Source organism: Schistosoma haematobium, chromosome 2 (genome assembly GCF_000699445.3).
Source record: "Schistosoma haematobium chromosome 2, whole genome shotgun sequence".
Lineage (NCBI taxonomy): Eukaryota > Metazoa > Platyhelminthes > Trematoda > Strigeidida > Schistosomatidae > Schistosoma > Schistosoma haematobium.
The window spans coordinates 41584160-41728338 of record NC_067197.1 but is presented as its reverse complement, the minus strand read 5'-3'; the positions used below and the strand labels follow the sequence as shown (position 1 = coordinate 41728338).

Genomic DNA, 144179 nt, shown 5'->3' with positions numbered 1-144179 from the left:
ACATTTATACAAGGTCAAGACAAAAAGTGGCTGTGAACGTGGGAGACTGTAACTAATAAACTGAGTATGATTTAAGAACAGTAAATCGTACACTAATAATCTATAGGTCAAAATGAAGTTTATAATAAGAGGAATATAGATATACATAATCTAGTTACTGAATAGTTATACAATAAGAATATATAGATAATATTAGTCCACTAATAGTTCTGAAAAGCTACTCCTAATTTGATCTTTTCTAGTATATGACAGAAACGATTACAACTTAGAAATGTAATAACTATAATAGTGATGTATAAAGTTCTTTCTATGGATATCTCGAGATGGACTCAGCATTTTTTTGACTGCTGATCTGAGATGTATGAGAAATCTCAGAATAAAAGACTTTATGGTTAAAGACAGTATAAAATATAAATCCAGTCCTTAGTTGAATGAACTGAAGTAAAGCCTACTACAATAGAAACTGTTCAAATTTCATTGAGACACAAAAAGGGTTAAATTGTTTATTTTATAAAAGTTATTAATTTAGATGCTTACTGTTGAGGAATCCCATACTAGGATGAAATGACCGGCTTCCAGGTTTTCCATGATGGTTTAGCTTCAATTGACTCAGAAATTCAATTATTAAAGTTACTACAATCTCCACAAAACGCCTGTCTGATTATAATCTTCATACGCTCACTAGTGACTGTCTCCAAGAGGTATTTTCTGAAGTTCTAGTGAGAAGCAGTGACCAGTGGAGTTCAACTGGGTCTGTTGTCAGATAGTAACTCACTGATGACAGTGGTGGATGTGTCTCTCAATTTCGTGGATTAGTTGATATTAGACATTAACACCGTTAGATGTCGGCCAACTCAGTGGTCTAGTAGTTAAGCGTTCTTGCGTGGGACCGATAGGTTCTGAATTTGAATCTCGCGAGGCAGGATCATGGATGCGCACTGCTAAGGAGTCCCATACTAGGATCAAACAGCAATCCAGTGCTTCCAGATTTTCCATGGTGATCTAGCTTCAACTGACTCATGAATTCAATTATCAAATATTACTACAATCTCTACAAAATCTCCCACTTTGATTATTCATTCTTATCTTGAATATTTATTTCAATTTTTTTTAGGTAATCGAAGATCGTCGTAAACAAATCTCAGATCAGTTAACTGCAATTCAACAATTTCAACATGATGAATTAATTTCAAGAGAGGAATTATTAGAAAAAATTGAAAATATTAATCTCTATGATAAACTTGAAGAAGCAAGACGTCATGATCAAGTGAATGAACAATGCTGTCAACTCAATAATCAATTGGCTGATAAAACTAAATCTAATCAATTCATTGAAAATGAATTAAAAGCTGATTTAGAAGCACAACAGAAAGCTGAATTAGCTTATGAAGTAATGTTAAGAAAAGAAGCGGAAAATTTACATTTAAAAGAGAAACAATTAAGAAATCTTACATTTTATAAGTCAAGTAATGGATATTCAACAACAACAACAAAAAAGTAAATAAAGTGATAGAATGTTATAACTTGTACCCTATGTGTCCTATGAATGTATAGCGTAATGATACCGCCAATTAGAGCGCAGTGAATTATCGACCGGACCAATGACACATAAAACCCATACGAGTCCTTATGGGTCCTTCTTCCTGCCTAGTCCTGCCTGGTTGTTGAGTCCTGAACACTAATCTCAGCCTCCACAATATGAATCATGTATTTCATACGTACTGGGTTTATATACCAACCAAACAGACCATATCGTACCAATAAAATAGGAAACAAAATTTGTACAAGATTTAGCCGAAAGTAGCTGTGAATATGGGAGATAGTAATTGACAGACTGGGGCATAACTCAAGAATGGTAAATCGTATAATAACAGTTCATAGATTAAAATAAAGCTTATGATAATAGGAACACGAATATACATAGTTTAGTTACTTAACAATCATATAAATATATATACTATTCCACAATAAGACGAAACGGCCGTCCAGTTCTTCAAGGTTTTTAATGGTGGTCTAGCTCCAATTGGCTCATGATCTCAACTATTGAAAAGACGAAATATATTCAGTTATATTAATGTATTATATAACTACACACAGAGTAATGTTTAATATGGTCATCATGAAACACCTGAACTAATCAAAATGTAACTAAGATCGTTAAGATTTAAACGAAATATCAAATGATAACTATTGGAAGCAATTTATCGAAATTCATACCGCTGTTATTACATCTAAAGAAGCTAATAGTGATAAACTAGCCACTAATGATCTCGTTGTATTCGGGTACCATTTCTATCTTTTTGTTACTGACATCAAGTTCAATATTCAGTAATAGTTTAGCATATAACAGATCATTAGTTATCAAAGTTGATACTGCTGAACATCCGTTTAGACGATTGGATTTCGACTTTTATTACTAACAGTACCTTAAAAGCATGAATCCCACATCAACATTTTCTGAAAATACTTGGAGTAGAATTGGCGGTTATTTCTTTTATCATTTATTCGCAAATACAATGTTTCAACACCACTAAATATTGTGGTGGAGTTTAGCTCAGTTTCCTTAATTTCTTATAATTACTTAGATATATCGCTGTTAAAATAATCAAACTGTAGAATGTCTAAATCACTTCTTGTCAAGGTTGAGAATTGATACCGTAACCGCCTATTGATATGTGACAAACAAGTAAAATAATATGAAAATTGCATAAAGTTCAATATCAATAAAATTCCTAGTCACTAAACCACTAATTTTAGTATTTATGTTCGAGTCTTTTATTGACATATGATCTGATTCCAATTAGATCATATGTTGATCGCTATTGAATGATTGTTATTGAAATATATATATGTCGCCTATCCTCGTATATAATTATCGATTTAAACCGCATTAGTGAATAACGGGATTAAATAAGTCAAATAAATGAAAGGATTTTTGAATATGTATATTTTGTACACTCATTGATCTGTACAGACAATCAGCGGGACGAAGCGAAATGACAAGCAGTGGAGATGGCGGGCGAGTCAATTCCATTTCATTAAGCGGTAATCAATATTTATAGTCACAAAAATAAACTATATACATGTGGGGTAAGTAGGATAAGATATATATACATATATATACATATATGCTCATATAAAAACAGTCAAAGTTGATAAGCGAATAGTTAACATGATAAAAACGTGACTCCAGAAGCTAAAATAAGGTATATGGGCTTAACATAGTAACCGACACTATAGTCCATATACATAGTAAATATTATGTATAAATTGTATTTCAACTCCAATTGAAAACTTCTTCTTGTATTGTTTAACTTATGAAATGTAAAGTTTATTTCGTACTATTTTGAGTTCTACTTTGTTCTCTAGCTTAATTACTAAGTAAATTGTGATTCTCATCAGATATGAAAGGAACAATACTAGTGTGTAAATGAAAAATTTGGTGATGAAGCACACTGATCACGTTGAATAGTGTTACTGATTATAAATTAAAGATGTTTTCTAAGGGTAACATGAGTATTAAAGTAAGCAAGAGATATGACCAAATCTTATATTTAAAAAAACGAGGATAAAGTTATGGCTTAATGATTAAGAGGAGAGGAGGGAGAGAATAAACCAGCTTCCAGCTGAGGAGACGTTGGAAGTGGATAGGACACACATTGAGGGAATCATCAAACTGCATCACCGGGTGAACACTAATTTGGAATCCTAAAGGGAAACGGAAAAGTAGGAGGTCAAAGAACACACTGTGTCGGGAATTGGAAGCAGACACGAAAAGCATCAATAGCAACTGGAAAGGATTGCCCAGTACAGAGTTGGATGGAGAATGATGGTGAGAGGCCTATGCTACTCCATAAATAGTAACAGGTATAAGTAAGAAAATTCAGTATTCCTAAAATTTCTTTAACTTATAGGCTATCATTTCCCTAGACAACTTTATAGTGAATTTATTCTGCTGCTTTATTATCTTGGATGAAATTATCAATACAATCTTCATCATAAACAAATAACATTTAATTTTTCTGCACTTATTCCTCAGAACAATTTAAGGTGACTGTAATGGTATTTTACCCACAGGCCCACTAACAATTGAAGCGATCAGCATAGCCAATGGACAAATCAAGGACAGCAAGGAATCAGGACCAGACAACATTCCAGCAAAGGCACTAAAAGCTGATGTAGCAGTAACTGCAAGGATATTCCACATTCTCTCCAGATTTGGGATGAAGGACAATTACCAACAGACTGGAAAGAAGGACTTCTGATCAAAATACCAAAGAAAGGCGATCTCATCAAGTGTGATAACTACGGAGACATCACTCTTCTATCAATACAAGGAAAAGTCTTCAACAGGGTATTGTTGAACGGAATGAAGGACTCTGTAGACGCCCGATTTCGAGACCGACAGGCAGGATTCCGTAAGGATAGATCGTGTACAGACCAAATCGCAACTCTACGGATCATTGTGGAACAATCAATTGAATGGAATTCATCACTCTGCATCAACTTCATTGACTACGAGAAAGCACTTGATAGTGTGAACAGGACAACGCCATGGAAGCTTCTTCGACGATACGGCGTGCCTCAGAAGATAGTCAATATCATACGGAATTCCTATGATGGATTAAACTGCAAAATCGTCCATGGAGGACAACTGACAGACTCGTTCGAGGTAAAAACCGGTATTAGGCAAGGCTGTTTACTCCCACCCTTTCTTTCTCCTGATGATCGACTGGATCATGAAGACATCAACATCTGGGGGGAAGAATGGGATACAGTTGGTTGGTGGTCGTCGACAGGAGACCCTGGACCCGGGTTTCGGGCTACTTGGCACTCGTCAGCAAGACGTATCTGTGATCTTTAGGGACCTGGTGCTCCCTGATAGGTTCGATCCTTTGTCACCCAGCTTCACAGTCAGAGACGTTACCACTGAGCTATCCGGTCCGCGACCGACTTCTTTTAGGACTGAGATGTAGTCACAATTGACTGATCACTGGGTGGTGACCGATGTCATGTGTGTGAAGTCCTTATTAGTGCAGATCGAATGCTATCGACCATGTTGCAATGTAGCCACCAGTCTAGGTGACTTGACACTGCTAATGAGAAGTGGAAGACAAAAGAACACATTACTATGAAAAATGGGGACAGATATGAGAAGAATGAGCAAAAATTGGATAGAACTAGGAAGGAAGGCCCAAGACTATGGGTTGGAGAATGCTGGTCGGTGACCTATGCTTCATTGAGAGTAACAGGCGTAAGTAAGTAATTAAGTGACACAATTAATGAACCATGTATATATTTATATTTCAGCAGGAAATATATCATACTATAGGTCCGGTAACGTTATATAAGATAGTCATCAAGACATAACGATTGATTTGCTTAGCTTCATCTTGTAAATATCTCTTTATGACTTGAGATGGTGATTGAAATTCCTCACAATGTCGATTCTTTAAGTTGTGTTCACTGTTCCATGGTTGTAATGTAATTGCTTTCTTCTCGTACAAATTTGATGCTTCAATTTCAAATACATCGTCTTTTAAAAACAAGAGGTTAGATAAGGCTCTAGCTTTAGAAGTTGAGAATATTCCTTCTTCTTCTGAGTAAAGGTTTTCGTCTCGAACATCGTTTAGTGTTCCGTCAATTAAACATGGACATAAACATTGACAGATCAAACGTCTTTTGTTATCCAAATCGACATTCCAGTCAGTCATTCTATCTATCTATCTATATCGATTTTATGAGTTCAAAATAGATACATTTGTTTATTTTAATACTGTATTGACTGCCTATAACTAATGGGTTGCATACTTTGTATTAATGAATCTTAATGAATGGTTATATAATTGCAAAGGACGCTTTTTATGATATTGAATTATTTTAGGTTACATTGTGTACCGCGGGGTGGCTACTCTAATTACTACCGACTGACCAACTTCATATATCCCAGTACGACCCCAATATTGTTCCCCAATCTCCAATATATCAGAACATGAAGCGTAGATGAAATTGTTTATGGGGTCAGGAGAAGAATAAGAATAGGAATGATACTTTACAGACAAATGCATATTTATATAGTTAGGACTACCGTGAATATTGACCAACAGAAAAATGACATGTGAATTAAATATTGACCAGGAGGGAAACGACACCCTTTAACGTTCAAGGATAGTATTAGACTAAGTGCCATACACCATCTGATAAGGCAACCCCCAGAACCGTAAGCACATGCAACGTAGTTAATGACGAAGTTTTTGACCATCTAGCTTGTGCTGGGTCGGTTGGAGAGGAAGTAAACTTGTTTTCCGTTCGAAGAGACCAGTGCCATTATCAAAAGTTGATGAAGAATTAAACCGCCTACAACTAGAATGAGTTATCACACCTGCCCCTTATTCTGTTTGGGCTGCAACAACTGCGGTTACCCAGAAGGCAAATGGCACAACACACAGATCTCTACAGGCCGTAACACAACCCTTAAACATCATTACACACTATCAGTTCCCACAGATTTATTCACTAAGCTAAATGGTGGGAAGATCTACGCAAAGTTGAACCTTATTGACGCGTATTTACAAGTGGTGTCTAAAGAATAAAGAGACCTACCAATAGCGATGTTTTAGTATAACCGTCTACCACTTGAGGGTTGAGACCGTCCCATCTATTTTCTAACAATTAATGGGTGCCATCCGATCGAGTATCCTGGGGATTATTCCCTTGGATCCTATCTCCCTCTATCGTTTCCTAAGTCTGTAGAGGAAAATAGAGTGTATGGTCGAGTCTAAAAGTCTTCAACAATTTCCAGGCACTTCTTAGCAAATAAAACATCCTTTGTAAACGGGTTCATGGAAAAGAAAACAATATCACGAAGCATCAAAATTTTATACATAATTAATCTCTGGAAGTGTGTATGTAACTTAAACAAACGACATAGATGTAGATTATCCATCTCCATCCGCTGAACTAATGACTGTTTGAGCATTAGTTCAAAGTCGATTCGCTTGTTATACACAATCTTCAGAAGCGGAATCGAGCTCATATTACCGAACGGAGACATAAAGTAGTTTTTGGCTATCACTTTAGATATTCTGAGCTGTATACAAACTTATTTCCGCTTTTTGTCATATATGATATTCGATTGTTGCGCAAAAGACTAAAAGTTCCGATAGGTTCTTTTCAATACTACTACAACTTTACCAACAACAAAAAAAACACAAACATAATAGTCGGAACTAAGATGTTTTACAATTCAGTTGTCGAGTAAATATAATGTACATTCATATACACAGTGAGAGTACAAGAGAACTGAACAAACATCATATATATATGAACAGAACAATAAAAACGACTATCTTTTAAATGCGTCTCACTTTCTCATGACATAACTCAAACAAGGTTATAACAAATTCATAAAACAAATATAAAACAATTAAACACACTATATACAATAATGGTGAACTTATACCGGATAAAAAATAGCTAAATATATACAAGAAAATAATTCGTAATAAAACATAATAATTTGCCAAAAAACGAAAAGATAATCGGGGATTATTCGTTATTAAAAAACTCTGCGATTCATGTTGTTTGGGATATGATGATGGAAGTAATAATTGACGTGCAAATCTTCCTCGAATACCTGACAATGAACACCAGCGAATAAAGTGTTGTTTCATCTGGAAAAAAAGAGAGGAAATACAGAATAACAAAACCACTAGACTATAAATTCATGGACAAACTTTGAACGAATCTCAAGTGATCTTGATAAATACTAGCCGATCAGCAAACAGTCAATATAGAGTAAAAATATATTATACAAAATCAAAGAAATAAAATGGATACACTACTTTTACATGGTTCAAAAACTTGTCAATGTTAAGAAGAGGTTCAGAGGTTCTAAAATAGTAATGCATGCAGTAGAGGAAATCATCCATATGGCTACAGAATAGTCGGCCTCTGGAGCCATGATAAAGTCTCAAAAACTCTTTCAGCATCGACCATATAGCTTCAATATTGTTTGTGAGCTCCCAGGTTGTTGAGTACACAAAATGCTACTTGTGGATAACGACACGATGCACATAACCAAGCCTATGTATGAGGCTGTATTCTCCCCAATCATCCGTATATAATGTAGTGCCTGGATGCAGCGTATACACAAGGCTACATGGATCTCACCGGACCACACTACAGAGAACCAGATAGATCATATTTGCATCAACAAAAAATTCCGAAGGACAATGGAAGATGTGAAAACCAGGAGAGGTGCTGACATAGCTTCAGATCACCACCTAGTTGTAGCCAATTTAAAACTGAAGCTAAAAAAGAACTGGACAAACAACACTACAAAGGTTCAATACAGCCTTCCTTCGAGATACTGACAAACTCAGTGAATTCAAGATAGCTCTCAACAACAGGTTCCAAGCCTTACAAGATCTACTGAAGGGAGAAGAAACTTCTATGGAGGACAATTGGAAAGGCATCAAAGAAGCATTAACTTCAACGTGTCAAGAGGTTCTGGGCCTAAAGAAACACCATCATAAGTAATGGATCTCTACAGAAACACTGGACAAGATCAAAGAAAGGAAGAACAAGAAGGCAGCAATTAACAACAGCCGAACACGAGCAGAGAAAGTCCAAGCACAAGCTGAATACATAGAAGCAAACAAGCAAGTGAAGAAGAGCATTAGAGCCGACAGGAAGAAATACGTGGAAGAATTAGCAACGACGGCGGAAAAAGCTGCTAGAGAAGGAAATATGAAACAGCCTTACGATACAACGAAGAAACCAGCAGGGAAATACAGTAAACCAGAGAGACCGGTCAAAGACAAAGAAGGCAGGCCAATCACTGAAATTCAACAACAGTGGAACAGATGTGTATAATACTTCGTGGAACTCCTGAATAGGCCGACTCCAATGAATCCAGTGGACATCGAAGCAGCACACACAGATCTTCCTATAGATGTCAACCCACCAACGACGGAAGAAATCAGAATGGCCATCAGACAAATCAAGAGTGGGAAAGCAACAGGACCTGACAACATACCAGCTGAAGCACTGAAGTCAGACATCGAAGTAACTACAAACATCCTTCACCTTCTATTCAAAAAAATTTGGGAGGAGGAACAAGTGCCGATGGACTGGAAAGAAGGACACCTCATCAAGATTCCAAAGAAAAGAGACCTTAGCAAATGTGAAAACTACAGAGGAATCACACTACTGGCAGTACCAGGAAAAGTCTTTAACAGAGTGTTGTTGAACCGGATGAAGGATGCAGTAGACGCCCAACTTCGAGATCAACAAGTTGGATTCCGTAAGGATCGGTCGTGCACAGACCGAATTGCAACACTACGGATCATCGTCGAACAATCAGTTGAGTGGAACTCGTCACTATACATCAACTTCATTGATTATGAAAAGGCATTCGACAGTGTAGATAGGAGGACATTATGGAAACTTCTTCGACACTACGGAGTTCCTGAGAAGATTGTCAATATTATCCGGAACTCATACGACGGACTACAGTGCAAGGTCGTGCATGGAGGACAGCTGACAGATGCATTCCAAGTAAGGACCGGAGTCAGACAAGGCTGTTTACTGTCTCCCTTCTTCATTCTTCTGGTGGTCGACTGGATTATGAAGACCTCAACATCTGAAGGAAAACATGGAATACAATGGACAGCTCAGAATCAATTAGACGATTTGGACTTCGCAGATGACCTAGCCCTCCTATCGCATACACACGAACAGATGCAGATGAAGACAGCCAATGTAGCAGCAGTCTCTGCATCAGTAGGCCTCAGTATACACAAAAGGAAAACCAAGATCCTCAAATTCAAAGCGGAGAACAGTAATCCAATCACTGTTGACGGCGAAACTCTGGAAGATGTAGAATCCTTCACATACCTGGGAAGCATCATCGATGAACAAGGAGGTTCGGATGCAGACGTAAAGGCGAGGATCAGCAAAGCAAGGGTCGCATTCCTACAATTGAAGAACATATGGAACTCAAAACAACTTTCAACCAATATCAAAGTGAGAATCTTCAATACCAACGTCAAGGCAGTTCTACTGTATGAAGCTGAAACTTGGAGAACTATAACAACCACCATCTAGAAGGTACAAGTATTTATAAATAGCTGTCTTCGCAAGATACTCAACATCCACTGGCCGGATACCATCAGCAACAGCCTTTTGTGGGAGAGAACAAATCAGCTTCCAGCTGAAGAAGAAATTAGGAAAAGACGATGGAAATGGATAGGACATACATTACGCAAATCATCAAACTGCATCACGAGGCAAGCCCTAACTTGGAATCCTGAAGGGAAGCGGAAAAGAGGAAGGCCAAAGAACACATTACGTCGGATAATAGAAGTAGATATGAAAAGGATGAATTACAACTGGAAGGAGCCGGAAAGGATTGCCCAGGACAGGGTTGGATGGAGAATGCTGGTGAGCGGCCTATGCTCCTTCACGAGGAGTAACAGGCGTAAGTAAGTAACTGGATGCAGCCAGTGTTACGGGTGCTTTTATTATCCAGTTCGCAATAATTGTCATACTTTGCCTTAGTTTGGAATTATATATAGGGTTTTCACCACGAACTGACATCAGTTACAATGCCAAAAATCTATTTAGCCAAATGGACGAAAGGCTTTCGCGCCAAAATCCGAGATCTCTTATCTTATACCTGATTGATTCGTCCACAAATTATAGCCTTGCCGTTTTATTTGTTATAACCGCTCAATTATCATGTTTTGTACAAAATTCCCCGTGAACCGATCGTACGTTAGCATTAAGCACTGAAGTTGGTGCCACGACCTTGAAATCCCTCAAACGTCTGTGATTGGTTCGTTCATAAATTAGAGTCTCGCCATAACTTCTTATCACACTGATATCAACTCCGAATTGGACTGATGTTAAAAGATACCTACTCAGTAGAATGGACTCTTCGTCTAATAATATAATGTAGATGATAGGTCATTGGTTGAACTTACCTTAGTATTATGCCGGTAGGAACGAGATTGCTAGTTCAAGTGGATATTATTGAGTTTCAAAGCTTCCATTGTCATTATGAACAACACTGTGAGGCAGTTACACACTGAAGTTGATGGAGAATGGTCGCGCAATATCGTGGATTGGTTGAAGTTAAACATTAACATCTTTAAATGCTGGTTCAGTGGTCTAAAGGTTAAGCGTTTGAGCGCGAGAACGAAGGTCCTGAGTTCGAGCCCCGCGTGCGCACTGCTTACTAGTCCCATATTAGGTTGAGACGGTCGTTCGGTGCTTCGATGATTTTAATGGTGATCTAACATTAATCAGCCCATGATCTTAATCAAAAATATTTTATGCGTTTCCTTTTAGGAAATCATGAAATTCTACTTTACAGTACAGTAAACAACTTCATTTCTAGATATCTAGAGGGTTACATAGAAAGTCTGCAGCAGGAAAATACACTCAATTCTATAGTGCAGTACCAATCAGATACAAAAGGAACCTGATAAAGATCCTGACTCATCATGCTAGAATGATTTGTTCAGATGACATTATTGTAGATGAATTAGTTAATATTTGTAACTTACTTAGTGAGAATGGGCACCCAATAAAATTCATCGACAAACAGATGAAGGAGATGAAAAGAAGGACAAGGATACCTACCGTTCCTAAGAAAACATTGTTCTTAAAAGTTCAATTGCTAAAGAAATTGTGACTCAGAGACTAAGGAAAATTGTACAAAAAACATTTAATGCAGCCAGACTAAGTGCCATCTTCTACAACCACCCCACAATAAGAACGGCCAATAAAGATAGATTGCTTGAATTCGCCAGATCTATGTGTACTTGTCGATTCAACTGCTCCTGTGGAGCCAGTTATACAGGGCGTACAATTCGACAAGTTCGTCATCGTACAACAGAACACCATCCGTCGTAGCTAAGTAAAGGAAAGGTAAGAGTGATTGAGAGTTGTATTCTCGCTCACTTGGTTGACACAGGTCAACAAGTTGAACTGAATAAAGCTTTTAAGGTTATCTACCATATTCCATCAAATTTGCCACATGGTTTACGAGTGTGTCTTTTACATATTGCTTTTTAAGCAATATGTAATAATAATTACGTGTTACATTTAAGCCATCGCAATCCATGTTCACAGACCTAACCTTCGCATCCAAAAGTTTGTACGACCACTTTCGCTACCTTGACCATCGGTACAGGGACGTTTGTAGCAGAACATTGATTTTTGAACTTTGTATTTTACTTATTCTAAACACTCGTCTCTTGATTCTTACATAACTACTATTCTACTGACCATCCATCAAAACATTCTGTTCCTTCTCTTTTTCATATATTATGCAACGTTATACTCTTCACAAGATAATACATAAAATCGTAAGAAACTTCCCCACAACAAATACAAAAGGTATTTTCTTACCATTTCAGTAAACTTATTTTCTAAATATTTGCATACTGTAAGTATGTAACGATTTTCATATGATGCATTCATGGTCGATGCATATTCACGATTTATTAATTGTTGACAAACATATGGACGTTTTACACCCATTATAATCTAAAAATTTCAATGAACAAAAATTACTATTTGGCACATGAATCGAGTAATATAAATGAAAATATTGATGTAAACTTTGGAGGCACAGTGTTCATCACACTTTGCTTATAGAAGTAGGTTAGTAACGTTTTGGATGCAACAATTCTTAATGCAAAGGATTGCGCTGTACGTATGCCCCAAAATGCCCTGGTATGGCCGAGAGTGGGGAGAGGCCGCTCTCTCTTTCGAAATACTCTCACATGGCCACGCGTATATACCTTCTGCCAGGGAAGTCCTACTCATTGCCTTCTCGTGGCGGGGGTGTTGTTTACGAAAATGAGAGGACGAAAAGCGAATGTCCGACGCTTTAACCGGACCCCAAATCAATGGTGCACATGGGCTTCAGTATCTTGAGGGAACAAATGGCGTATGAACCAATCGTTGGTCACCGGCTTCCGTGGGACTGCATCTCTTCACGATGCTCCATTGCCTTGTGGATCAGACCTTCAGGTCAAAGGCTCGGGGTGTGGCCCCTTAAGAAAACCACGTGCTTCGGTCTGGGCACCCGGGCAGTATCCCAGCCCTCACACATGTCGAACGAGATTTGTATGGCGCATATGTATTTGGTACCTCCTTGTACCAATATCTATGTGTTAAAATAAATAACTGTACGTAAACTGGCATAGATTACATGTAATGATAGTAGCCTAACTAAACAGAAGTCGTGGTAACATCCAATTAGAAACAAACAATAATCAAATGACATTCACTAGTCAAATTCAATGTTGTGAAAAATCAATGACTCTATGGATAAGGATAGTACATGTCTAGAATACGAACTACAAGAGATCGATTGAATAACTGCATTGACATTCTATGTCAGTCAATGCATCAGTTCAGCTTGCCAATGTTTAAGGAAATGTGTAAAGTGGTTACTATGAATATAATGGATATTATTATTTGAACATGACTAATAGGAAAGGAGCTCAGCAGTATCGATGTAGAATACATTTCAGCAACAATCATATTATAAATAATAGGAAAAAGATTCAAAAGTGGGAAATAAGTTCAAACAATTTAAAGGTTAAGAAGAACAATGAGGATTTGGTAACTACAGAGGAAATGTGAGAATCACACTACTGTCGGTACCAGGAAAGGTTTTCAACGGAATGTTCTTCAACTGAATGAAAGACTAAATAGACACCAGACTTCGAGATCAACAGGCTGGATTCCGTAAGGATCGGTCGTGTACAGACCAAATCATAACAAAAAGGATCACTGTCAGTTGAATGGAACCATTCACTATAAATCAACTTCATCAATTATGAGAAGGCATTCGACAGTGTGAACACGAAAACATTATGGAACATACTTCGACACTATGGTGTACCTGAGAAGGTCACCAACATCATACGGAATTCACACAGCGGACTACCCTGCAAAGTCGTGCATGGAGCACAGCTAACATATGCATTTCAGATAAGAACCGGAGTCACATAAAGCTATCTACTCTACCTCTTCCTTTTTCGTCTGGTGATTGACTGAATTATGGAGACCTCCACATATCAGGCGAAGCATATGATACAGTGGACACATTGGAGGTAGAGGCGAGGATTGGTAAAAATAAGGACAGCATTCCTACGATTGAAGAACATGTAGAACTCAAAACAACTGTCAACAAATATCAAACTCACAATCTTCAACATCAACTTCAAGACAGTTCTACTGTATGAGTTAAACATGAAGAATTACTACAAGCATCATCAAAAAGGTACAAGTATTTATTAACAATTGTCTAAGTAAGATACTGAATGTCCGTCGGCCGGATATCATCAGCAACAGCCTACTGTGGGAGAGGACAAACCAGCTTCCAGCTGAGGAGACGTTGGAAGTGGATAGGACACACATTGAGGGAATCATCAAACTGCATCACCGGGTGAACACTAATTTGGAATCCTAAAGGGAAACGGAAAAGTAGGAGGTCGAAGAACACACCGTCTCGGGAATTATATATATATATATATATATATATATATATATATATATATATATATAATTAGTGAAGCTTAGCTGTAGAACAATTAATCCAACTTAATCCATGATGAAGAACTCCGCCTGGAGTCCCTCCGGGGCTACTGCCGGTCCCAAGCCCGGATAAAGGAGGAGGGTTGGGTATGGGGTTAGCGTCCCCATCCCGTAGAAAACTAACTCGCTAAAAAAGCGCTAACCAGAAAAAATTATTCAAACCTTTTAAACTCTGCCCTGGGAGTCAGAAGGTCTTCCATTTAGAAGAATTATGGCGCCTCATGGTGAAAGCCGAATTCCTTCGGAAGTTACGAGGTCGATGCCCCTTTCTGACAACCAGAGTAACCATTTATTTAGGTACATGGAATGTTCGTACAATGTGGGACACCGGAAGAGCCTTCCAGATTGCTGCAGAAATGAGAAGATACAACCTAGAGGTACTTGGGATCAGTGAAACACATTGGACACAAGTTGGACAACAACGACTAACTACAGGAGAGCTCCTGTTATACTCCGGCCATGAAGAAGAAAATGCACCACATACACAAGGAGTTGCATTGATGCTGTCCAAACAAGCGCAAAATGCACTTATAGGATGGGAATCTCATGGACCAAGGATCATCAAAGCCTCGTTTAAAACAAAGAAAGAGGGCATTTCAATGAACATCATCCAATGCTATGCGCCTACCAACGACTACAATGAAGACGCTAAAGATCAATTCTACAATAGGCTGCAGTCAATAGTCGAGAAGTGCCCAACAAAGGACCTGACCATTCTGATGGGAGATTTCAACGCCAAGGTTGGAACGGACAACACTGGATATGAAGACATCATGGGACGACACGGACTGGGAGAAAGAAACGAAAACGGTGAGAGATTTGCAAATCTATGTGCCTTCAATAAACTGGTCATAGGCGGCACCATATTCCCACATAAACGCATACACAAAACCACATGGACTTCACCGGATCACTCTACACAAAACCAAATCGACCATATTTGCATCAACAAAACGTTCGGGAGGACTATAGAGGACGTGAGAACCAAGAGAGGAGCTGATATAGCATCAGATCATTACTTACTGGTCGCCAAGATGAAATTGAAACTCAAGAAACACTGGACAACGGGGCAGACAGTATCACAAAAGTTCAATACGGCCTTTCTCCAGGATACTAACAAACTCAACAAATTCAAGATAGACCTCAGCAACAAGTTCCAGGCCTTTCATGACCTACTCAATGGAGAAGGAACTACTGTGGAGAGCAACTGGAAGGGGATCAAAGAGGCAATCACTTTAACATGTCATGAGGTCCTGGGTCACAAGAAGCACCACCACAAGGAATGGATCACTGTTGGTACACTGGATAAGATTCAAGAAAGGTGGAACAAGAAGGCAGCGATCAATACCAGTCGAACAAGAGCAGAAAAAGCCACGGCACAAGCTGAATACACGGAAATAAACAAACAAGTGAAGAGGAGCATCAGAACCGACAAACGTAAATATGTGGAAGATTTAGCAACGACGGCGGAAAAGGCTGCAAGAGAAGGAAACATGAGACAATTGTATGACATAACAAAGAAACTCTCTGGAAATCGCCGCAAACCAGAACGACCAGTGAAAAGCAAGGAAGGCGAGGTAATCACCAACATTGAAGAGCAACAAAACAGGTGGGTAGAACACTTCAAAGAACTCTTGAATCGACCAGCTCCACTGAACCCACCCAACATCGAAGCAGCACCTACGGACCTCCCAATCAATGTTGGCCCACCAACAATTGAAAAAATCAGCATGGCCATCAGACAAATCAAGAGTGGCAAAGCAGCAGGACCGGACAACATCCCAGCAGAGGCACTAAAAGCAGACGTAGCGGCAACTGCAAGGATACTCCACATTCTCTTCAATAAGATTTGGGATGAGGAACAAGTACCAACAGACTGGAAAGAAGGACTTCTGATCAAAATACCAAAGAAAGGCGATCTCAGCAAGTGTGATAACTACAGGGGCATCACTCTTCTCTCAATACCGGGAAAAGTCTTCAACAGGATATTGTTAAACAGGATGAAGGACTGCGTAGACGCCCAACTTCGTGACCAGCAAACAGGATTCCGTAAGGATAGATCGTGTACAGACCAAATCGCAACTCTACGGATCATTGTGGAACAATCAATTGAATGGAATTCATCACTCTACATCAACTTCATTGACTACGAAAAGGCATTTGATAGCGTGGACAGAACAACACTATGGAAACTTCTTCGACACTACGGCGTGCCTCAGAAGATAGTCAATATCATACAGAACTCATATGATGGATTACACTGCAAAATCGTGCATGGAGGACAGTTGACAAAGTCGTTCAAAGTGAAGACCGGTGTTAGGCAAGGTTGCTTACTCTCACCCTTTCTCTTTCTCCTGGTGATCGACTGGATCATGAAGACGTCAACGCCTGAAGGAAAGCGCGGGATACAATGGACATCTAAGATGCAGTTGGATGACCTAGACTTCGCAGATGATCTGGCCCTTCTATCCCAAACGCAACAACAGATGCAGGAGAAGACAAACAGTGTGGCAGCAGCCTCAGCAGCAATAGGTCTCAATATACACAAAGGGAAAAGCAGGATTCTCCGATACAACACAGAATGCACCAATCCAATCACACTTGACGGAGAAGATTTGGAAGATGTAAAAACCTTTACATATTTGGGCAGCATCATTGATGAACAGGGTGGATCTGATGCAGATGTGAAGGCGCGGATCGGCAAAGCAAGAGCAGCATATTTACAACTGAGGTACATCTGGAACTCAAAGCAACTGTCAACCAACACCAAGGTCAGGATTTTCAATACAAATGTCAAGACAGTTCTACTGTATGGGGCAGAAACCTGGAGAACTACGAAAGCCATCATCCAGAAAATACAGGTGTTTATTAACAATTGTCTACGCAAAATACTTCAGATCCATTGGCCGGACACTATTAGCAACAACGTACTGTGGGAGAGAACAAACCAGATCCCAGTGGAGGAAGAAATCAGGAAGAAGCGCTGGAAGTGGATAGGACACACATTGAGGAAAGCACCCAACTGCGTCACAAGACAAGCCCTCACATGGAATCCTGAAGGTCAAAGGAAAAGAGGAAGACCAAAGAACACATTACGCCGAGAAATGGAGATAGACATGAGAAAAATGAACAAGAATTGGATGGAACTAGAAAAGAAGGCCCAGGACAGAGTGGGTTGGAGAATGCTGGTCAGCGGCCTATGCTCCATTGGGAGTAACAGGCGTAAGTAAGTAAGTAAGTAATCCATGATGAAGAGAGTAATGTTCGACGAACACTAAATGTTTGGTGTTAATCCAAAGTCTGTGACCTGTAAACAATGAACGTCGGAAATCCAAAGATACAATATTAAGGCATACTGTCTAGTGAGAGTTTGAAGATGTTTTAGACATACTGGTTTTCAATGTACCTTTAACTAATGTCCAGTTTGTGATTAGAACTATTTAGGTTTAGTCTGGAAACTCAAAACTTGTGAAAGTATCGAGACAGATTTAAACTAATAATATTGGTAATATTGGTATTGATAATGAAGCAAAATTAAGTAATTGTGTTTACTACTTATCATTCAACGGATAATTCAAACTAGATCTTAGTAACTGTATTGTTGAGTATAGTTTAAGAGGTTCGAATTCCGCACAGTAAGGTAACTACAGTAAGTATCAACAAGTTACTTGTATGGCAACTGGTAAGACGATGTTTCATAGGCTTTTAAGGATATAGTTTTAAAATTTGGTGTATAGATCGTTACATAATAACTTTGGGACACAAGAGGCATAAAAACCCTGTTCCTTGTTGGTATGAGAAAAGATAGTATAAATAAACAATCAATAGAAACTGGAACTATTCACCTGGAAACGATCCAACGGTGTGAGCTTTGTATAATATCTTGATGAATCATGGCTATTTACGAATGTTTTGGGCATCGAACATGCGTCTATATTCCAAGATGAATTAGAAAAATCACTTGGAGATAAATTATCTTTATAAGGGTGTTCAACACTAGGAGATTTCGACGAGGTTGGCGGAGATTTTAGGTGAGGTCGTGTAAGTATCGGACTAGCCGATAAATCATCCCACTGTATACGACCATTCGGTGGTGGTTTCAAGGAAATATCATGTACAGCTTCGAAAGTCTATAGAAGAGAAAAACGATTTTATGGGGAATTCAAAACAAAATTATATTGAGCGCTTTTAAGAATGTAGCTAAAACAACGTTAATAAAAATTACATTGCACTATTTCCACAACCATATATTGATAATTATCATATGAACACTAGTGAACAGTTTCGAGAAATAATTCTCGGAATTTTAGTCAGAAGCCGTGAACAGTGGAGTCTAACTGTGTCGGGTACGAGACAGATACTCATAAAAGATAATGGAAGATGGTTACGTAATATCGAGAAGTGGTTGAAGTTAGTCCCACGTTCAAAATCGTGGATGTGCATTGCTGAGGACGAAACCGCCGCTAAGTGCTACTAACTTTCCAATGGTGGTCTAATATTGACTGGTTCATGATATCAATTAGACTCAAACAATTTACATCGCTGGATAAGAACGAGATGAGAGACAATAATTCATGTCTACGAACAGACATTGAATTTTAACTCGGTATTGATGAACATCACAAATTAAGAAATACATAACTAAGCGATTGTTTTTTAACCTGGATTTCCCTAGTATCTTAAGCACTATATGCTGGGAGTTGGACTGATGACATAGTTTCACTTACATTCAAAATGAATCTTACAAAACCAAAAAATTAAGAATAGTTTGATTTTAATTTCAATAAGGAGATGAGAGCGACGGAACGTACCATTTCTATTAGTGAGGCTCAACGCGAGCATTCTCAACAACTGACTCGTCACAACAGACAAAGTCCATGAAGCGTTGTACTAGGGTTTTTGAAGATTTAGTTATTGGGTTACACATGGTATATTCAATAAATACATCAATAGATCTACTAAGGTTGTTAGTTATATACATTTTGAGTCAATGTTCAATCTCTTTCGTCACCAGCGCTACTATATCATTCCGATTTGTTTGACTACTCATCTTGTTAATTCCGTTTTGTTGTGATAATATGGTATGGGACCAATACACATCTGTGAGAAGCTCTACTTTAATGATGACTGACTGAGTTGTTGCTCAGTGGTTAAAGCGTTCAACCTTCAGTCGCTAGGTCACAGGTTTGGACTCCTTTCCATATACCCCAGTTTGCGTACTCAGCGTCACATTTAGAGTGTGGTTTGAAGTCAAGTACATTAGTCTGTTCCTGGTAGACAATTAATACTGCAAATAAACTGAAGCTGCCTAATGTAGATCAATGAATTCCAAATAAACTGATGAATTGTGTCGTGTCGCTGTATTAGGTGAAGAATATATCCAAACTTTAAAGTAACTGTCTGGTGCTCTTTAGTTGATTATTTTGGCTAACGCTAGCCTGTTACGAAAACAATCCGGCACGTGTAGTGAAAGGGATTAATCTATAGTACAGTTCAAATTATGGGTAATGATTGTCAAGATTTTAGCTTCAAATAATTAAGTAAGCTTGTCGATTACTTTTTGATAATTGTTTATCATCCAATGCTAGCTAAAGAGGAATGAGTATGGGTAATCAATGAGCTTGTTTAAATACCTGCTTACTTATGGGGTAATCTAGTGACATTTTAAGTGTTAAGTTTGTTGACAATGTGGGGTTCAATAGAGTACACTAAATAGAAGCAGCTTTGATTCGTATTCACCAACCAGTTTTACTCTGCAATCAAAATGATAACTTTATTTTCAGTGAAATGTCCTAAATAGTACCAACTGATGCAATTAATCACAAAATATTTAAAAGATTAAGTTAGACTATCATGTTTAAAAGAAAGGCATACTTCTTGAATAGCAAAGAATTCTCGTAATGAATGTATTCCTTCTGTTAAATAGAATATACATTTGTTGACACTTTCGTCAGAGTTATCCATATCAAATATCAGGAAACTACATAACCATTTAGTAAATTTATCAAACCATCCGTCGGAATCTGATGAAAATTTGTCCATCTTTTTTATTACTTCAGATTGCAAACTAATAGAATCAATCGAAATAGTTAAATTATCATTATTTATAATATTATTAAAATTTGTTTTTATTGAATATTATGTTATATATATATATATATATATATATATATATATATATATATATATATATATCAACCTCCTTGATTGTGAGAAAGCATTTAACAGGGTGGATAGGCGAACACTGAAAACTTTTTCGACACTATGGTGAGTGAAGACCAGTGTCAAACAAGGCTTTTTACTCTCTCAACAATAACCTGCTGTGGCAGAGAATAAACCAGCTTCCAGATGAAGAGGAAATTAGGAAGGAAAGCTGGGGGTGGGTAGAACATAAAATTAAGGAAACCACTAGATTGCGTCGAGGCACGCCTTAACTTGGAATCGTAAAGTCAAAAGAAAGAGAGCCAAACCAAAAGCATTGCATCGGGAATGAGAAACATACATCCAAAGAATGAATAGTACTTAGCAGAGAATGGAAAGTAGTGTCTAGGATATAGTTGGTTGGAGAATCCTGGTTGGCAACCTATGCAATACGAGCAGTAACCGATGTAAGTAATATATATTTGTAATTTACTTCAACAATAAATAGAACAGTTATGCATTGAAATAATTTTAATTTGAAATGATGTATCCAACTAGAAATCTTAACAAATTAGGAACATGGCCAATTGAACTTTGAAGTTGCTAAACTTACAGAGAACAGAACAACTCATGAAGTGGTAGCTGAGGCCATGAAAATATTTCATGCCTATTGTCATCCTCAAATGCCCTGGTACAGCCGAGAGTGGGGAGAGTCAGCCCTCACTATCGAAATGTTCTCACATGGCCACGTGCATACAACCACTGACAGGGAAGCCCTCACACAAATCGTTTGATTTGTGTGGCTTATATATATTTGGTGCCTCCTTGTACCAATGTTTATGTGTTTCAATTAAAAAACCTCCCAGAGGGTTCTGAGTCCCATCAGTTTATATCTGATTGTAGTTGATGATGGAACTCAGCTTAGATATGACATAAATAATCTTTGACTGAAATGAAAGAATGACAAAATTATAAACTTACTTTACTTTTGTAATCATCATACAATTTAAAACCCTTTCAACAGTACTAATTATTACAGGATTCCAGAGGCCACTTTGTTCCCTTTGATATTCAGATACTATTACATTGGATAAAGTAGCGTCTTGTTGTTGTTCGGACAAAATTTCTATCAGTGAAAATAGAAACGAATGAAAATCAGATACTTATAAGAGTATTGTTTGAGTATTCGTAAGTCATTTTCAAAAGAATTGCTACTCATTTTATAGTAAGACATTTCTTAATAAAGCGTTTATCATCTCTCGCTAAACTATTTTTAAGAATAGTTAGTCTAATCACCTTTCATTGTGTTTATAATGAAAGAATAGTGATTTCATTGCTTTCAGTACCCTTCCATGTTTCAGTATATCCTCGAATATTCTTCAGTCGCCATGTCTTACAACTTATCATTTGGCACTTCATAAACTATAGGCACTATTTTCTACATCAGGGATTTAAGAATAATCTGCCATCATAATCAAATTAAGCACAATAAGCTCATCGATAATTAAGGGTACATTGACACGTTTTTTCTTGGACACACCACTTTTCAGGAAAGTATAACAGTTATCGAGTGGTAGCTAAATAATGATAACGAAGTTTAGACTGACGCAAAATGTAAAACGATACAGTATTGTGTGATCAGTTGTTTTTTAGTTATGTATATAATCAACAACCTTAGTAGATCTATTGATGTATTTATTGAATATACCATGTGTAACCCAATAACTAAATCTTCAAAAACCCTAGTACAACGCTTCATGGACTTTGTCTGTTGTGACGAGTCAGTTGTTGAGAATGCTCGCGTTGAGTCTCACTAATACAAATTATATGTTCCGTCGCTTTCAGATCAGTATGAATATTCAAAGTAAACTGTACTGTTTACTTGTTTCAAAGACCATGTTGAAACGTCATGAATTTATGCAGATTGGATTGTTGCACAATGTATATACGGCCTTTGGCTGTCAGGCGGGGATGCTGCCTGCCGTAAATGACACAAGTTGGCGAAGGTTAACCATGCTTTCTGAATATTTGTCAAAATTTTATTACACATGAACCCTTCAAGAGGAACATTTTCCCTTTAGAAAAAGGGAGGAGCATAAGAAACATGTTTGCGTTGTTGTTCATAAAGATCAAAAAATTGCATTTCATCAGTGTATTCACCATTGTGAACGATGTTATATAATTCAATAAGTGAACCGTTTGGTACGAGATCGCCTTCCTGTAGATCTATGTGCAAAAGTGTGACAGCAGTAAAGTGTATCCTTCAGACAACCAGCATGACAGCGATGCTGCCTTCCCACAAGGAGGGGTGGGGTTAGAAAAGATCGACCCTAAAAATGCACACCTCGCCTCATCCCACGGATATCCGTCTCCGGCGGTAAGGTCTCAACAAGTACGGAGCTAACACGAAAATTACTCATAAAAAGGTCGTGTGACCGACCTCAAGCAGTTGTCCCTTGGGCACTGCGGTCACGCTCTCAGGTCACTAAGACCACCTTTAATCCAATTTCCTTTTCAGGTACCTCCAGATGATGATCGAAAACCAAGCATGTACCCCAGGAGTGGCAATCTCCAACGATGTTCCATTTGTTCATCGTTGAGTTGATGTTAGGGATCCAACAGATTAAACAACGTTTTTTCCTTTTGCTCCATGATTGTACTTACTTGGAATAATCGGTTTGGGTATAACCGCAATAAATAGCCACCGTTATCTGGTAATGGGGTTGGGATGTCATAGGACTTACATAAGCTATTATAACACGGTTATATGAGTTAAAACTGATGGTTGGAGACCTTTGATTACATATTTCGAAATCTTTGGTTTTCAAACAGTTCATTTTTAATTTATTCAATTATCACATGTTACTTTTTGTTATTTCAAACGTAATGACTTGAATAAATGAAACAAATTTAATTGGTTTCCGAGTGTGGTTTTTGTCCTGTACTGACGTCACTAGGAGAAACACTAGTTGGGATTTTCATTTATATTTGAGATGACTGAGAGGTTTCTACCTGTTAAGTCGGTTTTACATTCTATCCTTACTCACTTCTCTTCCATTCTATGCGTATTGTTTTAGACTACTTATTTACATTCAGTAAATAGTTGTATTTTCAGAAATGTTTAAACTTACGTTATAGCGCAACTTTGTCGTGTAATATTCTGAAATATTTACATATCCTTATAACGTTTATTGTATTCATCATTATAATTACTCTACCTCAATCACTGTAGCAGTTATCCACAATTTTGTGCATTTGTTTAAACACAACGGTTCCCATATTGTTTGCTCTTGGTTCGGGTTTTGCTTGTTCATAAACTGTTACCAAGTTTAGACACAGCTATCAGCTGTCTTTTTGCACTATTCTATGTTGTAATTATTCTTTCTGTTACTGTTACAGGAAGCCCTTTTTATTTCATACAAAAGGACGCATTAAACGCCACAGACACCTCACAATTTGAGGTTTGTATCTCATTTTTGTGTATTATCCAATAAAGTACTGCAATTTTAGACAAACTGTTGTTTTGCGAATTTCGGTTTTGCGCGTATCTCAATTGGGTAACTTGGACGCTTTGATAGACCTAACACTACCCAAAAACTACACACAGAGCTGTAACTTCAGTCGTCAGGTCACGCAGAGAAGAGTAAAACATTGACTCCGAATTCAGCAGTTCAGATTTCCAACTTCAATTAGGTCACGGTACAAAGTAGTGATTATTCAATTTTATCGGCGGTAAATTCCTATTTACTGATAAAGTTGAAATCTATCAGTTGGGATTTTTCAATAGAAATTTATCAATCCACTATTAAGGTAAACAATGAACAGAACAAGATTACTGCTTCAGTACATTTTTGTCTACTTGAGAATTAGTGGAGGATTTTATTTATTTATGCGTAATGCTGGATGGCTGCAAAGAATGCTGTATGTAAACATGAATGTAAATTGTAGTCTACTATTTTTCGATAAATCTTTACTTCAACCCTAATGAATATCGTTTTAAACCGTCAAAGATAAAAGTAAATAAACCAAAAGCAGAATAAATTTTTATAAACATTTACAACTAACTTTCAGTATTCAGTAGTAGCATTTTAAATCCATCCTGAGAAAACACTTTTGTCACACGATAAACCATATGAGCATTTCGAGACACACGTAAATCAATTTTAGTAACTCTTTCCATAAATAATAAGAGTAAACCAACATAAAGGCTGTAATGACGGGCAACAAATGTCAACCTAAAAATGAAATACGATTATTGTAATTTGAATAGATGAAATACAACCAAGAATATGAATAATTTCTTACTACACTAAACATGACTAACTCATGTTCATATGGTGAAACCTAAGTGTTGGTCAATTTTTTGTGGATTAATCATACCACATATGTAAACATTGTGTGAGGTCTATAACTGAAACTGAATAGATACTCGGATGACTTGAAATTTGTTAGGGATATCCCAAAGGATGAAAAAAAAACAGATAGGTAGTTAAAAGCATACAATGATAATTTACACTTGGATACCGAAAGGTATTAATTTTTCTATAGTATGCTCCAGTACAGAGTTGAATTTCAGAGAGAGGATGTCAAGTATCATAACAAAGGCTGTTTCGAATGCTGACCCTAATGCATTCGGGAAGTCGATCTTTGCTATCTGACCTGCAACCAGAAAAATAAAACTAGTCATCTGAACTTATTTTCTCTAACTGGACGCTTATGCTTTAGTACTTATACATTTGTTGATTTAACAAAGTTAACTCAGTTTTAGATGAAACTATTCTTGGGTCGCATATGAAATATTTATTTATTTATATAAACACAAACATTGGTACAACGGTGCACCAAACACATATGTGTCACACAGTTATTAATTTGTGTGAGAGCTATGATACTACCCGGTGCCAAAACTGAAGCATGTGGTTCCCATAGGGGGACACATGCGCCTTCGACCAAGAGAGGTCTAATCCATAAGGAAGTAGAGCAACGTCAGGAGATGCAGTCACATGGCAGTCGGTGACCAACAGTAAGTTCATACGCCTTCTGTTCCCTTAAGATCATGGAGCCCATGTGTACCATTGGTTTGGAGTCAGCGTTTTCCAACTCCCGCAGGTGGATCCTTCGTATCCACCAACCTGGTTAAAGCGCCGAACATTCGCTTTTCATCCTGTCGATTTTGTAAACAACACCCAGCCGCGAGAAGGCAGTGGCTGTACACGTGTTGCCATGCGAGAGCATTTCGAGACTGAGAGCTGACTCTCCCCATTTTCGGCCGTACCAGGGCATTTGAGGGCCGCATCTAAAATGCAATTTATTGTTATAAAAATAAAATACTATTTCTTTGATTAATCATCCTTCGATTTAACTAAATAGTAACTTTAAAAACACAAAATTCAGCAAAGGGATGTCTTTTCGCCGAATCTACCATCAACCAGTACAGTCGTATATATATATATATATATATATATATATATATATATATATATATATATATATATATATATATATATATATATATGAACTTATGAACAAAGAATAAGCATGATGCTATAGTAAAAAGGTTATAACATTAGATTACGTAGTGCTAATAGTAACAACAAATGATTGTGTGTGAAAATAAAAAAGCCTTGTGAGATTGAGTTAGTAACGGCATGCAATGCAAATGAATGAAAAGAGATCCCTTCGTTGAACTTTGTGTTTTTAATTTTTAAATAGAAAATCAACCGGTTTAAAACAAATTTCCGACTAAACCAAAAAGGTATGTGCATAATTTTTCCGGTGCTGAATCAAATAAAGAAAAACCTGAAGTACTAGCATTAGATCTAAAATTCTGTGATACAAGAAACCGGACACGCAATTTGAAAACTTGAATTGTCAGACATCAGACCTATTCCTGATTATTTGGGGTATATAATTGTAGAACCTGATGAGAAATTATTGGAAAGAATATTCTTCGTTCATGTAATTGTTTTAATATAATGGGAATTTTTCAGCAGTATGCTTACTGGAAAGTAACGACATACAAACGACGATCGTTGTGAATTTAGTCGACAAATGGTTAACTAAACACCGATGACACACAGTACTCATCAGAAAGTAAATGGAACACGCCAGTCAGAACGAACAGCACGAATTTGTAGTAGGTCTCCAAGATGTTAATGACTAATGGGACATAACACCACCTTTAGGAGTCCTAACTAAACCTATCAGCAATCTAGTTTACATAACGTGAGAACACTGAAAGGAACTAATTTAACTATTTTTTTCATGGTTTCACAATAGCTATATCAGATATTACACTCAATAAGCTGGTCCATAAAACAACCGTTCATCAACTTAGAGTAGTTGAGATAGGTTATTACTTTTGAAAAAAGTGAACTGCTCAAGGACCAGATTTAGTCTAAAAAGACCATCAAAGAACACGATATGTAACACGAAACAAAATCTTTATGGTAATTGATAGATACAATAGGTTTATTCCCTAAGTTTAATTATTTATACACCGAGATTCCGATGTTTGTTTAGACAGCAGAGTAATTTCGAAAAATAATGTGACTTTCAGAACCAATCAACCTGACAGGTCTAACATAATTTTCCTATGCACTTAAAAGTATTACGTTAAGTTGTAATCCAATTCATAAATTAAACAGAACATGTGATAAATGAATGAATATCCAAATCGTAATATGTTAAAAACTTACCAATCAGAATAATTCTCATTATCAATTTTTAAATTTAAGGGTGCATCCCATGGTATAGATGAAAAGCGAGTACCAGTATGTAGCTGCGGAAATCCTGAGTAACGCCAAGGTTGAATACTAGAGAGCCACGTCTCAAGCACGACTTCAAAACTTAAATCAAAAGGCCAATGTTGAAAACAGTAAACAATAAACCGTGAAAATCGATTCATAATATTGTGATGCGGTATGGATGATTCTGGTGACACTATCACGCCTTGATTATTGTATAAATATCTGTAGAGGACAAAATGTGATCAATTGTGGAAAAAAATACTTTTGAGTCTAGGATAAGTTGAAAATCTACTAGACTATTTAATGAGACACATCTGATATCTTAGAGTCTGAATCCATGATACGAATATACTTTGAGAGTGACTAGAGGAATACAAGTGGACATACTTTTTATATACAAGCTTTCAGTCACTGTGTATTCATCGTTATAATGATGATAATATATATTCTGGGAGTTTTTTACGGATCTCAGACCATATTACAGGCCTAGTAGGAGTAACAACTAGGCGTCTTTCTGCTGATGTGCTAATAACAGTATCGCTCGGAAATACTTAAGGCGACGCCTGAAACAGTGACATATATAAGGTCGTTTCATGTAAACCAAATGATGTTGATTCAGCTTAGTTGCATATACACTTGGTTAATATCTTTTGGCAGGTGACTTGTGCCTTAAATTAACAAGTACTATAATAATAGATAACTATGTAGGATTTCTCTTTTCATCTAACTAAAGACCTTTATTTATGCAAGATAATTCATATGATTCGAATGTGAGGGTCAACTGTTGTACTAGTTCTGTTATTCAACTTTTAACTTGTTTTCTTGTACAGACCAGTCGGAATAAATTGAAACATTTAATGCATAAACTACCTTAGTTTGTACAAACCAACTGCATTGGTTAAGAAAATTATCACAAATAAGTAAAAATAACTTTGAAAACCAACTAATTTATGACCTACTTATATCTACTAATTAGACTATCCTTACTTTCGATAATTGAGAAATTTGTTCCATATTATCTGTTGCTGCAATATTTGGAAACAGTTTGAATTTGTATTATTGAACAATGCAAAGTAGAAATATTTTAGGAAACACCTCACCAGAAATAGTTGACATACAGTCGGTTTAGTTGAGAACTTATAAGCCAAAAGAAGATATCAAATGAGAATATTGATTATAATAAAATCTTACAATTCAAAATAATGAAATGGGTACAAGCATGAATAAAAAATATACTACAAAAATGGTAGTGAGATTAACTTATCCAAATTACAAGCATGTTAAACTACTATCAATCTGAAATGAACTTGTGAAATACAAAGGGAGATTGATCAGCTTTGCTTTTCACTTTTTAAAAGTTATTAGGGATGAGAAAACTTGATGAATAAAGCGGAATAGCTAAATGAAAAAACAGTGGAATTTGTTTAGTTGAAATATCCTAGAAGAAGCTGGAAAATTGCTTTAGGTACTGAGAAATTTAAATAAATCTGCTTTTTTTTTATAGTACTATCAACTAGTCACGAGTGGACACTATCATCAATTTCTCGAGATGCTGAGATACATCAACCTTTAAAATATTATGAGCACAGAACAGAAAACGATAGCTAAGAAAACTTCGCAGATAAAATCCAGAGAAGCATTTAAAACCGAAAAGCATTAGATAGTTATTTGATCCTAATCCCAGACTTTAACTGTACGTATGTTTAGTCCGAGTGAACAAATTATCTCCGGATATTTAAGGGAGCATGACATCTTAATGAAAATGATCTTTAAATTTTTAGAAACGTGGAAGAATTGTTTTATCGAATATTGTTCCTCGTACTAATGCGAAATACAAGTAATTGGCTAACGTGTCATTTGTTTGCTAACACAAATAATGGAATGCAAACTAACTACGACAAAACTATTCTGTAGAAAACCCATTAGGAATTAGAATAACATCTGTGAAATTTATTTGACGTCCGATGGCGAAATTAACACGTGATTATTCTCAATGACCTGATGAGCGATTGATCTAAATGATTTCTGCAAAAAAACATTCAGATAGTTATGATACCAGTGTAATATAGTAGTGGTTTATTGATAAGTCTTGCGGATTGAACGCTATATTCGTCTCCTAAGCTATTCTGTAACCCCCAAGCTAGAACTATACTGCGACCTGAACAAGAGAGAGAAGAACCAAAGTATGCAAGTAGTTTACTCCTAGGTTCATTTTAATACAGAAAATACAGGGTTTTTATATTTTAAATGTCCTTGGGTTGCTAGAAAATTGTGGAATGCTACTAAACATAGTAGCAGTGTAACAACCAGCTAATCAGAACCTTTGCATGTGACGTTCCACTTCCTTGATAATTTTGGCTAAAACTTCAAGTGAACGCTGATTAGATGAAACGCTCCTTAGTGTTTCCTGATGCTTGCTTGTCTTTTGCAATCAGTCTTCTGGATCACTCCAACATTTATATAACATGTAATACTAGTTTACAGATGAGTTACTCAATGTGACGTCTCAATGGACCGTCACTCCGGCGCTTTGTTGGAAACTGATACAACTGAGTAACAAATATTCGTGAATCCGGTTTCAAGACATACGACACATTACATGTGGCTGCCTGGACTAAACCTCAAGCGAAATTATTAGGATTAGAGTGCCTTATACACTAATTAGCTGAATATCGTGCAGTAAGTAGTTGTTAAAGCTAAAGATGAAGCTCTAAATTAACATCTGTTCACCTATCAAAACTGGTTTGAACCAAACCATTCGCAGTCATTCATTTATATTTCCTTATTAGAACAAACATTTGTACAGAAGGGAACCGAATACATATGCGCCACACAGTTATTAATTTGTGTGAGAGCTATGATACTACCCGGTGCCAAAACTGAAGCATGTGGTTCCCATAGGGGGACACATGCGGAGCCTTCGACCAAGAGAGGTCTAATCCATAAGGAAGTAGAGCAACGTCAGGAGATGCAGTCACATGGCAGTCGGTGACCAACAGTAAGTTCATACGCCTTCTGTTCCCTTAAGATCATGGAGCCCATGTGTACCATTGGTTTGGAGTCAGCGTTTTCCAACTCCCGCAGGTGGATCCTTCGTATCCACCAACCTGGTTAAAGCGCCGAACATTCGCTTTTCATCCTATCGATTTCGTAAACAACACCCAGCCGCGAGAAGGCAGTGACTGTACACATGTGGCCATGTGAGAGCATTTCGAGATTGAGAGCTGACTCTACTTACTCTCAGCCCTATCAGGGCATTTCGGGGACAGTCACGCTTATATGGTAATAGGTGTTTAGAAATTATTGACATAAAAAGCCAAATACCAAGAATTACCGCAGAATGACGGATCATGTTTGCGTCTTAGGCAAGGTTGTTCATAATGCAAAAATTTTTAAAGTCACATTAGTCCAAAAAGTTACAGTAAGATGATGAAGCAAATATCTAAGGATGGTTACAAGATATAGGAGACCGAACTGAGAAAACATGCTTGTCGAGAGACTTATAGTTAAAAGCAATAACGACACCCGATAATTATCGGACGCCTAACTATGACTCGTGGACTGCAAACACGAAAGAATCGAGCTGGCTTCAGACCAGGTCGTGGATGCATCGACTACATATTCACTATACGTGGTGGACTTTCTTGACTTAAAAGCAGCATTTGACTCGGTAGACCGCGAGATTCTGTGGCAGTGTCTGTCATTGAAAGGCGCACCTCAGAAGTGCATAATCGAACACAAGTAGTCGAGCCAAAACTTATAGCGAACTTCCATCTGCTTTTGCAACCTCAAGTGGTGTCCGTCAAGGATGTCCACTTTCTCCAATGTTGTTTAACTTCATCATAGACCTACTACAGGAAATAACATTCTCGTCGACTGAATTCTCGGGTATTGATCTCCTTCCAGGAGGTCCACTTATCGACTTACAATACGCAGATGACATAGTCCTGTTTGGTCAAGACGCTGATAAAATGCAGTCTTCTGGTAGCACTAAGCAACAATGCCAGGATGTTTGGAATGCGCTTTTCTCCCGCTAAATGCAACCTGCTGCTTCAGGACTGGTCTGCGTCAACACCTGAACTAAGGATAGGGAGTGAAGTGGTTGAACGCGTTGACAACATCACTTATCTTGGAATTATGATCAGCCCTAATGAGTTGGTGTCTTATGAAATCTCAGCACGGATTCGAAAAGCCCGTTTGGCTTTTGTAAACCTACGTCACCTATGGCGAAGGCGAGATATCCGTCTATCAATAAAAGGACGAGTATACTGCGCGACAGTTCGTCCTGTTCTATTTACCGCTGCGGAACGTGCCCATTAGGAGTAGAAGACACTCGTAAGATACTAGTATTTGACCACAGATGCCTTAGAAATATTGCTGGCGTCTGCTGGCATCACCGGGTAAGTATTAGTGGGGTTAAATGTAGGGTACTAGGGAATCATGGTAAATCAGTTGATGAGGTTGTGAATCTTCATCGACTGAGATGGTTGGGCCACGTGTTACGTATGTCCGAACACCGATTACCACGACGCGCAATGCTAACCGGTGTTCGGAATGTTTGGAAGAAAGTTAGGGTCGGCCAAACCAAAACGTGGCATCAGTGATTGAAGTCACTAACTTCTAGTCTGAGCCATGTTGGTAGATGCAGATTACTTGGTTGGGGTCCGCGTGACTATCGTAACCAATGGTTGGAGACTGTGAGTGACATCGCTCAGAATCGATCACAATGACGTTGGTGTATACACTCTCTGTCTTCCCTTAAACTAAGAGATTAAAATCGCTTCATATCTTTCTTTCTACGAACTAATTCTTTCTTTCTGTACTATATCCTTATATGCAATCTTTCTTTTGTATATCACCACCTCTGAATTAACTACTTTTATGAATCCGGTGTTCATCTTGTTGTGTTAATGAGGTATGGCAACTTGGGCCGATGTATATATGTGCCTGGTCCTACGTTGTAGCCGACTGACTACAACGATACCATGCTGCAAACATAACTCATTTTAAAAATTGGGAAATCCGTGTCGTTCAAAAACCAAATAAAAAGTTTGTCTTTAAAACAACTAGTTATCGATAACACTGAACTTTATTACTTCAAAGTTGAAAATATCTAGTTTGTACTGTTGTAACTGTACAGATAACATCATTTAACAATGGTTCACTGATGTACAACATTACACCAATCTCTTCGTAATTGTTCTCTTTTTTGCGCTCCTTAGCTTTTTTTCTATTCCTCTTCGAATTCTCATTGTTTTGTGTGGCGCATATATATTGGCGCTCTCTTGTACCAATATTAATGTGTTCAAATAAATAAATTAATTAATGTTGAAACAGGATAATTTATCTATCAATACTTGGGATTACAAGCATTAAAACAATTTCATGACAGCGTATTACGCTGAAATCTTGGCCTCTGGAGATGTGGAGTTATGTACTTTATGTATAATACTTAATGAGTGTTTGTCGAATAGGGACTAAGAAAATCAACTTGACTGTTTAGAAGTAGTTGTGAGTTATTGACTATCCAGTAACTAGTTTTCATTTATTATAAATAGCATTGCGAGTTGTCGCACTTCTGCTGTTTTGTAATTAGAAAACATGGTAACAAACACAGAATACCACCAAAAAATTATACATAATTGATGGTTTTAGCGCCTTCTCATGTCATATTCTTTTATATATTTACATACAGGCTGACTAGGATTTAAGGACTACTCAAAATCTGACGGATTTACGACAGTGAAATTCAGCTCACAATTTATTGAATATTCCTTATCTAGAAACCTGTATATGACTTGGTCAGAGTTAGTAACGCGCTAGCACATACGAATCTAAAGGTTTCCATTCATAATACAAAACAAACACTATGGTTCACTACTTCTTTTCCGAAGGGAATTACGTACAAAGCTATTTTGTTATTTCAATGCATAGCAGAAGTGGAATTAGTTTCATGAAAATGCTGGTAGAGCTATAGGATTTCTGTTCAAACGAGGACTTTCAGTGGAAATATAAAACTATTTAGAGGCAACACTCGTCAAAAACTACAAGTTGATTACTTACAAATTTAAATGATCGTACAATGAGAAATGTGATGACTGACAGCAAGCCTGTGAAAATTGGAGTCTTGTGATGTAGTAGTCATGTTAAATTTCTGTATACAAGATAAAAGTGCTAACCTAATTTCATCGACGATCATTCGCTCAGTTGCGCAGTTACTTGGAATGCCATATTTGGACCCTTATAATATGCCTCTAACTTTCTAATTATCTACCAACCCTATTTTATCATTAGATTATCAGATTAACTAAGGGATACTCGAGGCACTGAGCTCATTTCGGTAGAAAACAGATTGGACCCATCTGACAAAATACAAGCCATTTTTACGCATTCGTCGGATGTCATAGCGCGAGTGTTATTTCTTTTCTAATATGATTACTGGTCCTTGTGCCAGTGTCAAATGAATTCAATGAAAAGAGGTTAATCCAAACCCGTTTTTTCGTTCAACCCTATTACAATATGGGTCCGTTTATTACTACTAAAGATGTTAGTTAGTTTAGTTACCTAAATATCCACTCAGGAACACTGCTATTTCATTTCTTATTCCATACACTCGTCATAGATCGAGTTAAAGTAAACGGGCTTGACAAGCTTATAACTCATGAAGTCATGAACTAAAAGATTATCAAAAGCATCAAATAAACCTCGTTTTGACTCAAGACATGTGATAATAACAAACCTCAGCATGATTTAATGGGGGAGGTGACGGAATCACAGATGTGTTTTTAGGTAGATCGGAAATGCCATTAAAATAATCAGTTGCTCTCCATGATAGAAGAAATTCGCAAACGGCCTATGGTCGAAAATTATTTATTGCACATTTTACTTGTAATACTGCCTCTGTTTGCCAAAATAAGCGGAAGTCGGGAAAGCAAGTATCCGTAGACCCATTCATATACTCCCCAACAAATTCATTGGAAAAATTCCTGCGAATTTTGCAAGAAATAACTACTTACTTCTGGTATCCAGGTGTCTGCAAACCAGCTCTTAAAATGTGAAATTTAGAAGCCATTACATTTACTGTGGTTGGGTCAGTATATAAGTAAAAGCCTAAGTAATCATCAAATAAGGTACGGTATAAACTGTTTTCGAAATCGCATAACGCAAGTTCCTGCAGAAGTTAATTGGCTAAATGTATATTTACCTGTTTCCATTTAGGGTACGATGCATAACACATGAAAGCGAACATATAGTAGGTAAATGCATCTGAACAGTCAACTAAAAGCTGATAAACTCACTTAACGACAAATGAGTTCGTGGTTGTTTGCAACCACCTGACCAAACAGAGTTTTGCGAATCTGTCTAAAACAGAATATATACAGAAATAAATGCTTACTGATAAAAGCCAAAGTGGGAAATCATGATAGATTGATGGGAATTCAAGGGTTAACCTACTGGACAAAACTTCCAAAAATCTCCCGTTGGGCGAGAGGAACTCTCGAATAGAACCAAACAAATGTGGCTCATCAGCTTCGTTAACAGCATGTAAAGCCCAGCCTTCTGTACCACATGAATAACCGAATATATTGTCGACAACCAGAACAACCGAATTGTGGAGCTCCTAAGAAATATACATACACATTTATGGCAAACCTGTAAATTTCCACGAGCAAAAATATTATTAAGTTCTTTCACCCTGTCGATAAGTGGTAGAGATAAACAGACATCGATCGGCATCTCTGGAAACTCTGATAGGTTATCGAAGTCCAAAGAAGCTAAGGGTTTTGGATAATCGCTAGCTATGTGTAAGTCTTTTTAATCCGACTGTCAGTGCGAAATTCAGAACTACAGTTGTACCTGACTACGATGAACAACAAACATAACCAAACCAAGCACTACAAAAGCGCGAACTTGCAAATTCAGAAAAAACGCTAACCAATGTCCAATATGGTTATCACGAGCTTGAATGAGCCAATTAATTTCTTTTCGCTCGATTCTTGTCATTTCGGTGTCTGGTTATGACCAATGTGTGGTATTCTAACCGACTGACTGCACTAATTCAAGCCAGTTTGTTAATTGTTTGTGGATTAGTATACCTTGTGGTTGAGTGAGTGCGCTTATCTCAGAGCATTGAGGCTTCTGGATTCTGACAGCTAGCAAATTACCAGGTAAGAGTCCGGTTGGTGGCAATGTGAAAATAATAAATTGATAACTAGAGTGCTGAGAGATGATTGTTTCGAGAATAAATAAACAATTTACTTGATCGGCAATGTATAAGAAGATGGAATGGAAAGAATAAGAAGGAAACGGAGAGGAGAATAAGAGAGGCAAAAAGTAGCTCCGGATGCTAGAGTCCGTCTTCGTATGATTTGTGTTTTAGACCTATTATCCACTCGGTCACTCATCTCTGGGTTCGATCTAGGAGGTTAAAGCCTGTTTTGAAGAGCTGGGACGCACCAACGTTGTGGATATTCTACATGCCGCCGTAGGCCCGTTCTTAGTAGTTAAGAATAATAAGGGGTTGATTGAGTCAAAATGCCTTCGCATATAGTTGAGAGTTGAGCTCGTTTTGACTACATTCCTTGGGACACTTGAAATGATGTCTAGACTGTCTGTGGTTATAAGTCCGTGAAGACGCCACAGGTATTCGGAATTTGACAACACCTTAACCTGTACCACCTTCTTTAATCAAAACGTGCCCAATCAGTGAAATTAAAAGTCAGAAGTGAAGATGTTCAAAGATATATTTGATAGACTATCAATATATAGAGAAGTGATTGACATAAACCGGCTTGCGGTTGTAGGAGAATTTGAGCCCGTGTGCCCACTTGTGATCTGTTGCGAGGCGTGTCCGAAAGCCTTCAGCTAGGTGAGTTCTTTAAAAGTAATGTGATCAGCATCAAATGTCGAAGACGGCGAGACTCTAATTTAAGGACGACCTTTGAACGAATCTTAGGTGACCTTGACAATTATTAGCCAATCAGAAGAAAGTTAGTATAAAGTGAAAATATATTATATGAAAGTAATAAATTACAGTGGATATTCTTCTTTTACATGATTTAAAAACTTGTTAAGGTTTGGTTAAGGTTCAGAGTTTCTGAATTCACAATGCATACGGAATAGAAACTCGTTAGGGTTAGGGTTAGTTGAGGGTTAAGGTTTAGGGTTAGGTGAGGGTTAAGGTTAGGGTTTAGGGTTAGTTGAGGGTTAAGGTTTAGGTGAGGGTTAAGGGTTAGGGTGAGAGTTAGGGTTAAGGTTAGGGTTAGGTGAGGGTTTAGGGTTAGGGTTAAGGTTTAGGGTTAGAGTTAGGTGAGGGTTAAGATGCTAACATACGAGTTTTTAAATCATGTCAAAGAAGAATATCCACTGTAAGTTATTACTTTCTTTTAATATATTTTTACTTTATACTGTCTTCTGATTGACTATCAATTGAAATTGCTCAAACGCTTCTGATTGGCTCGTCCTTAAATTAGAGTCTCGCCGTCCTATCTGTTGTAACCTCTCATTAATCACCTACTCTCTAAAATCCGCTGTGAACCGATCGTATGTTAGCAGCGCGTGTTGAACTTGGCTCCGTGACCTTGAAATTGCTCAAACGCTTCTGATTGGCTCGTCGCTAAATTAGAGTCTCGCCAAAGGTTAAGGTGGATCTAAGGATTAGCAATAATAGGCTGCGAGGAGATCGGAAGAGTGTATTTGGCGATTACCAATATATCGGAATTCTCTGATCTAATCTGGCTAGCAATTGCGGTAGATGTTGAGCACGGCGTTACCACACGTGATCTGGTGCGGATGCATGACCGAGCGCCTTCAGCTAGATGAGTCCACTAAAACATGGCCAGCATCCAATGTCGAAAACTTAGAGCTATTTATTTTGGGGATTTATTTACCGCTACAGGTTGTTCTAGCTACCGGGAAAAACGATTTACTCATTCATCCTGAGTCACATTTTGTCTTTATCAATTGTTCGCTTATCAACCTTGATTATTTTCACACGACCGTATGTGTATTTATTGCTTACCCTATTCGTTATACGTCTTTGGCCTATTTTTGTCTGACTATAAGTACTGAATCACACTTCATCAAATCGGTCTGACTCACTCGCCCAGTCCTCTCGCCTTACATTCTGAATGTCCGTCTGCATAAGCGAGTGACTGAAACAAATTCAATCAACCTAACCTGTGTTTGACTTCTCACTGTCTCTATCTCACAAACGAGGTTTGCCTGGGTGATGTGCGGAGTTCAATGTCAGATTTATGTTCATGGCATTTTTATCCGTTCTTTTAATCAGCAGCCAGATCAACGGACCACTAAACTTTTTATACCCCATGGAAAGTGGTATGCAGTGCAATAAATGCAAATGATGGTATTGTAGAATTAAGGTCTACTATGATATTAGTGCTGCTCTAATAATAGACCTAATTCTAAATTTGTAGATTCGTCATGATATAACTGCCTAATCTATAAGATCTTACGTGGAAGTCACGCCATCGACTACGCCAACTCACTGTATCGTACCAATTACCAATACATGATGTAGAACAGGGTTAGGCTAGAGAAAGAACAATATATTTAATATGAATACAAGAAATAAGATAACATTCAGCAGGGACCACGCCTGCATGGCCAAGCCATGCCGTTCGATCAACTCTAATTCACTCAACTCATTGTTCGCGCCTTCTCCATCGTTAGGTATTTCTCCGTGTTAAATATTGAATATCTATTTTCCGAGTTGTCTCATGTTCAGCTTTGCGGATTGTGTGGTTATGGTCTAATGCCACTACAGTATCACGACGTTGGCACGAACCTCATGCCTCTGGCTTTCAAAACGTTTGGTAAAGTTGAACACGTTCGGTTGTGTCAGAAATGCTGTTTGAACGTAAACATCTTCCCGTTACTAAAAGTAGTGTTAGCAAACTTAATCGAAAAGGATCGAGCAATTCTCACCCTGTTGATACACAGATCGATGCGAAGCCACCCTAAATAAGCTCAGAATTTATCCATTTATATGCACCATAGGGTGAAGAGCCAACATAAAAGAGGTCTGTTAGAAATGAAAACGCAACAAAAGGGGACCGTTCTGTCCTCCACCCTTCAGACAGCAGAAGGTAGGAAGCACTAAGAAGCCTATTCATAAGGTCAAGTCTAATTATAACCGGAAAAGCAGCGACTTCGCTGCTCAATTCATCGACTATCATCGAAAACCTTGCGGTGTGTGTAGCGCGACTGTGGTTGCTACTTCAGTGAAAGTGGATGAATGGGCACAAACAAATAGATAAGAGACGACATTGTCTTTAGGAAAAAGCGAGTCTCCCGAGTAGCACTTAAGGAATCTGGGGCTGATCATGTTTATGGAGTCAGTGGGAGTGAAATCTTAGGGTCATGAGATCAATCTGAGTATGACAGATGGTTGATAAGAGATCTACTTAACCAGCTAATGCCTTAAGATGTCTCTAAAGTCATCTTTTTGAAGTTTCACAAACTGAGTAGCCGGGTGCACTTGAAACAAAACCAAATCAGGTTGCTAAAGGTGGTGTTTAAACATTCCAATTAAGTGGACTTTGGACTACAGAATGGGCATGAATAAGGAGGATCGGCTCTAATCATGAAAAACATTACATCCTTTACCGTTATCAATAACATATCCTGTGAAAGTGAGATGTGCAAATTGCTTGTCTGTACCCATAAATTCAAGGAACAAGACTTGTTATTCTGCTTGGTCTACCTCAGTCAAACTATAAGGTGAATGAGGTCTTGCTAGATCGTTACAACACTGGGTCTTCAAGTGGTTGATGGTTTATCCTTAGAAACGTTAACGGACTTCTAGTACACTGGAAAAATTTGGGGACTGAGTCGTTCAAAATTTCTTCTTGGCAAAAGCTTGCTCTGGTGCAACATATGAAAGAAGCAACTATGTACATATCGGAATCCGAATCATCCTTACTAGGTCTCATATTGATCCATTATGAAGATGATGTCATGGACTTCGATTATATGTCTTTCACAAGTAAGAGTGCCCATTAGGCTCTAGTCTTTGATTTCGAAATCGTCGTCAACAACGGTGTGTCGGCCCAAGGTTGACCAAATGTCTGAGAGATAAATATGTAAGGAGTTATACACAGCATTCTCAGTAAGTCGAACAATATAACTAGAATACGCTGTCAAAAGTTCTTGGGAGGTATTCAGGATTTTTTCATAAGAGCTACTGCACTGCACATTCCTCAAACTACACCAAGGTGGTCGAAAAACTCCTCATACTTGTTCAGTAAGCAGGTTCGTTACCTTTTCCCTAACAAAAATGTACGTTGGATAGATTTAGGTTACTTAGAATTGATGAGGTAGAATCCCATTATCGGCGAGCCCGAAATATTAGTGTATCAAAGCTCCGTAAGCCAAGAAGATTGCGTGAGGAAAATCGCTTTCAGGAGAGCATGGAAAACGCACATTAACCAAAGGACTAAGATGAGATAGATCAGATAATTGTTGAAAAATGGTAGTGCATAATCATTGAGGAACGGTTATGGTATAGTCCACGTGTTCTAAAATTACTTTAGCTGTGTGTGCATCGTATAGATGCCTTCCCATAAGCACACTGAACACTGTGATCATTAAAGAACTAGATGTTTTTGGTCTGCTAAACGAGCTTGATATAAGAAAATCTATAAAACCTAATGAAACGCATTCTAGATTGCTGAAGTATGTAGCAGATTTCATCGCTAATCCCTTGAGCACATACAGCTAGGATAGATTTTCAAAGGACAGAAGGAATGCCACAATAAGTCGAAACAGGTATGAGACACAAACCTGAGGACTATCGTCCGTTGGCTTAACCAGCTTCGTTGCTGAAATTTCAGAAGGATTTGCTCACGTATCTAGACGAGAACCGGATTCTTTCTGAACAGTATCATGGCTTTAGAACAGACTACTCATTTCTCATTGACTTATTAGTGGCCCGCAAAAAATTGGTGCGCTCTTATAGATCTAAAGTTACCTGTAAATGTTGTAGGGCTTTTCACAAAGTTCCTCAAAACCGGCTGTTAAATAAGTTAATATCGTGATGGGAGGCAATCCATTGAAGTGGGTAAAAGACTTCCGAGTTGGGCGTCAACAAAATGTGTGGGTGAACATGGAGTTGTCTAGCTGGGAAATTGTGTTTGGCGGAGTGCTCTAGGGTACAGTTTTGGTGCCAGTGTGGTTTCTTCTGTGGGCCTCCTCTCATTGGAACCCAAGAAGATTGATGGTGGCTGCTTTCGTAGCATGAGTGCTGACTGCGGAATATGTACCAGTGTAGTACGTGTTTTTACGATACGTGCCAAACACCCGACTGTGAATCATGGTAACGTAAAATCTCCTTTGATACTACCGAAGGGTGAAATATCACTTTATGCAGATGACCATGACTCTAAAGCATAAAAGGAGGACCCGGGTAAAGCTGCCACCGATGTGGTTGTTCTGAGTGACGTTAAATGGATGACCGTGCGGACACAATGAAGAGAAAGGAAAACTCCACTAGCAGCAACCAAAACGATGTGCTTAAGGCTCTTAGCACCCTAAACATGGAGAAGTCAACAGGAACAGATGAACTACACCCTAAAATCTTGAGACATATTGCCCAATATATCGCAGCCCCACTGACTGTGATATTCAAAATGTCACTTGACCAAGGTGTGTTACCTATGGACTAGAAGGACGCAATCGTCACTCCCATACATAAAACAGGTCTACGACAAGTTCCATCGAATTAGAGACCCGTAAGCCTCACCAGTGTTGTAATTAAAATACTGGAAAGAATAATCAAACAGACAATTACGACATTTATGGAAACCAATAACTTGCTGAACATGGCACAACATGGTTTTAGAAAGGGTCTATCCTGTACAACGAACCTCCTTATAGCTAGGGAGCTCTGGATTAATGCGCTAGACAACGGAAACTCAGTGGATGTTGTCTACATAGACTTCAGTAAGGCTTTTGACAAGGTGCCAACTGATAGACTGCTATTGAAGTTGGCAAACCTTGGTGTTGCCGGACCTCTATTAAAATGGATTAAGGATTTCCTAGTAGGTCGCAGGCAAAAAGTAAGAATAAATTCCAAGTGCTCCATCTGGAGACCAGTACTTAGTGGAGTACCCCAAGGTGCCGTCTTAGGTCCTTTACTTTTTATAATGTACGTTAATGATCTTACAAGTATAGTACAGTCTCCAATGTTATTATACGCTGACGATGTAAAAATTTGGCGAGTAATAACTGGAGACAAAGACGCATTTACTCTTCAGACGGACTTAAATAATATGATAAACTGGTCTAAAGAGTGGCTGATGCCTATCAACTCGGAAAAGTGTGTCTACATGCACTTGGTGGATTCAAAGGTTAATACGTACAACATAGGGGATGTGTCATTACCCGTAGTCCGGTCTCATAAGGACCTAGAGGTGACAGTGAGCAATGATCTTAAGACGACGGCTCATTGCCGGGAGGTCGCAGTTAAGGGGTTTCGAACCCTCTGGGTTTTAAAAAGGACATTCACTAAGTTAGATACTACCATGTTCACCACAGTATATACATCCTTAGTGGGAACTAAGCTAGAAAACTGCGTTCAGGCTGCAATCCTCCGATTAAAAAGTGACTCAGACATACTAGAAAAGGTACAGAGGGCAGCTACGCGTGCAATTCCGGAACTCCGGGGTTTATCATATAAAGAGCGGCTTGAAAAACTGAACCTCTTTACTCTGTCCTATCGCAGACTAAGGGGAGATCTAATATTGATGTACAGAATACTGAGAAATGATTTCGAACCTAACTCATTCTCTCTCTTTCTTCTCACTAGATCGGGACACCTCAGAGGACATAGCAGGCGAGTAGAAAAGCCAAGAACGAACAAAATACCCGTGGCATACAGGTTTTCACACCGAGTCATCAATATTTGGAACCTGCTGCCTGAAGCAGTGGTGTCCGCACCTTCAACTGACTCTTTCAAGAGACGACCGGACACTCACAGAAGCATACAAGAAAAGGAATAACATGGGCCATAGGCCTTCTGTCCTTACTACACAAATCTGAATCTGAATGGTAAATGTCAGATAAAATCCTGCTTCGCGTCGCAAAATACACTGCGAAATTTTAAAAGTAAGACCGAAATCCCTTATAGCGTGGTTGGAATAAGCCTAATGACACTGAACATTACTATAAGTATTGTGCTTGAATCATACGACCCTGACCCAAAAATTAGACACGCGCATAGTTTAAAAAAAATCGGAACATTCATTCGTAGCATCCTACGAGATAACTCGGAAAGATTTCAGGTGAAAATATTGACAAGAATAGGTAAGAGGACCGACAAGATTTTTAAAATCTGACCATATAAACTCCTCAAGGCAATCATAGGGTCGAAGAAACAATGAGGTCCGTTAAATAGCGCTCAAAGTCACGATAATACTGACATTCGAGTAAATCCTGATGTGCCTCTCTAAAATAGAAATAAAAGGAAAGTGGCACTAACTAAACTAGAAATTCTTCGACAGCGTTGCAGAGAAAATTTCAAATAGTCAGGTTTTGGAAGTGGATGTTATCAAGGCTTGTATGGATAGGTCGTTCTCTCTAGAAGATTTGGCGAGACTCTAATTTAGCGACGAGCCAGTCAGAAGCGTTTCAGCAATTTCAAGGTCACGGAGCCAAGTTCAACACGCGATGCTAACATACGGTCGGTTCACAGAGGATTTTAGAGAGTAGGTGATTAATGAGAGGCTAAAACAGATGGGACGGCGGAACTCTAATTTAGGGACGAGCCAATCAGAAGCGTTTGAGCAATTTCAATTATTAACCAATCAGAAGACAGTATAAAGTGAAAATATATTGTAAGAAAGTAATGAATTACAGTGGATATTCTTCTTTTACATGATTTAAAAACTTGTTAAGGTTTGATAAATGCTCAGAAGTTCTGAATTCATAATGCATATTGTATAGAAACTCGTCCATAGGGTTAGGGGTTAAGGGTTAGGTTTAGGTTAGGGTTTAGGGTTAAATAAGGGTCGTCGCTAAATTAGAGTCTCGCCGAAGATTTTTATGCAAATGATTGTAGTCTGAGAAATAAATTCAGTAAACTGAGAGCGTTAACACTCCCAGTAATTCGTCTACTATTGTTAGTAGACGAATTGAAGTCAATTGTCGCAGTTGTTTTCAAGTCATGACTTGCTATTACCCCTAAGTCTTAATGTTCCTGTACGCATGGAAGAGATGTAACGTCGGTAGTATACTGGTAACTTTTACCGTGTCCGATGTTCAAGAGCCCACTCTAGACTTAACGTTTAATCCCCAACATTGGGCCCATCTAACTGGTTCGTCTAGGTCAGCTTGAAGATCACTACTTATTTTCTCCAGACTTCGATATCATCCGCAAACAATAATGTCGACGACTTAAGCAATACGGTAATTCATTGACGTAGAGGAGGAAAAGTAGGGGACCTACGATCGAATTTTGGGGTACACCACATTTGACCGGTTTCTATTCACTTAGCGTCCCATAAACCCCCACTGTCTGTCTGCGGCCACATAGGAAGTATCCTATCCATTCCTGTGCAGCATTTGTTATTCTGAAGCTCGAAAACTTCTGCATAAAACCTAGGTGTAAAACCTTGTTAAAGTCTATGAATATCACATCGACAGGCAAACCGTCATCTAGGGCTGCTGTACAATCCTCTCTCGCAATAAGTAAGTTGGTCAATCATGAACGCTTGTTTGGAAACTCGTGTGGCTAGGAAGTTAAAAGACCGTATGATTCTGTGACTTAGTAACTTAACGACTATGCCGGTTAGACTGACAGGTCGGTAGTTAGATACGATGTCTCTGACCATCTCTAAATATAGGACTGACTATAGCATCTTTCCAATCTCTAGGGAGTTGAATTGCTTAAAGTCCTTTGTGCGCATCACTATCATATGTAAAGATTTCCAAACATTTCTGAAAAAAACTCAGTAAACATGTTTTAAACTCCCTTTCTTAGTATGCATTAGTGTCTACACTTGCGTAGTAACGGGACCTGGAACTAGTTACTAATGTCAATAAGTTTCATAAAAAAATTATTTTATCAGTAATTTAACTACAATTAGGTTAAACCCACATTTTCTTTACTAGCCTACTTTCGAAGTTATTGTGCTTTTTATAGATGCTTTTGCAATATATTCTCTTGTTTTCAGTTAAAATGACTCACATTTGTTCTAAACCTATACTTATTGGACCATCAATTTTGAATGCGGATTTGTCCAAACTAGCTGTTGTTTGTGATCATCTACTTAACGCTGGCGCTGATTACCTACACCTCGATGTCATGGATGGACATTTCGTACCTAATATCACATTTGGGCATCCTGTTGTAGCGTCTTTGAAAAAACACCTTCCATCCAAGGCGTTTTTAGATCTTCACATGATGGTTTCTAATCCCGAAAAGGTAGTTTGCTGTGATGTATTGTTATAGATTTTCTACAGAATAAATTATCATTCGAAGAATCTTTAAAAAAACATTTATTTAATTTGATTTCCTTACATTGTAACCTAAAACTAGCCGACAAACCACTAAAATCCAATTGATTTTAGATTATCGGCTCCAATATTTTGCTCGAAATCCTTTACAAAATTAATTGATTAATTTAAAAGTCGCATAACAAACGTGCTACAATCAACGGATTATATTCCAACGATCGAGATTTTTTTTAATATTTTCAGTCATTCCTGCCTTCGAAAAGGTAATTGCCAATCATATCAAAAATTAGCATTTGTTCGAATTAAGTCAGATTATTATTCTTTTCAGAGATTTTGCAAGCTATGTTAGTCTAAAGAGTTAACATCAAAAAAGTGGATATTGTTTACTGACTAATAAAGTGGTGCGAAATAATTTTTCAGTGTTTCCAAGTATCCTCTTTTATTTCAGTTAACGATTTTGATTAGCCCAAAATGACCTAAGATGAACGAATTTCAGAAAATTATCAAGTTGTAGTAAATAACTGCTTCAGAGTCAATAGTTTCAAAAAAGCTTATCCTTACCAGTCTCAATTTACAAAATCTTATGCGGTTTAAGTTACTGGTATTGATTTTAAATCAATGTAATGCGGTTTTGGTATAGATCCTATCTTAGTATCTTCCTTATAAATATATTTACTGTTAATATGAGTTATAGGATGAATAATAAACATTTTACGCGTAAGAAAATACAAACTCCTCAATTATTGCTACACAAGTAGAAATTTTTATACGAAATTGTCACCATTTTGCTTTACTGAAGCACTCGGTTTTCGCCCAGTGGACCATATGTTCGAGCAACACTTCACCTACTTTCAATTCTCATACTTGGTAATAGTACTACACCGTCAACCATTTAATCGACTGGGTAGTATGACTAATACTCGCATAAACAATATGGTACAGAGATAAGTGCATAAATGTGTTCATAGTAGATGAATTTAATTACCAATAGTCTGTTCGACATAAGCCACGTAAAAAACTGGCACAAATTTGTTTCAGTCCAACATAAGGATATGGTTGCTTTTCTAGACTCTTTACGACCCCTACGTGAGTTTATTCTTTGCACTCACGTATTTATCCCTATCAAATACTCATTTGTAACGTTAAGGGTTTTATGCATGTGTGTGCTTAACCCACGTGCGTATACTTTAATTCGTTCTGTAGTTTATACATTATTGCCTTATATACAGATTAAGTCATCCATTACTCATTGATTTTTATCTAGAATACCGACTTCCATGTTCGCTGCTCTATTAAAGTTCGTATGATCTTCACATGTATGTATGAAATATAAATATCGGAAAACATATTTAGTATTCTACTTTTTCTACGTTGTATTAATGTGATCGGTCGATACAAGATATACGAAGCTAAGTAGAATCGGTACTTTATTAGCATCAGCATCCTTAGAGCAACAAGGAGTCAACACAAGATTAAATTATCTTGATGAACACCAAAGTAGAAGTAGCAATATCAGTGATAGAAAAAACAACTAGGAACAGTGAATATGGTTCGAGGAGAAAGAATGAATCTATTCAAAGTATGTATAAAATCTTTTTTAAACCCATTATCTAGAGATAAGCAAAAATTTAAAGCGTCCGGGCCACCAATTTTGAGTTGTCGCAGCGCCTCTAACCACTGGACATGATTATCACCTCTTTCCAGCCAGGCAGTTTGCATCTACCAATATGGGTCAGTTGATATCACCTCTAAGAAGATTGCCACAGTCTCACATAAAACAGTTATTATCAAACTTCACCTAAATTGTTCTGATTGTAGTGTTGAATTTTGTCATTGAGCATATCCAATTTATATTTCTAATGCATCAGTTTCATACGCGTACTTCTTCCCTACTGTACTTTAACATTTGAAAGTGGGTTGAAAATATGAAAGCTGCTGGGGCAAGCCAATACACTTTTCACTTAGAATCAACTGGAAATGCTATGCATTGTATCCACAAAATACGTGAAGCTGACATGAAAGTGAGTATCAACAAAATCCTTATTTATGTTAGCGATTTTATATTTTAATGTTAATGTCATCATTCTTATTTATGGTGTGCTATCATATACAAAAGCTCATTATAGTGGAGAAGTTTATCAAACAACTTCAATATGACTATTTTTAAATATCGAAGGGATCTAGTCTACGGTTATTAGACTAAAAACTAGTCATAAACAACAATTACTTTTATATAGTCAAGTTTCTTTTTAGATTTTATTATTCATTAACACTCTTTTCATACTTGACTAGTATTAAGTGGTATATTGGAAATATTACACAGCACACTGCATAGAATATTGTTTCTTTCGTTTTCTTATCAGGTCAATTTTACATTATCTTTCATCTTGCAATATTTGCGTTTTACACTATATTTCCAGTTCATTCGAAATGACTGAATGGTCTATTAAAATAATAAGTATCGAGACATCCAAATGTGTTTAGGTTAGTAGGTTGTACTCTGTAGCACGTAATGCCATTACACATGTGTCCATCTAGCTTTTGGATATACTTGAATCAATTTGATCATCCTAACAACTCTTTTTTTCATAGGGAATTGTGACCTCTAGTATATATATATCTCATATTCATGTCATTACAATACTACACTTACATATCTCATACGTAGTTGTGTGTGCTTGGACACTCATTATTTTATCCGATATCTGTCTCGTTGTAATAAGCATGATCTATTTTGAGGTATTGATGCTTACAATAAGTAATATTTTGAGTAGGTACACCTGCCTTTTCCGTTTCTCATCCTATTGTCTGTCTGAGTGATCGAGTATCTGAAAGAAATTCATCCAACTTAGTTCGTATTTGGCTTTTATTACCACCGTTACCCAAACAAAGTTAGCCTAAGTACAATCTACGAAATCAAATGACTAGTTTTTGTTCATGTTTCATTCATAGTTTCCCTCCATCATTTCTAATGAAATCAGTACGTTATCACAACTGCGGTGACATCTAAATGTAGGTCGCTGTCAGTTTCTCATAGCGGCACTGAATAACCGGAGCTCAAATCTCACTCATAGAATTTCCGTATAAATTTTGTTGTTGAGACTCAACACAGAAATATGATTCAAACATAGCTTCGGGCTAATCATCCAAACACAGAATTCTATACATTTAGTACAATTACGTACAGTATACAGGATTTTTTTTAGCTTGTCGTCATTTCATTGCTTTTTGTTTCGTAACACGAGATTTTTATTATCTTCCAGGTTGGTCTTGGTATAAAACCAAAAACACCAGTCACTGAAGTATTACCTTATGTTGACTCCGTTGATATGATTTTAATTATGACTGTCGAGCCCGGTTTTGGTGGGCAAAAATTTATGGCAGATATGTTACCAAAGGTAAACCATTTTTCTTATCATTTGCTCAAGTCATAATACTATTAATATTAGAGTTGGTTGTAAAAACTGAAATCGTGTAACAAAACAAATAAAATTATCATTATTTGCCACAATGCTAAAAATATGATCTAAATTCTCATTTTCGATTATTTTATAGGTCATTCTGTATACCTTGTGTTATATTTATCAGTGTAAACTCCATGACAGTCTTCATACCTTCGTTTAGTGTGTATATCTAGAATATGTGTTTACTCTTGTAATAATATCTAGTTCTATGTTTCGATTTTCATCAGTCAAAACTCAAGATTAAGCAGTGTTTGTAAATTAAAAGCTCATATATATCTAATACCCCCTTGTACCAATATGTATGCACAAATAAATAAATAAAATGCAACCCAAACAAGAAAGCGGCGGCCTGCTTGAATATCTGGGTTACCTGCTTTTGCCATCTAATTATTTCAACAGGTTATCTGTTCTTTCATTTTGTTTTAACGTCTCATTATGTCCATTAATCGCATAACCTATTCAGGCGCTTTTATAAAAAGCCTACGACCTTTCGCTGCACAAGTTACAAAAATTACTATAAAAGACATCGTGGTGGTTGGCAATATGCGTTAAAGAGAATGAAAATTAATCATATGTCGATTCCCGAGCTGCTAAATTCTAACTGCCGATCACTAATCAACAAAGTGGACTATCTACAATTCCTACTAAGTCAAAATATGTATCGTAATTGTGGTGTCATAAAAATCAAGAATCTTGGTTAAATGATTTACAGGATGACTGCCTAGTGTCACTACGTGATTTCAAAATTTATCGTCAGGATCGATCAAACAATAAAAAGAGGTGTGGTGGCGGTGTAGCTACGTTTGTGTGTTTGAAGTTTTCAAATGACTTTATCGACTGTCTAAATCTAAGATGTCGTCCAAAACATCTGAATAAATACAAATATGTTTATGTGACCAATATCTACGTGACTCCAGATTGCACATCATCTGCACTATCTGTTTTTGCTGATGAATTCACTGAGTTCGCTGTTACTATCTTTAGTGATTCACTTTCAGTTGTATGTGGTGATTTCATTTCATGTGATTGTAGCTTCCTTACGTCACTAGGCCACCAAAAACTAGTAGATTTTCCTACTCGTTTGGATGCTCATTTAGACTTCGTTTTCATTAATGATGTGGGTATATATGCGACTCGTAAATGTGCCCCATTGTCTAGCTCGGATCACTGTATAATTCGTGTTCTACCTAAAGTATATGGAAAGCATGGGAAGAGTACACTCTTACATTGTTGGGATATTCAGGAAAATATCCCAAAAATTATCCTGTTAAGCCTAATGCTATCCTTGGACATGAAATGGTATAATCTTATTGGTCAATATTTATTTAACGTGTCATTTTCCTACTGCACATTATTGTACAATGTTATTTTCTATTTTATGGTATGTTGTGGTCTGCTTGACTGGTATATAAACAAAGTATGTTTGAAATATAATGATTCATATCTCCGAGGCTGTGACTTGTGTTCTGGACTCAACTGGCTGGGTTAGACAGGGAGGCGGGACCAATCAGAACCCTAGGTAGTTCTACGTGTTTGTGCGTCTTTGGTCCGATCAATAATTCGCTACCCCTCTAATCCGCAGCATTTTTCACAGTCATAACATGCATCAAACCAGGAAAGTCAAATATAGGAATTACTCAGAAGAAAATATCCGAAATCTGAAAAACATGTTTCATACGACTAACTGGGAATTATTTACAGATGACTCACTGGAAAACACTACTGATGTTGTCACTTGTTACCTTAAATTCTGTTCTGATATTTGTTGTCCCACTGAAACCATTTTTATAAGTTTTGATCGACTTACATCTACACAACTAAAACGACTACGAAGGATGAAAGAAAGAATGTACAAGGAGAAGAACTCTAATGAAGTTCGTAAGCTAAATGGTCTGATAAACCTAGAGATTAGACGTCTCAACTTTATGTTTACTCAAAAACTCTTGTCTTGCAAAAACTCCCCAAGTATGTGGAAACTCTTTAAAGAACTTACAGGTGACAGACAATTTAGAAGCGATAACCAGCTGAATGTTTGTGACTTAAATAAGTCTTTACGTCAGTCATCTGATGTGATGCTTCCTTCATCCATAGGTTTAAATAATAGCTGTGTTCCTAGTTTCACTGAAACTGATGTTCAAAGATGTCTCCAGTCACTTAATTCATCCAGATATTTAGGACCTGATGGTATCCCAAACCTCTTTTTAAAAAAATGTGCTGACGTTCTATGTTGTCTATTCACGACTATCTTTAACAGTTCCTTCTCATCTAATCTCATTCTGAAAATGTGGAGAAAGATGGAGATAATCTCTGTACCCAAGAAAGTATCTGGTGATAAGAATGTGAAATTTAGACCTATTGCAATAACTTCACCCTTCCTCAAAACAATGGAAAAATTATTAATACTTCCACTTCAGCCTGCGATAAAGGAGCATATTGATCCGTATCAGTTTGCTTACAGATGCAAAAGAAGCACCTTAGATGCTATTGCTGTTCTGCATCACAATATAGTGTTCAGCTTGGAAAAGGGTAAGAAGTATGTTCGATGTGCTTTTCTGGACTATACTTCAGCTTTTGATTCTATACCAAGACAACGTTTAATTAACAAGTTAATCAGCGTCAACACTGACAGCTGGATAACCAACTGGCTATGTTCCTACCTCTCTGGAAGGGTACAGTACACTGTATTTGGAGGAAAGTGTTCAGAGTCTCTACTGTCTCATGAAGGTGTACCACAAGGAGCTGTTCTTTCACCTCTTCTATTCTATTTTTTTCTGCATGACCTGCCATCTTCCACAGAAAACACTTTTGTGAAGTATGCGGATGACCTCACTGTATGTATGCCTATATCTTCCTCTTTACGTCCCATAGAAATGAATGAGTTTTTGTCTCGTATTGATTGTTGGTCTGTTGGTAATGGTCTCATACTTAATCCGTCTAAATGTCAAGCTGTTAACTTTAGCATGAGACATGAACGGAATCTAAACACTATTTTGAGATCCCATAATGCTTGTACCATCGGAGACTTTGATAAACTCAGTGTCGAAGGTCAATTATCTTGGTGTCACCTTTTCCTTTAATCTCTCTTGGTCTTCCCACGTTTTATTGTTATCGAAGAAGGTTTTCCGTCTGACTTACTACATAAAGAGATTGCATGCTCTTGGGATTGCTCGTCATTTACTCTTACAATTTGTCAATTCTTGCATATTACCTATTATTCTTTATTGTTCTCTATTATTCTTTCCCGGACTTTTGAGAAAAGACTTTGCTGTATTGCGGAGAGTGCTGAAGGTAGTTAGCAAGATGTGTGGTGAATCGTTCGAGGTCATAATTAATATGGTTGTGGATAGACATCTAAAGTCATTCAAACTCCTGGCAGGTGTTATTTTATCAGATACTAACCATCCCCTTCACTCTTATCTTTCTCCTTGTATATCTTCTGGTAGAACGAGACGTAATTACATTAAAATCCATGTACGCAAGCAAAAGTATAAAAGTTCTATAATACCTTACCTAGCAAATATACTCTGTGACGAATAGGTTGTTAGAGTTAACCTAGTCAATAATCTGCATTCTTAACATGTCTGTAATTTGAAAAGTTGTAGTTTTTCGTTTTTTTAAAACCTTTTTTTCCTTTTTTGTCTCTGTTAATTTTTTGCGTAAGTAACTTGTTGAAATACCCTGTGCTGAGAATTCTATATCGTACCAAAGTATGATATTGAATAAAGCCATTAATAACAATAATAATTAATAATTCTAGTTCCCGAACTAAAAAACTTAGCCGATTCGAGTTCATTTATTGTTTGAAATCTAATAGTCCTAAGTGTGGTTTTGTCAAAGAAATATCAGTATTTCTAATACACATCCATCCGAGAAATTTCTTAATACTAAAGTTTTAAATTCTTGTCTTTGTAAACGGGTACGTAATCCCAATCTGTTATGACTGACAGATTGACTGATATTGTGGTGTGCTACTTATGTTGACATACGTAGTATGTAACACCACTTAGAAATAGAATGCCTGACAGCAGAAGGTTAAGAAGATCGAATGGAAGAAAACGGGGATGGAGAGTGATTGTTATGGCAATGAAGGAACAATAAAGTTTGAGACAATTGATAAACATTTCGAAAATGAAGTATTAAACGTATGGTCTTCACATTTTTCCAAATAACTCCGTAATTATGTGTGAAAATGCATTTGTTTGTCCTCGCCTATGTTCTTGTTCATTACAATTTCACTTTCTAGATTCGCCAATTATAATCCAGATTACAATTTTCTACCCCGCGTATGCTACTTCGTCTATAACCTCGCGTCCTTAATACTGATTAGTGAAACATTTCGACCGAAACAACTAACCTTGAGCTAACGTAAACTCCACCCTTATCAGATCACCAATACGCACGCCTTCTAACTATAGTCTTAAGTTCGGGAGGAGAATAAGGTAACTAAACTTATCTTATTGCATCACAATCACTCAGCATCTATCTCAAATACCCTTTACTCCATATACGTAACTTATCCAAGGCACACCAAATAAGAAATCATACCGCATACTATCCTCGCATAAGTATCAGACAGTGAAGCAAACAGTACACAATTCTCTTATACTCGCATCGCCCGAAAATCCGCAAAGGGAACTAAGGAACTTTTATGCAACGAGATAAGCTTATTCGATCCACATTAGATATAACTCCATTCAGTATATTCTGTATTCAAATCAGTTTTCGTCATTGATGATATCTGTAAACAATCCAGTATGATAATATAAATCTTCATATTTAGAAGATCTCGTCTACCAGCTTATTTGACAATAGTTCGAGTTTTTGTGTAATCATTTGATATCTCTACTTAGTGAGCATATGTTAGGATGTTTTTCCAATCCTAGATTGATGCTGTTCATGTTCGATTGACACAGCCACAATAGAGTGTACTTTGTTTTACATGTCACATAAGGACGAGATATTTAATGTTAAATTCATTTAAATAATTTGTCTTTTGTTAGCTAACTTCTACAAACCACATTCGTAAGATATCTTCAGCAATGAATAGCGAGTTAGAGTTGTTAAAAGACCTATTTCACTGTTGTATATATATATATAATTTTTATCAACAGTTTATCTTTACTTTACTGTATTTGTTTTACATCAATATATTTCAAGACTTATTTACTCTATTCAAGGTTAAGTATCTTCGTGAAAGGTATGCAAATTTGGATATTGAAGTTGATGGTGGTGTCACCCTGAAGAACGTTCGAGATTGCGTCGAAGTAAGTCTACCTACACTTGTCACCCCCGCGGAATATGGGCCGCTGACCAGGATTCTCTAATCAACTCTGTCCTGTGCTCTACATTCTAGTCACTTCTAAGTGCTATTTATTCTTTTATGTATGCCTCCGATTCCCGGTGCAATGTGTCCTTTGGCCCGTCTCTTTTTCTGCTTGAGAACTCCAAGTTTGATGATTTCCTATTTTTATAAACTACCTTGATTGGTTTAATAATTTCATATATGCATATAAATATTACTGTATATTAGAGTAAAGCCCGATGAGGTTCTAATCGAAAACAATATTGTTCGCTTATATATGTTGTTCTAGATTTCCTATCCACCTCCAGCATTTGCTCCTAATTTCCTCTTCATCTGGGAGCCGGTTTGTTCTCTGCCGGAGTAGATTGTTGCTGATGTTGTGTGTTGTATCTCAGGATCTTGCTCTCTCCCTTGTGTGTATGTTGAGGATTACTGCTACACTGGCTGTCCTCACTCGGATTTTGTTCTGTGCATCGGATAGGAAAGGTAATCTGCGCAATCCAGATCGTCCTGCTCCACCCTAGTTGTCTACTGTATTTTGTGCTTCGCCTGAGTTGTGATGATGTTCATAATCCAGTCAACCACCAGAAGAAAGAGAAAGGGCGGAACTAAGCAACCTTGTCTGACACCAATCATCACTTAGAATGTGTCTGTTGGCTACCCTCCATTCACGACTTTGCAAGGTAGTCCATCGTATGGACTCCTCATGATGTTACAATCTTTTCAGGCAAACTATGGTGTTGAAGAAGGTTCCATAATATTTTCCTATCCACATTGTCAAATACTTTCTCATAATTGATGAAGTTGATGTATAGTGACGAATTCCATTCAATTAACTGTTCAACAGTGACCACTGGTGTCACGATTTGGTCGGTACAATATCGTTCTTTACGGAATTCATTTTGTTGGGCGTCTACTGAATCTTTCATTTGGTTCAACAACGCTTTCGAAAATTTCCTTGGTCCTAATAGCAATGTGATGCCTCTGTGGTTCTCTCGCCTTCTAAAAGCTTTGTTTGGTATCTTGATGAGGTATCCTTCTTTTCGGTCTATCGGTAGCACTTGTTCTTCCTCTCAAATCTTCCTGAGCCGAATATGGAGCATGTTTGCAGTTACTTCTATGTCTGACTTGAGTGCATCAGCTGGTATATTGTCAGGTCGTGCTGCTTTGCCGCACTTGATTTGTCTGACTGCCATGCTGATTTCTCCAACCGTTGGTGGCGTGACATCTATAAGCAGGCCTGTGCGTGCTGCTTCGACGCCCGGTGGATCCAATGGGGCTGGCCTACTCGAGAGTTCTTCGAAGTGCCCTACACATATACTCGTTGTTCTTGAACCTCAGTGATTCGCTTTCCTCCTTTGTCGCTCTGGTTTACTATATTTCCCTGCTAGCTTCTTTGTTGTTTCATATAGTTGTCTAATATTTCTTTCTTTCGCATCTTTCTCCGCCGTCATTGATAGGTCTTCCACGTACTTCTGTTTGTCAGCTTTGATGCTCCTCTGCACTCGCTTGTTTGCTTATTTGTATTTGGCCTGTGCGTTGAATTAATCTGCTTATGTTCGGCTGTTGTTAATTGCTGTCCTCTTGTTCTTTTATTGAATCTTGCTCAGCGTACTAATAAAGATCCTTACTTTATGATGGTGGCCCTTGTGGCCCAGTATCTAACTTGTTGAAGTTATTGCTTTTTTGATCTCTTTCCAGATCTTCTGCATATTAGTTTCTTATTCGTCAGTTAGATGCTGTAAGGCTTGAAACCTGTTACTAAGATCTATCTTGAATTCTCCAGGTTTGTCAGTATCTTGATGAAAGCCAGTATTAAACTTTTGTAATGCTGATTCTCCAGTTTTTCAGTGCTTCTTTAGATTTTGTTCCACCCTGACCACCGCCATGTGGTGGCATGAAACTACATCCGTTCTTCTCTTTGTTCTCGCGTCTTCCATGGACCTTGTTAATTTTTTATTGATACAAATCTGATCGATGTGGTTCTGCATAGTATGGTCCGGTGAAACTTGTGTAGCTCTGTACATGCTTTTGTGGCGGAATATTGTGCCACTTATAACCATTTTGTTGAAGGCACATAGCTTTGCAAATCTCCTGTCATTTTACTTCCTTTCTTCCAGTCCATGTCGACTCATGATGTCTTCATACTCCGTGTTGTCCATTCTGATCTTCGCTCTCATTGTTGGGTGCATAGCACTGAATGACATTCATTGTAATTCCCTCCTTTGCTTTACAGGAAGCTTTGATGATTCCGAATCCATGAAATTCTTACCCTGTAAGTGTTGTGACGTGCGGTGTCCGAAATCTGATACTGATACGTGGTATACTATGCTCTTCTGTTTACCATCGAGTAACATTTTGCTACTTCTGATTGGCTCTACATATTAATGAGTGCTTTCCATGCATTTTTAAACAACATCAGTGCAACTCCTTGTGCATGTGAAGCAGTTTCTTCTCCATAACCAGAGTACAGAAGTACCTCTCTTGAAGCTAATCTTTTCGCTACAACTAGTGTCCAATGAGTTTCACTTATTGCGAGCACCGCCAGGTTGTATCTCTTCATTTCTGGAGTTACTCACATGGTTTTCCCGGTCTCCCATATGTGCGGAAATTCTATGTGTCTACGTTAATTGTTGCTCTGGTCGTCAGGAGGGGCACCAGTCTCGTGACTTTCGAAGAATTTGGGGTTTCACCGTAAGGTGTCATCACTCCTGAATTAAAATCTTTTAACTTCCAGGGTAGAGTTTAAATGAATTTTTCTGGTTAGCGTTTTTTTAGCAAGTTTGGTTTCAATGATATAGGGTTGCCGACCGCATTCCCAACCCTCCTTGGGTCCTAAGTAACCCTAGAAGGGCTGTATGAGGGATTGTTTAAGTGGCCACTGAACGAATTCACTAACAGCTTTTATCGATGACTGTTGCAATAAATTTCGCACTGATTGAAGTTGGTCACAGTCTTTTTGTTTTGATTTTTCGATGTGTTAGATCCGTATTTCAAACAGTCTTACATCCAAGGACGGAAATACGTGGAATAAGATGTGACAATTTGAGGGAAAACCTTTTCTAACCTCTTCCCTTCGTTGTGAAAAAACAGTAACTCTGTAGATACTGGTTATCTGAAAAAATATCTTACTGCCGTTACACTCCTGTACAGTCAGCAGTACAGCTTCACTCTCCGATCTTGCTACTTTTACTCTTACCGTTCTTCAACCGATCTGCTTGGGATGAGTGGATTACAGGAGCAATTAATCCACCCAATATAACTCTATCGGTTCATCACTATAAGCAAGCCAGATCACCACGTCAATGCACCAGCCAAAATCACCGACCGTTGTTGCTACTTTGACGTGGTGGTCGGGCTTGCCTATCGTGATGAACCAACCGAGCTATACTGGCTGGAACAACCGTTCCTCAAGGTCCTATCATGTCAGACAGGTCGGTTGAAGAGCGGCAAGACCAAAAGCGACAAACCTAAGGTCCGAAGGCGAAGTCGTACTGCTGACTGTACAGAGGTGTGACAGCAGTAAGGTGTTTCCTTCAGACAACCAGCATGACAGCGATGCTGCCTTCCCACAAGGAGGGGTGGAGTTAGAAAAGGTCGACCCTAAAAATGCACACCTCGCCTTATCCCACGGATATCCGTCTTCGGCGGTAAGGTCTCTACAAGTACGGAGCTAACACAAAAATTACTCTTAAGAAGGTCGTGTGTGACCAACCTCAAACAGTTGTCCCTTGGGCACTGCGGTCACGCTCTCAGGTCACTAAAACCACCTCTAATCCAATTTCCTTTCCAGGTACCTCCAGAAGAACCCTTCCACGGTGTGGGCAACCGGGAAGTGATAACCGCCCTCATACCTCTAACAGCACCCAAGACCACTGATTTCATAATCAACCTCCCTCTTCAATTCCTATTATTCCTCCTACATCAACTTTCACCTCTAAACTTCCTTTTTCGGCTTCCCCCTCAAGTGTCACCATAGCCAACGATTCTAGTGCTCAAAACACTGTCCCAGGTCTATTGCAACCTCGCTCCAAATTACACATTGGAGCCTTCAACGTACGCACCCTATGCCAAATCGGTCAGCAAGCCCTAGAATCTCATACCATTGATGTATGCTGTGTCTTCGAAACACTCATGCAGGATTCTAGTATGGTCACTCACTTGACTTCACCTCGGCAAAACGGAGAGCCAACGAGATACACCCTCCGTGTTATGTGGTGACCCGACGGCTAGTTCTCGTGGATTGGCAAGAGTAGGCATAGCACTAAACATGAGGGCAGAACAAGCACCGTTAGAATATATCCCCGTCAACAGTCGTTTATGTGCTGTTCGGCTAAACGGCTCCGTAAGAACTCGGAAAGATGGGGACACATATCCTTGCCTTTTTGTCGTTTCTGCTTACGCTCCCACTGACTGCACCTCAGATGAAGTGAAAGATGAATTTTACAGAAAGCTATCTGAACATCTTCAGAAAGCTAAACGTTCAGGCATAGTACTCGAAGCAGGTGACTTTAATACCCAGATAGGTAGTTTAAACCAAACAGAAAGGCATTAAGGTGGGTATTTTAGTATTCCGGCACAACGAACAGATAATGGTGATCGTCTGCTGCAACTGTGCTCAGACAATCGTTTATTTTTTAGCAAACACAAATTCTAAGCATAAGGAGAGACATCGTCTAACATGGCGACCCCCTACACCAAACCAACGATGGACTCAAATAGACCATATTGCCATCAGTCATCGTTGGAGAGGGTCGATAGAAGATTGTCGCTCATTCTGGAATACCTACTTGAACTCGGACCATGCTCTAATACGGGCACGCATCTGCTTGCGCCTCACTGGCCGCGGAAAATGCATACTCAGAAGACCTGTTAGAGGTGAGTTGACTAATGAGAAAATCAAAAGTAGGTTCCAGGAACAACTGAGGTCACACTTAGGTAGTTCTGAAAACGAGGCTGACCCAGATGTTGCTTGGAAAGCTATACAATCAGCTGTGGAAACAGCAGTGATATGTTAGTGATCTAAACCAAATGGTTACAAAGAACCAATGGATTTCTTCAAGGTCTATTGCACTGATGGGTTCTCGTAAACTCATCTCATCAGACTCTAAACGCGATGAAAAGCAAAAACAAATCAGATGTAGGTTAAGCAAAAGTCTAAGGAACGACTGTGAGCAGTGGTGGGCAAAGAAAGCAAAAGAGATGGAAAAGGCGGCGGCTGTAGTTTACATAAGACAGCTCCACAGACTAATGAAAGAAACTGGAATTAATGAGCCAAATGTAAGTCAGATTGTCTCGGAAGAAGACGACACTCTCATCTGCTCCCAGTCCAGACGTTTAGAACGATGGGCGGAACAATTTAAGGAGCAGTTCAACTGACCTTCAGCTACTCTACAACTACCCACCATTACCAAACAGGCTGAATGGAACATTGAAGTAGGTCCCCCAACTCTAGCAGAAGTTCCAAAGGCTATAGTTAATCTGAAACGAGGAAGGGAAGCTGGTCCAGATGGATTGGTTCTAGAGGTTTTTAAGGATGGTGGTCCAATTTTAGCGATTAGGTTGACTAATACTCTAGCTAAGATCTGGGAGTTAGACGTTATCTCATGTGACTGGTCACAATATATAAGAGAGTCAAAATCATCCTGTGACAACCATAGAGGGATTAGTTTAACTAATATAGTATCTAAAATACTAGCCTCAATAATTATCGGACGCCTAACTAAGACTCGTGAACTGCAAACACGAGAGAATCAAGCTGGCTTCAAACCTGGTCGTGGATGCATCGACTACATATTCACTATTCCTCAGGTTCTAGAACACAGACATACTTATCAGCGTCCGGCAATGGTGGTCTTTCTTGACTTAAAAGCAGCATTTGACTCTGTAGACCGCGAGATTCTGTGGCAGTGTCTGTCATTGAGAGGAGTACCTCAGAAGTACATAAACCTTGTGAAGATTCTTTACTCCAACACTACTAGTCAAGTTAGAGCTTATGAAGAACTGTCATCTGCTTTTGCAACCCGAAGCGGTGTCCGTTAAGGCTGTCAACTTTCTCCAATGTTGTTTAACTTCATCATAGACCTAATGATGGAAATACCATTCTCGTTGACTGAATTCTCGGGTATTGATCTCCTTCCAGGAGGTCCACTTATCGACTTACAATATACAGATGACATAGTCCTGTTTGGTCAAGACGCTGATAAAATGCAGAGCCTTCTGGTAGCACTAAGCAACAATGCCAGAATGTTTGGAATGCGCTTTTCTCCCGCTAAATGCAACCTGCTGCTTCAGGACTGGTCTGCGTCAACACCTAAACTAAGGATAGGGAGTGAAGTAGTTGAACGCGTTGACAACTTCACTTATCTTGGAATTATGATCAGCCCTAATGAGTTGGTGTCTTACGAAATCTCAGCACGGATTCGAAAAGCCCGTTTGGCTTTTGTAAACCTACGTCACCTATGGCAAAGGCGAGATATCCGTCTATCAATAAAAAGACGAGTATACTGCGCGGCAGTCCGTTCTGTTTTAATTTACGGCAACGAAACATGGCGAACAGAAGTAGAAGACACTCGTAAGCTACTAGTATTTGACCACAGATGCCTTAGAAATATTGCTGGCGTCTGCTGGGATCACCGGGTAGGTAATAGTGAGGTTGGACGCAGGGTTTTAGGAAATGATGGTAAATCAGTTGATGAGGTTGTGAATCTTCATCGACTGAGATGGTTGGGCCACGTGTTACGTATGGCTGAACACCGATTACCACGACGTGCAATGCAAACCGGTGTTGGAGATAGTTGGAAGAAAGTTAGGGGCGGCCAAATTAAAACGTGGCATCAATGCTTGAAGTCACCAACTCCCAGTTTGAGCCATGTTGGTGGATACAGACTACGTGGTTGGGGTCCGCGTGACTATCGTAACCAATGGTTGGAGACTCTCAGAATCGATCACAATGGCCCTGGTACGACCGAGAGTGGACAGAGTCCGCTCTCCCTCTCGAAATACTCTCACGCGTATACAGCCTCTGCCAGGGAAGTCCTACTCATTGCCTTCTCGTGGCGGCGGTGTTGTTTACGAAAATGAGAGGACGAAAAGCGAATGTCCGGCGCTTTAACCGGACCCCAAACCAATGGTGCACATGGGCTCCAGTATCCTGCGGGAACAAGTGGCTACCATGGGATTGCATCTCCTCACGATGCTCCACTGCCTTGTGGGTTAGACCTTTAGGTCAAAGGCTCGAGGTGTGGCCCCCTAAGATAACCACCTGCTTCGGTCTGGGCACCCGGGCAGTATCACAGCCCACACACAAATATGATGAACTGCCTATAATTATGGAAACTACTTTACTTGCTTCAACCAACAATCAAATTATTATTATTATTATTATTTACCACATTATTCACCCTATTTTATACTTATACAGCGGCTCGTCTTTGATGGTTATTCGACTGTATCTAAACGTTCTCGAGTCACTGTTCGGTTGAAAATTGTATGTTACCACCGAATATGAGTACTGAAGCAGTTTTTCTGAAACCACGTGCACCATTCAAACTGGCTGCCTTCAACGTTCGCACACTTATGCAGGTTGGACAACAGATAGGGCTGGCTATGTCTTTGGAAAGTCTTAATATCGATGTCTGCTGTCTATCCGAGACCCGTATTCAAGACTCTGGTGAAGTACTACAAATTCGCTCTCCATCTGTCGCTTCGAAAAACTTGTTTTACGTGCGTTTATCCGAGGACCCTGTGGCATCTTCGTCTGGCCTTGCTGGCGTTGGTGTCGCACTAAGCGCTAGAGCTGAGGCAGCACTGAATGATGGGATTCCTATTGACAGTCGGTTATTTGCTGTTAGATTAGAAAGTCCCATCAAAGTGAGAAGAAATCGGCGTGAGAAACCATGTCTTTTCGTCATCTCCGCCTATGCCCCGACAGATTGCAGCCCGGATGCAATCAAGGATGAGTTTTACCACCAGTTATCTGTTCTTCTCCAGGATTTGCGTTCGACAGATATTGTAGTACTAGCCGGAGACTTGAATGCTCAGGTCGGGCGTCTAGGCACAGAAGAGAGTCGTTTAGGTGACCGATGGGGACTCGTTGATCGCAGGACAGATAACTGGGACCGTGTTATGACTTGAAAATGCTGCTGATTAAGGGGTAGCGAATTATTGATCGGACCAAAGACGCGCAAATACGTAAGAACGGCCTAGGGTTCTGATTGGTCATGCTTCTCTGTCTAGCCCAGCCAGTTGAGTCCAGAACACAAGTCACAGCCTCGGATATATGAATCATTATATTTCAAACACACTCTGTTTATATACTAATCAAGCAGACCACATCGTGCCATAAAATAGAAAGTAACATTGTACAATATTGACCAGTAGGAAAATGACACGTGAAATAAGCACTGACCAATAAGAGAATACCATCTCCAAGTCCAAGAATAGCATTAGACTTAATAGAATAATTTTTGGTATATTTTCCTGAATATCCCAACAGACCGTCTACTGCAACTGTGCACAGACCACAACCTGTTTCTGGCTAGCACTAACTTTCGGCACAGTCATCGACGATGTGCCACCTGGCGTCCTCCTTCTGCATCTCAAGCCTCGACTTAGATTGATCACATCGCGATCAACTACCGCTGGCGTGGTTGTGTACAAGACTGCCGCTCCTTTTGGAGTACCTATCTGGACTCTGAACATGCCTTGGTCTGCGCCAATCTTACCTTACTTTTCAGTGGCCAACGAAGTGACCGCCACCAAAGGATTGATGTTAGCAAGCTGGTTGAAATTTCTGTTGCAAGTAAGTATCGAACCGAGCTAGTTTCTAGGCTAGCTACCATTCCACCGAAAAGTATAGATGAGCATTGGTTGCAATTGCATGACGCCATCAAAATGGCGGGTACAGTCAGTTGTGGGTTCGCGAAACGTCTCGCTTATAAGCACTAGGTTTCTTCAGGCTCCTTACAACTCATTGAAGCCCGTCGGTCTACTCCGGGTGACCACGAATTTGTTCACAAACGAATACTGTTACACAATGAAATTGTGCAAAACTTGCGTAAGAACCAAGAAGCCTAGTGGTCGGAGTGTGTCAATGAGTTTGAAGCAGCAGTTGCATCTGGTAACTGCCGGATGTTCTTTCAACTCATCCGATTCACCGGCGTCAAGAGGTTTGGTGTGAGCCAAACAACCTGTAAAGATGAAGGGATGCCAATCACTAACATCTATCGACGTCTTGTACGATGGGCAGAATTTTTCGAAGGGCAGTTCGACTGGCCTGCTGCTTCGGCAACATCGGTCAGACTGTCCTGCCCTCCATGGTCGATGACTACTGATCCACCAAATGAGGTGGAAGTCCGCAAGGAACTCCAACTCTTGAAGCGCTACAAATCACTGGGCCCAGATGACTTACCTCCTGCCCTTTCTAAAGATTGTGGTGACTTTCTGACTAAGGAACTGACGACGTTGTTTAAAAAGGTCTGGGAGCTAGAGAGTGTATCAACGTCATGGAATGAGTCGATAGTTGTCCCTATCCTTAATAAGGGTTGTGGCAAGCCCATTTGGCTACTGTATCATTTATCGAGTCATTGTAACTCAGACTCAATTCACTATGTTAATTTCGGTGTGTATGATCGAATGTATGTCTGTACATTAACTCTTAAGCTATCTTCCTATTGGTTTCAATGAGCAGATAATCGATAATCTATCCACACCCGATTAACTCTCAAATATATATGGATTTTTAACAGACTCATTCACTCACTCTGTTTCATCGTGTGCTTGCTCACCGTACGCTTGTGGATTATTATTATTCATTAACAATAAACTATCTCTATAACTGGTATTCAGGCTTCTCAATAATCTCGAGTAAATTCGCAATTCTACTAGGAGATTAAGCCTACCTAAAATACTCAGTTACGGGATATTATTATTTGGAGTCAGATATTGAGGATATAAGCCTCAACAGGGTTCACATCGTTCCTGCAACAACTATCGGGGGATAAGTCTACTTCCGATTGCGTTCAAGCTGTTGGCTTCCGTCATACTTCGTAGGTTGTTCAAAACCCGAGAATAATTGACTCGCGAGGAGCAGGCTGGGTTTCGTTCTGGTCGAGGATGTATTGATCATATCTTCACCCTGCACCAAATGTTAGAACACCGCCATACTTATCAAAGGCCAACAATTGTAGTGTTTCGTGACAGTAGGGCCGCCTTTGATTCATTGAAAAGGACTGTTCTCTGGGATTATCTTTTAAAGAAGGGTGTGCCTGAGAAGCATATTAACATCCTCGAAGCCATATATACAACCACCTCTCTCCATTGTTCCTGTTATGACTCAAAGTGACAGCCGATTATATGACAGTGACTTATCGATCGGATCAAGGATTCAGAATCTCGATAGTCTATTCTGGTCCGTTGTCCCCAACTCTGCTAACTCGATTAAGAAGTCTGGTAAGGTGTAGAAAGTGTATTCTACAGACAAACAGCAGATAACAAGTCAAGTCAAGCACACAAATCAAGTGTATTTATACAAATATTTACAATCGATATTGTCATGGAAGATTTTTGAACATTAATCAACAATTGACTGCTATTTGAACATTTAATCGATAGTTCATCAATTGACCTATTTGTACATTTATTCGATAGTTCATCAATTGACCTATCTGCACATTTAATCGATAAGTAAATTACAAAATTTGAGTTTTGGGGATCTATCGTCCCCAACAGTTCCATTCGAGCAGTGGGGTTAGGCAGGGTTGCCCAATCTCACCACTCCTCTTCAACTTTGCCATCGATGACATCCTGGAAACAGCTCTGATGGATGTAAGTAATGGCGGTGTGGATCTGTTGCCTGGAGAAAGACTTCTCGACCTTGAGTATGCGGATGATATTGTCTTACTGTGCGATAATGCCCAAGCCATGCAATCCGCACTTAGTCAGTTGGCAATCAGTGTCCGTAGGTATGGTATGTGCTTTGCACCTTCGAAGTGCAAAGTACTTCTACAAGACTGGCAGGATTCTAATCCTGTACTTACTCTGGATGGTGAACAGATAGAAGTAGTCGAGAAGTTCGTGTATCTGGGTAGCTGCATAAGTGCTGGTGGTGGCGTGAGTGATGAGATCAATGCACGTATAGTGAAAGCCAGAGCGGCTTATGCCAATGTGGGCCATCTTTGGCGCCTTCATGATGTTAGTCTGGCTGTAAAAGGTCGGATCTACAACGCGTCAGTGAGAGCAGTTTTGCTCTATACTTGCGAAACCTGGTCTCTCCGAGTTGAGGACGTTAGACGACTCTCTGTGTTCGATCATCGCTGTCTCCGAAGGATTGCTGACATTCAGTGGCAACACCATGTCAGTAATGCCGAGGTTCGGCATCGTGTGTTTGGGCACAGAGATGATAATGCAATCGATGTCACCATCTTGAAACACCGACTTCGGTGGCTTGGACATGTCCTACGAATGTCGTCCCAGAGAATTCCACGTCGTGCATTACTTGCCGACTCTGGGACTGGTTGGAGAGAGCGGAGAGGTGGTCAGTGCATGACATGGTGTTGTGGTATGAAAGAAAGCTGCAAAGGACTGGCTTCTGTTGGTCCTTCACGACTCCTTGGTTGGGGTTCGAGAGATAGTGCTACACAGTGGCTAGAGACGTTATCAGATATGGCTCAGAATAGAAGCCAGTGGCGATCATGCTGTAACCTTCTTTTACTTCATAAAAAGTGGTTGTGTCTCCCTTAACTGAAAGATTTCTTCTGATTGTACCTTTCCGTTCCCTCATTATTACTATTATTATTATTACACTCTCTTACGCCAATCTCTTCGTTATTGTTCTTTTTTACGCTCCTTACCTTCTTTTTTTTTCTTTCCCTTCGAATTCTCATTGTTTTGTGTGGTGCAAATATATTTGGCGCACTCCTGTACCAATATTTATGTGTTCAAATAAATAAATACAGTGGCGTTGGTGTATGCACTGTCTGTCTTCCCTTAAACTAAGAGATTAAAATCACTTCGTATCTTTCTTTCTACGAACTAAATCTTTCTTCCTGTACTATATCCTTATATGCAATCTTTTTTTTATATTTTACCACCATTGACTTAACCACTCCTATGAATCAGGTGTCCATCTTGTTGTGTTAATGAGGTGTGGCAACTTGGACCGATGCATATATGTGCCTGGTCCTACGTTGTAACTGACTGACTGACCAGCTGAAATCGAGATAATATTAAAACACGGCAAACTAAACGATTTTTGGTGGTCGGTATTCAATATAATCCTTAAACTTCGTATACAGTTCGACTTGATAACCTTTACTAGATAACGTTCCAACGGTATATTAATCAGAAGGTGAATACGAAGTGTTGATTATGTTTATTATGGGACCATGCACAGATATCCAAAATTACAGGTGCGTTGAACAAGCATGAAAGAGTTGTGCCGAAAAGCAAGTAGGCAAGTGAGTGAGTCAGCAAATATGAGTACGAGTAAGCGAGATAGAGCAATGAACATGAATAACATGGACATATATATACATAGTGAAATGAATGAATCATCGAATCAATTAAGCGGCTAGTAGTAAAGCTAGCAGCGTGAATAAAATGCATAGTCAGTAAGCAATGCTCAAGCATATATGTTCATGCATTCGCAACAGTAATAAAGATACAATGATATAGATAAGTTGTTGTTGTACGGATGACTCAGTTCGTTAATAAGTTAATAAAATGACAACCGAATTAAATGTGAACCAACCCAATTACATGTGAGTTGCTATAGATTGATAGTTTTCGATCCAACTTATACCGTCTCAGATTGGCAGAAATAATTGTTATTGTATATGTATAACGGTATTTCAATTTGGTATATATATATATGTATATCGTCTCATTCTTTTCTTTTCCCAGGCTGGAGCGAATATGATTGTCTCTGGCACTGAAATAACAAGTCATGAAAATCCTGCTAATATTATTAGATTGATGAGATCTACTGCTAGTCAACTTTTTAATTCATCACTCATAGATTAGTGAAATATTAATGATCATTTTTTTGTACTTTGGTTCAACTAAATAGATTCTTTTTCTACAATAAAAAATATGTGAATTTGACAAGATAGTTGTGTATTTTACACATTTAATCTATTGACAAAGTTGGGCTGATTTAATGCTTAGGTAGATGAGTAAGTTTGACTGAATTATCTTTTATATTTGTAAATTGTGATATTCAGTCAAGTTTATGGGATCTCAGTTTTGCTAGTTTCATCATCATGTGCTATTCCTTGATGATCTTTTTAAAATACATTTGACTTAAATTACTATTTAAAAATCTGTCAACCAACACCAAGGTCAGAATTTTCAATACAAATGTCAAGGCAGTTCCACTGTATGGGGCGGAGACCTGGAGAACTAAGAAAGCTATCATCCAAAAGATAAGTGTTTATTAACAGTTGTCTACGCAAAATACTTCAGATCCGTTGGCCAGGCACTATCAGCAACAACCTACTATGGGAGAGAACAAACTAGATTCTAGCGGAGGAAGAAATCAAGACGAAGCGCTGAAAGTGGATAGGACACACATTGAAGAAAGCTGGTTGGCGGCCTATGTTTCATTGGAAGTAACAGGTGTAAGTAAGTACTATTTGGGAATGACTGGTCCCATTTTTGGGACCGATTATTCGAACTAGGGTTATGCATTATTTCATCTCATAATGCTATATATTCCTTTACTGTCCTAAATGTTCTGTGTAATTATGTATTTTCTTTTAGCAAACGACTTGTGCTTTTTTCTGTCTTTTCTTTAAGGAGGCATGAAGAAATTAGGCATATTGTTGAACCACAATTAATTATGATCAGTCGAAATCATGTACAATTTTAAGTTAAGAATAGACATTAATGTTAAAAAATGTAATTAAGTTGACTAGACCATCTAGTAACACATTATCCACACTTTGATCAATTTCAAATGATAAGACCTTCGTGTATCTATTACTACAGATCATGTGTGCACTTTTCCTCAGTCGTTAGGGCTTTTCTTTACCGTATGCATTTACTTACTTACGCCTGTTACTTCCAATGAAACATAGGCCGCCAACCAGCATTCTCCAACCAACTCTGTCCTCGGTATCCCTTTCTAGTTCTATCCAATTGTTGCTCATGTCTGTCTCCATTTCTTATAGTAATGTATTCTTTGGTCTTCCTCCTCTCCTTCGGCCTTGAGGATTCCAAGTGAGGGCTTGCCTTGTGACTCAATTGGGTGCTTCCTTCAATGTGTGTCCTATCCACTTTCAGCGCTTCGTCTTGATTTCTTCCTCCGCTAGAATCTAGTTTGTTCTCTCCCATAGTAGGTTGTTGCTGATAGTGCCTGGCCAACGGATCTGAAGTATTTTGCGTAGACAACTGTTAATAAACACTTATCTTTTGGATGATAGCTTTCTTAGTTCTCCAGGTCTCCGCCCCATACAGTGGAACTGCCTTGACATTTGTATTGAAAATTCTGACCTTGGTGTTGGTTGACAGTTGTTTTGAGTTCAGGGTGTTATTCGAATGTAGATATGCTGCTCTTGCTTTGCTGATCCGCACCTTCACATTTGCATCGAATCCACCGTGTTCATCAATGATGCTGCCCAGATATGTAAAAGTTTTTAAACCGTAGGTATTTAATCTATACAAAGTAACTTGAACTGCTAACTCACTTAGTGAATATATTCATTATGAGTTACAAGAGATTCTCTAAAAAATAAAATAAAAGCCTAGTAAAAATGAAACATTTTGGATATAAAGTTATTTCCTCTTCAATAGGTTTAGTCAATTAGATATTCTAAGAACATACTTTGAGGGGCTAGTGACAACGGTGATGTTAATGGTAATCATCCACAAAACAACTCATTTTTTGTATTGTTTTTTTTATTATTCCTATTGATGTTTAGGTCTGCAATTGATCAGTGTTTTATTGGTATATGTTTATGTGCACCCGGTGTGGATTGCCTCGATATTACCTTGATTAACAAGCATTATAAGCAGAGATGGATGGTAACTAACAGTCTGATCCAGAACGCGTGTTTCGTCCTACTTGGGGCTCGTCAGTTGGATGTACCTGCATCCTAGAGTTGATGTTCACTCCGGGAGTTCCTTCATAAAATGTGAAGACCATACGTTTAATACTTCATTTGCAAATCCTTTATCAATCGTCCCAAATTTCATTGTTCCTTCATTACAATAACAATCACTCTCCGTTCTCTTCGATTTGATCTTTTCAACCTTGTGCTGCCAGACATTACACTTGTGAACGACGTTACCTACTACTTATGTCGAAATAAGTAGCATACACCACACTATGGTTTACGATGACGTCTAATACTGTACTTGATCACTATCGCGAACAACGTTGATCAGCCATGAAAGATAAAACAAAAGTGTACAATTATCCATATAAAAGTAGAAAATACCTGGAAACCACTCATACAATGTGAATAAATTGACTCGATTGCGAGAAGACAGCATCACTATGTAAACCAGTTATCTGATGAAAACGTCTTACTGCCGTTACACTCCTGTACAGTCATCAGTCCAAGCTCGTTCTCCTATCTTAAGTTGCTACTTTTACTCTTACCGTTCTCCAACCGACCTGCTTGGGATGAGTGGATTACAGGAACAAGTAATCCAGCCAATATAGCTTTATCGGTTCATCACGTCAATGTAGCAGCTACATTATCGAAAATAAATAATGACAAAACGAATTACAGCATAGAAACTATATTCTGAAAATTCAATAAATTAATAAGCTTCAGTATGCCTAATGTTAGCTGCATCACGCAATGTGTATGAATGCTGAATGACTAAAACCGAAATAAAGCTTTCGTGAATAGTTTTGTTTCATTAGGTAATCATTATGTTTCAAAATATATTCATGAAATGTTCCACATTTCATATGACCTACGAAATAGATCCACTTAATAAAAATGATCAACTTTTGTATCGGTTTTAAGACTATTTAAAAAAATGCGGTAGAAATTTGAGGTGGGTAAAAGTAATGTGAATTTGTTAAAATGTAATTATAACGACCCATAAAAATTAGAGCTGGTACAAATATGTATCCTATCTACTAAACGAAACCGCGTAGAACCATTACCTAGAAGCAAATGACACTAAAGCACTGGACGGCCGTTTCGTCATATCGTGGGACTCCTTAGCAGTGCGCAACTATAATCCCACAGGCGGGATTGTCGAAAATCCTAGAGAATGGGATTGTGTAGCTTCATTCTGCCGTCTGATCGAAATTTCTTCAAGAAAACATTTGAAATTCTTAGAAATAAACAAAGTTTAAATACTCCTTCACTAGTCGATTGTCTAATCATATTCTGAAGATGCTTTAGTATTCTGTGTGAATTCGAGTTTGTTAGTGTAAGATCTGTTCAAAGTGTAACAACTTTCACCTGATCTATGTGTACGTGATTTGTTTCATAATTCAATGATTATATAGTGAAGATCATGTTCATCATTCTTGTAATTAGAAATTGTATGTAGTCAGGAATAACACTGAGCGTTGATTGATAAATAAATATTAGTCTGTATATACATTTCTATCCCAGCCGAAATCAGTAAAAAAACATACTGAATAACCAAACAGTTGAATGTGATTCAATTATATCCCTTGCCACAGAATTTGTAATCCCGAACGTTGGGAAGACCCAGAAAATTCCACCGAAAATACCCAAAGGGGCTCTGGAAACACTAGGAAACATCTTATTCAGTCAGTATTGAGTAGAAGTTTCTCAGAAATATCCAGAAAGTGAAGTCACATTGCTGATTGGATGATTGCCTATTCTCTTATGGTTGGTAGAGCTTCAGAGGCCCAAGGCCATCTGAAATACTATAAATACCCTCGATTTTCTGCATATAAACAAACCTTGAAGTAAAGCGTTCTTTCCGTGTAACACTTCGTTTCTCTCATGTTCAAGCTAGCCTGGGCTTATTAGATGTTATAAAATCTATACAAACGTTAAGTCAGAAGATTTGTCAATGGAGACGGAGAAATCTACAATGAACTTTTCTTTTAAACAACTGGGAGCCTATATGGAGTGTCAAGAGAAAGAATCATGGGAGCTCTTGTGCAGAAAATGTGCATGTCCCAGCAAAACCCAGCTTCTGGTGCACTGCAAGTAACACATATATATTCCGTCATTAATGTCATCCATGAGTTTAACTTTGACAATCTAACAGGTGTTACTTTCGACTCATGATTCAAGAAATATGAAGATCTGTTCCATATTGATCTCTGCAGACTGGATGATGCTTCAAAAGTCAAAATACGTTTAAGAAGACTTGTAACGACAGAATACGAACGCTCTGGTAACTTTGTTCTTCCGAAGAAATCGTGAGACTTGAGTTTTGATTAAACGATTAAAACCCTGTCCCAAATCTTTGGAAAACAGTCATTTCTGTTTAACATCCGTTACCAATGTATGGATATAACTAAAGAACCAGGACATGATGGAGTGTGACATTCAGGAGTTGTCAACCGAGAATGAGATGTTCAGGTTTTTCTCCATGACAGAAGATCATTTCGAATGCCTTGTATTTGTCTGTAGCATGCATTCACCCGAGATGTTGATATCCAAACAAGAATCCTAAGCAAACTTGGGTATTGTTCTAGCATTACCCTACAGGAAGTAACTACCGAATGTCAAAGGGTAGTGAATTGAAACCATGATACCTCGATGGTAGAGAATGGTAACCGGTTCCTTTACGTCAATGCAGTCGAGAGACGTTTTACAAGGTTCTAGCACATAGAATTATCGTAATGACAGCGACAGACCATCATCCCCATGCTGGTTATGTGTCTTGAGTCATAGATTACTTTATTCGTGGTTTTAAAAAAAATAATTAAACAAACGATCAAATGACAAATAAGTTTCCTTTTTATTGTCTCAGTTTTAAGTAAGGTGTTAGGAAAAAGTTATAACCGCTAGTGGAATAGTGTTAGGACGAAGGTAAAAGATTTCTACTGGAACTGAAAATGAAGTTAATAGCTGCGTCGTTTAATTTGTACAGGATCTCTCAAAAATGCTATACATGATTTCTCACATTTTACCTTGATCAAGAAGATTACATTTCCCGATAATGACAATATTTTAATACGGAAAAACATCTCAGTTTCCCTACATATTTAGATGCGAATAAAGTTTAGTTTCACATAAAGGTAACTACCGTAGTACAGACTTAAAGTTTTCGAACAGCCTGACAGAAGTAGTAGCTAGCAGTGGAATTCAAGATGCGCGTTCCGTTCTATTTGGGACTCGTCAGCTGGATGTACCTGCATCTCAGAGTTAATGTTCACTCTGGGACTCCAACCCAGTACCATTCGCTTCAAACATCAACTCTGAGATGCAGGTACATCCAAATGAAGAGTCCCAAATAAGACGAAACGCGCGCCCTGAATTTCACCGCTAGCCACTATCCATCTTTGTTTATTAAGCTGTGAATTAAGGCTATATCGAGGCAATACGCATAGTATGCATGTATGCCAATAACAGACTGACCAATTGCATTCCTAAATAACATTGGGAAGATTCAAGTAAAACAATACGAAGTGAATTTAGACTGATAGAAGTGCTTTTAAAGTGTTTATAATAAAATTGTACAAAAAGGGGATATAGTTTACTTCTTTCAAAACCCATTGTACGATATAATTTACATATAAAACAGATTTTCTAATCAATTTCCTAGACTAAATTCACTTGGTATTGTTTACTTGAATTTTCATATTGAGTTCGAGTCCCAGAGTGAACATAGGATCTGCGGTGCAGGTACATCCAGCTGATGAGTCCCGAATAAGACGGAACGCACATCCTGGATTCCACTGCTAGCCACTACCCATCTTTGCTTATAATTCCTTAGACTGTTGCACACAAACTTGCTATGGATTTTGATGAAAAAGGTCCTAGAAGAGCCGAAGAGTACTATTCAATCAGAATGCAATGAAGCTTTCTGGAATATCAACGTGGAAAGCTACTATTGGTTAGTAGCATAACATGCCTCTTCTCGGATTGGTTGAATTATAATGTTGATTTAACAAACGCTAATATCTATAAATACCCATGATTTTCCGTACATTTTGATTCTTGTCAAATAAGCACTTTCCCCAGTTTATTGCTGTTTTCTTATTTGTGACTTGGGGGTCTTTAGCGTTCGAGTGCTCAAGTTATATGCGGTATATTAAGAATCTAAGGTTCTAGATAATAACAATTAGTAATAGCAAAATGAGAAACCTTCATTTTTTTTGCTGATCTCCAAATGACAATGAATGTTCTTTATCACCACTTAATTTTTACAAAGACTCAAAAACTCGATTTTCTCTAAATCGAATAGGTGATATTAATTAGAAGACTATAAACCCTATGGTTTGAATTGGTTTTTTCTGGCTAACGTTTTTTAGCGAGTCAGTTTTCTATGGGATGGGGTCGCTAACCCCATGCCCAATCCTCTTCCTTTACCCAGGTTTGGGACTGTCAGTAGCTCTAGGAGTGCTACAAGCATCGTGAGGCAAGCCCTAACATAGAATCCTGATGTAATGCGGTAAAGAGGAAGGCCAAAGAACACATTACATCGTGAAATAGCCGACATGAAATGGATGAATAACGACTTGAAAGGATTGTACAGGACACGGTTGGATGGAGAATGCTGGTGAGTGGCCTATGCTCCTCCACGAAGAGTAACAAGCGTAAGTAATTAAGTAATCTCTACACAATATGCTATGAATCATGTAATCGCATTGTTGAATAGTGATATGGTTTAACAAATGATGAATACTTATTCGTATTTTTAAGGCTGTCTTTTTTTTCATTTCAGTCTCCCCAAAAGTAGCAATTTCTAATGTGTCTGAAATAAAAAAATATATATTAAAGGATAAAACAAGTAGTTGCTAGGCGATTTTTTATCAGTAAAAAAACATTTCTATACATAAGATTTTTAGTGGACCGGGGTCTGACTCCAATTAGATCGTATGAATGTTCGTTATTGAATGATTGCTGTCGAAATATATATCGCCAATCCTCGTATATAATCATCGACTTAAATCACGTTAGTGAATAACGGAATATGAAAATGAATTTTTGAATACGTATATTTCATACCATCGTTGATTCAGACAAAATATTGGAGAAGCGAAGAGAAGTGACCCGCGGTGGAGAAGACATGTGAGCCGCAAATAAGTACGATCAAGAATGACTTAAAAAGAGACGTAAAATATTAAAGACTAGTGTTTCAAGCAGACAATATGAAAACAGCATGTTTGACTCCCTTAAAAATATAATAAATCTCTGAAGAATCGAGATATTACAGAGAGTTAAAAATTATGTAACTAGATAGACTGAATACGAATAGAATTCAATCTTTAATAGAAATCGATGTTACGGTTAGGATTTCGAAGAAGAAGAAGAAGAAGAAAAATTGGTCTGAACATCTAATTCCATATGATTATGGGGAAGAAAACTGTAATTTTGATAGAGTTTTGTTCTTAGAGCTCCATCAAAATCATCCATTTGAGCTACAAATCTCCACCATCTCGAAAACTGTAATATCACTTGAAATAGTTAATTACATGTGAAGGAGATAATAATATAATCACAAAAGTTAAATGGTTAATGGTTAATACGACGGAGTACAGTGCAAAGTCGTGCATGGAGGACAGTTGACAGATGCATTCCAAGTAAGGACAGAAGTCAGACAAGGCTGTCTACTCTCCCCTTTCCTCTTTCTTCTGGTGGTTGACTAGATTATGAAGACCTCGACATCTGAGGGAAAGCACGCAATACGACGGACAGACCAGAACCAATTAGACGATTAGGATTTCAGAGATGACCTAGCCTTCCGAACCCATACACATGAACAAATGCAGATGAAGACAACTAGTGTAGCAGCAGCCTCTGCATCAGTAGACCTCAACATACACAAAGGAAAAAGCAACATCCTTAAATACAATGCGGAGAACACTGACCCAATCACACTTGATGGCGAAACTCCGGAAGATTTGGAATCTTTCACGTATCTGGGAAGTATTACCGATGAACAAGGAGGACCGGATGCAGACGTAAAGGCGAGGATTGGCAAAGCAAGGGCTGCATTCCTACAATTGAAGAACATATGGAACTCAAAACAACTTTCAACCAATATCAAAGTCAGTATCTTCAATACGAACGTCGAGACAGTCCTACTGTATGAAACTGAAACTCGGAGAACTACTACAACCATCATCAAAAAGGTACAAGAATTTATGAACAATTATCTACGCAAGATACTCAACATCCATTGGCCGGATATCATCAGCAACACCATTCTGTGGCAGAGAACAAACCAGCTTCCAGCTGAAGAGGAAATTAGGAAAAGACGTTGGAAATGGATAGGACATACATTATGGAAATCACCAAACTGTATAACAAGGCAAGTGCTCACTTAGAATCCTGAAGGGAAGTGGAAAAGAGGCAGGTCAAAGAACACATTACGTTGGGAAATAGAAACAGATATGGAAAGGAAGAATAACAACTGGAAAGAGCGAGAAAGGATTGCTTAGTAAAGGGTTAGATGGAGAATGCTAGTGAGCGGCCTATGCTCCTTCACGAGGAGTAACAGGCGTAAGTAAGTAATTAACAGTTAATTTTTTCGATATAAAACAGTAGAACCAGATAATAACGGCCATAAAAAAATGGTTATATAACAAATTAATGTAATAATAACAAATGTAATAAATAATAATCTATCTATTATTTTAGCTATCACCTTCCATTCATATTTAATTAATTCATTTCTAACATCTTCTTGACTTTTCAAATTCAATTGATATTCACTTTGGGAATGGTTATTATTACTATGAACATTACAAGTAGTAAGATTTAGTATTGATGATGATGATGATAGATCATTTTTCAATAAACAATCCCGTTCCATAGAAGAATAAACTTTATACGCCTTATGAATTTGAGAATTTATATTGGTTCTATTCAATGTTATACTTTGAATAGTTGATAATGGTTTTACTTTTAATGGTATTGATAAATCTATTAAAGTTCCATGGTGATTAGATTCATTTACAATGATATTATGATAATAGATAGGACTGAAAGAAGTTCCATTCAATGAACATTCATCTTTTAAATATGATTTCTTTAAATAATTATGATAGATAGATCTGATTTGTTTGTTGAAACTTTTATTTATAACAAGTAAATCATTTAATTTTGTAAGTAGTTTGATTTGAGAATCAATTTCTAACAATTTTTTTTCTTGAACCGAATTGAAGGTTGAAAAGTTTTCTATCTAAAATAAAAAGAGTAAATCAAATGAAACTAAAACTTATGTATAAATTTTTGAGTGATGCTAAAATGACCTTGAGAGTGTTCACCTAGTAACTAGGATTAAATAAGGGTTATGATACTTGTGTATAAGGAATTAGGATGTTGATTTATAATTGGTGATTAAGGTTACATTTAAGGGTTTTCATCACGAACTGATATCAGTTATAATGTCAAAACTTTATTTAGCCAAATGGATAGGTGAATTTCGCGATAAAATCCGAGACTTGATTGGTTCGTTCATTTATTTCAACACATAAACATTGGTACAAATCTCATTCGATATGTGTGAGGGTTGTGATACTCCCCGGGTGCCCAAACCGAAGCATGTGGTTTTATTAGGGGGCCACTCCCGAGCCTTCGACCTGAAGGTCTGGCCCACAAGGCAGTGGAACATCGTAAGGAGATGCAGTCCCATGGAAGCCGGTGATCAACAATTGGTTCATACACATTTGTTCCCTCAAGATACTGCAGCCCGTGTGCACCATTGGTTTGGAATCCGGTTAAAGCGCCGGACATTCGCTTTTCGTCCTCTCATTTTCGTAAACAACAGTAATGCCAGGAGAAGGCAGTGAGTAGGACTTCCCTAGCAGAGACTATATACGCGTGGCCATGTGAGCGCATTTCGAGAGGGAGAGCGGACTCTGCCCACTCTTGGCCGTACCAAGGCATTTGGGGCTCGTTCATAAATTAAAGTCTTGACAGAAAATGCTTTAAAGTATTTCATTACAACAATTTTAATGTTGTTTATAATAATAATTATTAAATTAATATCATAAGGGGTTTTGTGAAGATTGTAGTAACTTCAATAGTTGAGATCATGATTCAATCTCCACAAAACCCCTTCTGATACTAATCAACATATGCTCACTAGTGACTGGCTTCAAGATGTATATCTTGGAGTTCTAGTGAGAAGTAGTGATCAGTGGAGTTCAAACGGGTCTGTTGTGAGATATTAACTCACTGATGACAATGGTGAATGTGTCACTCAATTTCGTGGATTAGTTGAAGTTAGACATTAATATCGTTGGATGCCGGCTCAGTGGTCTAATGGTTAAGCGCCCGCGCGCGAAACCTATAGGTTCTGGGGTTCGAAACCCGCGAGGTGGGGTCTTGGATGCGCACTGCTGAGGAGTCCTACAGTAGGAATAAATAGCCGTCCAGTGGGTTCAGGTTTTCCATTGTGGTCTAGCTTCAACTGACTCATGATCTCAACTATTTATATTAATAAATTGTTTATTATTATTGTTATTGTAATATGAGTAGTACATGTGTATCAAGCAAAAATTCTAAATTCATATTAGTTTAATATATCTCATATTGTCAGAGGATTTATAATTTTAAATATATCTAACACAAATCAAACTTCGTGCAATGAAATGCTCTAGCTGAAATAATAAACTATGTTTATGTGAATGGGGTCACAAGAATGACATCATTAGATGAACCAGATAACTTATTTACAGAATAGAAGTACAGTCTCATGCAGGACTCGTCATCTGAGTATACTTCTATTACTGTGTTGATGTTTACTACGGCAATCGAACCCAGTGTCTTAAATTTCAAATGTCAACAATTTATCCACTTAGCTACTGAGTTCCAATAGCCACTGTCTTGTGCAATGTCGTTGAAATATAATTCAATCATAACGGTTTCAATCTTACCGTTGTTCATGTTAACGACTGAATATTGATCAATCTCAGCCCAAATGTACAAGTCAGTGGCTACTGAAACTCAATAGCTAAGTGGATAAGGTGTTGGCGTTTGGAGCGAAAAACGCTGGGTTCGATCGCTGCAGTAAACATCAACACAAAAATATAAGTATAGTCAGCCAATGAATTTGAAATAAGAAGAAACGCGCGTCATGGGTTCAGCTACTATCCAAGATCCAACTTTGATTAAAAATTGATCACTTATGTTTGACTGGCTCTTAGTTCCCATTCACACCCATTGATCAAGCTACAATATGCTCAGTACAATAAATGACTAAACACCATAATAAATAACGATTGGTAATAAACCGCTGGACTTATTTTCTTGTCTATTAAAATATTTCATGGCTTGAATGATTTTTTTTCTCGTTAGCATTTGTTAACAAGTTAGTATTCTACGGGATGGGGTCGATAAACCCACGCCCAACCCTTCTCCTTTATCCGGGTTTGGGACCGGAAGTAGCTCCAGGGGGTTTCCAGGCATTAAATTAACTGTTACATGACAATAACTTGATCACCCTTTAACTTTTCATCTATTAGCTATAAACAGATAATGTTTAGAAGGTTAGTTGTGCATCTAATTATCAAATGAAAACAACTATGACTTACTAACGATGAAACAGCTGCTGATTCATTCACATCACAACAATTTTCCTTGTAGAATAATTGAAATAAACTAAACTGTGTGATACGACGCAACCATTTTGGTGCACGTGATAGCTTCTCACCTTTGGCGTCTAAATTAATGACAATTACACACACAACAACTGTTCCAGTTGTTATTGACATTACTGAAGTCATATACACTCCTACACATGGGGAATAAAGGACGACAAATTGAATATGGTTAGAAATATATTTTTGCATAAAAATAATGGTAACGGTACAATTCCACGTTTTGAAGTATCAATGAAAGGATCTTTTAGCATGTAGGGCGTTGTCGAAAAAATAAGAAAAAGCAATAAGTATTTTATCGAAGCTTCCAATAACATAGCAACTCCAACTGAATCTACTCCAAAGCTCGTGTCTTAATTGACGCCACTGACAACATAATTGTCTTATGTAATTCGAAGTTCCCATGACTCATTTGGAATATTTGATAACATTATGGACCAATATTTTTTTCAATTATGCATTGCTGTACACTGACTGGACAGGAACATCTTTACGGATTTCTGTATATGCCAGTCAGTCAGTAACAACGTAGAACTTCGTACGCACGTACATCAGTTCGAGTTGCCACACCACATTAGCACGGAGATGCAGTGGTCGATTCAAATCCCGTAGTGCTAGATGTAGTAAAATTATAAGCTGTAATCAGAAACATTAGGGTTTGAAGATGCTATTCAAGGAGTATAACCCAGTGAAATAAATTTGGAAAGAGAAAAAAGAAAGGGACATGAAGAATTTAGAAGATTAGAATTTGGCAGAACACAAAGAGTGGATGAACCTGCGCCATTGCAAACGATTTTGAGCCATGTAATTCAGGGTCTCTAACCATCAGTTGCTATCATCTCGCGGTCTCCAACCAGGTAGTCTACACCTACCAACATGACTCAGTCCACTTGTCAGTGACTTCATGGACTTGTGCCATGTTTTGGTCTGGCCACCCCTAGCTTTCTTCCAATCTGCTCCTATACAACAAAACATCGCACATCGAGGCAGTCGGTGGTTGGACATACGTAACACATGTCCCAGCCATCTCAACTGATGAAGTTTCACTACGTCATCAATTGATTTGCCATCCTTAATTAGTACCCGTCTCCTAACAACTGCATTACTTACTCGATGGTCCCAGGATATACGAGCAATGCTTCGAAGACACCTATGATCAAATACCAGTAACCTACGAATATCCTCTACTCTTATCGGCCATGTTTTACTGTCATAAAGTAGGACGGAACGAACTGCTGCGCAGTAAACCCGTCCTTTGGTTGATAGACGGATATCTCGCCTACGCCACAAATGACGCAAGTCGGCAAAGCTAGTCGAGCCTTCTGTATCCGTGGTGAGATTTTGTCACACACCAGACAACAAGGGCTGATGAGACTTCCAAGATAAGTGAAGCGATCGACACGTTCAATTACTTCACTCCCTATCATCAGCTCGGGTGTCAATGCAACCCAATCCTGAAGCAACATTTTGCATTTCGAGGGGGAGAATCGCATCCCGAACATGCTTGCATTGTTGCTTAGAATGGTCAGAAGACTCTGCATTTTGTCAGCGTCTTCACCAAATAAAACTATGTCATCAGCATATTCCAAGTCAACAAGTGAACCTCCAGGTAGAAGTTCAACCCCTGGAAATCTAGACGAGGAAAGTGTTATCTCTAAAAGTACGTCGACGACAAAGTTGAACAAGAATGGAGATAGTGGACAGCCCTGATGAACACCACTTGAGGTAATCAATTCTGATGACAATTTGCCATAAGCTCTCACTCTACCAGTTGTGTTCGAGTAGAGAGCCTTTATAAGGTTAATGTACTTCTTTGGTACTCCTTTCAGTGACAACACTGCCATAGAACCTTATGATCAACAGAGTCAAATGCCGCCTTAAGGTCGAGAAATACTGCAATTATGGGGCGTCTGAATGTGTGTCTATGTTCTAGAACCTGACGTAGTGTGAATATCTGATCTATACAACCACGTCCAGGTCGAAAACCAGCCTGATTTTCTCTAGTCTGTTCTTCATGTGCTTTGGTTAGGCGTCGAAGTATTATTGAAGCTAATATTTTAGACACTATCTTAGCCAAACTGATTCCTCTGTGATTGTCACAAGAGGACTTTTATCCTTTCTTATAGACTGGCACGATCAGTGATTGAGACCAGTCAGATAGGATTACATCCAGTTCCTAGATTCTACCCAAGACCTCAGTTAATTTCACTGCTAATACTAGACCACCATCCTTAAAAATCTCAGGAGTAAACCTATCAGGACCTACTGCTCTCCCTCTCTTCAGATTTCCTATAGATTTTTCGACTTCGTAAAGAGTCGGAGGACCTACATTAACTTGCCATTCAGGTCGACTGGAGATCGTAGGAAACCGAAGTGTGGCTGAAGGCCAGTTGAACTGATCCCTAAAGTGTTCTGTCCGTCGATCCAATCTCCTGGATTGAGAATGAATAATATGTCCATCTTTCTCTCAGAGTGTTTCGCTAACAGTCGGATTCCTAATACCGGTTTTCCTAACGAGTCTGAACAATTGTCTGCTATTATCTATTGCCGCTGCCTTTTCCATCTCTTGCTTTCGCTACCCACCACTGTTCACGATCATTGCGTAGACTTCTTGTCAGCTTGCGCTTAAGCTGACTTCGCTCTTCGTTATGTTCAGAGCCAGATGGAATGAGTTTCCAAGCATCTATCAGTGCGATAGATGCTGCTGAGATCCAGTGTTTCTCTCTAACCTTACGGGTTACCGTACTAGCAGATATCACTGCTGTTTCCACAGCTTTTCGGATATCATTCCATGCTGCCTCGGGGTGGGCATCACATACATGGCTGCCTAACTGTTTTCCTAGTTGTTCCTGAAACATACTCTTAGCTTAAATATCATTAAGTAGGCCCCCAAGAGGTTTCCTTGCAGCGTCTTTCCTACGTCCGGTAAGACGCAGGCAAATACGCGCTCGTACTAAAGCATGATCTGAATTTAAGCATGTGCTCCAGAATGAGCGACAGTCTTCTGTCGAGCCCCTCCACCGGTTGCTGATAGCGATGTGATATATTTGGGTCCAACGTTGGGACGAATTAGGGGGTCGCCATGTTAAAAGATGTTTTTCCTTATGCCGAAAGTTAGTATTTGCAAGGAACAGGCGGTTATCTGAGCATAGCTACAACAGACGGTCGCCATTATCTGTTCTTTGAGCCACACTACTATAAGATCCACCCAGGGGTCTCTCCCGTTCTCTTAGTTTGCCTACTTGAGCATTAAAGTCACTAGCCATTATTACTACATCAGAGCGCCTAGCTTTTCGGAGAATGTCGGAAAACTTTATGTAAAACTCATCTTTTACATCATCTGAGCTGCAGTCAGTGGGAGAGTAGACAGAGACGACGAAGAGGCAAAGACGAGTGTCCCTATCTTTTCGGATCCTTACTGTTCCGTTCAGTCGGACAGCGCACAAACGAATGTCTACTGGGATCCAGTCTAAGAGAGCTAGTTCTGCCCTAGGACTCAATGCTATACCTACGCCAGCGAGGCCATGGGAAGCAGAATCGGGGCTTCCAGATACACGAAGTGTGAATCGAGTTGCTTTTTTTATTTTGACATGGTGAGGTCAAATAAATGACACTACTCGGATCCTGTATGCGCGTTTCGGAGACGCAGCACACATCGATGGCGTGGGATTCTAAAGTCCTAGCCAAGGAAGCTTGCTGTCCTATTTGGCACAGTGTTCGGACGTTAAAAGCTCCTACGTGTAGTTTAGAACGTGGTTTCAGGAGACCAGGAATAGCGTTCCACGTACCCGAATCGTTTGCCCTAGCGGTGCGAGGTGATAAAGAGACGTGAGGAGGGTTAGTCATGGAGATAAGAAAGGTGTTAGGAAGTGTAAGAAGGATTTGAATGTGACCAACTTGGTATCGTGTGCTGTTACGGGTATGCGGGCTGATATCACACCACGGCTGCCCACACCATGGAAGGGTATTTCTTGAGGAACCTGAAAAGGGATTCGGATTAATGTCGGCCTTAACGGCCTTGGAGCGTGACCGCAGAGCCCAGGGGACAACTGCTTGAGGCCGGTCGCGTAAGGCCTTTGTGTGGGAGGTTCTTGACGTGTTAGCTCCGTTCTTCAAAGGGCCTTATCGCCGGAGATGGAAATCCGTAAGATGAGGTGAGGTGTGACATTTTTAGGGTTGACCTTTTCCAACCCCACCCCTCGTGAGAAGGCAGCATCGCTGCTGGTGCTGGTTGTCCGAAGGAAACACCTTACTGCTGTCACACCCCTCTACAGTCAGCAGTACGACTTCGCCCTCAGACCTTGAGTTGCTGCTTTTAGTCTTACCGTTCTCCAATCGACCTGCCTGGCATGGTAGAACCTACAGGAATATATGTTCCAGCCAATATAGCTCGGTTGGGTCATCACGATAGGCAAGCTCGACCACCGCGTCAAGGTAACAGCTTCGGTCGGGCTGTTTATGTAGCCAACAATTAAACCACCTAGTCGAGAATACTGTAGAAAATAGAAGTGCGTTTACTACTGAATACAGTTATTATTAATATATAAAATACCCTTATGGGTCAGTGTAATTTTACATTGGTTTTCAGGAGAACCAGACACCATCCAGACTTCCACGTGACAATCCAAACAGTACGGCTCAATCCCACTTACAGGAGAGCCAGATATCACCCAGACTGAAATTCTATAACCCGAGTAGTGCAGTCCAATCCCGCTTCATAGGAGAACCAGACACCATATAGACTTTAATGCCACAATTTGATTAGTATAGCTCAATCCTGTGACGTAACCACACAGGTACCAAGCACCCTGGTGGACTATTCACACCATTCATATACATAATCAGCCTCAATCCTCGTGCTGATTATGCGGCGAGTGGCATTACAAGAAGTTTTGCCCTAAAAGCTACTGTTGTACTAAATGTTAGTGGAAAGAAAATAAAGAATCTTGCTGTAAAAAGATGTATCATCGTCCATCACGATTTCATTCCGGGAAACAAACCCCATGCATCAACCAGCCAAATAATGGTAGCTCATACATTATCAGGACATAGTCGACGGAAATATGTAACTATCGAGGTTGACGGTCACCATGCCCGCCTGCAGCTCGACACTGCTTCCGATATCACACTTATTAGCCGAAGAACCTTGAAGCATATTAGAAAACCCCAGGTGCTCACAACAACCCAATAATAATAATGTGAGTCGTTTGACTGTTAATCGGAGTAATACACTGAAAAAATTCATTGAAATTGTTAGAGAGAAAATAATGTTATCCTTGTGTATTTTTTAACTTTATCAACCTTTAGATACAATAATCACTGTTTTGATTCGAAATCTGTCTCTATCGACGGGAAACTTGTCATCGTCAACAATTTTTTCGAACTTAATTTGGATGATATATATAATCTCTCTTTCTTTTGATAGTGAAATTATATGTACGTATTTTTTACCAGTTTTCTTGTTGTCACAATACTTGTCAACTACAGTCGGCATAACGGACACATAATGGACATAATGTTGAACACTAACACCATTGGATGCCGGCTCAGTGGTCCAGTAGGTTAAGCGTTCGCTCACCAGACTGGAGGGCTTGGGTTTGAATCCCGCGAGCAGGATCGTGGATGCACACTACTGAGGAATCTCAAAATAGGACGAAACAGTGCTCCCAGGTTTCCAACGGTGGTCTTACATCAATCGGTTCATGATCTCAATCAAAAACGTAATAATTTCCACAACGCCTATACTGATTTCATGTAAGAAACGTGATACTACTCTTCATCTCAATGTCCATTAACAGCCCATTGTACCAAATGGCATTGGCGTAACCTTTTTTTCCTAGATTATGATATTATATTTCACGATAGCGATACTATCTTATTTATTTATTCAAACACATAAACATTGGTACAAGGAGGCACCAAATATATATGCGCCACATAAATCACTCGGTTTGTGTGAGTGCTGGGATACTGTCCGGGTGCCCAAACGAAAACAGGCAGTTTACTCGGGGGGCCACAACCCGAGCCTTTGACCTAAAATTCTAATTCACAAATCAGTGAAGCAACGTCAGGAGATGCAGGCCTAAGTTAGTTGGTGACCAACCATTAGTTCATACCCCACTTGTCCCTTCAGGATCCTGGAGCCCATGTGCACCATCGCTTTGAAATCAGGGTTTTCCAACTCCCGCAAGTCAACCCTCCATACCCACCAACCCAGTTTAAGCTCTGGACATTCGTTTTTCGTCCTTTCGATTTCGTAAACAATAGTAATACCACGAGAAGACAGTGAGCAGGACTTCCTCGTCAGTGGTTGTATGCACGTGGCCATGTGAGAGCATTTGGAAAGGGAGTACTGACTCTTCCCACTCTCGGCTGTACCAGGGGGCGTGAGATCATCTGATAGAATTTCTTTCAATACTAAATTCTGATATAACAGTGCCACTTTGAGCATTCAATCAAAACAGTTTATGATAGATGGATTCCAACAAATTCGACTACAACAATGTACCATTTATAGCTAATTACCAAATTCATACAATTGACAAACAGTGTATTCTTTTACAATTGAGCATACATTTTGAAACAAAGTTAACCACTCATTTATTCTTAAATATTTCTAATCATAACCTTAAAGTTTCACCAACAGGCATCGATACCACAATAACTGCGGCAATAATGTCGGACAGCAGTAATAATCAGTAAGGTCATTTTTAAAACTATTAATTTTATTTGACGACGGGTGATAGTAAAATGCAATGAAAAGAATAGAAAAATTTTCATTAATATGTGTAGAGTGTGTGAATCTCCAAAAACCACTATGTTACTTACATTATTTATAAAATGTCACCCTTTATAACTACGCCTGGAGCACACCTGGTGCTACTGTCAGTCCAAAGCCCGGATAAAGGAGAAGGGTTTGGCATGGGGTTAGCTACCCCATCCCGTAGAAAATTAACTCAGTGGAAAAACGCTAGCCAGAAAAAATAATTCAAACCATCTAAACACTGTCATCATTTTAGAAGAGTTATGACGCCTTATGTTAAAAACTGATTTTCTTCGGAAGTCACGAGGCTGATGCTCCTTCTGAAAACCAGAGCAACCATTAATTTAGGTACATGGAATGCTCGTAGAATGTGAGAGATCGAGAGAGTCTTCCAAATTGTTGCAGAAATGAAGAGATAAAACCTGAATTTGCTTGGAATCAGTGAAACACACAACAACGATTATACTCTGGCCATAAAGAAGAAAATGCTCCACATACACAAGGAGTTGTACTGATGCTATCCAAACAGGTACAAAAAGTACTTGATAAATTGTTACTCATGAATAAAACTGAAAACAAATCAATATCACTCACCTATAAGTGGAATATTTTTGGCTGTTGGCGGTACACGTTCAGCTATCAACATCATAAACATAGAAAATGCTAAAAATACTGATAAACCTAAAGTAACTTTTTCACCTGAATCAATTGGGGTCCAAAATGTGATTAATGTAAGCAATGTTAATAGTATACATGGTACGACAATATTCCAAATGTAGAAAAAACTTCTTCTTTGTAAGAATAGTTTTAATACTAAGTCTGTTTGTCTAGTGTCCAATTTATTATCATGAAACTGAATGTTTAATATACTTGTGGTTGGTTTCCAAACAGTCAATGTATCAGTAGATCGATGAGTATAGGATAATATAGCATGTTTCAGCATCCAATCTGTACTATCCCAATAAGATGATGTATCTAATGCATTTCTAGTCAGATAATCTTCCTCAAAATTATTATTATTATTATTATTATTATCAAGGTCATCTTGTCCTATTTCGTCATGATCTCTTCTTTCTGTAGTTAAATGTCGATTCGAAGTATTTGACAATAATGATACTAAAGAAGATGATAATTTTTTAGAGTATTTCCAATTTTTCATTGTTGTTGATTTATTATGTTGATCCGTTTGAAATTTATATTTAATCCAATCAGATGTATACATCCATGATCCAAATTGTATTTCACAATTTTGATGATCAAATGGAAATAATGTAATATCGACTTTACATGATGTTTTTAATTGAACTGGAATTGGCCATGATACTTTACCAGAACTATGAATTAAAACATAGACACCTTCTAGAAAACCAGAATTTGTATGATCAGCACTGTAATAAAAAGATAAATTATAGTTTGATAAGTACACTTGATTATTGATGGAGTTTTGCTCTCTGAGCTGGATGGTTTGGTGCTGATGATGTTGTTTAGGAGAACAATGAAAGCTCCACGACCGAACCATCCAGCTCAGAGAACAAAACTCCATCAAATCCATCCACCTGAGCTACAAATCTTCCCCACACTTTGTTAATAGAGTCAACAGTTATTCAATTGGTCAATATTCTAAAGCTTACTACATGATTATATATATATAAAGCTGCTTAGAACCTTCTCATCAAATTTATATTGGAACTTAATAATTAGTCTAAGATTTCTCTTTAAACCAAAGAGGTTTCACTACTAGAGATTGAAGATGCCACCTGTATTTATAGTTTGATAACACTTCAACTAGTAACAGATTCTATAAATGAATCGTGCCCACTCAGTGAAATCAAAAGACAGAAGCGAGGAGGTTTGAAGTTATATTTGATAGGCTATCAATATATCGAGATGCGACTGATCTAAACTGGCTAGCGATTGCAGGGGAAGTTGAGCATGGCGTACTCACTCGTGATCTAATGCGGATAGATCACTGAACGCCTTCAGCTGCATGAGTCCATTGAAACTATTGTGATTCACATACAATCAAACTCCAACGTTTTGAAATTTGCCGAAGCGATAGCAATCAAACGTCTAAAACCAGATCTATGTATACAAAAAGAGACAGTAATAAATCTTTCTTCACCTTGGTAACAATAACCTACCTTTTTATTCATTTATTTCTCTATTAATTTATTGCGTCATTACTTCAACTCTTTTAAATTACATCATACATAAATGATTGATTTCAATTCATATTTTCTTTATTACCATTAATCTATTTTCATGAGTTCTAATCACTATTTCAATGTTCTGGAACTTTCCCTCTCAAACTCTATTTATTCGAGACAAAAATTTTGTGACCTCATTAACTTTATCGGAATCTTCGCTACACCATGATACATTTATTCATCTTTAATCACCCTCTTATATATAAATATGTCAATATCTGTAATGATTTTGAATTTCAAGTAATTTAGGTTGTAAGCAGCTGATGAGAACCTAACGAAATAAAATGAATTCATATTATTCTGCACCATTCTTTGTTCTTGCTCTCTTTAATGAAACTATTGTGGTCAGCATCCAATATCGAAGACTTACAGAGCTATTGAGGACTTATTTACTGCTACAAGATCATGAGTGTTTTTATACCCTCTTTATTCATACAGCAAGAAGGTTGAGTTCTGTGAATAAATTCCAAAATGAAAAGACATTTCAATACATTCAATGAAGTTTTATTGTTATGAAATAGCAACTAAGCTCGGAATTTAGTTTCAATCAACTATATTGTCCAAGTATGACAAATAGTCAATATATATGTTTTCTTTTTCCTTAGTAATTTTCAATTAAGAGTTCATTTAAAGCAATAATAACTCATATGTTTACTTTCAGTAGATAAAAAGACATATCATCAACAAATAATTTTAATATTAAACCATAAATCAAAATATAATCAGAGAGGCGTTGTATGGATATTATAGTAACTTAATAGTTTAGCTCATGAGTCAATTGAAGTTAGACCACCATGGAAAACCTGGAAGCACTGGACGATCGTTTCGTCCTAGTATGAGACTCCTTAGAAGTGTTCATTACCATAAGTCATTTATCAGTTAAGTGACTAATAAATATTTCTTGTTTAGAATTACAGAATATATGGACCAAGTCCCATTAATGAAATGTACAAACTGATATGTAAGTACATTTAATTGACAAACTCATAGTTTTGAAAAACAAAACAAAAAATATGGAATTCTACTAAGTCATAAGTCATTCGATTGGTGTGAAGGCTGGAATACTGTCCAGGTGTTCAAATCCAAACAGGTGGTTATCTTAAGGGGTCACATCCGGAGCCTTTGATCTAAAGGTCTAATCCACAAGTCAGTGGAGCAACGTCAGGAGGTGCAGTCCCATGAAATCAGGTGAACAAATTCTAGGAAAGTAGCGTTCAGTAGAGATGGGCATTAACTGAAAACTCACTGAAAGTTTTCCCTATGTGTATTATTTATTTACTATGAAAAATAATATACAGAAAATTTGCCTACTTATTAAATACGTAAGTATCTGGAGTCCATACTTGCTCAGCTGGTACACGCAAAGTTCTTACATTTCCGAATTCCGGTTCATTCCATTTTAAATACTCATCTTCCCATATCTATAAACAAATAAGAATAATAATGTTACAGATTAGATCAGTTAACATTCCAAAACACTATACACACTATAAGAACTGTCACTATAACAGGCCACGTCCTAGAGATTCCAAAAACAACATGATATACAACTGTCATCATGGTTTTGTCGACAACCTCTTCCCACCTATCCTGTAAATCCAGTAGTAAACGTGACACAACTATTTCCACATTAGCTGTACAGTTTACATTGGACACACATCCCACTTGTCTCAGTGTTATATGCGTTACGTAACTTGATTGTGAAGTCAGCCATATCATCTACTGAGCACCAAACAGATTTACGATTAAGCCAATTTACACTTAGTTTACGGGCAATCAGACGTTCCCTTCAATATATATCATACAGAATCTATCCCACTCTGTCATAATCCAAACAACAAGGCAAGGAGATGCAAGTTTCAATGGCTGTCCTGGCTTATCCTTTACAGTAGTATTGTGGTGTATGTTGCTTATGTCGACATACATTAGAAGTATGTAACACCAATCCGAAGTGAAAAACCTGGTAGCAGAAGGCTAAGAAGATCGAGTTGAAGAGAACAGAAGCGAAAATAGAAAGGAATCATGAACTGGAGGGTAAATGATGGGAATTCGCGAATGAAGTATTCAGCGTATGGTCCTCATATTTTAACAAGATATTCTATAGATTTGGACTAAAGTACATTAATTGTCCCCACCTGTTTTCTCGTTTATTAAAGTAAAACAAATATAATTACTGTTGACTCTCGTTGGACAATTTGCTTACTATGAAGCTAGTAACCTGCCTAACAAAATGGTGTTACTGAACAGGCTGTCCATTAAAGTGCTTAATATCAATTTAAGGTAGGTCGACATTATTAATAACAAAGGACAACTTATTCTTGTCCTCATGAGCCCACTTTCCTTTCGAAATTCTGAGTGCTTCTCCCAAATCAACGTTACAACCAGTATTATCCTGTAAATAACATAACATCTTAGGATTCATCTCAACACTACATGCTAGAATATTCGTTACAAATGCCTATATGCGGTAGGCGTCCTCGTTACTGATTTTATGCAAAGTTATATGTGTAATATTTTTGATTAGAAGTTATTTTTAATTCTTTTAAACTGATGAGTTTGTGCTGTCTGGACAAGGGCATGATTAGAGTCTAGATAGGTACTCCAAAAGGAGCAGTAGTCCTGCACAATATCACACCAACGATAGCTGATCGCGATGTGATCAATCTGAGTCCAGGCTTCAGATGCAGAGGGAGGACGCCAAGTGGCACATCGGCGATGACTGTGCCAGTAGTTAGCTCTAGCCGGAAATAGGTTGTGATCTGCGCACAGTTGCAGTAGATGGTTACCGTTATCTGACCTGCGACCAACAAGTCCTCATCGACCCAACTCTCTTCCGTGCCTAGACACCTGATCTGTGCCTTCAAGTTTCCCATTGGTACTACAATATCTGTCGGATGTATTTTCTACAGAACAACACTTAACAGGTGGTAGGACTTATCTTTGATCGCATTCGGCTTGCAATATGTCGGAGTGTATGCAGAGATGACGAAAGCACATCATTTCTTATACTGATTTCTACTCACTTTGATGGAGCTTTCTAGTTTAACAGGACATAACCGACTGTCATTAGGAATCCAATCATTCAGTGCTGCCTCAGCTCTAGCGCTTAATGAAACACCAACGCCAGCAAAACCAGACGAAGATACCACAGGGTCCCCAGATAAACTCACGTGAGGCAAGCTCTTCGAAGTGACAGATGGAAAGTGAACTTGCAGTACTTTAGTAGAGTCTTGAATAAGGGTCTCGGATAGACATCAGACGCCGATATTAAAACTTTCTAAAGACAGCCAACCCTATCTGTTGCCCGATCTCATTTAGTGTGCGAACGTTGAAGGAGACTGGTTTGAATTGCATACATGGTTTCAGAAAGACTGTTTCAGTATTCGTAGTCGGTGGTAGAACAGATTTCCACCACAGGCGAACTGTTGTATAAGTTGAAAAGTAAGAATACACAAAGTGAGAATAGAAGAGAATAGATAAGTGACGTAGTATATTAAAAAATGAAAATGAATGCTATCAAATGATTGTGAATGTAATTTGTCTGAATGCTAATTGAAGCAAGAATAATATTCCTAGTAGTGAGTTTCATTAATTTGATTTGTGTGTGGGTTGGAATAGTGTCTAGGTGCCCAGACCGAAACAGGTGGTTTTCTAAGGGTTCATACTCCATTTGTTCCCTTAAGATACTGGAGCCCGTGTGCATCATTGGTTTATAATCAGGGTTTTCCAACTCCTCTAGGTCAATCCACCATATCCGCCAACTCGGTTAGAGCGCCGGACATTCGCTTCTCGTCCTCAATTTCGTCGACGACACTAATATCACGAGAAGGCAGTGAGTAGGACTTCAGATTAAGCTTCCATATTGCCAATATTTGACCTCAAATCTTTGTTTTGAGATCAGGATATCAATGCAACCAATTGTGCATGTGATGGATTTTCTTCTTCATGACCAGAAACACACCAACACCCCTCCTGGAGATATTCTTTTCTGTCCATATTGCGTCCTATAAGTTTCACTTCATCCATTGAGTGACAGGTTGTATTTCCTCGTTTCCACGGCTATTTGAACGAGGATTCCAGTCTGCCACATCGTCCTGACGTTCTATGCTCCTATGTTTATTGTTGACCTAGTTGTCAGAAGGGCTACTGATTTTGTGGCTTCCAAAGTCTCGGCTTTCACTACGAGGCGTCGTAACTCTTTTAGTTGCCCGGGATCTGACTCCAATTGCATCGTATAAATGTCATGGAAGTACACATATCGTCTATCCTCATATATAATCATCGACTTAATCCGCGTCAATGAATAAAGGAATTGAATAAGACAAATACGAAAATGAATTTAGAATATGTATATTTCATGCACTCATTGGTATGGGCAGGCAATCAGAGGGACGAAGCAAAGTAAGTGGAGAGAAGAGAGTGAAGCGAAGTGACGCACGGTAAAGATGGCGTGTGAGCCAATTCCATTTAAACAGGCGTTAATTAATATTTGTGGTCGTTATGACCTTGAATCGCTTTTACCCCGTTGGTACTTTGTGATGACTTGACCTTGATCTGTCTAGTCTAGATAATGCATCAGCATGGCCAAAATCAGAGGTAGATTCGTATTTGATAACGAAATCATAACCCAATAGCATCGTAGCCCATCGTTGGAGGCGGTTTGCGGTATAAACTGGTATACCTTTCTTAGATCCGAAAATTAATAATAGGGGTTTATGATCAGTGATTAAGGTAAATTTTCTGCCATGCAGCATCTTGTGAAACGTTTTTACTGCAAAAATTAATGCCAATCCTTCTTTCTCAATTTGACTGTACTTGCGTTCTGCCGAAGTCAATGTTCTGGAAGCATGTGCGATAGCCTTCTCTTTGCCATCTGGAAACTTATGGGATATGACGGCACCGATACCATAGTCAGAAGCATCTGCAGCAACAACGATTTCCGGCGAGTGATCAAAATATGTAAGAAGTAGATCCGACGTTAATAATGACTTTACTTCGTCAAAACATTTTTGACACTTAGTGGACCAATTCCATTTTACATTACTGGATAATAATTGGTTCATGGGTGCTCGGAGGCGATGCAATTGTGGCAAGAAATTACTGTAATAACTGATAAGACCAAGGAAGGAACGCAGAGTTGCTACATTAGATGGAGGAGGCATATTTTGGATAGCTCGTACATTTTCCGGATCCGGGCGTCGTCCATTTTTGTCGAAAACAACAACAAGATATTTCACCGAGTTCATGAAAAATGTATACTTCTCTTCTTTTAGATAGAATCCACACTCAGATATTTTGGTTAAAACAGTATCGAGTCGATTGAATAACTCGGACTTACTGGAACCTGTAACGATTACACCATCCAAATAGACAGCGACTCCTGGCAAATTCGCCAACATAGTGTCCATTACTTGTTGAAAAATAGCTGGTACTGGTTTCACACCAAAAGGTAAACGCTTATATTGGTAAAGGCCCCTGTGGGTGTTAATCGTCAGTAATGGTTGGGAGGCTGGATCGACTTCTATCTGAAGATATGCGTCAGCAAGGTCAATTTTAGCAAAATACTTTCCTCCATTTAGTTTGATGAATAAATCTTCCTGTATGGGAAGTGGATACGTGTGATCTTCTAGAGCATTATTCAGACCAGTGGAAAAGTCAGCACATGCGAACAGTTCCATTTGCTTTTCTCAAGACCAATATGGTGGCAGCCCACGAGGAATAATTTACTGGCTCGATGACACCTAGTGCTTCTAACCTGTCCAATTCTTGGTCAACGACTGACAGAGCAGCATAAGCCACTGGTCGTTTCGGTCTGAAAATGGGCTTTGCATTTTTCTTTAATGATAAGGATACTTTGGTGAATTTACAACAGCCCAGTTTGTTTTGAAATACACATGCATGTTTTTGTCAAAGATGGTTTATGTAAGATACGGACGACAATTGAGAGGAAACAGAAGACTTTGGTGTAGACATAACATTAGAATGAAGTACATGAGATTCCGAAGCCTCACCGGCACATACTTTGTCTGAAGTCTTCGATTTGGAATCATCGTGAGGACACATAACATTTGAATTGTTTGATTCAGAAAGATTATGAGAACATGTTTCATTAGAAGCATTTAATTCGTTAATATCCAGAGAGGATGATTCATCGGAGGCATTCGATTTAGAAATATCATTAGGGATTTGGACAAACTCATAGGAAACATTATGAGAACATACCTCATCTAATAATTTATTCAAGGTATCAACATGCGCAATCCAATCTAATCCCAATAAATCTAAATCGTGTCGATTTGTTAGATAACAAACATCTGTAAATTTACTTCCCATAAGTTGAACATTGCATAGAACCTCTCCTGTCAACTTCACTATGTCTCCTGAAGCATTTCGAGAGACATGTTCCGTCGGTCGGATGGATGGGCATCCTAACTTGTGCCATGTATTCTTTGAGATCAACGTAACATCAGAGGCAGTGTCCAATTGAAGTCGTATAGGTTTTTCGTTTACTAACAAATTTCCGCCTACTTTTAAATCCAACTTTAAAGGTTGTAAACGTGGTTTTAATTCGACTGTTTGATCGTTGCTTCGAATTTTCACTACGATATTTAGTCTCGCGTTTATTTAACGAACAGTGACCTTCTTTGTGGCCAATGCGATGACATTTGCGGCATTTATGATTCTTAAACGGACAGAATTTTGCAAAATGTCATGCTCCGCAGAACCAGCATGGTGATGGGGGGTTGGCAGGTTGTTTCATGCTTGTATTGTTTTGTTTCGATGATTTTATGGATCGGAGCGCATTAATTGAATCAGAATCGGAAGGTTTACCCTTCTGTTGCACCATCGCAGTGTCATGCTTGAGATTAAGTAACCGCTGACATTCAGTTGTGACCATTTGTAATGTCATATTCGATTCTTGTTCAATGCGTGCCAACATCCTGGTACGGACATCTGAATCTTCTTCATTCTTTAGACCACATATAAAAATCAAGCACTTAAATTGGTCCGCTGTGATGTCGTTTATTTTGAAGCGTTCGCACTGTCGATTTACCTTCCACGCATACGTGAGATAATCGTCCTCTGGAGATTTTGTTATTTGGAAACATTTATAGCGAGTATTAAATAATGAGGACTGTTCATCGAAAATATCAGATAAAATCTGGACTGTATCTTTGAATGATACATCTCGTGGATTTTGTGGTAAGATAAAATTCACATATTTATTGTATTCTTGTGTTCCAAGTCTTCTTAAGAGTAAGCGTACTTTAGCTGCGTCGTCAAGATGTGAGCATTCGACGCGAAAAATGTCTTCACAACGGTGAGACCACGAACTGAAAATGACACCAGCTTCGGGATCAAAATGAAATTCAGAAATAGAATTTACGATGCTTTCATACTTATCTGATTGACAAGTTGAGGACGAATGTAATGAGAGCATTCGCGCCAGTGCATCCAAAAGCTTCGTTTGATTTGCATCATTTTGTGCTTGCTGCATTTGAAGAATAGTTTTAAGGTCATCCAATGGTACAGACATTTTGCTCTGGATCAATCAATATAGAAAAGAAAAAAATCTCCGTCGCCAGTTGTTATGACCTTGAATCGCTTTTACCCCGTTGGTACTTTGTGATGACTTGACCTTGATTTGTCTAGTCTAGATTATAGCCTTGACGCGATAGGCTAAGCGGCTTAACCTTGAGTCTAGTACGCGTGAGTTCGAGATGGGGCAGAGAGAAAACTATTCTAGAACCTGATTGGTTGGCAAGCACGCGAGTGAAAGAAGACAAGACAGTTGGAACACTCTGAATTCGGATTAGTGCAAAAATGTACATGAATAAATAGGTGAATATCCTGACCACAATGTACGATAATTTGGAAAAATACAGTTATGCCCGAAACAGGGAATTAGGGTAGAAAATAAGATGCAAAATATTATGTTTAAATTACAATATTTTCGGAACAAAAAAAGGTATGGCAGTGAATGTTACATAGAACGAAGGCTCATGTTATGTAGAATAAAATAGGGACAAAAATAAATATAAGTGTTTTACAAGGTTTGAATGAATTGAAATAACGTCCCAAGAAAAAAGCTTTCGTAGTTGTCTGAGCTTCTTATTTCCCCGTTCACAACAATAGTCACACAAAAATAAGCAACAGACATGTGATAAGTGGGATAAGAAGGGCACACACATACACTTACATAAAAACAGTCAGGATTGATAAGCGAGTAATTAACAAGGTCAAAATATGAATCAAGAAGAACGGATAAGTTGGACTGTCCAGAAGCTATAATATGGGGTTAACACAGTAACTGACACTACACTCCCATAAACTTCCAGAGCAGAGTTTAACCGGTCTAATTAGTTGACGCTGATTAGGGATGCTAACCCTTCTCTCAAACCTACTTTTACAAGGCTTAAATCTGTCAGTTGCTTTAGAGGAGCTCCAAGTGGTGTTACTTCAAAAGTCAATTTTATTAAAAAAGTAAAGAGAATGGTCACTTGCTGTTATGCCCCGATAAGCATAATGAATGGTAACTTTTGGGATCCATTTATGGACCAATACTATGCATATAATTTTATCGTATAATTCTCAAATAACTAAACTATTCATATTCATGTCCCTCTTATTATGAGCCTTATTTTGACCTATGAACTGTTATTATACAATTTACCATACTTGAATTATGCTCTGTCTATTAATCATTACCTCCACATTCACAGCCACATTTGGCCAAATTTTGTACAAATGTTATTTTCTGTTTTATGGAAGGATGTGGTCTGTCTGGTTGGTATATAAACCCAGTGTGTTTGAAATACATGATTCATATTGCAGAGGCTGAGATTGGTGTTCTGGACTTAACTGGATGGATTAGGCAGGAAGCCGCACGAATAAGGACTCTAAACTGCTTGCACGCGTTTTAGGCGTCATTGGTCCGAACCATTATTCACTGCTCTCTAATTGGCGGTGTCATTACGTTGTACATTAACAGGACACACAGGTAACAAGTTATAACAACTTACCTGCTCAAGGAATAGTATAGTTGTCAAAACTTGATTGCGCTCATCCAAACCACTGATTTGTTGTAAGCGTATACGTATCTTCACTGTTAACTTTTCGGATATGTTTTTCAACGGTCTTACAGATGGCTCATAATTGTTCATGATATATCTGTAAACTTGTTGTTCATGTGGAATCAAAACATTATTGTGATTAACAGGAATAGGTTGATCATTTTTATAGTTAGCTGAAACACAACAACATTTCAAATAATTAACAACTCGAATTTACTTGACATTTTACGGATCATTTGAAGAGAATCTGCAAAGCAAGCCTAATTAGCAGCAGAATTCAAATGAAGTGTTCATCATCTAGTTTTACGCATTAATTTTTCTGCATTTGAAACGAATTCAATTCAAAATTTACCGATTTCAGTGATTAGACGACAAGAAATGGCTGTACCCTGCAATCTCGAAACGATTAGAAGACTTTTCACAATCTGATATTCAGAACTAACTAACTGATCAAGAACTAGACTTACTCAAAATTTAATTTGGGAACTATTTAGAAGGAATACGAAGTGAGCTTCATATAAAACTAATCACTTTTATGAATAATTCACAAGTTTTGAATTCAGTTTGACTGTCATGTAAGCGGAATAGGTCAACTTCGGCCTGTTCGTGCTGTGTATAATTGATTCACGTGATCATTGATCGGGATAATTATACATGTGACGTGAATGTGTTATATCTAGAGCTTATGTTCAGCTATGGCAAGATTGCGTAGCAATACTCTTACCTTTGTGGCACCATCAAATTTCTCTAGGTCGACGATTCTAGTAGAAAGTACACTCATTTATATAATGATTGTACACACACACTTTGATTAATAATTAGGATGAAATCACATACATAAAAAATACTTAGTTATAACAAATCACATGCGGAGCATAGTTCATGTCAATTGAATACAAGAATATCGTATATTAGACAGAATAAAAGATCATACCGGGAAAACAAAACAAATACTACATTGCACACATTGAAATCATGAGTCAGTTGGAGCTAGACCACCATGAAAAACCTGGAAGCACTGAACGGCCGTTTCGTCCTAGTATGGGACTCCTCAGCAGTGCGCATCCACGATCCCGCACCCTTCTACATTGAGTTATCCTTGCATTGAATCAAAACGGAAATATTGAATAAAACTCATAATGAGTAAATCAATCGATTTTCGACTTTTCTTACCATCATATAAATATGAAGACAAGAGAAAGTAAACAGCTAAAACATTGCGCATATAACTTTCATAGTTCACTTATTCGGTGATCAACTTCATAAATAATTCGTTGAGTAGAGGGAACATCATGTTTTTGTAGTTATTATGGAGTACATAAATAAAACAAGTAATGGATATGAAATAATCCATAAATTTTATCATCACTGAGTGATCTATTTCCAAGTTAGTCAACTTGAAATATTTGGTCTCTTATTTGAGTTACTTATGAAATTTTGCTAGAAGTAACTTACTATTGATAATTTGTGTTGATACTTGGACTGTAGATTTCAGTGTTCCTGAGTCATTATACATAAACTCACAGAAACTGGTTTCAGCTCAGGAAATTTAGGTTTTGTAGTTAGTGAGGTATCTAATATTCACTGATTAAGAATCTAATGTTGTAAACTTTTCACATATATTTATTTTGTAATACATCCCACCCAATTCCAAAGTTGAGCCTACTCTTCACAACCAACTTCACCATTTCATAGTTATATATAATATAGCCTTGTGGGCCAGAGCAATTTTACATTGGTTTTCAGAAGAACCAGACACCATCCAGGTTTAAATTTTATAAGCCGAGAAGTACAGCTCAAGCCCGTTTAGCAGAAGAACCAGACACCGTATAGGCTTCAACGCTACAATCTGAATAGTATGGCTCAAACCTGTGGCGCAACCATACAGGTACCAAGCACCCTGGTAGACCATTCGCACAATTCATATACACATTCACATCACATGTATAGTTATTCCGATCAATGATCACATGAATCAATTATGCACAGCACGAACAGGCCAAAGTTGACCTATTCCGCTTACACGACAGTCAAACTCAATAATGTTAGCAATGGCGAAATGCCTCACAATGTCCCAATGACAATGAACCTCGAGAACACTGAAAAGCAACCACCAGTATGAATAAAAATCGGTTATCCAGAAAACCAATTTTGTGCATGAACAGTCAGCAAAACATACCAAGGCAATGCCGAACCACCCACAATACCAATGGCGAACCTCCAGCCTCATATAAGACCTTCAGCTCTACATAGCCATATAGCTTATATTGCATACAACACATATGTAGGGTAGTAAGCGAAATAGCCCAGCCTGAAGCGATAGGGCTTAAATAACTCCCAAATCCCATTGTCTGGTATCGGAATACTATAACTAGACCAGTAAGACCATTTTTATCGCATTTGCGGAATTTTCATTTTTCCGACTTTTCAGACCCTGAGTTAAGGGTAGTATCCCTAACTTTAGCATATTTACTGCAATATAAGATCTATTGCTTCCGTTTGCTCCTGAAGTGTGACTTTGGAAACTCCATATTGGTTTCAAAAAAGCCAACAGATCAAGTTTGCTTTCTTAAAAAGAATGAACGTTCGATGGAACCATATTTTCAAATTCCATCGGAAACTTGGAAAGATTGTATGGCCGTTTCGCCCTAGTATGTGTCTAGCTAAAATCAATTTGTGATTACAACTGTGAAAATTCTACAATCTCCACAATTCCCCCTATAGTGATAGTAATTATGTGTTTTATACTGGCTGACAATTGTGAAGCGCATCTAATGGATTTATAGTTTGATCATAATCAAGTGATATAACTGACTAACCCATGTGATTGTAGCTTATACTTACCCATACTCGAATTCATCAATATTGATTCAAACCCCTACAAATATATGTTTTATTCAAGAGTTTTGGTGCAGCATCTATGGCAATAGGACGAAACGGCCATCCAATGCTTCTAGGTTTTCCATGGTGGTCTAGCTTCAATCGACCCATGATCTCAACTGTTGAAAAGATTGACGACTGTTGAAGAGTTATTTGGAACTAAATAGCCAATAAGCACAAGTTGATGTTTATCCTTATAAGAACATCAGTTACTAAATTCTAATAGGATTAGTTATAAGGTCATCTAAATCTGGCTATTACATTCAAACCATAAAGTATTCTTAGCCAAATTCTCAGGATTCTTGTTCAAGGTAAAATCATGTACACTCGAGTTGAAATTTAGACTTCATTATGTACATCAAAGTAATGAAAGACTGTGTGTAAATTTGCATTTCAAATGTACGTTTACAAATTCACTCCTGAGCTAGCTTGTTATTTATCCTCAATTTCTTAGTCCACTTTTCAACATTTTTCAGTTCATTTAAATGTTTCCATTTTTTTTGGTTATTGTTTGCTAAACATATAACAGTAAGAGCACAGTAGAGACGAGCCGGTTAAAATTATGAATACCATTGGTAGGCACATTTCGTACAATGAACAGTGAAAATACTTCTTTCAATGGTTGAGAGCATGAGTTAATTGAAGCTAGACCACCATGGAAAACCTGGTATTACTGGAAGGCCGTTTCGTTCTATTGTGGAACTCTTTAGCAGTGCACCTCCACAATCTCGCCTCGCGAGATTTAAACCCAGGACCTATCAGTTTAAATTCAATTGACTCATGATCTCAACCATTGAGAATACTATAATATTTACAAAACCTCTTGTGAAAATACTTCTCGTTAGTACTGAAAGCACTTAAAATGATGACGAAAATCTATTTTTACCACCGTAGAAACAAAATCTTAGCAGTTTAAAAATTCCCATAGAATATTCAAAAATGAAGAATATTTGAGCGATCAATTGTTTTCAATAACTTCATCATCAGGCTCTACAGTTATAAGTCCATAATAATAATACTTTACAAAGGCCAAAATTAAGGCATAGCAGTGTCGAGTCATCTAGACTGGTGGCCACATTGCAACATGATCGATAGCATTCGATCTGCACTAATAAGGACTAGACACTCATAACATTGATCGCCACCCAGTGATCAATCAATTGTGATTAAGGCATGGCATTAATGAATTTGACAATGTTATGTGTTAAAAATGGTGCACGTTTACATCTGTTACGACATATGTATATACTTCAAAATGGTGTTATTCGCAAATTAGAAAGGTCATTCAATAAAGGTCAGGATGATTTGGAGTATAGCGTCCAGTCACAATAAGTAGAATAGTATTATTATAGCAAAAATGAAAATGCAAAAAAAATTTGTGTGAATAAAATGCATAGTAGGAGAATTTAATCTTGTCATTTGAGATAATAATAAGATTGTTGTGTGAATATACTATGTAATAAGGAGGGTGTTATCAAGGTAATTACAATAAACGAATTGGGAATGATGGATGTGAAGATTAAGATAGAGATAAACAAAAATAATGATAATAAGGGAAAAAAATTCAATAACCAATTTCTAAAACAACATCAATACATCACTGAGCATACCTTTAATGCGCTCAAGCCTTCGGGAACACATACCCCATCGACTATATGGTCTATGTAAGATTCATAAACCTGATGTTCCTTTACGCCCGATACTGGATATGGCAAACTCACCATACCATTCAACAGCAAAATGGTTAGTTAAATTATTAGAACCATTACACCAAGAACTGGTCAAGCATAATGTTAGAGACGTCTTTGAATTTGTGGATACAATTAAAAATATGAATATAAATGGCAAAACCATGTTATCACTAGACATAACATCTTTGTTCACTAACATCCCTCTGACTGAAACTATCGATTACATATGTGAACAATTGCTAGAAAAGAAAATAGAGATACCGATCCCAGTAAGTAAAATGAAAGAACTTCTGCTGAAATGCACTTTGAATATCTACTTTAAGTTTAACAATGAATTTTTCAGACAAGTAGATGGATCAGCAATGGGATCACCTCTAAGCCCGATCCTTGCTAATATTTTTCTGACCAAACTAGAAAATGGACCGCTTAAAGACATCCTAAGTAAGTTTGATTATTATTGTCGATACATTGATGACACACTAATCATATGTGATGAAAATATCGACAAACAGGAGATGTTGGACTCTTTCAATAATGTCCACCCAGCCATTAAATTCACCAGCGAGGAGGAGAAAGACAATAGTATAGCTTTTCTGGATGTCCTACTTTCTAGAAGGATAGACGTTTCCATAAAGCGAAATATATTTAGAAAGAGTACATGGACGGGTCAGTATACCCATTTCCAAAGCTTCACACCACTTCAATATAAAATAAATTTGGTTAAATGTCTCAACCACTGAATCAAGTTATTATGTTCTGAAGACAGTGTGGATGGCGAAATAGATATACTAAAGAACGCATTACGAAATAATGGCTATCCAGATAGTTTCGTTAAAAAATACCTCGTAAAAAGTACTAAAAAACGAAGAAATTGTGACACAGTCAGTAAAAAAACCTTATATCTGAGACTAGACTTTATAGGGGACATAGCGGGTGATATTTAAACATATCGACTCAAAAGATCTGTCGAAAGGACGTTTCACGCCGCCAAGGTACACATAATTTTCTCAACTAAACCAGTACTCATACAAATAACCAAGGTTAGGTTACCGAAGATGGGCTCTTCTATGTGTGTATAGCAATTCAACTGCTCCTGTGGAGCTAGTTACATAGGCAGTACTCAAAGGGATTTATCTTCACCTGTTCGTGAACATGTACCAGCATGGTTGAGAAAAAGGAGTTACCAAATCGATTAACAGCACCATTCTTTCTCCCTTGGTAGATAGTGAACATCATATCAAAATAGAGGAAGCTTTCTCTGTTTTATATCAAGTTCCAAAATATCTACCTCACGGAGCTAGATTACGACTGCTTTACATAGCCGAAGCCATCTGTATCAACTCCAGAAGACCAAATTTATGTATCCAGAAAAAATATATCCAGCCTCTTTGTTTACCTTGGCCTACGACTAGATCACCGGATACCTGGACTGAATATTATAAACCTCTTACCCCCTTCCTTTATTTTTGGCCTTTGTAAAATATTATAATTATGGACTTATAATTCTAGAGCCTGATGATAAAGTTATTGAAAACAATTATTCGCTCAAAATGTTGGCGTTAAATGTTGCAAATACTCAATTTTTTATCCACAGTTTGTAGATATTTTGTATAGGCCAGAGGAAATATTGATTGGTTATTTTCCTAGACGCATTGGTAAATAGCTTAACAGATATTTCATACATCACATATATTCCCCGGTTGACATTAAGCCCACGGCAATTAAGATTCCCTACCACCCATTTCTAAAAAATTGTATGGTGTGAAAGAAAAATTTAGCGATCGGTGATTGGTGTACTCGTTTTGCAAGTGTGTGCTCAAGTGATAATGAATAAACATTTTGTCACCTTTATTCATTTTGTAATTGGTCGTAAACTGTTCATCTTTGTAATCTGATTAGTTGAAATTGAAATCGCATCAAGTGCTGTGATTGGATGTCAGAATTTTGATTTTTACATTTGAAATTTAACGATAGTGAATAAACCTTTTTGTGTAATCTTAGTCTTGTAAGAAATTTAGACATTTTAAGAAAAAAACACCAACTTAAGTGCAATCCTACTGTTAGTGAATGTGTATTGGGATAAATTTTTGATTTCTGATCAAGTGATTTAATGTCACGAGTACTTATATGTATCACATAAAAAGAAAGTTGAGTGAAAAAGGAGCTGAAAATCGATTTGAATATTTGATAATAGTGATTACTGAATTCGGTCGGTTGTCTAATGCTAAATACCCAATTAATAAACAAATTATTACCAAAGTGTGTGCATAAGTTTTTTTAGTAACACATGATCTGTTGTTAGGAAAAACAAATCAACATATCAATAATTCATCATGGTAAATTACTGGTTGAAATATGTATAATTCAGGTGAAGCGACCGTAGATCATCACTTAATTAACCGACTTTGACAGTACATGAAAGTAGTAATAAATTTTCCGAAAAAGGCACTTAATATTTAGTGAAAGTTTTTTGTGTAAATGGCCATTCTTAATGAAAATTAGACAACGTTAGATTTAAATGTGGTTAATTTGGAAATCCATTGAAACGGTTCATTATTTTCACTTGTAAATTATTTGTAGTTCTGTATTTTAAAATTAATTATGTTGTCGTAAAAAGAACTAGTGTGTTTAATCAGTCATGTGTGAATATTGTTAACCGCCGTAATATGAAACCTGAATTATCTATACATTATGAATGTAACCATTTTTGACAAGCATTTGAAATATCAGTTTCATAAAGTGTAAATGAACAACCGTACGTCGTCTGACTCAACAAATATCTATCGACATTAAACGTATAAATATGAATAAGGTCAACTGTATCAATGATCATTTAAAATGTTATTCTTATTTATTTTCCTTATTATTATTATTATTATCATTATTATTATTATGTCAATTGACAATATTCAATTCCAATACTATGTATTTCATTGACACAAAATTTTTTGCAGTTTCAATTTTCCTATAATGCTTAGTCACTTATTGTGACTGAACACTTTACTGCAAATCATCCCGACCTTTAGTGAATGACCTTTTTAATTTGTAAACATATATATCGTTACAGATGTAAACGTTAACCATTGTTAACACATTACATTGTCAAATTCATTAATGCCATGCCTTATTTTTGGACTTTATAAAATATTAAAATTATGGACTTATAACTGTATAGGGTGATGATGAAGTTAATGAAAACGATTGTTCGCTAAATTATTTTTTATTTTTGAATATTTTATGAGAATTTTTATTACTGCTACAATGTGATTGTAGCAGTAATTAATCGTTATATGGGTGTGCAAATGAAAACGGTGATATAATCAGTAGTTATGAATAACAATGAAGGCTTAGTTGACGATCAGACGTACTTCTTACGTACGCATAGTTCTGGTTTCAGGAACTTTTAATATAAAACAAGAATATGAAATTCTTGTTTTTTGTATTCATGAAACGGATAATATTCTTATTTCTTTTTACACTTACTATATGACCTTTAATCACATTAATGATTTCAATGATGACGGTTTCAACTTGTTTTATAAAGTCAGTATTTTATTCATAAATAAGTTAATTTTCTTCATTTTGTTTACTTCTCTATGAGCTTTAATCACATTCATCTTTGTAATGGTAATCACTAATAAATGTTCTCATAAACTTATTGACTTAAAGAGCTAATTAGAATTTTCACTATATTGCAATATTCCTATTAAAATGTACTCAAAATGTACTATTATTAGATAGTTTACAAAAGTGTTACTAATACATGAACAGTAATCACATTATTTTAAATATAAAATTACTAGATTAGTCTTCATTAGATGACAAAATCTTGTCCAAGTTTTCTCAACCTTTATATCTAATAAACGTTAGAAACAAGTTTACGAATACATGAGCGATAATCGCTTTTCGATTATTCATATCTAAGGTATATCTAAATGCATTTGACATTAAAAAGTGCTTAATCACTTGACCTTTGCCATAGACAAAAACAATATTGGGAAAAACCCACTTCATCACCAGTTTCACAGGGCGGCTGTGCAAGATTACAGATGTCACACAAACGGTTCTCTTCATCTTCTTCATTTTGGATGTCCCGTTCTGTTAACTCTTCTGAGTTTATCGAAACTACGTCATCCTCGTCGTTACTTGACGTTTCATCCAAATCAACATTAACTCGGTGCATCAACGGCGTTGTAAAGTTAGTCGACATGCTTGTTCCAGTAAACAACTGCGGTTCTGCCTGTAAGTTCAACGGCGTTGGTGGTATTCTACCGTGAAGTTCTTGATAAAATTGGCTATAAAGTGAACTGCATTGTTCCTCAGACAGTCGCCTGACTAACGCAATCAATGTATTCTTCATGCTCGGCTGGCTCAATTGCATTGGGAAATAATTCTCAACTGCAATACGAGTCAGATAAGTATCAGAGTGTAACCACCTATCACATATTGACTGTAAGTTCACATCAGTCATATTGTGTGTACAGTAAGCCAATATGTGCCGACATGGCAAACCGTTCTCAATGGAAAATGAACAGGAGCAGCGCATGGAATCACGGTGTACATTGTAAGTGCCTGTTGCGTCCACAGCCGTGAATAAGTCAACAGACATTACAAACTCCGTTATAGGAGTGCGCAGGTGCCGCTTCAGTACTTGACATGCAGCTGGTGTCAGTCGTTCCTGAAGTCCACGCATTGCTGGCTCTTGCCCGATGTTGGCTTTTATCCGGCAATCTGATGTATATTTCTGTAATCTTGCTTCCATCCAATATCCAACGCAAAGTAGCACACTAAAAATAAATCTCAGCACAGGTGTTTTTCGACTCAGTTGATGCATCTTCAAAACGCAACGAGAAACAAGGTTGTCAAAAAGACTTCCTTCATTTCTGTTACGTGAGAAACAACAGCGTTTGTACTAGGCACGTTACTCTCCTCCATAATGATGATTAAAATGTACTGATGTTTTATAACAATCCGACAAAACATAACTAACAAATTAAAAACGAACTTTAAAACTAGCCATTTCATTGGCCGAAACGGGATGAAAAATATTGCAATTTTGGGTTGAAAAAACATTTTAAAAAAGGGTGGGTGGGGGGTTTTTGAAAAAAATTGCCGTGGGGCTAATGAATTTCCCTGTCCCTTGTACTTACTCAATCGTTGGTTGTTGGCTAATATACAATATACACATGTTCTTGATTTGAGTTTTGTTGAAACTTGGTAGAATATTAATAGGTAGGTATCTAGTATAAAGCAACTGAATCGTATATGCAGAAAAATCGTTCACTGTTCGTCTTAAGCAATCTTGTGTAGTATTAGTGCAAGGGAAAAATACAAGAGGAAGTCGTTATTATACCTAAATCCTAACCCTAAACTCTAATCTTCATACAAAATTTAGCGAAGTGCCACCATACTATTTAAAAGAAATAATCAGATAATGCCTCTTGAATCTTCTCGCTTGACTCATACATTCAAATGGATATAAAGCGCTTGTGTATTATAACTGATATTAGTTTGTGATGGACACCACGATGGTTTACCCCCAATACTGACCTAAAATACCCAACCCTAACAAAAAATAGTATATGGACGCTTAAAAGAATATTTGACACCTTATAAGTGTTCTACAGTTAACAGACAGAGGAACCTGTTGAAAACTTTTACAGATCACCAAATATGCAGAATTTTTTTTAAAAATCTCGTTAAATTATTTCTTTAAAATGAACTAACCATTTATCAAAACTGTCGTCTGATCAGTTAAGAATTGGTTAAAAATTCATCACAGTTGTTTTCGGCACATACCTAAGCTACACATCACTAGTTTACGAACTTCATAGGGGACCCTAATTGACCCAGTCAGTGAGCTACAACGTAGAACCAGGCACAAATATGCATCGGTCCAAGTTGCCACACCTTATTAGCACTACAAGACGAACACCGAATTCATAGTAGTTAATTCAATGGTGGTAATATATAGAAGAAAGATTGTGTATAAAGATATCGTATAGGAAGAAAGAATTAGCTGGTAGAAAGTGAGGTATAATGTAATTTGAATCTGATTGTTTAAGAACAGACAAAGAATGTTTACATCTACGCCAGTGTGATCGATTCTGAGCCATGTCACACACAGTCGCCAATCATTGATTATGATAGATACATGGATCCCAACCATGTAGTCTGCATCTCCCAACATGGCCCAGACTAGAAGTTAGTGACTTCAAGCACTGATGCCACGTTTTGATTTAGCCCCCTCTAACTTTCTTCCATCCGTCCCCAACACTAGTCAGCATTGCGCGTCATGGTAATCGGTGTTCAGCCATACGCAACACGTGGCCCAACCATCTCAGACGATGAAGATTCGCAACCTAATCAACTGATTTGCCACCATTCCCTAATACCCTGCGTCTAACCTCACTATAACTTACCTGGTGATCCCAGGAGATGCGAGCAATATTTCAAGGACATCTGTGGTCAAATACTAGTAGCTTACGAGTATCTTCTACTCTTAATGGGCATGTTTCGCAGCGGTAAATAGAACAGAACGAATTGCTTCACAGTATACTCGTCCCTTAATTGATAGACTGATATCTCGCCTTCGCCATAGTTGACAAAGCTAAACAAGTTTTTCGAATCCAGATACATATTTGTTTAAGACATATCAAATATCATGTAGAAATTAAGTAAAATAAATATAAATAATAATGAAAATTTTCGATTATTATATTTGACTGTAATAGATCCCAAGCTGCCAATTTTGGGGAAGCCGCTATAGTAAATTTTGGGGAAATGGCACAAAACCCCAAAATTTCCCCAAAGTTGGGAGCTTGGGATAAGGATAAGATAAAATGAATAGTGTATAATAATAACAAATAAACATGAATGTAATTTCAATGATGCTTACTAGTTTGTTGATAAGTCAATACAAAATTTATAGATAGTATTATCCAATATTTAATAAAGAAACATGAACACATTGATAACATATCATATATTTATGACACGTTTGAAGTACTTTTATACTTCTCAAAAGGTTCTAATGCTTTGATATAAACTATAACCAATCAAATCATAAAATCTACTTTTTTTCCTCAAAAACCAATCAAAGAACGATAATTTATTTACTGTATCTATGAGCCAATCAAAACTAACCAGTATATTATAATGCTGAAGGTCATTTATTTGAACATTTTTCTATATTCGATTGAAAGAGAGATAATCTAATTTTGCATTCAAGTTTTATTGAGAAATATGTAGATAAAGTGTTACTATGAAAAAAACTTTAGCGAGATTTATTAATTTATGGACAAACCAATCAAATATAAGATAACAGGTCTTGCATTTTGATGTGAAATTCAGTCATCCATTTGGTTAAATAGAGTTTTGGTATTATAGCTGATATCAGTTCGTGGTGAAAACCCTAAATGTAATTCCTAACCGTAATCATCATATGTAAATCATCACTATAGTTGCTCAGACAGGTTTATAACCCTCATTTGATTCTAGTTATTAGGTGGACACTCTCAAGGTATGTCTAACGTCGCCCAAATATCGTTCATAAATTACATTCTCACCAAAACTTGATTAATTTGATTAAATATTCTTTTCTAGATACTATCATATTACCTCTCTCTATATACGTATAGTATATATTATTCAAGTCTCTTCTCAAATTAATTTATAAGAATCCTACTATGCATGAATAGGGTGGATCACAGTAATGTGGGAGGCGAAGATGTCTGTTCCGTCATGATGAAAATAAAATATACCAAAGGGAGGAGAGAAACTTATCCGAAAATACAAGGACAATAACACAATATATAGAAGAAAAAAGAAATATAATATCCCAACAGAAAATAGTTTATAGTTTGTTGTACAAGATCACGTCGAACTCACCAATAAAGATCGTAGTATAAAAACCCGGTCAAATCAGATATGGAAAATGAAGTGTTTAGAAGACATAATTGGGAGGCCATCGATATGTCACGAAGCTGGCTAACAGTTGCAAATGATGCGTAGTACGGTGTACCCACTCATGATCTGGTGCGGATGCATGACCAAGAGCTTTTAGCCAGGTGAATCCAGTAGAGTTAATATGGTCAGCATCAATGTCGATGACTTACAGAATTAATGTGGGGATTTATTTACCGCTACGTCTCAGCTTAAAGTGGTAGAAACAGTACACGTTAGAACCCATATTGTGGTTGCCAACATCACTCGAAGACCGAAGAAGGATCGTACTACTCGGTGGGATATTCCCCATTCAATCGGTTCAGCTGATAAATATTCGTTACCGCTAACTGAAGTTCGGATGATCATGAGGCTGACTGCGAGCTTTCTGACCCCTAAAAATTTAAGTGTTCTGATGTAGTGACCGTTTCATGTGGTTTTAATTGGCCCAAACCAACCTGAAAATCACTTAGGTGAGTCAGTGTCACCAGTGAGCGAACAGACAGCAACCACTGTCTCCTATGACAACGTTCAGAAAACTGTTGATTTCTAGTGATCAACCATAAACACAAAGAGGCGTCGTCTAACAAAGAAACGCAAAATTCGTCCGACAATTGAACCATATCGACACCAACCATCAAACAAGTTCCTAACACGTCGTCCCAGTTCAACAAGAGATACAAACTATTATCACATTTTCTTACCGTGCTCACATGCCTATGCCAACAGAATCTAACCTAATTATTTTCGGTATGCGCTTCTCTCTTTCTATAAGCAGTGTTCCTACAAGATTAGTATGCATCGACTAGTAACAACAAGTAAAATAATTGAGCACAGTGAGCATTGACTAATCTCAAGAGTTCAGAAGTGTTGAATGAGTAGTCGCTATTGTATCAATCAGAGGTATACTTCAGTTTTACGAATAATATTCTTAAAGAGAATATTATGACCTTGGATCGCTTTTACCCCGTGATACTTGTTATGACTTGACCTTGGTCTGTGTAGTCTAAATTATGACCTTGACGCGTTAGGCTGAGTGGCTTAACCTTGAGTCTAATACGCGTGAGTTCGATCGGGGTAGAGAGAACTATTCTAAATCCTGATTGGTTGGCAAGCACGCGAGTGAAAGAAGACAAGACAGTTGGAACACTAAACTCTGGATTCTCTGAATTCGGATTACTACAAAAATGTACATGAATAAATAAGTGCATATCTTGACCACGACGTACGATAATTTGGAAAAATACAGTTATGCCCGAAACAGGGAATTAGGGTAGAAAATATAGTGCAAAATATAATGTTTAAATTACAATATTTTTGGAACAAAAAAAAGGGTATGCTAGTGAATGATACATAGAACGAAAGCTCGTGTTATGTAGAATAAGATAGGGACAAAAATAAATATAAGTGTTTTACAGGGTTTGAATGAAATGCAATAACGTCCCAAGAAAATAGCTTTCGTAATTGTCTGGGCTTCTTAATTCCCCGTTCATAACACCTTCCCCCTTAAAAAAAAATATAAAAAAATGGTTAGTTACTATATACAGGTAAGTGCTGAGATATCATCATTGATATCTTCCTTCGGAAACGTATGTTCTCCTCTTTGGGTCTACCTGTAGAATATCTGGTCTTCTGCGTTTCCGTGATGCTTTCCTAATAGGACCTTGTTCATGTTGCGCAGTCTTCTGAGTTGCTGAGCATTTTATGTCAAAACTGTCCAGAATGATTCTCCACATTGAGTCTAATTTCTCGGTTTTCTGTGAAGTGCCAGCATTTTCCAGTATGTGGTTGACATGGCGTGTCCACTTCTGTCCTTCAACTTCCACCACATACATTACGTTCCCTTGTCTCTTAAGTATGCGTCCACTGGTCCATTGTGGAGGTGAATATCGGAAATCGCGGACGTATACTTTTTGATTTCTTTGGAAAATTCTGCGTTTTGCCCCATGATGGCGATCAAATTGATTTTCCATCTTTCTGTTTCTTTTTCCGATGTCTATTTGCTGTGGTTTCATGGCATCGAGGGCAGTTTTTACTTTTCTACCAAACATAATTTCTGCTGGGGACATTTGATTTGGTGTTGATGGGTTTGGAGTTGTTCTACAGACCAAGAGAAAGTCATCAAGAATCTCCTCTATCTTTCCCTCCCCTTTTGCCTTCAGTAGCGCTCTTTTGAAGGTATCTACAAACCTTTCGGCCTGACCATTCGATTGTGGATGGTACGGAGGTGAACGGACATGTTTGACTCCAAACCTCTTGCAGAAATCTGAGAAGATGGAAGAAATAAACTGAGTGCCGTTATCTGTCACGAGAACATCTGGAACTCCAAAACGGGAGAACAACTGCCGTAGTTTCATGATAGTCTGTTGTGAAGTGATTTGATTTATAGGAAAAATCTCCGGCCATTTTGAATAAGCATCAACACAAACGAGGAAGTATGTACCCTGGAATGGGCCAGCAAAATCAACATGTATACGCGACCAAGGTTCTTCTGGAGATGGCCAAGAATGTAGTTCAGCTTTTCGTGGACACTTAGAAAGAAGTACATGAGACTCCGAAGTTTCACCAGCGTATACTTTGTCTGAAGTCTTCGATTTGGAAATTTTATGAGAAGGTAATAAATCGGCGGTATTAGATTTGACATAGTGAGAACACATAACATTTGAATTGTTTGATTCAGAAAGATCATAAGAACATGTTTCATCAGAAGCATTTAATTCGTTAATATCCAGAGAGGATGATTCGTCGGAGGCATTTGATTTAGAAATATCATTAGGGATTTGGATAGACTCATAGGAAACATTTTGAGGACATACCTCATCTAATAATTTGTTCAAAGTATCAACATGTGCAATCCAATCTAATCCCAATAGATCTAAATCGTGTCGATTTGTTAGATAACAAACATCTGTAAATTTACTTCCCATAAGTTGAACATTGCATAGAACCTCTCCTGTCAACTTTACTATGTCTCCTGACGCATTTCGGGCGACATGTTCCGTCGGTCGGATGGATGGGCATCCTAACTTGTGCCATGTGTTCTTTGAAATCAACGTGACATCAGAAGCAGTGTCCAACTGAAGTCGTATAAGTTTTTCATTTACTAATAAATTTACAAATTTCCGCCTATTTTTAAATCCAACTTTAAAGGTTGTAAACGTGGTTTTAATTCGACTGTTTAATCGTTGCTTTGAATTTTCACTACGATGTTTAGTCTTGCGTTTATTTAACGAACAGTGACCTTCTTTGTGGCCAATGCGATGACATTTGCGGCATTTATGATTCTTAAACGGACAGAATTTTGCAAAATGTCATGCTCCGCAGAACCAGCATGGTGATGGGGGGTTGGCAGGTTGTTTCCTGCTTGTACAGTTTTGTTTCGATGATTTTATGGATCGGAGCGCATTAATTGAATCAGAACCGGAAGGTTTACCCTTCTGTTGCACCATCGCAGTGTCATGCTTGAGATTAAGTAACCGCTGACATTCGGTTGTAACCATTTGTAATGTCATATTTGGTTCTTGTTCAATGCGTGCCAAAATTCTGGTACGGACATCTGCATCTTCTTCATTCTTTAGACCACATATGAAAACCAAGCATTTAAATTGGTCCGCTGTGATTTCGTTTATTTTGAAGCATTCGCACTGTCGATTTACCTTCCCGGCATACGTGAGATAATCGTCCTCTGGAGATTTTGTTATTTGGAAACATTTATAGCGAGTATTAAATAATGAGGACTGTTCATCGAAAATATCAGATAAAATCTGGACTGTATCTTTGAATGATACATCTCGTGGATTTTGCGGCAAGATAAAATTTACATATTTATTATATTCCTGTGTTCCCAGTCTTCTTAAGAGTAAGCGGACTTTCGCTGCGTCATCAAGATGCGAGCATTCAACGCGGAAAATATCTTCACAACGGTGAAACCACGAACTGAAAATGATATTAGCTTCAGGATCATACTGGAATTCAGAAATAGAATTTATGATGCTTTCATGCTTATCTGATTGACAAGCTGAGGACGACTGTAATGAGAACATTCGTGCGAATGCACCCAAAAGCTTCGTCTGATTTGCCTCATTTTGTGCTTGCTGCATTTGAAGAATAGTTTTAAGGTCATCCAATGAAACAGGCATTTTGTACTGGATCAATCAATATAGGAAAGAAAAAAATTCTCCGTCGCCAGTTGTTATGACCTTGGATCGCTTTTACCCCGTGATACTTGTTATGACTTGACCTTGGTCTGTGTAGTCTAAATTATGACCTTGACGCGTTAGGCTGAGTGGCTTAACCTTGAGTCTAATACGCGTGAGTTCGATCGGGGTAGAGAGAACTATTCTAAATCCTGATTGGTTGGCAAGCACGCGAGTGAAAGAAGACAAGACAGTTGGAACACTAAACTCTGGATTCTCTGAATTCGGATTACTACAAAAATGTACATGAATAAATAAGTGCATATCTTGACCACGACGTACGATAATTTGGAAAAATACAGTTATGCCCGAAACAGGGAATTAGGGTAGAAAATATAGTGCAAAATATAATGTTTAAATTACAATATTTTTGGAACAAAAAAAAGGGTATGCTAGTGAATGATACATAGAACGAAAGCTCGTGTTATGTAGAATAAGATAGGGACAAAAATAAATATAAGTGTTTTACAGGGTTTGAATGAAATGCAATAACGTCCCAAGAAAATAGCTTTCGTAATTGTCTGGGCTTCTTAATTCCCCGTTCATAACACCTTCCCCCTTAAAAAAAAATATAAAAAAATGGTTAGTTACTATATACAGGTAAGTGCTGAGATATCATCATTGATATCTTCCTTCGGAAACGTATGTTCTCCTCTTTGGGTCTACCTGTAGAATATCTGGTCTTCTGCGTTTCCGTGATGCTTTCCTAATAGGACCTTGTTCATGTTGCGCAGTCTTCTGAGTTGCTGAGCATTTTATGTCAAAACTGTCCAGAATGATTCTCCACATTGAGTCTAATTTCTCGGTTTTCTGTGAAGTGCCAGCATTTTCCAGTATGTGGTTGACATGGCGTGTCCACTTCTGTCCTTCAACTTCCACCACATACATTACGTTCCCTTGTCTCTTAAGTATGCGTCCACTGGTCCATTGTGGAGGTGAATATCGGAAATCGCGGACGTATACTTTTTGATTTCTTTGGAAAATTCTGCGTTTTGCCCCATGATGGCGATCAAATTGGTTTTCCATCTTTCTGTTTCTTTTTCCGATGTCTATTTGCTGTGGTTTCATGGCATCGAGGGCAGTTTTTACTTTTCTACCAAACATAATTTCTGCTGGGGACATTTGATTTGGTGTTGATGGGTTTGGAGTTGTTCTACAGACCAAGAGAAAGTCATCAAGAATCTCCTCTATCTTTCCCTCCCCTTTTGCCTTCAGTAGCGCTCTTTTGAAGGTATCTACAAACCTTTCGGCCTGACCATTCGATTGTGGATGGTACGGAGGTGAACGGACATGTTTGACTCCAAACCTCTTGCAGAAATCTGAGAAGATGGAAGAAATAAACTGAGTGCCGTTATCTGTCACGAGAACATCTGGAACTCCAAAACGGGAGAACAACTGCCGTAGTTTCATGATAGTCTGTTGTGAAGTGATTTGATTTATAGGAAAAATCTCCGGCCATTTTGAATAAGCATCAACACAAACGAGGAAGTATGTACCCTGGAATGGGCCAGCAAAATCAACATGTATACGCGACCAAGGTTCTTCTGGAGATGGCCAAGAATGTAGTTCAGCTTTTCGTGGACACTTAGAAAGAAGTACATGAGACTCCGAAGTTTCACCAGCGTATACTTTGTCTGAAGTCTTCGATTTGGAAATTTTATGAGAAGGTAATAAATCGGCGGTATTAGATTTGACATAGTGAGAACACATAACATTTGAATTGTTTGATTCAGAAAGATCATAAGAACATGTTTCATCAGAAGCATTTAATTCGTTAATATCCAGAGAGGATGATTCGTCGGAGGCATTTGATTTAGAAATATCATTAGGGATTTGGATAGACTCATAGGAAACATTTTGAGGACATACCTCATCTAATAATTTGTTCAAAGTATCAACATGTGCAATCCAATCTAATCCCAATAGATCTAAATCGTGTCGATTTGTTAGATAACAAACATCTGTAAATTTACTTCCCATAAGTTGAACATTGCATAGAACCTCTCCTGTCAACTTTACTATGTCTCCTGACGCATTTCGGGCGACATGTTCCGTCGGTCGGATGGATGGGCATCCTAACTTGTGCCATGTGTTCTTTGAAATCAACGTGACATCAGAAGCAGTGTCCAACTGAAGTCGTATAAGTTTTTCATTTACTAATAAATTTACAAATTTCCGCCTATTTTTAAATCCAACTTTAAAGGTTGTAAACGTGGTTTTAATTCGACTGTTTAATCGTTGCTTTGAATTTTCACTACGATGTTTAGTCTTGCGTTTATTTAACGAACAGTGACCTTCTTTGTGGCCAATGCGATGACATTTGCGGCATTTATGATTCTTAAACGGACAGAATTTTGCAAAATGTCATGCTCCGCAGAACCAGCATGGTGATGGGGGGTTGGCAGGTTGTTTCCTGCTTGTACAGTTTTGTTTCGATGATTTTATGGATCGGAGCGCATTAATTGAATCAGAACCGGAAGGTTTACCCTTCTGTTGCACCATCGCAGTGTCATGCTTGAGATTAAGTAACCGCTGACATTCGGTTGTAACCATTTGTAATGTCATATTTGGTTCTTGTTCAATGCGTGCCAAAATTCTGGTACGGACATCTGCATCTTCTTCATTCTTTAGACCACATATGAAAACCAAGCATTTAAATTGGTCCGCTGTGATTTCGTTTATTTTGAAGCATTCGCACTGTCGATTTACCTTCCCGGCATACGTGAGATAATCGTCCTCTGGAGATTTTGTTATTTGGAAACATTTATAGCGAGTATTAAATAATGAGGACTGTTCATCGAAAATATCAGATAAAATCTGGACTGTATCTTTGAATGATACATCTCGTGGATTTTGCGGCAAGATAAAATTTACATATTTATTATATTCCTGTGTTCCCAGTCTTCTTAAGAGTAAGCGGACTTTCGCTGCGTCATCAAGATGCGAGCATTCAACGCGGAAAATATCTTCACAACGGTGAAACCACGAACTGAAAATGATATTAGCTTCAGGATCATACTGGAATTCAGAAATAGAATTTATGATGCTTTCATGCTTATCTGATTGACAAGCTGAGGACGACTGTAATGAGAACATTCGTGCGAATGCATCCAAAAGCTTCGTCTGATTTGCCTCATTTTGTGCTTGCTGCATTTGAAGAATAGTTTTAAGGTCATCCAATGAAACAGGCATTTTGTACTGGATCAATCAATATAGGAAAGAAAAAAAATTCTCCGTCGCCAGTTGTTATGACCTTGGATCGCTTTTACCCCGTGATACTTGTTATGACTTGACCTTGGTCTGTGTAGTCTAAATTATGACCTTGACGCGTTAGGCTGAGTGGCTTAACCTTGAGTCTAATACGCGTGAGTTCGATCGGGGTAGAGAGAACTATTCTAAATCCTGATTGGTTGGCAAGCACGCGAGTGAAAGAAGACAAGACAGTTGGAACACTAAACTCTGGATTCTCTGAATTCGGATTACTACAAAAATGTACATGAATAAATAAGTGCATATCTTGACCACGACGTACGATAATTTGGAAAAATACAGTTATGCCCGAAACAGGGAATTAGGGTAGAAAATATAGTGCAAAATATAATGTTTAAATTACAATATTTTTGGAACAAAAAAAAGGGTATGCTAGTGAATGATACATAGAACGAAAGCTCGTGTTATGTAGAATAAGATAGGGACAAAAATAAATATAAGTGTTTTACAGGGTTTGAATGAAATGCAATAACGTCCCAAGAAAATAGCTTTCGTAATTGTCTGGGCTTCTTAATTCCCCGTTCATAACACCTTCCCCCTTAAAAAATATAAAAAAATGGTTAGTTACTATATACAGGTAAGTGCTGAGATATCATCATTGATATCTTCCTTCGGAAACGTATGTTCTCCTCTTTGGGTCTACCTGTAGAATATCTGGTCTTCTGCGTTTCCGTGATGCTTTCCTAATAGGACCTTGTTCATGTTGCGCAGTCTTCTGAGTTGCTGAGCATTTTATGTCAAAACTGTCCAGAATGATTCTCCACATTGAGTCTAATTTCTCGGTTTTCTGTGAAGTGCCAGCATTTTCCAGTATGTGGTTGACATGGCGTGTCCACTTCTGTCCTTCAACTTCCACCACATACATTACGTTCCCTTGTCTCTTAAGTATGCGTCCACTGGTCCATTGTGGAGGTGAATATCGGAAATCGCGGACGTATACTTTTTGATTTCTTTGGAAAATTCTGCGTTTTGCCCCATGATGGCGATCAAATTGGTTTTCCATCTTTCTGTTTCTTTTTCCGATGTCTATTTGCTGTGGTTTCATGGCATCGAGGGCAGTTTTTACTTTTCTACCAAACATAATTTCTGCTGGGGACATTTGATTTGGTGTTGATGGGTTTGGAGTTGTTCTACAGACCAAGAGAAAGTCATCAAGAATCTCCTCTATCTTTCCCTCCCCTTTTGCCTTCAGTAGCGCTCTTTTGAAGGTATCTACAAACCTTTCGGCCTGACCATTCGATTGTGGATGGTACGGAGGTGAACGGACATGTTTGACTCCAAACCTCTTGCAGAAATCTGAGAAGATGGAAGAAATAAACTGAGTGCCGTTATCTGTCACGAGAACATCTGGAACTCCAAAACGGGAGAACAACTGCCGTAGTTTCATGATAGTCTGTTGTGAAGTGATTTGATTTATAGGAAAAATCTCCGGCCATTTTGAATAAGCATCAACACAAACGAGGAAGTATGTACCCTGGAATGGGCCAGCAAAATCAACATGTATACGCGACCAAGGTTCTTCTGGAGATGGCCAAGAATGTAGTTCAGCTTTTCGTGGACACTTAGAAAGAAGTACATGAGACTCCGAAGTTTCACCAGCGTATACTTTGTCTGAAGTCTTCGATTTGGAAATTTTATGAGAAGGTAATAAATCGGCGGTATTAGATTTGACATAGTGAGAACACATAACATTTGAATTGTTTGATTCAGAAAGATCATAAGAACATGTTTCATCAGAAGCATTTAATTCGTTAATATCCAGAGAGGATGATTCGTCGGAGGCATTTGATTTAGAAATATCATTAGGGATTTGGATAGACTCATAGGAAACATTTTGAGGACATACCTCATCTAATAATTTGTTCAAAGTATCAACATGTGCAATCCAATCTAATCCCAATAGATCTAAATCGTGTCGATTTGTTAGATAACAAACATCTGTAAATTTACTTCCCATAAGTTGAACATTGCATAGAACCTCTCCTGTCAACTTTACTATGTCTCCTGACGCATTTCGGGCGACATGTTCCGTCGGTCGGATGGATGGGCATCCTAACTTGTGCCATGTGTTCTTTGAAATCAACGTGACATCAGAAGCAGTGTCCAACTGAAGTCGTATAAGTTTTTCATTTACTAATAAATTTACAAATTTCCGCCTATTTTTAAATCCAACTTTAAAGGTTGTAAACGTGGTTTTAATTCGACTGTTTAATCGTTGCTTTGAATTTTCACTACGATGTTTAGTCTTGCGTTTATTTAACGAACAGTGACCTTCTTTGTGGCCAATGCGATGACATTTGCGGCATTTATGATTCTTAAACGGACAGAATTTTGCAAAATGTCATGCTCCGCAGAACCAGCATGGTGATGGGGGGTTGGCAGGTTGTTTCCTGCTTGTACAGTTTTGTTTCGATGATTTTATGGATCGGAGCGCATTAATTGAATCAGAACCGGAAGGTTTACCCTTCTGTTGCACCATCGCAGTGTCATGCTTGAGATTAAGTAACCGCTGACATTCGGTTGTAACCATTTGTAATGTCATATTTGGTTCTTGTTCAATGCGTGCCAAAATTCTGGTACGGACATCTGCATCTTCTTCATTCTTTAGACCACATATGAAAACCAAGCATTTAAATTGGTCCGCTGTGATTTCGTTTATTTTGAAGCATTCGCACTGTCGATTTACCTTCCCGGCATACGTGAGATAATCGTCCTCTGGAGATTTTGTTATTTGGAAACATTTATAGCGAGTATTAAATAATGAGGACTGTTCATCGAAAATATCAGATAAAATCTGGACTGTATCTTTGAATGATACATCTCGTGGATTTTGCGGCAAGATAAAATTTACATATTTATTATATTCCTGTGTTCCCAGTCTTCTTAAGAGTAAGCGGACTTTCGCTGCGTCATCAAGATGCGAGCATTCAACGCGGAAAATATCTTCACAACGGTGAAACCACGAACTGAAAATGATATTAGCTTCAGGATCATACTGGAATTCAGAAATAGAATTTATGATGCTTTCATGCTTATCTGATTGACAAGCTGAGGACGACTGTAATGAGAACATTCGTGCGAATGCATCCAAAAGCTTCGTCTGATTTGCCTCATTTTGTGCTTGCTGCATTTGAAGAATAGTTTTAAGGTCATCCAATGAAACAGGCATTTTGTACTGGATCAATCAATATAGGAAAGAAAAAAAAATTCTCCGTCGCCAGTTGTTATGACCTTGGATCGCTTTTACCCCGTGATACTTGTTATGACTTGACCTTGGTCTGTGTAGTCTAAATTATGACCTTGACGCGTTAGGCTGAGTGGCTTAACCTTGAGTCTAATACGCGTGAGTTCGATCGGGGTAGAGAGAACTATTCTAAATCCTGATTGGTTGGCAAGCACGCGAGTGAAAGAAGACAAGACAGTTGGAACACTAAACTCTGGATTCTCTGAATTCGGATTACTACAAAAATGTACATGAATAAATAAGTGCATATCTTGACCACGACGTACGATAATTTGGAAAAATACAGTTATGCCCGAAACAGGGAATTAGGGTAGAAAATATAGTGCAAAATATAATGTTTAAATTACAATATTTTTGGAACAAAAAAAGGGTATGCTAGTGAATGATACATAGAACGAAAGCTCGTGTTATGTAGAATAAGATAGGGACAAAAATAAATATAAGTGTTTTACAGGGTTTGAATGAAATGCAATAACGTCCCAAGAAAATAGCTTTCGTAATTGTCTGGGCTTCTTAATTCCCCGTTCATAACACCTTCCCCTTAAAAAAAATAAAAAAATGGTTAGTTACTATATACAGGTAAGTGCTGAGATATCATCATTGATATCTTCCTTCGGAAACGTATGTTCTCCTCTTTGGGTCTACCTGTAGAATATCTGGTCTTCTGCGTTTCCGTGATGCTTTCCTAATAGGACCTTGTTCATGTTGCGCAGTCTTCTGAGTTGCTGAGCATTTTATGTCAAAACTGTCCAGAATGATTCTCCACATTGAGTCTAATTTCTCGGTTTTCTGTGAAGTGCCAGCATTTTCCAGTATGTGGTTGACATGGCGTGTCCACTTCTGTCCTTCAACTTCCACCACATACATTACGTTCCCTTGTCTCTTAAGTATGCGTCCACTGGTCCATTGTGGAGGTGAATATCGGAAATCGCGGACGTATACTTTTTGATTTCTTTGGAAAATTCTGCGTTTTGCCCCATGATGGCGATCAAATTGGTTTTCCATCTTTCTGTTTCTTTTTCCGATGTCTATTTGCTGTGGTTTCATGGCATCGAGGGCAGTTTTTACTTTTCTACCAAACATAATTTCTGCTGGGGACATTTGATTTGGTGTTGATGGGTTTGGAGTTGTTCTACAGACCAAGAGAAAGTCATCAAGAATCTCCTCTATCTTTCCCTCCCCTTTTGCCTTCAGTAGCGCTCTTTTGAAGGTATCTACAAACCTTTCGGCCTGACCATTCGATTGTGGATGGTACGGAGGTGAACGGACATGTTTGACTCCAAACCTCTTGCAGAAATCTGAGAAGATGGAAGAAATAAACTGAGTGCCGTTATCTGTCACGAGAACATCTGGAACTCCAAAACGGGAGAACAACTGCCGTAGTTTCATGATAGTCTGTTGTGAAGTGATTTGATTTATAGGAAAAATCTCCGGCCATTTTGAATAAGCATCAACACAAACGAGGAAGTATGTACCCTGGAATGGGCCAGCAAAATCAACATGTATACGCGACCAAGGTTCTTCTGGAGATGGCCAAGAATGTAGTTCAGCTTTTCGTGGACACTTAGAAAGAAGTACATGAGACTCCGAAGTTTCACCAGCGTATACTTTGTCTGAAGTCTTCGATTTGGAAATTTTATGAGAAGGTAATAAATCGGCGGTATTAGATTTGACATAGTGAGAACACATAACATTTGAATTGTTTGATTCAGAAAGATCATAAGAACATGTTTCATCAGAAGCATTTAATTCGTTAATATCCAGAGAGGATGATTCGTCGGAGGCATTTGATTTAGAAATATCATTAGGGATTTGGATAGACTCATAGGAAACATTTTGAGGACATACCTCATCTAATAATTTGTTCAAAGTATCAACATGTGCAATCCAATCTAATCCCAATAGATCTAAATCGTGTCGATTTGTTAGATAACAAACATCTGTAAATTTACTTCCCATAAGTTGAACATTGCATAGAACCTCTCCTGTCAACTTTACTATGTCTCCTGACGCATTTCGGGCGACATGTTCCGTCGGTCGGATGGATGGGCATCCTAACTTGTGCCATGTGTTCTTTGAAATCAACGTGACATCAGAAGCAGTGTCCAACTGAAGTCGTATAAGTTTTTCATTTACTAATAAATTTACAAATTTCCGCCTATTTTTAAATCCAACTTTAAAGGTTGTAAACGTGGTTTTAATTCGACTGTTTAATCGTTGCTTTGAATTTTCACTACGATGTTTAGTCTTGCGTTTATTTAACGAACAGTGACCTTCTTTGTGGCCAATGCGATGACATTTGCGGCATTTATGATTCTTAAACGGACAGAATTTTGCAAAATGTCATGCTCCGCAGAACCAGCATGGTGATGGGGGGTTGGCAGGTTGTTTCCTGCTTGTACAGTTTTGTTTCGATGATTTTATGGATCGGAGCGCATTAATTGAATCAGAACCGGAAGGTTTACCCTTCTGTTGCACCATCGCAGTGTCATGCTTGAGATTAAGTAACCGCTGACATTCGGTTGTAACCATTTGTAATGTCATATTTGGTTCTTGTTCAATGCGTGCCAAAATTCTGGTACGGACATCTGCATCTTCTTCATTCTTTAGACCACATATGAAAACCAAGCATTTAAATTGGTCCGCTGTGATTTCGTTTATTTTGAAGCATTCGCACTGTCGATTTACCTTCCCGGCATACGTGAGATAATCGTCCTCTGGAGATTTTGTTATTTGGAAACATTTATAGCGAGTATTAAATAATGAGGACTGTTCATCGAAAATATCAGATAAAATCTGGACTGTATCTTTGAATGATACATCTCGTGGATTTTGCGGCAAGATAAAATTTACATATTTATTATATTCCTGTGTTCCCAGTCTTCTTAAGAGTAAGCGGACTTTCGCTGCGTCATCAAGATGCGAGCATTCAACGCGGAAAATATCTTCACAACGGTGAAACCACGAACTGAAAATGATATTAGCTTCAGGATCATACTGGAATTCAGAAATAGAATTTATGATGCTTTCATGCTTATCTGATTGACAAGCTGAGGACGACTGTAATGAGAACATTCGTGCGAATGCATCCAAAAGCTTCGTCTGATTCGCCTCATTTTGTGCTTGCTGCATTTGAAGAATAGTTTTAAGGTCATCCAATGAAACAGGCATTTTGTACTGGATCAATCAATATAGGAAAGAAAAAAAAATTCTCCGTCGCCAGTTGTTATGACCTTGGATCGCTTTTACCCCGTGATACTTGTTATGACTTGACCTTGGTCTGTGTAGTCTAAATTATGACCTTGACGCGTTAGGCTGAGTGGCTTAACCTTGAGTCTAATACGCGTGAGTTCGATCGGGGTAGAGAGAACTATTCTAAATCCTGATTGGTTGGCAAGCACGCGAGTGAAAGAAGACAAGACAGTTGGAACACTAAACTCTGGATTCTCTGAATTCGGATTACTACAAAAATGTACATGAATAAATAAGTGCATATCTTGACCACGACGTACGATAATTTGGAAAAATACAGTTATGCCCGAAACAGGGAATTAGGGTAGAAAATATAGTGCAAAATATAATGTTTAAATTACAATATTTTTGGAACAAAAAAAGGGTATGCTAGTGAATGATACATAGAACGAAAGCTCGTGTTATGTAGAATAAGATAGGGACAAAAATAAATATAAGTGTTTTACAGGGTTTGAATGAAATGCAATAACGTCCCAAGAAAATAGCTTTCGTAATTGTCTGGGCTTCTTAATTCCCCGTTCATAACACCTTCCCCCTTAAAAAAAAATAAAAAAAATGGTTAGTTACTATATACAGGTAAGTGCTGAGATATCATCATTGATATCTTCCTTCGGAAACGTATGTTCTCCTCTTTGGGTCTACCTGTAGAATATCTGGTCTTCTGCGTTTCCGTGATGCTTTCCTAATAGGACCTTGTTCATGTTGCGCAGTCTTCTGAGTTGCTGAGCATTTTATGTCAAAACTGTCCAGAATGATTCTCCACATTGAGTCTAATTTCTCGGTTTTCTGTGAAGTGCCAGCATTTTCCAGTATGTGGTTGACATGGCGTGTCCACTTCTGTCCTTCAACTTCCACCACATACATTACGTTCCCTTGTCTCTTAAGTATGCGTCCACTGGTCCATTGTGGAGGTGAATATCGGAAATCGCGGACGTATACTTTTTGATTTCTTTGGAAAATTCTGCGTTTTGCCCCATGATGGCGATCAAATTGGTTTTCCATCTTTCTGTTTCTTTTTCCGATGTCTATTTGCTGTGGTTTCATGGCATCGAGGGCAGTTTTTACTTTTCTACCAAACATAATTTCTGCTGGGGACATTTGATTTGGTGTTGATGGGTTTGGAGTTGTTCTACAGACCAAGAGAAAGTCATCAAGAATCTCCTCTATCTTTCCCTCCCCTTTTGCCTTCAGTAGCGCTCTTTTGAAGGTATCTACAAACCTTTCGGCCTGACCATTCGATTGTGGATGGTACGGAGGTGAACGGACATGTTTGACTCCAAACCTCTTGCAGAAATCTGAGAAGATGGAAGAAATAAACTGAGTGCCGTTATCTGTCACGAGAACATCTGGAACTCCAAAACGGGAGAACAACTGCCGTAGTTTCATGATAGTCTGTTGTGAAGTGATTTGATTTATAGGAAAAATCTCCGGCCATTTTGAATAAGCATCAACACAAACGAGGAAGTATGTACCCTGGAATGGGCCAGCAAAATCAACATGTATACGCGACCAAGGTTCTTCTGGAGATGGCCAAGAATGTAGTTCAGCTTTTCGTGGACACTTAGAAAGAAGTACATGAGACTCCGAAGTTTCACCAGCGTATACTTTGTCTGAAGTCTTCGATTTGGAAATTTTATGAGAAGGTAATAAATCGGCGGTATTAGATTTGACATAGTGAGAACACATAACATTTGAATTGTTTGATTCAGAAAGATCATAAGAACATGTTTCATCAGAAGCATTTAATTCGTTAATATCCAGAGAGGATGATTCGTCGGAGGCATTTGATTTAGAAATATCATTAGGGATTTGGATAGACTCATAGGAAACATTTTGAGAACATACCTCATCTAATAATTTGTTCAAAGTATCAACATGTGCAATCCAATCTAATCCCAATAGATCTAAATCGTGTCGATTTGTTAGATAACAAACATCTGTAAATTTACTTCCCATAAGTTGAACATTGCATAGAACCTCTCCTGTCAACTTTACTATGTCTCCTGACGCATTTCGGGCGACATGTTCCGTCGGTCGGATGGATGGGCATCCTAACTTGTGCCATGTGTTCTTTGAAATCAACGTGACATCAGAAGCAGTGTCCAACTGAAGTCGTATAAGTTTTTCATTTACTAATAAATTTACAAATTTCCGCCTATTTTTAAATCCAACTTTAAAGGTTGTAAACGTGGTTTTAATTCGACTGTTTAATCGTTGCTTTGAATTTTCACTACGATGTTTAGTCTTGCGTTTATTTAACGAACAGTGACCTTCTTTGTGGCCAATGCGATGACATTTGCGGCATTTATGATTCTTAAACGGACAGAATTTTGCAAAATGTCATGCTCCGCAGAACCAGCATGGTGATGGGGGGTTGGCAGGTTGTTTCCTGCTTGTACAGTTTTGTTTCGATGATTTTATGGATCGGAGCGCATTAATTGAATCAGAACCGGAAGGTTTACCCTTCTGTTGCACCATCGCAGTGTCATGCTTGAGATTAAGTAACCGCTGACATTCGGTTGTAACCATTTGTAATGTCATATTTGGTTCTTGTTCAATGCGTGCCAAAATTCTGGTACGGACATCTGCATCTTCTTCATTCTTTAGACCACATATGAAAACCAAGCATTTAAATTGGTCCGCTGTGATTTCGTTTATTTTGAAGCATTCGCACTGTCGATTTACCTTCCCGGCATACGTGAGATAATCGTCCTCTGGAGATTTTGTTATTTGGAAACATTTATAGCGAGTATTAAATAATGAGGACTGTTCATCGAAAATATCAGATAAAATCTGGACTGTATCTTTGAATGATACATCTCGTGGATTTTGCGGCAAGATAAAATTTACATATTTATTATATTCCTGTGTTCCCAGTCTTCTTAAGAGTAAGCGGACTTTCGCTGCGTCATCAAGATGCGAGCATTCAACGCGGAAAATATCTTCACAACGGTGAAACCACGAACTGAAAATGATATTAGCTTCAGGATCATACTGGAATTCAGAAATAGAATTTATGATGCTTTCATGCTTATCTGATTGACAAGCTGAGGACGACTGTAATGAGAACATTCGTGCGAATGCATCCAAAAGCTTCGTCTGATTTGCCTCATTTTGTGCTTGCTGCATTTGAAGAATAGTTTTAAGGTCATCCAATGAAACAGGCATTTTGTACTGGATCAATCAATATAGGAAAGAAAAAAATTCTCCGTCGCCAGTTGTTATGACCTTGGATCGCTTTTACCCCGTGATACTTGTTATGACTTGACCTTGGTCTGTGTAGTCTAAATTATGACCTTGACGCGTTAGGCTGAGTGGCTTAACCTTGAGTCTAATACGCGTGAGTTCGATCGGGGTAGAGAGAACTATTCTAAATCCTGATTGGTTGGCAAGCACGCGAGTGAAAGAAGACAAGACAGTTGGAACACTAAACTCTGGATTCTCTGAATTCGGATTACTACAAAAATGTACATGAATAAATAAGTGCATATCTTGACCACGACGTACGATAATTTGGAAAAATACAGTTATGCCCGAAACAGGGAATTAGGGTAGAAAATATAGTGCAAAATATAATGTTTAAATTACAATATTTTTGGAACAAAAAAAAGGGTATGCTAGTGAATGATACATAGAACGAAAGCTCGTGTTATGTAGAATAAGATAGGGACAAAAATAAATATAAGTGTTTTACAGGGTTTGAATGAAATGCAATAACGTCCCAAGAAAATAGCTTTCGTAATTGTCTGGGCTTCTTAATTCCCCGTTCATAACACCTTCCCCCTTAAAAAACATAAAAAAATGGTTAGTTACTATATACAGGTAAGTGCTGAGATATCATCATTGATATCTTCCTTCGGAAACGTATGTTCTCCTCTTTGGGTCTACCTGTAGAATATCTGGTCTTCTGCGTTTCCGTGATGCTTTCCTAATAGGACCTTGTTCATGTTGCGCAGTCTTCTGAGTTGCTGAGCATTTTATGTCAAAACTGTCCAGAATGATTCTCCACATTGAGTCTAATTTCTCGGTTTTCTGTGAAGTGCCAGCATTTTCCAGTATGTGGTTGACATGGCGTGTCCACTTCTGTCCTTCAACTTCCACCACATACATTACGTTCCCTTGTCTCTTAAGTATGCGTCCACTGGTCCATTGTGGAGGTGAATATCGGAAATCGCGGACGTATACTTTTTGATTTCTTTGGAAAATTCTGCGTTTTGCCCCATGATGGCGATCAAATTGGTTTTCCATCTTTCTGTTTCTTTTTCCGATGTCTATTTGCTGTGGTTTCATGGCATCGAGGGCAGTTTTTACTTTTCTACCAAACATAATTTCTGCTGGGGACATTTGATTTGGTGTTGATGGGTTTGGAGTTGTTCTACAGACCAAGAGAAAGTCATCAAGAATCTCCTCTATCTTTCCCTCCCCTTTTGCCTTCAGTAGCGCTCTTTTGAAGGTATCTACAAACCTTTCGGCCTGACCATTCGATTGTGGATGGTACGGAGGTGAACGGACATGTTTGACTCCAAACCTCTTGCAGAAATCTGAGAAGATGGAAGAAATAAACTGAGTGCCGTTATCTGTCACGAGAACATCTGGAACTCCAAAACGGGAGAACAACTGCCGTAGTTTCATGATAGTCTGTTGTGAAGTGATTTGATTTATAGGAAAAATCTCCGGCCATTTTGAATAAGCATCAACACAAACGAGGAAGTATGTACCCTGGAATGGGCCAGCAAAATCAACATGTATACGCGACCAAGGTTCTTCTGGAGATGGCCAAGAATGTAGTTCAGCTTTTCGTGGACACTTAGAAAGAAGTACATGAGACTCCGAAGTTTCACCAGCGTATACTTTGTCTGAAGTCTTCGATTTGGAAATTTTATGAGAAGGTAATAAATCGGCGGTATTAGATTTGACATAGTGAGAACACATAACATTTGAATTGTTTGATTCAGAAAGATCATAAGAACATGTTTCATCAGAAGCATTTAATTCGTTAATATCCAGAGAGGATGATTCGTCGGAGGCATTTGATTTAGAAATATCATTAGGGATTTGGATAGACTCATAGGAAACATTTTGAGGACATACCTCATCTAATAATTTGTTCAAAGTATCAACATGTGCAATCCAATCTAATCCCAATAGATCTAAATCGTGTCGATTTGTTAGATAACAAACATCTGTAAATTTACTTCCCATAAGTTGAACATTGCATAGAACCTCTCCTGTCAACTTTACTATGTCTCCTGACGCATTTCGGGCGACATGTTCCGTCGGTCGGATGGATGGGCATCCTAACTTGTGCCATGTGTTCTTTGAAATCAACGTGACATCAGAAGCAGTGTCCAACTGAAGTCGTATAAGTTTTTCATTTACTAATAAATTTACAAATTTCCGCCTATTTTTAAATCCAACTTTAAAGGTTGTAAACGTGGTTTTAATTCGACTGTTTAATCGTTGCTTTGAATTTTCACTACGATGTTTAGTCTTGCGTTTATTTAACGAACAGTGACCTTCTTTGTGGCCAATGCGATGACATTTGCGGCATTTATGATTCTTAAACGGACAGAATTTTGCAAAATGTCATGCTCCGCAGAACCAGCATGGTGATGGGGGGTTGGCAGGTTGTTTCCTGCTTGTACAGTTTTGTTTCGATGATTTTATGGATCGGAGCGCATTAATTGAATCAGAACCGGAAGGTTTACCCTTCTGTTGCACCATCGCAGTGTCATGCTTGAGATTAAGTAACCGCTGACATTCGGTTGTAACCATTTGTAATGTCATATTTGGTTCTTGTTCAATGCGTGCCAAAATTCTGGTACGGACATCTGCATCTTCTTCATTCTTTAGACCACATATGAAAACCAAGCATTTAAATTGGTCCGCTGTGATTTCGTTTATTTTGAAGCATTCGCACTGTCGATTTACCTTCCCGGCATACGTGAGATAATCGTCCTCTGGAGATTTTGTTATTTGGAAACATTTATAGCGAGTATTAAATAATGAGGACTGTTCATCGAAAATATCAGATAAAATCTGGACTGTATCTTTGAATGATACATCTCGTGGATTTTGCGGCAAGATAAAATTTACATATTTATTATATTCCTGTGTTCCCAGTCTTCTTAAGAGTAAGCGGACTTTCGCTGCGTCATCAAGATGCGAGCATTCAACGCGGAAAATATCTTCACAACGGTGAAACCACGAACTGAAAATGATATTAGCTTCAGGATCATACTGGAATTCAGAAATAGAATTTATGATGCTTTCATGCTTATCTGATTGACAAGCTGAGGACGACTGTAATGAGAACATTCGTGCGAATGCATCCAAAAGCTTCGTCTGATTTGCCTCATTTTGTGCTTGCTGCATTTGAAGAATAGTTTTAAGGTCATCCAATGAAACAGGCATTTTGTACTGGATCAATCAATATAGGAAAGAAAAAAAAATTCTCCGTCGCCAGTTGTTATGACCTTGGATCGCTTTTACCCCGTGATACTTGTTATGACTTGACCTTGGTCTGTGTAGTCTAAATTATGACCTTGACGCGTTAGGCTGAGTGGCTTAACCTTGAGTCTAATACGCGTGAGTTCGATCGGGGTAGAGAGAACTATTCTAAATCCTGATTGGTTGGCAAGCACGCGAGTGAAAGAAGACAAGACAGTTGGAACACTAAACTCTGGATTCTCTGAATTCGGATTACTACAAAAATGTACATGAATAAATAAGTGCATATCTTGACCACGACGTACGATAATTTGGAAAAATACAGTTATGCCCGAAACAGGGAATTAGGGTAGAAAATATAGTGCAAAATATAATGTTTAAATTACAATATTTTTGGAACAAAAAAAAGGGTATGCTAGTGAATGATACATAGAACGAAAGCTCGTGTTATGTAGAATAAGATAGGGACAAAAATAAATATAAGTGTTTTACAGGGTTTGAATGAAATGCAATAACGTCCCAAGAAAATAGCTTTCGTAATTGTCTGGGCTTCTTAATTCCCCGTTCATAACACCTTCCCCTTAAAAAAAAACAAAAAAAAATGGTTAGTTACTATATACAGGTAAGTGCTGAGATATCATCATTGATATCTTCCTTCGGAAACGTATGTTCTCCTCTTTGGGTCTACCTGTAGAATATCTGGTCTTCTGCGTTTCCGTGATGCTTTCCTAATAGGACCTTGTTCATGTTGCGCAGTCTTCTGAGTTGCTGAGCATTTTATGTCAAAACTGTCCAGAATGATTCTCCACATTGAGTCTAATTTCTCGGTTTTCTGTGAAGTGCCAGCATTTTCCAGTATGTGGTTGACATGGCGTGTCCACTTCTGTCCTTCAACTTCCACCACATACATTACGTTCCCTTGTCTCTTAAGTATGCGTCCACTGGTCCATTGTGGAGGTGAATATCGGAAATCGCGGACGTATACTTTTTGATTTCTTTGGAAAATTCTGCGTTTTGCCCCATGATGGCGATCAAATTGGTTTTCCATCTTTCTGTTTCTTTTTCCGATGTCTATTTGCTGTGGTTTCATGGCATCGAGGGCAGTTTTTACTTTTCTACCAAACATAATTTCTGCTGGGGACATTTGATTTGGTGTTGATGGGTTTGGAGTTGTTCTACAGACCAAGAGAAAGTCATCAAGAATCTCCTCTATCTTTCCCTCCCCTTTTGCCTTCAGTAGCGCTCTTTTGAAGGTATCTACAAACCTTTCGGCCTGACCATTCGATTGTGGATGGTACGGAGGTGAACGGACATGTTTGACTCCAAACCTCTTGCAGAAATCTGAGAAGATGGAAGAAATAAACTGAGTGCCGTTATCTGTCACGAGAACATCTGGAACTCCAAAACGGGAGAACAACTGCCGTAGTTTCATGATAGTCTGTTGTGAAGTGATTTGATTTATAGGAAAAATCTCCGGCCATTTTGAATAAGCATCAACACAAACGAGGAAGTATGTACCCTGGAATGGGCCAGCAAAATCAACATGTATACGCGACCAAGGTTCTTCTGGAGATGGCCAAGAATGTAGTTCAGCTTTTCGTGGACACTTAGAAAGAAGTACATGAGACTCCGAAGTTTCACCAGCGTATACTTTGTCTGAAGTCTTCGATTTGGAAATTTTATGAGAAGGTAATAAATCGGCGGTATTAGATTTGACATAGTGAGAACACATAACATTTGAATTGTTTGATTCAGAAAGATCATAAGAACATGTTTCATCAGAAGCATTTAATTCGTTAATATCCAGAGAGGATGATTCGTCGGAGGCATTTGATTTAGAAATATCATTAGGGATTTGGATAGACTCATAGGAAACATTTTGAGAACATACCTCATCTAATAATTTGTTCAAAGTATCAACATGTGCAATCCAATCTAATCCCAATAGATCTAAATCGTGTCGATTTGTTAGATAACAAACATCTGTAAATTTACTTCCCATAAGTTGAACATTGCATAGAACCTCTCCTGTCAACTTTACTATGTCTCCTGACGCATTTCGGGCGACATGTTCCGTCGGTCGGATGGATGGGCATCCTAACTTGTGCCATGTGTTCTTTGAAATCAACGTGACATCAGAAGCAGTGTCCAACTGAAGTCGTATAAGTTTTTCATTTACTAATAAATTTACAAATTTCCGCCTATTTTTAAATCCAACTTTAAAGGTTGTAAACGTGGTTTTAATTCGACTGTTTAATCGTTGCTTTGAATTTTCACTACGATGTTTAGTCTTGCGTTTATTTAACGAACAGTGACCTTCTTTGTGGCCAATGCGATGACATTTGCGGCATTTATGATTCTTAAACGGACAGAATTTTGCAAAATGTCATGCTCCGCAGAACCAGCATGGTGATGGGGGGTTGGCAGGTTGTTTCCTGCTTGTACAGTTTTGTTTCGATGATTTTATGGATCGGAGCGCATTAATTGAATCAGAACCGGAAGGTTTACCCTTCTGTTGCACCATCGCAGTGTCATGCTTGAGATTAAGTAACCGCTGACATTCGGTTGTAACCATTTGTAATGTCATATTTGGTTCTTGTTCAATGCGTGCCAAAATTCTGGTACGGACATCTGCATCTTCTTCATTCTTTAGACCACATATGAAAACCAAGCATTTAAATTGGTCCGCTGTGATTTCGTTTATTTTGAAGCATTCGCACTGTCGATTTACCTTCCCGGCATACGTGAGATAATCGTCCTCTGGAGATTTTGTTATTTGGAAACATTTATAGCGAGTATTAAATAATGAGGACTGTTCATCGAAAATATCAGATAAAATCTGGACTGTATCTTTGAATGATACATCTCGTGGATTTTGCGGCAAGATAAAATTTACATATTTATTATATTCCTGTGTTCCCAGTCTTCTTAAGAGTAAGCGGACTTTCGCTGCGTCATCAAGATGCGAGCATTCAACGCGGAAAATATCTTCACAACGGTGAAACCACGAACTGAAAATGATATTAGCTTCAGGATCATACTGGAATTCAGAAATAGAATTTATGATGCTTTCATGCTTATCTGATTGACAAGCTGAGGACGACTGTAATGAGAACATTCGTGCGAATGCATCCAAAAGCTTCGTCTGATTTGCCTCATTTTGTGCTTGCTGCATTTGAAGAATAGTTTTAAGGTCATCCAATGAAACAGGCATTTTGTACTGGATCAATCAATATAGGAAAGAAAAAAAATTCTCCGTCGCCAGTTGTTATGACCTTGGATCGCTTTTACCCCGTGATACTTGTTATGACTTGACCTTGGTCTGTGTAGTCTAAATTATGACCTTGACGCGTTAGGCTGAGTGGCTTAACCTTGAGTCTAATACGCGTGAGTTCGATCGGGGTAGAGAGAACTATTCTAAATCCTGATTGGTTGGCAAGCACGCGAGTGAAAGAAGACAAGACAGTTGGAACACTAAACTCTGGATTCTCTGAATTCGGATTACTACAAAAATGTACATGAATAAATAAGTGCATATCTTGACCACGACGTACGATAATTTGGAAAAATACAGTTATGCCCGAAACAGGGAATTAGGGTAGAAAATATAGTGCAAAATATAATGTTTAAATTACAATATTTTTGGAACAAAAAAGGGTATGCTAGTGAATGATACATAGAACGAAAGCTCGTGTTATGTAGAATAAGATAGGGACAAAAATAAATATAAGTGTTTTACAGGGTTTGAATGAAATGCAATAACGTCCCAAGAAAATAGCTTTCGTAATTGTCTGGGCTTCTTAATTCCCCGTTCATAACACCTTCCCCCTTAAAAAAAATATAAAAAAATGGTTAGTTACTATATACAGGTAAGTGCTGAGATATCATCATTGATATCTTCCTTCGGAAACGTATGTTCTCCTCTTTGGGTCTACCTGTAGAATATCTGGTCTTCTGCGTTTCCGTGATGCTTTCCTAATAGGACCTTGTTCATGTTGCGCAGTCTTCTGAGTTGCTGAGCATTTTATGTCAAAACTGTCCAGAATGATTCTCCACATTGAGTCTAATTTCTCGGTTTTCTGTGAAGTGCCAGCATTTTCCAGTATGTGGTTGACATGGCGTGTCCACTTCTGTCCTTCAACTTCCACCACATACATTACGTTCCCTTGTCTCTTAAGTATGCGTCCACTGGTCCATTGTGGAGGTGAATATCGGAAATCGCGGACGTATACTTTTTGATTTCTTTGGAAAATTCTGCGTTTTGCCCCATGATGGCGATCAAATTGGTTTTCCATCTTTCTGTTTCTTTTTCCGATGTCTATTTGCTGTGGTTTCATGGCATCGAGGGCAGTTTTTACTTTTCTACCAAACATAATTTCTGCTGGGGACATTTGATTTGGTGTTGATGGGTTTGGAGTTGTTCTACAGACCAAGAGAAAGTCATCAAGAATCTCCTCTATCTTTCCCTCCCCTTTTGCCTTCAGTAGCGCTCTTTTGAAGGTATCTACAAACCTTTCGGCCTGACCATTCGATTGTGGATGGTACGGAGGTGAACGGACATGTTTGACTCCAAACCTCTTGCAGAAATCTGAGAAGATGGAAGAAATAAACTGAGTGCCGTTATCTGTCACGAGAACATCTGGAACTCCAAAACGGGAGAACAACTGCCGTAGTTTCATGATAGTCTGTTGTGAAGTGATTTGATTTATAGGAAAAATCTCCGGCCATTTTGAATAAGCATCAACACAAACGAGGAAGTATGTACCCTGGAATGGGCCAGCAAAATCAACATGTATACGCGACCAAGGTTCTTCTGGAGATGGCCAAGAATGTAGTTCAGCTTTTCGTGGACACTTAGAAAGAAGTACATGAGACTCCGAAGTTTCACCAGCGTATACTTTGTCTGAAGTCTTCGATTTGGAAATTTTATGAGAAGGTAATAAATCGGCGGTATTAGATTTGACATAGTGAGAACACATAACATTTGAATTGTTTGATTCAGAAAGATCATAAGAACATGTTTCATCAGAAGCATTTAATTCGTTAATATCCAGAGAGGATGATTCGTCGGAGGCATTTGATTTAGAAATATCATTAGGGATTTGGATAGACTCATAGGAAACATTTTGAGGACATACCTCATCTAATAATTTGTTCAAAGTATCAACATGTGCAATCCAATCTAATCCCAATAGATCTAAATCGTGTCGATTTGTTAGATAACAAACATCTGTAAATTTACTTCCCATAAGTTGAACATTGCATAGAACCTCTCCTGTCAACTTTACTATGTCTCCTGACGCATTTCGGGCGACATGTTCCGTCGGTCGGATGGATGGGCATCCTAACTTGTGCCATGTGTTCTTTGAAATCAACGTGACATCAGAAGCAGTGTCCAACTGAAGTCGTATAAGTTTTTCATTTACTAATAAATTTACAAATTTCCGCCTATTTTTAAATCCAACTTTAAAGGTTGTAAACGTGGTTTTAATTCGACTGTTTAATCGTTGCTTTGAATTTTCACTACGATGTTTAGTCTTGCGTTTATTTAACGAACAGTGACCTTCTTTGTGGCCAATGCGATGACATTTGCGGCATTTATGATTCTTAAACGGACAGAATTTTGCAAAATGTCATGCTCCGCAGAACCAGCATGGTGATGGGGGTTGGCAGGTTGTTTCCTGCTTGTACAGTTTTGTTTCGATGATTTTATGGATCGGAGCGCATTAATTGAATCAGAACCGGAAGGTTTACCCTTCTGTTGCACCATCGCAGTGTCATGCTTGAGATTAAGTAACCGCTGACATTCGGTTGTAACCATTTGTAATGTCATATTTGGTTCTTGTTCAATGCGTGCCAAAATTCTGGTACGGACATCTGCATCTTCTTCATTCTTTAGACCACATATGAAAACCAAGCATTTAAATTGGTCCGCTGTGATTTCGTTTATTTTGAAGCATTCGCACTGTCGATTTACCTTCCCGGCATACGTGAGATAATCGTCCTCTGGAGATTTTGTTATTTGGAAACATTTATAGCGAGTATTAAATAATGAGGACTGTTCATCGAAAATATCAGATAAAATCTGGACTGTATCTTTGAATGATACATCTCGTGGATTTTGCGGCAAGATAAAATTTACATATTTATTATATTCCTGTGTTCCCAGTCTTCTTAAGAGTAAGCGGACTTTCGCTGCGTCATCAAGATGCGAGCATTCAACGCGGAAAATATCTTCACAACGGTGAAACCACGAACTGAAAATGATATTAGCTTCAGGATCATACTGGAATTCAGAAATAGAATTTATGATGCTTTCATGCTTATCTGATTGACAAGCTGAGGACGACTGTAATGAGAACATTCGTGCGAATGCATCCAAAAGCTTCGTCTGATTTGCCTCATTTTGTGCTTGCTGCATTTGAAGAATAGTTTTAAGGTCATCCAATGAAACAGGCATTTTGTACTGGATCAATCAATATAGGAAAGAAAAAAAATTCTCCGTCGCCAGTTGTTATGACCTTGGATCGCTTTTACCCCGTGATACTTGTTATGACTTGACCTTGGTCTGTGTAGTCTAAATTATGACCTTGACGCGTTAGGCTGAGTGGCTTAACCTTGAGTCTAATACGCGTGAGTTCGATCGGGGTAGAGAGAACTATTCTAAATCCTGATTGGTTGGCAAGCACGCGAGTGAAAGAAGACAAGACAGTTGGAACACTAAACTCTGGATTCTCTGAATTCGGATTACTACAAAAATGTACATGAATAAATAAGTGCATATCTTGACCACGACGTACGATAATTTGGAAAAATACAGTTATGCCCGAAACAGGGAATTAGGGTAGAAAATATAGTGCAAAATATAATGTTTAAATTACAATATTTTTGGAACAAAAAAAAGGGTATGCTAGTGAATGATACATAGAACGAAAGCTCGTGTTATGTAGAATAAGATAGGGACAAAAATAAATATAAGTGTTTTACAGGGTTTGAATGAAATGCAATAACGTCCCAAGAAAATAGCTTTCGTAATTGTCTGGGCTTCTTAATTCCCCGTTCATAACACCTTCCCCTTAAAAAAAAATAAAAAAATGGTTAGTTACTATATACAGGTAAGTGCTGAGATATCATCATTGATATCTTCCTTCGGAAACGTATGTTCTCCTCTTTGGGTCTACCTGTAGAATATCTGGTCTTCTGCGTTTCCGTGATGCTTTCCTAATAGGACCTTGTTCATGTTGCGCAGTCTTCTGAGTTGCTGAGCATTTTATGTCAAAACTGTCCAGAATGATTCTCCACATTGAGTCTAATTTCTCGGTTTTCTGTGAAGTGCCAGCATTTTCCAGTATGTGGTTGACATGGCGTGTCCACTTCTGTCCTTCAACTTCCACCACATACATTACGTTCCCTTGTCTCTTAAGTATGCGTCCACTGGTCCATTGTGGAGGTGAATATCGGAAATCGCGGACGTATACTTTTTGATTTCTTTGGAAAATTCTGCGTTTTGCCCCATGATGGCGATCAAATTGGTTTTCCATCTTTCTGTTTCTTTTTCCGATGTCTATTTGCTGTGGTTTCATGGCATCGAGGGCAGTTTTTACTTTTCTACCAAACATAATTTCTGCTGGGGACATTTGATTTGGTGTTGATGGGTTTGGAGTTGTTCTACAGACCAAGAGAAAGTCATCAAGAATCTCCTCTATCTTTCCCTCCCCTTTTGCCTTCAGTAGCGCTCTTTTGAAGGTATCTACAAACCTTTCGGCCTGACCATTCGATTGTGGATGGTACGGAGGTGAACGGACATGTTTGACTCCAAACCTCTTGCAGAAATCTGAGAAGATGGAAGAAATAAACTGAGTGCCGTTATCTGTCACGAGAACATCTGGAACTCCAAAACGGGAGAACAACTGCCGTAGTTTCATGATAGTCTGTTGTGAAGTGATTTGATTTATAGGAAAAATCTCCGGCCATTTTGAATAAGCATCAACACAAACGAGGAAGTATGTACCCTGGAATGGGCCAGCAAAATCAACATGTATACGCGACCAAGGTTCTTCTGGAGATGGCCAAGAATGTAGTTCAGCTTTTCGTGGACACTTAGAAAGAAGTACATGAGACTCCGAAGTTTCACCAGCGCATACTTTGTCTGAAGTCTTCGATTTGGAAATTTTATGAGAAGGTAATAAATCGGCGGTATTAGATTTGACATAGTGAGAACACATAACATTTGAATTGTTTGATTCAGAAAGATCATAAGAACATGTTTCATCAGAAGCATTTAATTCGTTAATATCCAGAGAGGATGATTCGTCAGAGGCATTTGATTTAGAAATATCATTAGGGATTTGGATAGACTCATAGGAAACATTTTGAGAACATACCTCATCTAATAATTTGTTCAAAGTATCAACATGTGCAATCCAATCTAATCCCAATAGATCTAAATCGTGTCGATTTGTTAGATAACAAACATCTGTAAATTTACTTCCCATAAGTTGAACATTGCATAGAACCTCTCCTGTCAACTTTACTATGTCTCCTGACGCATTTCGGGCGACATGTTCCGTCGGTCGGATGGATGGGCATCCTAACTTGTGCCATGTGTTCTTTGAAATCAACGTGACATCAGAAGCAGTGTCCAACTGAAGTCGTATAAGTTTTTCATTTACTAATAAATTTACAAATTTCCGCCTATTTTTAAATCCAACTTTAAAGGTTGTAAACGTGGTTTTAATTCGACTGTTTAATCGTTGCTTTGAATTTTCACTACGATGTTTAGTCTTGCGTTTATTTAACGAACAGTGACCTTCTTTGTGGCCAATGCGATGACATTTGCGGCATTTATGATTCTTAAACGGACAGAATTTTGCAAAATGTCATGCTCCGCAGAACCAGCATGGTGATGGGGGGTTGGCAGGTTGTTTCCTGCTTGTACAGTTTTGTTTCGATGATTTTATGGATCGGAGCGCATTAATTGAATCAGAACCGGAAGGTTTACCCTTCTGTTGCACCATCGCAGTGTCATGCTTGAGATTAAGTAACCGCTGACATTCGGTTGTAACCATTTGTAATGTCATATTTGGTTCTTGTTCAATGCGTGCCAAAATTCTGGTACGGACATCTGCATCTTCTTCATTCTTTAGACCACATATGAAAACCAAGCATTTAAATTGGTCCGCTGTGATTTCGTTTATTTTGAAGCATTCGCACTGTCGATTTACCTTCCCGGCATACGTGAGATAATCGTCCTCTGGAGATTTTGTTATTTGGAAACATTTATAGCGAGTATTAAATAATGAGGACTGTTCATCGAAAATATCAGATAAAATCTGGACTGTATCTTTGAATGATACATCTCGTGGATTTTGCGGCAAGATAAAATTTACATATTTATTATATTCCTGTGTTCCCAGTCTTCTTAAGAGTAAGCGGACTTTCGCTGCGTCATCAAGATGCGAGCATTCAACGCGGAAAATATCTTCACAACGGTGAAACCACGAACTGAAAATGATATTAGCTTCAGGATCATACTGGAATTCAGAAATAGAATTTATGATGCTTTCATGCTTATCTGATTGACAAGCTGAGGACGACTGTAATGAGAACATTCGTGCGAATGCATCCAAAAGCTTCGTCTGATTTGCCTCATTTTGTGCTTGCTGCATTTGAAGAATAGTTTTAAGGTCATCCAATGAAACAGGCATTTTGTACTGGATCAATCAATATAGGAAAGAAAAAAAAATTCTCCGTCGCCAGTTGTTATGACCTTGGATCGCTTTTACCCCGTGATACTTGTTATGACTTGACCTTGGTCTGTGTAGTCTAAATTATGACCTTGACGCGTTAGGCTGAGTGGCTTAACCTTGAGTCTAATACGCGTGAGTTCGATCGGGGTAGAGAGAACTATTCTAAATCCTGATTGGTTGGCAAGCACGCGAGTGAAAGAAGACAAGACAGTTGGAACACTAAACTCTGGATTCTCTGAATTCGGATTACTACAAAAATGTACATGAATAAATAAGTGCATATCTTGACCACGACGTACGATAATTTGGAAAAATACAGTTATGCCCGAAACAGGGAATTAGGGTAGAAAATATAGTGCAAAATATAATGTTTAAATTACAATATTTTTGGAACAAAAAAAAGGGTATGCTAGTGAATGATACATAGAACGAAAGCTCGTGTTATGTAGAATAAGATAGGGACAAAAATAAATATAAGTGTTTTACAGGGTTTGAATGAAATGCAATAACGTCCCAAGAAAATAGCTTTCGTAATTGTCTGGGCTTCTTAATTCCCCGTTCATAACACCTTCCCCCTTAAAAAAAATATAAAAAAATGGTTAGTTACTATATACAGGTAAGTGCTGAGATATCATCATTGATATCTTCCTTCGGAAACGTATGTTCTCCTCTTTGGGTCTACCTGTAGAATATCTGGTCTTCTGCGTTTCCGTGATGCTTTCCTAATAGGACCTTGTTCATGTTGCGCAGTCTTCTGAGTTGCTGAGCATTTTATGTCAAAACTGTCCAGAATGATTCTCCACATTGAGTCTAATTTCTCGGTTTTCTGTGAAGTGCCAGCATTTTCCAGTATGTGGTTGACATGGCGTGTCCACTTCTGTCCTTCAACTTCCACCACATACATTACGTTCCCTTGTCTCTTAAGTATGCGTCCACTGGTCCATTGTGGAGGTGAATATCGGAAATCGCGGACGTATACTTTTTGATTTCTTTGGAAAATTCTGCGTTTTGCCCCATGATGGCGATCAAATTGGTTTTCCATCTTTCTGTTTCTTTTTCCGATGTCTATTTGCTGTGGTTTCATGGCATCGAGGGCAGTTTTTACTTTTCTACCAAACATAATTTCTGCTGGGGACATTTGATTTGGTGTTGATGGGTTTGGAGTTGTTCTACAGACCAAGAGAAAGTCATCAAGAATCTCCTCTATCTTTCCCTCCCCTTTTGCCTTCAGTAGCGCTCTTTTGAAGGTATCTACAAACCTTTCGGCCTGACCATTCGATTGTGGATGGTACGGAGGTGAACGGACATGTTTGACTCCAAACCTCTTGCAGAAATCTGAGAAGATGGAAGAAATAAACTGAGTGCCGTTATCTGTCACGAGAACATCTGGAACTCCAAAACGGGAGAACAACTGCCGTAGTTTCATGATAGTCTGTTGTGAAGTGATTTGATTTATAGGAAAAATCTCCGGCCATTTTGAATAAGCATCAACACAAACGAGGAAGTATGTACCCTGGAATGGGCCAGCAAAATCAACATGTATACGCGACCAAGGTTCTTCTGGAGATGGCCAAGAATGTAGTTCAGCTTTTCGTGGACACTTAGAAAGAAGTACATGAGACTCCGAAGTTTCACCAGCGCATACTTTGTCTGAAGTCTTCGATTTGGAAATTTTATGAGAAGGTAATAAATCGGCGGTATTAGATTTGACATAGTGAGAACACATAACATTTGAATTGTTTGATTCAGAAAGATCATAAGAACATGTTTCATCAGAAGCATTTAATTCGTTAATATCCAGAGAGGATGATTCGTCGGAGGCATTTGATTTAGAAATATCATTAGGGATTTGGATAGACTCATAGGAAACATTTTGAGAACATACCTCATCTAATAATTTGTTCAAAGTATCAACATGTGCAATCCAATCTAATCCCAATAGATCTAAATCGTGTCGATTTGTTAGATAACAAACATCTGTAAATTTACTTCCCATAAGTTGAACATTGCATAGAACCTCTCCTGTCAACTTTACTATGTCTCCTGACGCATTTCGGGCGACATGTTCCGTCGGTCGGATGGATGGGCATCCTAACTTGTGCCATGTGTTCTTTGAAATCAACGTGACATCAGAAGCAGTGTCCAACTGAAGTCGTATAAGTTTTTCATTTACTAATAAATTTACAAATTTCCGCCTATTTTTAAATCCAACTTTAAAGGTTGTAAACGTGGTTTTAATTCGACTGTTTAATCGTTGCTTTGAATTTTCACTACGATGTTTAGTCTTGCGTTTATTTAACGAACAGTGACCTTCTTTGTGGCCAATGCGATGACATTTGCGGCATTTATGATTCTTAAACGGACAGAATTTTGCAAAATGTCATGCTCCGCAGAACCAGCATGGTGATGGGGGGTTGGCAGGTTGTTTCCTGCTTGTACAGTTTTGTTTCGATGATTTTATGGATCGGAGCGCATTAATTGAATCAGAACCGGAAGGTTTACCCTTCTGTTGCACCATCGCAGTGTCATGCTTGAGATTAAGTAACCGCTGACATTCGGTTGTAACCATTTGTAATGTCATATTTGGTTCTTGTTCAATGCGTGCCAAAATTCTGGTACGGACATCTGCATCTTCTTCATTCTTTAGACCACATATGAAAACCAAGCATTTAAATTGGTCCGCTGTGATTTCGTTTATTTTGAAGCATTCGCACTGTCGATTTACCTTCCCGGCATATGTGAGATAATTGTCCTCTGGAGATTTTGTTATTTGGAAACATTTATAGCGAGTATTAAATAATGAGGACTGTTCATCGAAAATATCAGATAAAATCTGGACTGTATCTTTGAATGATACATCTCGTGGATTTTGCGGCAAGATAAAATTTACATATTTATTATATTCCTGTGTTCCCAGTCTTCTTAAGAGTAAGCGGACTTTCGCTGCGTCATCAAGATGCGAGCATTCAACGCGGAAAATATCTTCACAACGGTGAAACCACGAACTGAAAATGATATTAGCTTCAGGATCATACTGGAATTCAGAAATAGAATTTATGATGCTTTCATGCTTATCTGATTGACAAGCTGAGGACGACTGTAATGAGAACATTCGTGCGAATGCATCCAAAAGCTTCGTCTGATTTGCCTCATTTTGTGCTTGCTGCATTTGAAGAATAGTTTTAAGGTCATCCAATGAAACAGGCATTTTGTACTGGATCAATCAATATAGGAAAGAAAAAAATTCTCCGTCGCCAGTTGTTATGACCTTGGATCGCTTTTACCCCGTGATACTTGTTATGACTTGACCTTGGTCTGTGTAGTCTAAATTATGACCTTGACGCGTTAGGCTGAGTGGCTTAACCTTGAGTCTAATACGCGTGAGTTCGATCGGGGTAGAGAGAACTATTCTAAATCCTGATTGGTTGGCAAGCACGCGAGTGAAAGAAGACAAGACAGTTGGAACACTAAACTCTGGATTCTCTGAATTCGGATTACTACAAAAATGTACATGAATAAATAAGTGCATATCTTGACCACGACGTACGATAATTTGGAAAAATACAGTTATGCCCGAAACAGGGAATTAGGGTAGAAAATATAGTGCAAAATATAATGTTTAAATTACAATATTTTTGGAACAAAAAAGGGTATGCTAGTGAATGATACATAGAACGAAAGCTCGTGTTATGTAGAATAAGATAGGGACAAAAATAAATATAAGTGTTTTACAGGGTTTGAATGAAATGCAATAACGTCCCAAGAAAATAGCTTTCGTAATTGTCTGGGCTTCTTAATTCCCCGTTCATAACACCTTCCCCCTTAAAAAAAATATAAAAAAATGGTTAGTTACTATATACAGGTAAGTGCTGAGATATCATCATTGATATCTTCCTTCGAAACGTATGTTCTCCTCTTTGGGTCTACCTGTAGAATATCTGGTCTTCTGCGTTTCCGTGATGCTTTCCTAATAGGACCTTGTTCATGTTGCGCAGTCTTCTGAGTTGCTGAGCATTTTATGTCAAAACTGTCCAGAATGATTCTCCACATTGAGTCTAATTTCTCGGTTTTCTGTGAAGTGCCAGCATTTTCCAGTATGTGGTTGACATGGCGTGTCCACTTCTGTCCTTCAACTTCCACCACATACATTACGTTCCCTTGTCTCTTAAGTATGCGTCCACTGGTCCATTGTGGAGGTGAATATCGGAAATCGCGGACGTATACTTTTTGATTTCTTTGGAAAATTCTGCGTTTTGCCCCATGATGGCGATCAAATTGGTTTTCCATCTTTCTGTTTCTTTTTCCGATGTCTATTTGCTGTGGTTTCATGGCATCGAGGGCAGTTTTTACTTTTCTACCAAACATAATTTCTGCTGGGGACATTTGATTTGGTGTTGATGGGTTTGGAGTTGTTCTACAGACCAAGAGAAAGTCATCAAGAATCTCCTCTATCTTTCCCTCCCCTTTTGCCTTCAGTAGCGCTCTTTTGAAGGTATCTACAAACCTTTCGGCCTGACCATTCGATTGTGGATGGTACGGAGGTGAACGGACATGTTTGACTCCAAACCTCTTGCAGAAATCTGAGAAGATGGAAGAAATAAACTGAGTGCCGTTATCTGTCACGAGAACATCTGGAACTCCAAAACGGGAGAACAACTGCCGTAGTTTCATGATAGTCTGTTGTGAAGTGATTTGATTTATAGGAAAAATCTCCGGCCATTTTGAATAAGCATCAACACAAACGAGGAAGTATGTACCCTGGAATGGGCCAGCAAAATCAACATGTATACGCGACCAAGGTTCTTCTGGAGATGGCCAAGAATGTAGTTCAGCTTTTCGTGGACACTTAGAAAGAAGTACATGAGACTCCGAAGTTTCACCAGCGCATACTTTGTCTGAAGTCTTCGATTTGGAAATTTTATGAGAAGGTAATAAATCGGCGGTATTAGATTTGACATAGTGAGAACACATAACATTTG

At 38.1% G+C, this 144179-nt stretch overlaps 5 protein-coding genes across 9 annotated transcripts in view; 2 read left to right on the top strand and 3 right to left on the bottom strand.

Moving 5' to 3' along the window:
* MS3_00006987 (uncharacterized protein) overlaps positions 1-1517 on the top strand; it is a 19829-nt gene extending 18312 nt beyond the window's left edge. Inside the window, exon 7 of the mRNA XM_051215243.1 lies at positions 1115-1517. Within this exon, the coding sequence (XP_051068439.1) occupies positions 1115-1501 (387 nt within the window). The 3' untranslated portion in view covers positions 1502-1517. The remainder of the gene's footprint in view (positions 1-1114) is intronic.
* Positions 1518-5279: 3762 nt separating this feature from the next.
* Positions 5280-5714, bottom strand: MS3_00010836 (uncharacterized protein; the record flags this gene model as incomplete). The annotated part of the gene is made up of 1 exon (XM_051219238.1): positions 5280-5714. One exon carries the CDS (start codon positions 5712-5714, stop codon positions 5322-5324), a length of 393 nt encoding a protein of 130 aa, XP_051068438.1. The 3' UTR covers positions 5280-5321.
* A 1443-nt stretch (positions 5715-7157) lies between these two features.
* SMPD4_1 (sphingomyelin phosphodiesterase 4, neutral membrane (neutral sphingomyelinase-3)) lies at positions 7158-35600 on the bottom strand. 3 transcript variants are annotated; one of them, XM_051215241.1, is made up of 15 exons: positions 35166-35600; positions 34909-35133; positions 34811-34874; positions 34717-34778; positions 34529-34683; positions 34399-34498; positions 34252-34365; positions 28500-28648; positions 27462-27734; positions 24829-24998; positions 21745-21889; positions 20497-20689; positions 18468-18752; positions 12421-12558; positions 7158-7673 (listed from the first exon to the last, which is right to left on the bottom strand). In XM_051215241.1, the coding sequence occupies exons 1-15, from the start codon at positions 35247-35249 to the stop codon at positions 7353-7355; spliced, it is 2478 nt and encodes an 825-aa protein (XP_051068436.1). In that variant the 5' UTR covers positions 35250-35600; the 3' UTR covers positions 7158-7352. The 3 variants fall into 3 exon arrangements, with proteins under 3 accessions (XP_051068436.1, XP_051068435.1, XP_051068437.1); XM_051215240.1 differs by having other exon boundaries at positions 28500-34365; positions 34399-34683; XM_051215242.1 differs by having other exon boundaries at positions 34399-34683; positions 34717-34874; positions 34909-35456.
* A 7145-nt stretch (positions 35601-42745) lies between these two features.
* MS3_00006984 (uncharacterized protein) lies at positions 42746-73620 on the top strand. 2 transcript variants are annotated; one of them, XM_051215238.1, is made up of 8 exons: positions 42746-42836; positions 44705-44955; positions 46901-47008; positions 48251-48385; positions 53629-53715; positions 66657-66928; positions 68675-73467; positions 73596-73620. In XM_051215238.1, the coding sequence occupies exons 2-6, from the start codon at positions 44710-44712 to the stop codon at positions 66774-66776; spliced, it is 696 nt and encodes a 231-aa protein (XP_051068433.1). In that variant the 5' UTR covers positions 42746-42836; positions 44705-44709; the 3' UTR covers positions 66777-66928; positions 68675-73467; positions 73596-73620. The 2 variants fall into 2 exon arrangements, with proteins under 2 accessions (XP_051068433.1, XP_051068434.1); XM_051215239.1 differs by lacking the exon at positions 73596-73620 and adding an exon at positions 46252-46566 and having other exon boundaries at positions 46602-47008; positions 68675-69764.
* Positions 73621-73665: 45 nt separating this feature from the next.
* Positions 73666-108089, bottom strand: CLEC-57 (cholinergic receptor, nicotinic). Of its 2 annotated transcripts, XM_051215236.1 has the most exons (6): positions 107994-108089; positions 96474-96697; positions 88762-88871; positions 85838-86631; positions 78415-78614; positions 73666-76058 (listed from the first exon to the last, which is right to left on the bottom strand). In XM_051215236.1, exons 1-6 carry the CDS (start codon positions 108073-108075, stop codon positions 75396-75398), a joined length of 2073 nt encoding a protein of 690 aa, XP_051068431.1. In that variant the 5' UTR covers positions 108076-108089; the 3' UTR covers positions 73666-75395. The 2 variants fall into 2 exon arrangements, with proteins under 2 accessions (XP_051068431.1, XP_051068432.1); XM_051215237.1 differs by lacking the exons at positions 73666-76058; positions 96474-96697; positions 107994-108089 and having other exon boundaries at positions 77393-78614; positions 85838-85906; positions 85943-86631; positions 88762-91257.
* Between the last annotated feature and the right edge of the window lie 36090 nt (positions 108090-144179).

What these genes read in the sequence shown, in the direction of transcription:
- SMPD4_1 (XM_051215241.1), bottom strand. Translation starts at nt 35,249, where the DNA reads ATGCCGATCGATGTCTGTTTATCTCTACCACTTATCGACAGGGTGAAA. An exon ending in AATTCTTTGCTATTCAAGAA is followed by an intron (nt 18,753 to 20,496) that starts GTATGCCTTTCT and finishes TCTCTTCTATAG; the next exon opens with ACTTTCGAAGCTGTACATGA. An exon ending in AAAATAAGTTTACTGAAATG is followed by an intron (nt 7,674 to 12,420) that starts GTAAGAAAATAC and finishes CTTTTTTTCCAG; the next exon opens with ATGAAACAACACTTTATTCG.
- MS3_00006984 (XM_051215238.1), top strand. Translation starts at nt 44,710, where the DNA reads ATGACTCACATTTGTTCTAAACCTATACTTATTGGACCATCAATTTTG. An exon ending in TACGTGAAGCTGACATGAAA is followed by an intron (nt 47,009 to 48,250) that starts GTGAGTATCAAC and finishes ATTATCTTCCAG; the next exon opens with GTTGGTCTTGGTATAAAACC. An exon ending in TGGCAGATATGTTACCAAAG is followed by an intron (nt 48,386 to 53,628) that starts GTAAACCATTTT and finishes ACTCTATTCAAG; the next exon opens with GTTAAGTATCTTCGTGAAAG.
- CLEC-57 (XM_051215236.1), bottom strand. Translation starts at nt 108,075, where the DNA reads ATGTTATCAATGTGTTCATGTTTCTTTATTAAATATTGGATAATACTA. An exon ending in ATTGACTTATCAACAAACTA is followed by an intron (nt 96,698 to 107,993) that starts GTAAGCATCATT and finishes GTTGTGTTTCAG; the next exon opens with CTAACTATAAAAATGATCAA. An exon ending in CTATACTATTCCTTGAGCAG is followed by an intron (nt 88,872 to 96,473) that starts GTAAGTTGTTAT and finishes ATTTGTTTATAG; the next exon opens with ATATGGGAAGATGAGTATTT.